General features: G+C 38.6%; 2 protein-coding genes and 2 long non-coding RNA genes across 10 annotated transcripts; 2 read left to right on the plus strand and 2 right to left on the minus strand.

Moving 5' to 3' along the window:
- Positions 1-28,372: 28,372 nt before the first annotated feature.
- LOC138915542 (uncharacterized) lies at positions 28,373-34,121 on the minus strand. The gene is made up of 2 exons (XR_011421593.1): positions 34,053-34,121; positions 28,373-28,417 (listed from the first exon to the last, which is right to left on the minus strand). It is a non-coding gene; the product is annotated as an uncharacterized lncRNA (long non-coding RNA).
- A 2,824-nt stretch (positions 34,122-36,945) lies between these two features.
- LOC138915534 (mitochondrial ribosomal protein L15) lies at positions 36,946-71,949 on the minus strand. 2 transcript variants are annotated; one of them, XM_070222245.1, is made up of 6 exons: positions 43,714-43,932; positions 43,149-43,614; positions 42,132-42,286; positions 41,367-41,532; positions 38,760-38,883; positions 36,946-38,264 (listed from the first exon to the last, which is right to left on the minus strand). In XM_070222245.1, the coding sequence occupies exons 2-6, from the start codon at positions 43,254-43,256 to the stop codon at positions 37,927-37,929; spliced, it is 891 nt and encodes a 296-aa protein (XP_070078346.1). In that variant the 5' UTR covers positions 43,257-43,614; positions 43,714-43,932; the 3' UTR covers positions 36,946-37,926. The 2 variants fall into 2 exon arrangements, with proteins under 2 accessions (XP_070078346.1, XP_070078347.1); XM_070222246.1 differs by lacking the exons at positions 43,149-43,614; positions 43,714-43,932 and adding an exon at positions 71,474-71,949.
- On the plus strand, positions 71,589-108,801 carry LYPLA1 (lysophospholipase 1). Of its 6 annotated transcripts, none has more exons than XM_070222248.1 (9): positions 71,589-71,715; positions 73,117-73,148; positions 93,608-93,673; positions 95,233-95,280; positions 96,904-96,974; positions 99,994-100,067; positions 102,283-102,384; positions 103,430-103,606; positions 107,038-108,801. In XM_070222248.1, exons 4-9 carry the CDS (start codon positions 95,240-95,242, stop codon positions 107,089-107,091), a joined length of 519 nt encoding a protein of 172 aa, XP_070078349.1. In that variant the 5' UTR covers positions 71,589-71,715; positions 73,117-73,148; positions 93,608-93,673; positions 95,233-95,239; the 3' UTR covers positions 107,092-108,801. The 6 variants fall into 6 exon arrangements, with proteins under 6 accessions (XP_070078349.1, XP_023504378.1, XP_023504379.1 ...); XM_023648610.2 differs by lacking the exon at positions 71,589-71,715 and adding an exon at positions 71,991-72,278; XM_023648612.2 differs by lacking the exon at positions 71,589-71,715 and adding an exon at positions 72,014-72,278 and having other exon boundaries at positions 93,608-95,133.
- On the plus strand, positions 74,858-75,773 carry LOC138915543 (uncharacterized). The gene is made up of 2 exons (XR_011421594.1): positions 74,858-74,945; positions 75,156-75,773. It is a non-coding gene; the product is annotated as an uncharacterized lncRNA (long non-coding RNA).
- Positions 108,802-122,407: the final 13,606 nt, after the last annotated feature.

Genomic DNA, 122,407 nt, shown 5'->3' on the forward strand with positions numbered 1-122,407 from the left:
CCCCACTGCCCTCAGTTGTAGCAGTATTTTACCAGTAAAATTTGGGGGTGAAGAAAAGAGGAAGAAGGGTTAGGAAGTTAAATGGAATGCCAGCTGAAGAGAGATGTGTGATTGAAATGTCAAATTCAACAGTAAAGACATGAAATACAGGAAAATGCAGGAATGCATAAGGCACCTTTTTGTCTGTCTGTGTGCTAAACCAGTCCTGCCAACAAAGGACAGTCGTCTGCCACATAATGAGTTTTTCGTCAACAACGGACTGCATGTATGACAGTGGTCCCATAAGATTAGCACCATATCACCTAGGCGTGTGGTAGGCTATACCACCTAGGTTTGTGTGAGTACACAACAATTAAACCATCTAACAATTAAATCACCTAACGATGCATGTCTCAGAATGTATCCTGTCGTTAAGCAATGCACGAGTGTACATCATCTTTATTCACATTCACGCCTTGCTCTGTGGATCCAGAAGACACGGCATGTTCTCTTTTGTGTCTTCATTTATTTTTCATTCCCACTCCATCTCTGGCAACTTTCCCTATAGCCTAGAAGGTTTCAACTCATCTCTTTCTAGACCCCAGGATATCCATTAAAACTGTTTCCTGGGATACCTTGAAAGTTGAGTACAAACACTGCAACATTCAGGTGAAAGTTGAGTACAGCGATTTATTCATATGTTGGTTACAAAAGAAACACAAAACACCAAAGAAATGTGTTCCTAATATTTAATATTAGTGTTTCTAATACTTAATTCGTGAAGCAACCATAAAAGTAGGTAGGTACATCTTCTGTGGTACTCTGGCCAAAAACACATGACCTCTTCCAATCGTGAAAAAACGTCAGATAAACCCAAACTGAGGGACATTTTACAAAACAACTGATCAGTACTCTTCAGCAGGGTCAAGGTCATGAAAGACAAGGGAAGACTGAGAAACAGTCACAGACAAGAGGAGACTAAGGAGCAATGACAAAATGCCGTGTGGGATTCTGCATTGGATCCTGGTACAGCAGAAGGGAAAGAGTGAAATTCAAATAAAGGCTGAGTCTAGTTAATAATATTATCCAATGTTAATTTCCTATTCTTGATAATTGTACAATAGTTATGTAAGATGTTAACATTAGGGAAAGCAGAGTAAGGAATATATGAGAACTCTCTCTGTACTACTTTTGCAACTTTTCTGTAAGTCTAACGTTACTTTAAAATATTATTTAAAAATATTTTTTGAAAGTAGATAATAGTAAATAAGGCAACCACAGTTTTCCTCTTGACTCTATTGACTATTTTAGAATATAAATTGCATGATATCAAGACGCTTACTTATCCCAGCCACCAAATTTCATGGTGGGAAAAAAAAAAAAAAGAAAGAAAGATAAAGTGAACACGACATTTGCGGAGATCACTGGGGGTAGTCTTCTCATTAATTTATTCAATGCCTTCTTTTCCTGTGTTTCAGTGTTTGGAACAGAACCAGATATGATCCGGGATGGATCAACCACACCAATTGCCAATATATTCCAGGATGTTATCCAAAAGAGTGTGATGATGCTCCCGCTGGGCACTGTGGACGATGGAGAGCACGCACAGAAGGAGAAAATCAACAGTGAGCAGGTTCTTGAGGGGGCTGATCTCTCAGTGTGCAAACCACAGGGTGTCCACATCAGTAACCTTCCGACATGCTGCATATTTTAGATTGAATTTATGTCATCAAATCTTCCTGTTTAAATTGTAGACTACTTTTCCTCCATTATTTGAATGGAAATAACAGTTTCTCTTTATTTCTTCTTTTGTTAGGTGGAACTACATAGAAGGATCCCAATTATTTGCTGCCTTTTTCCTAGAGACGGCTAAGCTGCATTAACAACGACGGGAACCTTCCAGCTTACATCTGAGCTGCTGACATATCCCCTCTCTCACATCCCTGGACAGGAATAGAATCTAAATATCCAGAGAATTTCTGTCCAGTAAATAATATTTTCCCTCTTTAATACGTCTTTGGACATTTGGACCAGTAATAAACTATTTTAAAGGTAGAGACACTGGAAATGGCTTAATGTCTCTGTTGCACACCTCTCTAAAGTCACAGCTACCTTCAACAACTTGATTTCCCCAAGTCTGGCCCCAGTAGTCCCCGGACTGGACTCATTCTGCCCTTCCAGCACAAGGATGGTTCTTCGATTAGACTTCTCTTGCCATTTGATTGGTGGAATTGCTCTAGTTTGCTGTGTCCTGAGGTGCTCAGGACACATAATCATTCATCCACTGACTGTCAGTACTTATGTCACCGTTGCTTTCACCACACATTCCTTTTATATTGTTAATAAAAACATTGGTCTACCCCACCGGCTACCATGATTTCCCTGGGGGTTCATTTTCAGATGAGTTATTGAAGCGTGATACATATTCACTTCTTGCCTCCCCTTCACTTTTTCCTTTCTTGAAAAGTTTTGAAACAGAAATGACCAATATTCACACTCTTATGCCATTTGGGATTCCTTGTGAGAAGATGCGTCTATCTTTATTCTAAGCCTCTTTACCTTTGCTGTGAGTGACGCCAGCCCACCGCCCCTCCTGCATCCTGTTCTGTCTCACTACCCCATCGGGAGAGGCCACTCTCCCTCTGACACCTGCGCACGTGGAAATTCACCACAGCAGAATCAGCCCTGATGGAATTCTCTCACCCCGTTGGGATTTTACTCAGTGACTACATCTAAATTGTTCAAAGCTTTAAATAGCATCAATTTTAGACAGAGAACTGATCAACCTGACATCAGTAACACATCCCAAATTTGAAGCTGTCAGCTCAGGTTGCATTCATCAGTCATTTCAGTCGACCATCTTGTTTGGCTTGATTGGATTTGATGGTGTAAACAAATAAACAAAAGCACATAAGTTTTCTACAGCTAAGTATAAGTAAACAAATCACTTCAGTCTTTATGAATTCACTATTTAAATAGCATTAATGGAGAAGAAGTTAAGGGTTTATTAAAAATGTTTCTCTTATGATTCCAAATAAAAACAAAGTGCCACACATTCCATCTCTTTGTGGGTGCTTGAAATGTCAGTTTTAAAGCTTGCTGCGTCATGTCTAAAACGGCTGGATCATGGGGCCAGCTTACCCTGCCTCTTGTCACAGAAACGGGACCCACCTGTGGCATCAGCCTCGCTGAGGCATCCATAAGGAGCCACTTCTTCTCTGGTGCTGGACAACATCAAGTCCTCTTGGTTAAATATTCGCAGGTGTTTGGTACTCGTCACTATTTAAGCACAGTCCATGCTCGCCAGATTTGGTTGAATCTTGTGAGGTTTTCGGATTCCGTGGACCTACCTGATGTATTTGGCAGAGGTCCCAAGGACTAACTGTACACGAGGTTTCTGACGCCAATTTATATTTTAACAAGGGTGTTCATAGTAGTCAATTAACAAAAGTTGGTTGTAAAATATAACCATTTCTGAGCAAGGGAACATCAGTTTTACCAAGTCACTAAATAAGAAGATGTATTTGCTGATCTGCATTCCTGCTGAATCTCTGAGACCTGCAGTGTCTTGGTCAATTATTCAGCTGCCACCAGGTGAGGAGAGGAGGAGGACGAATGAGGTCATTGAATCTAGGAGATTCCAACCCTGGGATGCCTGAGTCCAGAGCCGTGGTTTTCTGCCTCCCCGGGTCATGATGGGTCTCCCCAGCTCTCATTGATGGGTCCACGTTTTCTACCCAAACCCAAGCCATGTGGCTACCTGGGTCTTGCTGTGGTTTGGGAGCCAGATAGGAAGTATTTTCCAGATAGATTACATTCAGAGGGATGACAGAAATCCGCCCAGTGATTAGCCAGAAGACCAATTAACTAGTAATAAGAAGACAAAGAGGTTGGGGATAGAGAAATTTAAGTATTTGCTTTAAAAAATTTTACCAAAGAAGCATATGCCCATGGATAAAGATGACCACCCAGTATACTTATTGGGAGTATATAGTGACATGATCAGGAGGGGACGTCATCGTATTGAAGGAGGGCAACATGTCAGGTTTGGGACTGTCCAGGTTTGGACTGTCAGTTAGATTTGGTAGATGCTCTTATGGAAGATAACGAGGACTGGGAATGTTCTTGGTTTTACGTTGTATTCATAAAAATAAACCTTGCGTGAGTGTGTGCTGGACAGTGCAAGAGCCCTGTGGTGACACACGTTCTCTGCACTTGCAGCTGGAGGAAGGCAGTCGGCCACAGACACACAAAGAACCTGGTCTGGGCTTCTTCTCGCTCCACATGTTCATTCCAGCGCATCCCTCCCTCAGCCTCTGTGTTAGCCAGACACCAGCCCAGCCCAGCGCAGCCCAGCCCCCTCTTCTGAGAACTGGACCCCGATCCTCCTGCATTTTTCATTAGAACCCGTTAGAATCCGAATTCGGCTCGTGGCTTCCTAGGGTCTGCGACTCTGAGGACCCCTGCTAGGAGCATCCAGAGGCTGTTCTCCTAACCCGGAGGTGCGCACGCGCCTGGCACAGCAGGAAAACCTCGCTCCGTTAGAGGAGGCCTCAGAGGCGCCGGGCATCGCTTGGGCCGGTGGAGGCGGAGGCCGGCCGCCCGGCCCGCAGGCCTCCGGCTCCCGCCCGGCCCGGGCGCGTCCGTTTCTCCCGCACCGCCCTCGGGGTTCTTTACCGCGGGCGGGCGAGCGAAGGGGTGGAGTGAGGAGGGATGGAGAGGGAGGAGGCGGGATCGCCCGGGGGTTACCCGCTCGGGGAGCCGCTGGAAGTGCCAGGTGGCCTTCCCGGTCAGACGCCGCCAGGCTCTCAGCCTGACGCGCGTCTCCCCTTCCTTAGATTGACTCCTTCGGCTTTCCGTTTTCCTCTTGGGGAGGGGTGGGACTTCCGGTTTCATCACCGGAAGACGACGAGCCGGAGGAGTCCGTCAGAGGGGCCAGCAGGAGCGATTGCGTCGGCAAACGGGTAAGTTATTCTCTGACCGGGCCGGGGGGGGAGGTTTGGAGGCGGGGACCGTCCAGCGTCTGCGCGGGGCCTGGGGGCGGTGGCTTGAGGGCTCGGGCCGGGCAGCTGGGCGCCGGGAGTCCCGCCAGGGCCCTTCGCTCTTCCTCCTCCCTCCTCCCCCCGCCTCAGCCCCTCCCCCGCTCGCCGGTCCCTCCCGACGCCGCCCAGACTCGCCCGACACCCGCCCGCCGCCCGCGCGGCGTCGCAGCCGCCCTGCCCCCGCCGTCACCTGCTCGCTCCGCGAGCCGGGCTCCCGGGGACCCGGCGGGCCTCCGTTTCCCCGCGGGCCCGGGCTCTCGGCGCGGAAGCGGCGCCCCGGGCGCCCCACGCAGCCCTGCACGCAGTCGGGGCCCTTCCGACCGCCTGGCTTCTCCGACTGGAACGCGGGCGCCCAGGCGGGGAGCTGCCCGGTGGGGGGGGGTTTCTAGTCCGGGCGGTGGTGTCCGTGGCTGCCCGCCCACGCCCTGTTTTCCCCAGCGCACCGATGCGCTGCTGCCACCCGCGCCTCCTTCGGTTGAGGATGCTGGTGCCCGAGAGCACCCCGCCTGGAAGTGGACGGTCCTGGCCACTCAGGGTCCAGCTGCTCTCAGCAACTAGCGGGAGACCCCAGGCTGCCGCACGTCGCTGTTGGCAGCAGCGGGATCGTCCCTGGAGATACCCACCTCTTCCTAGTGGGCGAGCACGGCCTGAGTGTGCGTGCCCGCTTTCTGGAGCTTAGTCGGGGGGAGGTGGGTGCCAGGAGCTGCTGACCCCTGCGGTTGCGTTGAGTTTTGAATAGCCTGTTTATTGGGTTGGGGGGTTCTGGACTAGGACATCTTGGCAGGGTTGGCATCTGTGGACACATATGTAGGATTATTTTCTAGGTAATCATAGCCCGAATGGTGATTGTGTCGGGACTTTACAGTCCGTGCCGGTGGAACTAGTTACAGTATACAGTTTGCGGTGAAGCGTTAGTCCAGATGCAGCACTGCCTGGGGAAGGTCACTAACACGTATTGATTAGAACATCGTTAGGAGAGATTTTGATGCCTTTTGCTTTAATTAGCAAAAGGGAATGAACAGATATAATTGGGTTTTGAAATAAGCCTGTCACTATCAACAAGCATCCTGTTTCCTCCAACTTTGTTAAATGTACTTCTAGAGGCAGAATTCTGTGGAGGGAATGACGTTTTTCTGTTATTGTCCACATTAAAATGTTGCCATATTAACATTAATGCAAATTTTTGAACACTTCAAATAGTTATATTTTAACAGAATTTTGACCTGAAAAAGTGTATAACTTCCGTTCAAAGAGGTGATAATTATTTTGTTTGTTCATGTGAATATACCAAAGATGGAACTTTCACTGCAATTTTGTACTTGTATATTTGTGATAGATTTTTAACCCAGTTTTCAATTAGGAAAGATAAATTTTAGCTTTTAAAAGTTTACCAAAATGTATAAACTTTCATGATTTTTGGATATTATGTCTATTTTATTTAATTACTTTGGCTAGTTCTACAGAGTTTACACACATTAATAGAAAAATGAAATTGAAGAAATGGTATAAACTTTTCCAGTGTGGTATGAGATTTCTAATTTTCATTTTTTCTAGTGTAGGAGTATTGATTTTTGTTTTAATATTTTCAATTTAAAATTCTAATTAATTCAGATTTCTCTTACTGAGTAGAAATGTGTAATTATACATTTTCTTCATTTTTTTTTCTAATGATCATATCTAAAATAATTGAATAGTGTAGTTTGGGGAAATGTTATAATGTTTTTACTGAATTTAGGTTTTCCCCCTCTATCCTTAATAGGTACTATTCTTTTTCCCACAGCTATTCAGACAGTGTGAATACTGTCCTCATGGGCCGAGGCAGCTGTACACTTAATAACTTTGGGATTGTCAACATCACCTCTCTTCTCTGAGTGTTATTGAAAAATTTGAGTAATATTTCTGTAACTATACCTCACAGTGATGCTAGCGTCAAATGAGATAATAAGAATGCTTTTTAAGTGGTAAAGAGCTATAAGTTTTACTACTGTATTTTTAGTATCTAATATGTTTACTAATGTTCACTAGCTTACAAGTTGACAATCAAAATGAGTTAGTCATTGTCTTTGAGTTTTGCCCTCTGCATTTTAAATCAATGTAGTGAACCTGAGTGGAGAAGGGAAAAACAGTCTCTGAAAATAAAAGTCAGAGCAGTCAAACTTAGTTGTATAAGAAGGAATAGTTCCAAGTTCAATGAATGTGATAAATCCTTCATTTTACTGGGTAATTGGGCAGAGTCTTTTAAAGTAGCACTCTTGTTATTTTATCTGATGTCCTGTCAGAATTAGACAAGTGGATATGAGTTGTTTCTGTCCATTCCTCATGGACCCATTTCATGGAGAGGGGGCACAAAACTTCAAAATTAAATTTGGATTTTAATTAGTATCCAATTGTAATCTTGCTTATTTTGGTTGGCAGAATAATGCAACTCCTCCTTAGCCCTATCCCTCCCAATACAAAAGATTCCACGTCCTAGTTGCTAGAATCTGTGACTATGTTATGTTACATAGTCTATGGAATATGTGGTAACGTGTAAAATGTAATAATATGTAGTGTTATAATTTAAAGCAAAGTTATTCGTTAAGGTCTATTTCAAAGTGAAATATTTTTTTTGGTAAGGTTGATTGGCCCTGAGCTAATGTCTGTTGCCAATCTTCCTCTTTTTGCTTGTACACTTAATAACTTTGGGATTGTCAACTGACCTAACGTCTGAGCCCATCTTCCTCTATTTTATGTAGGATACTGCGAAAGTGTGGCTTGACAAGTGGTGCTAGATCCGTGCCCAGGATTGGAACCTGCGAACCCCTGGCTGCTGGAGCAGAGTGTATGAACTAACCATTACACCACTGGGACGGCTCCAAAAGTGAACCATTTTATTAATGTTCATTCATTCTGTTTTTTATTGTGAACTTCAGAAGAACGCTAGGTGAGTGGTTTGGCCCTGGCATGCATCATGTATGTGTCCTGGGTTAGTGTTCTGAGGCCTGTATTGGACATCTTTAAAATGTGGTTGTTAGGGAGGCAATGTAGTTAGTGTTAGAATTCTTGGGGGTTCATATTCCAGCCTCTATGTATTAGTTGTAGGAAAATGGCCTTAGTTTCTTCCTCTCCAAGTGGAGAAATGATGTGTCTTTGAGTAGTTGATGAGATAATGTGTGTGAGCGTGGCTTAGAAACTATAAAATGCTGTCTCTGCACAGATTATTAAGACTACTCTACAGTCTTTAAATCCAGCCTTAATACATGCAACGTGAGAGTTCTGCACAACAAGAGGTCGGAAACATGGATTCTGTACCATGGGTTCTGTGGAGCAGGCAGAACCTTACCTTGCTGCCATATTGGTTTTGCCTTCTCTTACTTGAAAAACCAGACAGGCGCTTCCTTCCTTCTTTTTAGTCCCATTTGTAAGATTGATTCAGAATGGGAGTATAGGAATTAGTTTGCATTTTTCCAGAACTAATTTGTTACCTTTTTCATTTCTTGTCAAACATTTTAAGTTTAAAGAAAATGATTATTTTCCGTTTATTTAAATTCCCAAAATGCTTTATGTTCCAACAAATTCACTTCATTTAAAATTAATGAAGTTTTTGAAAAGTCTTTGTGCTAGGCACAAAAGGTAAACCATCCCACTTCTTGTCCTTGTAATCTTCAGTAACCCCAGCAGTCAGTCCCAAGATACTGGCTGTAACAGAACATTTGTCAGTGCCAGAGGTGCACGGCGGAGTAATTAGCTTGGCCTGGAGAAGTCACAGAAAATATCACAGCAACGTGGAAGACCCATGGGAGTTTTCTGTGCGGATGTAGGAGGAGAGGGCTTTTTAGGCAAAGAGGGCAGCTTGTTGGAAGGCACACCTGGGTGAGAACCAGTCAGCAGCCTAATGTGGGTCTTAGCAGGGCCTAAAAGAGGGAGAAGCGCCGAAAGAGGACAAGGTTTAGTTTGTCAAGGGCTTTGAATTGAAGGCTGTGTGCTTTACTTAGTACTTTTTCCTATGGTCAAGTTGAAACCGTCAAAGCTGTCAGATCTCCCACCCTCTGGTGTTGTCCCTTTTCCTTAATAGGTACCATTCCCTTTCGCACAGCTATTCAGACACTGAATACTGTCCTCAGGGGCTGTGTGAGAAGCTCGCTTCAGTAACTGAGGCTTTTCTGTGGAGGCCCCATTAGAGGAGGCTCTCTCCCTGGAGCCACTGAGGCACGCGAGAGGCTGGAGTTGATGACGTTCCACATAAGGCAGTAGAAGTAGAGTACAGAGGATAGAGTGGAGAGACATTTTTGATGTGGAAAGGACAGGATTAAGGGCCAGTGAAGGAGGAGGTGAGAGAGGGAGGAACTAAGAATAGTTTAGAGCACTGATCTTTGTGTAGAGAGCTGGCAGACTAGCTCCATGGAAGCAGGTTTGGGAGAGGAGAGCAAGATGAATTTGTTTTTGGTTGTATTGAGTGTTTGCTATCTGTAGGTCATCCAGGAAGAGATGCTGAGATTAGAAGTAAGGTAGAGACTGGAAATAAAGGCAATGAGTCCCTGGACCATTTGAGGTGGCTGGAGAGCACGCAGAATGAATGAAGTAGACCAGGGAGGAAGATCGAGGCTGGGCAGGGGAAAGAAAAATACAAATAGCTGGGATTTGAGCATGTTCCTTCTTAGTATATGCCCGATGACGTCTGCAGAGTTTATCATTCCCTTTTAAATAGCAGGGGTCAGAACAAAGAGGACCCGAAAGGCCAGGTATTTGCTTTATTGGTGATTGTGTTTCAGCTCTGTGTGCTTTATGTTTCTCCTGTTGTACGATCAGTGTCTGAGTTGGTGATCTCTAAGCAGACGTGGAACCGTGAAATACCATATCTCAAATTGCAGTCCAAGTTAGGAAAAAAACACACGAGGGATTTGAAATAAAAGATTTCCAAGATTCTCAAAATTCTAGGACTTTTTATTAAGTCTTGAATATACATTGAGTTGACACCTTCACAAACACAAACCCCTTTAGATTAGGAAATGGCATGGGAACGATGTTACACATTAAAAAAATCAGTCATTATATATTTATTAAAATCCTGAGGAAAACTTCAGATTTATCTAGAGCATTTTAGTATCTTACGTTCCTTTTGTATAATGCAGTGAAAATATACATTTTGTTAGTATTATGTAATTAAAACATAACTTCTATTAAATTTTAAGTCACTAAGTGATAGAGTTTTTAAAAAAAAATATATTACATAGTTATTTTTTAAATATCCTCCTCCAGTGAGCAGATTTGACCTAGGCATTTGGAAAACTTGGCTCAGGTTGTTTTGTCCTGATAATTAACATTAATCTTTAAATAACTCTTTTGGCTTCAACATGGGGGAAGTTTATTAAAAGGGAAATGTCATTTGCTCTCTTTTAATGAATAAAACAAAACATAATAGCTGCCAAATTTTGTAGTATGTGCACAAAGATACTATATTATAGGGAATAGCCTGTGTTTTAGCAGTGTATGATGTCCTACTGTTTTATTACTATTGAGTATGTGACAGTGACCGTCATTGCAAATATTTTAAATTTAAAACAATTTACGCCCTGCGGATAGATTATTGTGCAATAGCCATTTCTTTCTAAATGACGGTTAATGGATTTATCCTTTGAATACTATGTTTAGCATAATATAGCAGAACTAAAAGTAATGATCAAAAGACCAAGGTTAGCATGTGACGTTTCCTAAAGGCTTGAAATAACTTGGCATTATGTATTAATAACATTCAGAAAACATAGTCATGCCTTAACATATTAATCTGCTTATATATTTCAGCTGAGGTGGTGATTTTTACTTTTGGCCGTCTTATAGAAAAGCTTTTTGAAAAGTTAACTTTCTCACATCAGCTGAAGTCTTTAAAAAATCTGATTAGTATTTTATAGAGAATACTTTCTTGCCTCTTTTGAATAATATAGGCTAATCATAGGCAGTAGCTTCATATATTGTTGGAAGAAGTGTAATTACAAAAATTAACTTGTCATACACCACAGCTCAGCAAAGTAACTTTCTTATAAGTCCATGGTCACAGTATGTTTTTGCAATTCAGCATCTGGCTCTGTGGGATATCGATGGCTTCTATGAAGAAAAGTACCAGGGTGAGCAATTAAATGCAAAATGACAGCATAAAATATGATCATTATGGTTATACAAAAGACGCATTTATGAATTTTGCAGATAACTGTCATTTTTCTGCTCATATTTTTCTGTTGCTTTGTTAGCTTAATAATTTTAGTACAATTTATTTTTTTCTTCTAAAAAATGAACACTGCCATTTTTATTATCCTGGCACTTGTTTATATGTCTTTTTTGTTTGTCAGTTTTGAAGATTAATGATAGTTGTTTCACTGTCTTTTGACACAATACTTTCAACTTGATTTCAAAATTGAAGAATTTAAAAAAATTGCATAGCAGTTGTATTATAAGAGTACCACTTCTTATGATTAGTAGTATTTTATCACGTGTGGTTTGGATAATAATCACCACCCGAAAGTAAGTTTTGCCAGTAGTTTCCTCGTAACATCACGTAGTGTTTTGAAGTATTTTTTATGGTATCAACTCTCTGATTTGGTCCAGGGTAAAACAGTGTTGACATGAGGAATCATATAGCAAAGTTGTTGTCTTTCTTTTGTCTCTTACTTGCAAAATGTATTCTACATGCAATGAAACTGCTGGACGTTGCGGAGAGGGAGTCACTCTGGAGGACTAAGTGTCCGTGTGACCTTTGGAGCATGCCATTGTGTGAAGCTCCGTAATGTTAACCTCCATTTTGTTAAGTTCCATTATGTTAACCCCTCTTGGCTCCTCTGCAGCCCTGCCTGTCTTTCCAGCCTTACCTTTCACTGCTGCCATTTTTGAAAACCTATGTGTTACCCAGTTGCTCTCGTTTTCTTTTACTTGTGCTTATAGTATCCCTGTCTCCCGAAATACAGTAGTCCCCCCTTATGTGGGGGGGATACGTTCTAAGACTCCCAGTGGGTGCTTGAAACTGCATAGTACTGAAGCCTGCATATACGTTTTTTCCGACATGTACACTGCTGTGATAAACTTAGAAATTGGGCAAAGTAAGAGAGTAACAGCAATAACTTCTGTTTGGCATATCCAGGTTTCCAGCACGACTGCTCTTACACGTGGGGGAAATTATTAAATAAAATACGGGTGACTTGAACACCAGCACTGTGATACCTTGACAGGCGCTCTGATAACCAAGAGGGCTACTGAGTGACTGACAGGCGGGTATCGTGGATCCGGTGGAGAAAGGGATGATTCACGGCCCCGGTGAGAGGGAGCTAGATGGCACAAGATTTCATCACGCTACCTAGAATGGCGAGAAATTTAAAATTTGTGTATTGTTTATTTCTGGAATTTTCCATCGAATATTTTTAGACCTCTGCTGACTATAAGTAAGTGAAATTGCAGAAAGTGAAACCACAGGTAAGGGGGGGACCATTGTACTTTTTTTAGCCATTTGGTTAAATTCATCCTGAGCTTGAATGTGTGGTTGGAACTCTGTCCATTCTGTGAAGACTTTCTAATCTTAGCAGTCAACAGGAACTTCTTACTTTATGCTCTTGTGGCATATTTTGGGTGTCTGTTGTTATTATCAAAATATGCTTTGCAGATAGAGCATAGCTTAAGTTTTTTTTAATAAGTTTAAAAAAATCGTATTTACTGAAATCCTACTATATGCTGAGTACTGTGCTGGGTTCTGGGATGCTAGTGAAAGAGTTTATTTCTTCTGCTCAAGAAGGTCACATGCCAGTTGTAACGCAGAGTAGTAAGAACTGTGGTGGGGGCAGATGGGAATGTGCAGGCAGAGGGCTAATCCAGTGTCAGGGTTGGCAGTCTGGTTCTTGGAGGAGGCAGCAAGCCTGAGGCCTGAGGACAGCAGAGCACAGCCATGGAGCACGCGCAGGCCTTGCCCACCAGCCATAACTGCTTAGATGGCTTGGTGGATGGACCCGAATCATTGGGGACTTATGTCTCATGATGTTCTTGTTTTTTGTTTTTTTTTTTTAAATTTAATCATTTTCGTGAGAACCTTTGAAAAAATTAATTTCCTAGTTTTCAACTTTTGGAACCTCTCCATAACCTGATTTAATATTGTCTCAGTGACTTAGGATTATTATTTTGTGCGTTGTCATGTTGGGCTCTAAGAAATCATGTCCTCTGGGCATTTTGACCCAGAGAAGGGTGTTTTTAAATATCTGAATGTTCCCTGATTACTTTTAATTTTTTCTGTCTGCTTTTTCTAGTTTTTCTTCCCTTTTCCCGTTTCACTGCTATCAGTGATCTTGTCTAGAGTAGCACAATTGCTCTCCATTATTTGCCATCGATAAGAAGCCAATGAATCAGGTTTATCAGTAAGTATCAGGAAGGGGTGATGGATCTGAGGAAGGAACTTAGAGACTCACCTTCAATCCCAGTACCTAAATTCAAACATCATCTCTTCAAATATGTTTTGCCGCTCCAAGCCCTTTTGGGCAGGTTTCTTACTTTTAGCTAAGGCTTGGTGGGTGATGTTGCTGCCTTGGTGAGTTTTTGATAGCTGAGGTGTTCGTGTTTCCCTGCATCACGATTCAGGTCATTTTGTTTTCGTTGCTCTCCTGATGTGGTCTAACTGTTTTGTCTGATTTCAGGAATGCTTTTAAATGGTTTATGTTTTAAGAATTAATAGACAAGGCTTATATTATCCATTTGTTCTTATATAACTTACTTCAATTATAGTATCAAAGCAGGCAATTTTTATTGTGATCAATTTTGAAGAAATTAGGTATATCAGTTTTATTTATTCATTATTAATTTCGTTAATAATCAAGTTCATGAATGATGAGTTTAGGAATCAGTGACACCCTCTGAATTAATTGCTTTGTTTATTTGGCAGTAAAGCAAAACTAGGACAGTATTATACATTTGCGATATGTTTCTATATTTAGATAGAGAGAGGTACTATCTGTTGTTATTAATGTTACTGTTATCTTTACCTTTTAAAAACAAATATATATACTAACAAACATGTCTGTGTGTGACTGAGAGAGAGAGTGTGTAAGTGTGTGTTTTTGTGTGTGTCCATACATATCTTTTAGCATTTCCAAATTGGCCCAGGTGATTCTAATCTAACCTTTCTGGTCAGAATTTTAAGTATGTAAAAATTCTGTATGAAAATGGTAATAAAAACGCAGTCATTCAGTTTCATAGTGCAATTACTTATTGTGACAATTCTTGTTCAGGAGGAGTCTGTTTCCACCAGCATTGTTTTGGACAGGGAGATGGCAAGTGTAGACTATACTCTTGAGTCTGTTAGGGAGTGACGCTTTTTCTACTGTAGTGCTGTAATAGCTTTACATTTTGTGATTCTGTGGGCTACGCAGACGTGATGTGTTCAAGATGAATCAGACGATAAAATTGACTTGTTTTCCATCTGATAGCTGGTACTGCTTTCAGCAGTAAAACTGAATTATTTCTACAGATCGAAAAACAATCTATGAGATATGAGGTCATTTTCCTTATATAGCCATAGTTAAATGATTTGTTTCTATGACTGGTTTTTATAGTATAACCTGTTAAGGTTTTATCCCCTTATGCTCAAGACAGATTTAAGACTTAAAACAGACAAATTAGAAGAAACAAAACTAGAGATTTTTTAAAAAGTGTAACTTGTTTACAGAGTTTCCTCACCATTTAAATTTTATTCTTTCCTTTTCAACAGGTGTATAATGCTTATTTGCTTTAAAACCCTTGTTCATTCACTCACTTATTCTTTTGTTTATTTTTTTGCTCAAAAACTTTATTGCAGAATAGTTTACATACAATAAACAGCATCTATATAAAGTGCACAATTTGATGGGTTTTGACAGTTCTATACACCTCTGAAGCCATCTACAGAATCAAGATAAAAGAACATTTCTCTTACCCCCTTAAGTATCCCCATGCCTCTTTGCAGCCCACCACCTCTTCCTGCCTGCCACAGGGAACCCGTGACCTGTTTTCTGTCACTGTAAATTAATTTGCTATATCTTGTCGTATGTGCTGTTGTCTGAGTCTTTGTGTGAACACGTGTTTTCATTTCTCTTGGGTAATTACCTAGGAGGGAAATGACTGGGGTAATGTGATGACTCTGTGTTTAACTTTTTAAGAAACTGCCATCGAGTCTTCTTTAATTTCTCTCAGTCGTGTTCTCTAGTCTTTAGTGCATAGGCCTTGCACATTTTTTGGTTAAATTTATTTTTGCACAATTTTAAATCAAATCGCATGCTGTTAATATTTAAAAGTGCAATTGATTTTTGTTTATTAACCTTTTATCCTTTGAATTTCCTAAATTCATTTAATTGTTCTAGTGTGGGCGTGTGTGTGTGTATGTGTGTATTTTACATCCTGAGGATTTTCTATGTAAACGAGAATGGAAGTAGTTTTACTTGTATTTATCCGGTATTTATGCCTTCACTTCTTTGTTCCTCTTCACTTTTAGTAAGTCTTCTTCCTAAAATCTGTTCTTAGATCTGGCATTCATCTACCCACTCTGGCTGTCCTGTGGTTACAGATTGCATGAGAGTATCATTTCCAGGTTTTATATTTTGAATATTTTTGTCTCTGAATGTTAATTGTGTCTTTTATGCTTAGCACATAGTTTTGATCTTTTAATACAATCTGATAATTCTTTTTAACTGTAGTGTTTATTAACATTTAATGTAATGTAGTTGGTTGGATTTATACTATTTTGCTCTTTATTATTCTGCGTCTCCTGTGTTTTCTTTGTCTGTTCCTCCTTTACTGCCTTATTCTGTGTTGACATGAATTCTGTCATCTTCTATTTATCTGGGAATGTCTTTACTGCCCCTTCATTATTAAAGTATAGTTTTGCTGGATATGTGATTCTTTATTGATGGTTTTTCTTTCAGCACTTTGACTGTATTATTATTCTGGCTTTCGGCCTCTGTTATTTCTTCTAAGTCAGCTCTTATTTGTATTTTTTTCTCCTCAGTGTGATGCAAAGTCACCTGTTGAACATGTAGCTGTTCCTTGTATGTGGTGGATTTGATTGCTTTCCAGATTTTCTTATTGTCTTTTTCTTTTTAGTAATTTGACTATGATGTTTGTAGGTGTGACTGTCTTCGTGTTTGTACTTATTCATGTTTGTTAAGCTTCTTGTATCTGTAGATCAATGTATTTCATCAAATTTAGAAAGTTTTCAGCTATTACGTTTTAAAATATTTCTTCTACCCCTTTCCCTCTTTTCTCTGTTATTGGGATTCTTACTGCACATTTGTTGAAATACTTCAAATTGTCCCATAGGTCTCTGAAGCTCTTTTCATTTTCCTTAAAGTTTTCTTTCATTTCCAATCTTCTGAGTCGATAATTAATATCATTCTATCTTTAATTTGACTGATTCTTTCCTCTGCCTTCTCAAATCTGCTGTTTTCCCATGTAATAATTTTTTCATTTCTCTTATAGTGCTTTTCATCTCTAGCATTTGTTTGGTTGTTTTTATCATTCTCATTTCCTTATTCGCATTCCCTATTTGTGGAATCACTGTTATTATATTTTTAAAAAATTTTTGAAAATTTGAAAGAGTTCTTAGAACCTCTTTACAGGAGATACTTGAAGACTTTCTCTGCTACATTGACATCTGGGCCAATTTTCCATTGACGTTTTTCTCTTCCTGAATCTGGACCATAGTTTATATTTTCTTATAAACACAGCTTATGATTTCTTTCTTTGTTGTTGTTGAAAATAAGACATTTTGTATAGTGTGATGTGGAAAGTTTGGATTTTGATGCACTTTTCTAGAATGTCTTTTTTCTGAAGCACGGAAGGACGCACCAATTATCAAGGCACCGTAGGATGTCTGATCATTTTGACAGCCACTGGGAGATTTGTGACGCCACAATTAGACCTGGTCAGTGTTTTAATCACGTGCTGCGGCAGATGCAGCCACGAGAAGGGTGATCCAGTTTTTGGAGTCAGCTGGGATCGGCGTCTTGATCATCAGATGCAGTAAAAGGTTGGAGGGCCGTGAGCACGTTTGTTCCTGGTGCATATGTGCTGACATGAGTAAGTGGAGGCGAAACATCCGTAAAACAGAGGAGAGCAGAGGGCTGATATTTGGGAATTTGGGTCAATGCACTGAAAGTTCCCCTGAATTAGGAGCAGCTTAACATGGGGAGTAACTGTGGGAGCTTGCTGAAAGGAGAAGAGTCATGGTGAGAGGGAAGAGTGTCTGATCGTTCATCTGAGGGGACACCCAGGTACAACTTGGGTCTGGGACCTACTCCCTCAAGACTAGCACGTTTCGAAGTTTGGGATTCAGAGACAACAGAGCTAGGTTTACACTCTAGCTCTTCATTTTGTAGCATGGAATTTTGGGGTATCACTAAAGCTTTCTGAGCGCAGGTCACCTCACTTGTCAAAGGGGTAACACCTCCGGAAACCTCAGGGAAATATTATATGAGCCAATACGTGTATTTCCCACTCACTGGGTTTCAATTCGTACTACCAGAAATGGTTTCGCTATTCAGGAGCTCGGGATCAAAAGGTTGTAACCCACCCCTGTTCCTGACACACTGCAGTATTCATCCATGCCGAATTTAGAATTATTAACGTTGATGTGGGTAGCACTTTGGAGGTGACAAATGCTTTAATACACATAAATTGTGAGAAGAAGGTATAATCCTGGTGATGTTAATTACAAAGACAGATCTCCAGATACCATTTCACTCAGATATGTGAATATTACTGAACGCAAACACAGGTTCATTACCTGTTACACTGAAAGGCCCAAAACTGGAAATGCCAGGCTTGTGGCAAGGAAAGAGGTTTATTATCAAAAGGCAAGCAGACTAGGAGATGGGAGATAGAACTCATATCCACCTCCTCGAAGGGAAGAAGATAGGGGTTTTCATCTGGGGTTTTAGACAGAGGAGGCAGCTTGTGCTGGGCTTTTAGGCAGGGGAGGGGGAGCATGTTGCCTTGCCGGTTGGTTCCTTCCCGTCAGCCTGCACTTGGCCTTGAAGGCTGAGATTTTTTTCCTTTGACTCTCCGGACTTTTCTGGTTAGTTTTCATCTTCAGCCTGCTTTTGGCCTTGTGAGGCTGAATCTTGATGTCTGGACCTTTATTTCCTGGGAAAGACAACTCGCTCATATACTAGGGAGGGTCAGAAAGATCTGGTTAGTTTTGAACAGCAGTTGATTATGCTGAGTATGCACAGTTGCAGTTAGCAAAGATTATCTCAAAGGTTTTTTTCTCTACTTCTAGTCCAGGAAAGATTTTTTAACCTCTTCATCCTCAGTTTCAGGAAGAAGTCAACTAAATTACTCCCCAAATTAAATTCCTGCACTCTGCATTTGCTGAGCCTATCTGCCCTGTTGGGATCGTGGCACACACCAGTAGACTTATGACGTGTGTCCTCCTGCTTCTTTCCTGTGTGAGGGCTCTTTAGTCCCTGATATGCACAATGAGAGTCAATGAACCTTCTCACACGATGTGAGTCCTTGACATTTTTCACCCACCATTAGGAGATCCCAAAGTGGCCTGGCCACATGTCCAAGGCCATGGAGGGCAAGTCAGGGTCAATGTCCTCATGTTGCCTGAATCCCACCTGGAGGAGAGCCAAGATAGTTGGGGACAGGTGTGTCAGGGAGCAGGGGGCAGGGTACGGCAGGGAGGGTGGGGGCTAGAGAGGGCTGGGGCGGGTGCTGGAGAAGAAACGTGTGTGCACCTAACCAAGAATTAATACCTCAGAAATTCCAGAGCGGTGTCCTTGTAGAGACAAGAATTCCCAAGTGATGATTGTGAGGGTTTCCTAGGATTTGGTGTTAATCCCAGGAATTAAATATTAATTAAATAATACTTCCAAATGGGAGGTCTAATTCAAGTTTAAAAGGCTCTGAATATCATTTTACCTACAAGTGGGGCTATTACTGTCTTCCTTATGAGCAGCAGTGTCCAAGCCTTCTTACCCCTAGCCCTGGGAGAGGAGAAGGCTGTCCTGTTTGTCTCAGGTCACCTGCAGGTGCATGGGTTGGGCAGGGTCACTGGCAGGTGTATGTCTGGGGGGGGATTCATGACTGCTGGTTCTAGCAATGTTATTAAAGCCTGGATTCTCATGGCATGTTTCTCTTTCTTTGCTTTATCTGCTTAGTTTTCAGACTGTCCCTGGATGAGGACACAGAGGGAGACAGGTGGGGCTGAGCTCCTGACACCGACACACAGGTGAGTAGGTACTTGTTCACACTCCTGAGCTGGTCCGTCTTTGCCAGCTGGGCAGATTTCTCCTCTTGGCCTTGATCTTCTAAATGCACCAGGAAATATTAGTGCCCTGTCCTCACATGGCAGATCAGGGAGTCAAGAAACTAGCCCCTTCCCAACATTTTCACTAATTGATTCACTGATTCCCTTCTCCATTAAGGATGCTCTTGCAGAGAGGAAGTGTGGGAGATGGTGGCTTTGTCCTCCGTCCCTTGGTCTCGGTGTGGGGAGGATTCTCTCTCTAACTGAGCACGGGAGGCAATGGGCTCAGGCCTGCGGTGGACACAGGCCACAGAGATGAGTGAGAGCAGAAGCAGATGAGGACCCAGATGTTTCACCAGGTGAGTTCAAGCAACCCAGGCTGACAGGCGCTGGGGTGGAAGGTGTGCAGCATGGAGCTGGGAGCACAGAGAGGGCTGGACCAGAGGGAGCAACGAGGAATCGTTTCTTTACTTTCTCCACTTTCAAACACATTAAAGTTTTCAAAAAATTTTCAAAGATTCCAAAAAAGGATGAAATTCTCTTAGCAATCCCTTACCACGCTTGTTCACAACCACCCAGTTTCCCTCTGTTGTTAACCCGTGTTCAAGTTTGAACGCTGAGTGCACTGTCTGCAGAGTATTATTTCCTCCTTTGACTGTGTGTTGAGGGAAAGGAGCGGAGCAGACGGAATCAAATATCAGGTGCTGGTCAGCAAAACGGCAGCCTAGAGAGCGCCCATGCCGACAGACAGACAGAAAGGAACTCAGGCTCCCAGTCCAAACTGAATCCCAACCATGGTCATGTGAGTAACACTGGAGCAAATCCCACCACAGCAGAGCCTCAGCTGAGGCCAAAGCCCCAACTCCATAGAGACCTTGAGGCAGACACCCAGCTAAGCCGTGCCTGGAGTCCAGGCCCACAGAAATTGTGAGCTATTAGATATGGTGCTTTATAAGAGCTAAGTTTTCGAGTAATGTTGCCAGAGAGGAGCAGATAGCTAACACAGTCCCCCAGGCCCCAGGACCCGGCCCTACCATCCATCCCATCTGCTGTTCGCTCTTCCCAGGCTCTCTCCAGCCACACTGGCCACCTTTCTAGCCTCCTCTGATCAAACTCACTTCTGCCTGTGAGTCTCTGCCCAGTGGTGCCTCCTCCCCGCCACGCTACTCCCAGACTTGGGCAGGGTTGGCTCCCTCTTCTCTTCCTGGCCCCAGGAGATGTCACCTCAGTGAGGCCTTTCAGACTCTCCCACCCAGTGACTGCCCAGCCCTCCCTCACACACTCTTCATTTTCGGGTTAGCACTTGTTCTTTTCTTTCACATGTCCCTGCTTTTGTGCATTTGTCCTTCTCTCACCCAGACTCTGAGCCCCCTCACAAGGGACCACTTGGTCATTTTCAGGCCTGGACTTGGGCCCCCCAGGGCCCCTGCTCAGGTGAGTGTCAGGGCATCGCTGCTGGTGAACAGATGGGAAGGTCTCGAGCCCCTCCTTCCTGACTCTGACCAGCTCATTCCCTAGAGACCATCACAGACAATAAGAGGCTCGTGTGGTTTCTGAGGCAGCGGCTTGGTCAGAATCTAAAATGTTTTGACTACAAATTACTTCTGGGTACCTGCATTAATTTCCTAGGGTCACTGTAACAAGTTGCCACAAACTTGGTGCCTAAAAAAACCATAAATGCCCTCTCCTCCAGCTCTGGAGGCAAGATTCTCAGATCCAGTTGTCGGCAGGGCCGTGATCCCTGCCGAGACTGCGGAGAGCATCCATTTCACGCCCCTGTAGCTTCTGGTGGCTGAAGCTCCTCAGCTTGTGGCCACATCCCTCCAACGTGTCTCTGTCCTCACGTCGCCCCCTCTTCTATGTCTGTCTTCTCTTGTGTGTGTCTTATAAGAACAGCTGTCACTGGATTGAGGGCCCACCTGGATCCTACAGGATGATCTCATCTCAAATCCGTAATTTAACTACAACTGCAAAGGCCCTTTTTCCAAATAAGGTAACAGTCACCAATTTCAGGGGTTAGGATGTGGACATATCTTTTGGGGACCACCGTGCAGCCCACTACAGTATTTGAATAATGTCTATGAAGTTTAGGGCTCATTTTATTACATTTCCCATATTTCCCTAATTCTTATCTGTTTTTCCTGTTATTTCTTTCATTAATAAAAACAAAAACAAAGAATGCATCCCTCTATGTCAGGCATCTGTTGTCACAATAACGAGCATAATAAACCCACTTCAAAACACAACTTGGGTAGAACAAAAAACCTGTTACTGACCATTTCTGCACTGTCTCGGGGGTAGCTGGCTGCTTGCGCTGGTCTCGGACGGGCTCTGCCGAGCTCTGTTGGGCTCACTCAGGTGTCCGCATTCAGCTGGCTTGTCAGCTGGGTGCTGGCTGGTCTGGAATGTCCTCTAGGGGGAGTGAGGCATCTCTCCTCCACATGGTTCCTGATCCCCCAACAGGCTACACAGACGTGTTCTCATGATCACGACAGAGGGGAAATCAATTCCACAGGCACACACAGCTTCTGAAGGCCTAGGGTCAGAACTGGCACACTGGCACATTTGCCCACTCTGTTGACCAAAGCAGCTCACAAGTCTAGGCCTGTTTCGAAGGGCTGAGTTGGCAGACGCTGCAAGTCACATGGCGAAGGGCACAGAAACCGAGGGATGTGAAATATTGGAGCCTCCATGCCACCCATCCACAGCAACTTCCTACACCCAGCCAGGAATCTGCCACTTCTAACAGGGTTCATTGAAACTCTTCCAAATGTCATTTCAGTTAAGATAGAGGATTCAAACTTTATTAGCTTTTTAAATACATATTTTGCATCTCATTTGTGAATGGGTTTCTCCTCTAATTCAGCAAAAATATGTTTTAGTTTTCAAAACCTTGCTGTACTCACCTTACAAGGCTTGAACAGCTGTATAATGAGCATCTTATTACATTTAAATGATAAAGAAAAACTCAAGTTGCTCTGTAGTCAACATATTCCACATAATAGCCAAATTCCCAAAGAAAATGTAAACTATCGTAAAATATTGAAATAGTCAACAGCATGAGGAACTGTGGTAGAAGCCTTTACTCCAATGAAAAAAAGGACATGCGCTGCACTTGACGTATTTTGTGACACTGTTGTGTCACAACGGTGCAGGATGAATCAGCACAGTGGAGAGTGGTCATCTTGCTACATCTGTTCTAAGTAACTTAATACAGATGTGACTGCAAACCACAAAAATCAGTGCCATTCAGCCAAATTTAGTCATACCCTAAGTCAGCTTTGTCGTTCTCAAGCCTTCTGATACGAGAGAATATGGGATGTAGGGAAAGTTGAGAGTTGGAGACAGGAGTCAATTGCATTTAAAACTATTTCAACATTACAAAAAAATCTCTGACCAGGTGAACAAACTGCTAGATTTTATCCCAAGGCCCTTAAGGAGTGCAAGCAAGTGTAGGGACCCTGATGGCTGAGCTTCATTAGCTTGATGGAAAATGCTTAAGATCCTAGCTTTTATGGATTAATCTAGGATCAGAGTGGCAGCCGCTAAAGGGAATATTTCCAAATTTGCTTGAAGCAGAGGACCATCTCTGGGCCTCACTGTCACATAGCTGCAACTGGCTGAAGGATCAATAATACAGATGATGATCCCTGGGAGTAAAGACCACACCCTCCCCCAGGCTTTCATATGATTCCTGAAACAGGGTTTTATCTTCTCTCTCTCTTGCTTTCATGATATTTTAACAATTTTAATAACTGTAATTCATTTAAGAATGTCTAAAGTTAGTTATGATTAGTCTCCTCCCAAGATATACAAGATGACGCATATAATTTATAGGTATTCACTTTGGTTCTTTTCCAAATCTGCCTGGTCCTTACTGAAAGAGTTTTTCTTTTTCTTATTTTCAATTCCTTCTTTTATCTGTTTAATCACTTACACATATTTTATAGTTTATTGATTTGTTTAGTGCTAGCTGTTGCTGCAAAAACGCAATCAGTCTCTGTGCCATATATTCCTTGCAAACAGAAATCAGATCAACAGGTATTTGGGGCTGAGTGGTCTTCCTTGTGCCTATTTGAGTATACATCTTGGATCCTCCTCCTCCAAACCCATACTGTTGTCTCCATTCTGCAAGGCTGAGAATGGAGGATTGTATTTTGGAAGTTTATATCAAGTAGGCCTGAAAGTGACACATTCCATAGGCCAGAACTTGGTCATATGGCCATAGCCAACCATAAGGGAAACTTGGAAATGTAATGACTCCATCTCTGAATCCGAGAGGAAGATGAAATACATTGAGAGAACAGCTAGCCAGTCTACACCACATAGTCTCCGTCCAATAATTCTATTCTGCTTTTCTTGACAGATTAATGATGCGATTTGTTTCTGTCTGCTGCTGACATCATGATAGCTTGCTTCCTCTTGTATTTTGTTATTTTAGATTAAAAGTTTCTATTTGGTGCGACTTTATCTCAGAAATCCTGTGTCGTCTGAGTTCCCAGACCTCATAAGTAAAGCAAGACAAATATTAGCACAAAAATCCATGTGAATGGAAGCATGTGGTCATAAAATGTTAGGGGGAAAATTTTTTTTCTACCCTTTCCACAGCCAGAACTGAAGCAGACAATAGTTCTTTTCATTTCCTATTGAAGGTGGGCATTTTCTTTTGGTCCACATTTACACGGAGAGCAGAGATCCTTTGCAAGTCCAGGCTTCATGCTCAAATCTGTTGCTCAAATTCCCACATCCTATGTGACCATTAGCACTCAAGCCCTTTGATCACCACTATCAACAATTGCCACAAGCACGGCTGAAGCATCAGTGCTCCCTTTCAGCCCTAGTGTAGAACTTACACGTTGTCTTGTGGACGACTATCAGCCAAGCCTTCGGTCACCACTATACAGACGTGCCTCCTGGCACAGCAGCTGTGTCAGCTCTCACTTTCCACTCCAGCTGTCCATTCACTCTTTGTTTTTGGAGCCGAGGTGTTACACTTTCAATCATGAGCATTTCAGTATACCTTTACAATGATGTTTGCAATATTCTAAGTGCTTTTGTCACGAGAGGATTTTCAAAGTCCCTTCTCTTCTATATTCCTGAAACAGAGTTTTATCTTCTCTCTCTGACTTTTGTGATATTTTAACAATTTTAATAACCGTAATTCATTTAAGAATGTCTAAAGTGAGTTATGATTAGTCTCCTCCCAAGATATACAAGATGCTTATTATCTGTTACTTCCAGTTACTCCACCGCCTCCTGTCTTACACAATTTTCTTTTCCATAATTTTTTATATCTCCAGAACTTGGGTAAACCTTAATTGGACTTACCCATGTATCTAACAGATTCTTCGATCCCCATTGGATCTAGTATCCTATTCCTTCCTAGTGTGGAGACTTCCCTCCTCCTAAATGACACCCTTTGTAAGTTCTTTTATGAATGTCTATAAGTGGTAGACACCTCCTGCCTCGTGGTTTCTCTAGAAATGTCTATTTCATGCCTACTCTTAATGGTAGTTTACCTGGGGTTGGAATTGTAGAATGATAGTTAATTTTTCTGAGCACCATGAATATATAATATTATCTTTTGACATTTTATTGATGTCAACTTTAACGTCAAGCTTACTGTTTTTTGTAGTTATCCTGTCTTTTTTCCCCAGGTTGCTTGTAAGATCTCTCTGACTCTGAAATTTCCTTTAGACTATTTCTAGGTATAGATTTATTGTTATTTATCCTTTTGGGGGGTAATTATACTTCTGGGATCTAACGATTTAAGATAAGTCTGGAATATTTTCAATCATTTTCACATCATATATTGCCTCCTTCCTCTCCTCAAAGACATTCCATTAGATATGTTAGACCATATAGTTTTATCCCACAAGCTCATTAAACCTTACATATTTTTTTTTCACTCTAATCTGCATTGTCTTTAGTCCTTTCTTCTGGTTAACTAATTCTATCTTCAGTTGTCTCTAAACTGTTATTTTACCCATGTAAGGTGTTTTAAATTTTAATAAAACTTTTGTTTATAAAATTCTACTTTTTTATACCTACCCCTTCATGGGATCTTATTGTTCAGATTTCAAGATTGTGTCTTAATCATTTAAAATATGATTTTTACAGTTTATCATAACACTTTTATAAATTCTTAGCATTCTAAACCTACTTTCAGTTGATATTAATTACATCCAATCATGTTAGGTTTTTTTCATAATGGGCCTTATAACTTGGCATCTTTAGCTCATAATTTGTCATGCTTTATCTATGGAAATACTGTGCAGCTTGTCAGAGTACAGAACCAAGAAACCAGAAGTCAAAGCCAAGCACCACGGGGAAAGCAAAACAAGAGCAAGAAAAAAACCCTCCAGAGAGTAGGGCTGAGCCCACAGCAGAGAACTGCCAGCATGCACCTGGGTGTACCTCAGAATTGCTGTGGATACACAGCATATGTATCCGACACTGTATCACTGTTACATAACATTTTTTTTGCCATCTTTTTAAGTGGGTAGATCAGTAGCAGTTATCCAATGCCTGTATCACCATAGATGCTGTGTATGTTTGGAAGAGGGGTGTGGCTAGAGGGGGCAGAAAACTTGCCTCTTTGCTTCACAGGTCTTCATATCAAGGGTAACTGTATCTGAAGAACTTAATCTGGCCTGGATCTGATTTAGATTATGAGATCCTGGGCCTTGAACCGGACCCAAATGCTGTAATGAAATACAATTTTTGAGGGGTCTTGGGAGAAGGTAAGTATGTTTTGCAAGTGAGAGGAATTTAAATAATTTGTAGCCAAAATGCAGACTGTGGTGTTTTTAAAATATGTCCATAAATCCTTTAACACTCTTCTCATTGAGGGCAGTTTCCGTGTCCCCTTCCTTCAAATCTCAGCTGATATAAGTAACTCACTTTTAACAAATAGAATATAGCAGATGTGATGCTGCAGGACTCCTGAAGCTATGTCATAAAAGGCAATGTTGATTCTGACTTGTTTGCAAAGACGCTTGCTTTTGGAACCTTGGGGCCACCATGCAGTGGAAATCCCAAGTCACACGGAGAGGCCAAATGCTGGTGCTCCTGTGAACCCTCACTGAGGACCCAGACTACAGCCAAAATCAACTCACAGACATGTGAAGACTCCTCTGATTGATTCCAGCCACCAGCCACGGAGTCACCCTGACCTGTCAAGTCTTCACGAGCCTGTGCCCCAGACACCATGCAACATGTAGAAGCTTCCTCCTATGCTTTTCCTGAATTCTAAACCCACAGAACCCATAAGTATATGGAAAGGTGGTTTTCAGCCAGTAGTTTTGTAAGAATTTGTTATCTAACAATAGAAACCCCAATATAGGATTTGTAAATTTATATTTATACTAGAAGCTAAAACTTCATAATGCTTTATCTTGAAACTGTTGTGTAGCCTGGGTGTAGAGTTTGTCTTGCTACAGAAATGCAATTAATTTAGAATATACTTTTATATTTATTTTTTGGCTAGACTTTTCCTAGGTACAGTTGTGGTGGACACTGAAGCCACACCAACTGGATGGCACACATTTAGTGACAAATTCTTAGAGGAATCCCAGCTGGAGTCCAAGAAAAAAACAAAGACTTGTCTGTCAACTCCCTGTGTTTGTGGGTTTATATTTCAGCCAAGTTTTTCATTGAGGGTTAGTTTTACTGTAGGGGTTTCATTTTGAAACACGGATCCTTCAGGGTCCCAGTACAGAGTTCCTCTTCCTGTAGGGATAGTAAAACCCAATCCTCTAGGTTCTAGAGAAGCTCCCCACCCATCCTCACATACCCATCAACTTAGGGAAGCGGTACACCAGCCTCAGCACTGGATGCTCATTGAGCTTGTTCTGAACTCCTTCTTCTTTGTGGAAAACGAGGCATTGTGCTTTCCTTTATATGACCTCAATTTTGCAGGTACAAGAATGCTTGATATAATTTGTCTTGCATATCCAGGCGTTTACAGTGGAAGGTTTTTCAGATTAGCTACTCATGCACAGTGCCATGCCTTATTTTATTTTTTGTTATGAACAAAAAATGGTGCCTTTAGAAAACATAGATAAGCATGTGGAGAAGATACAAAATTTTCATAAACCAGACGTCTATATATTACATTTTAAAGAGTTTGATCGATAGATTTTCAATCTTTTTTACTATGTATTTGTTCAAATAATGATATTTTAATTTTACCAAAATGAAGTAATATCAGACACAGTGTCTTCTAACTCTTTTTACTTAAAGATACTTCATGGCTATATTATCCATGTTATTAAACACAACATTTATTAAATACTCATAACTTTTATTGCCTCTATTTTGTACTATTGGATTACTTCAAATATTTTCTGTTAGTCTTCTAATTTTGGATGGTTATGTTTCAAATATTTCAAAATTAAAAGCAGATTTGTGATGATTATCTAAATATTTTCTGATGTGTGGTCTATGTTTTGGCTTATGGTACCTGCTTGATTTATCTCCAAGGGGAGGTGGTTTTGTATTTTAATTAGGCATGCATCTTCATTATGCACATCAATTCATATAGAACTATTTTAACCCACCACCGAACCTGATTGTCACGGTAGATGTGCTGCTTTAGTCAACTGGAAACAGAGTAGCTAAATCCCAGATACTCTGGAGTTGGACTGTCCAACACAGTAGCCATTAGCCACATTTGGCTATTGAACACTTGAAATGCAGATAGTCTGAATTGAGATATGCTGTAAAAGCCAGATTTTGAAAACTTAGTACAAAAAAAGAAGATCAAATATCTCATTACTAAGTGTACACTACGTACATATTGAAATGACAATACTTGGAAATATTGGGTTAACTAAAACAAATCATTAAAATTAATTTCACCCGTTTATTCTTACTTTTATTTTTAGTGCTTAGGGGACTGCTGGAGGGCCAGATGGTGAATGGGAAGTTCCTTTTGATGGCGAAAGTACACAACTTTATTTCACGTGGAGACAAAGGTTGGGGTTACAAGCTGAACAGGTGAAATCCAGTCACATTCGTCTCTCCATCTGACGTTGGGAATGGATCCACAGAATGGAGATGATGGTTTCACCCAAGTATTTTCGCAATTAGGAGCTCCTTTATGAAATAAATGCATATCTAGCCAGGAAAATAGTCCATTTTTATTCTGGTCTCACGGATATGTCTAGAAGAAATTAATAGTAAAATGGTGTGTTCATACATTGTTGTAGACTTTCAAAATACATTTTTAAAAGAACAATTTAATGAAACACATTTATAGCACTTTTTCCATTCTTGAAACTTCCAAAAGTGACTTTTTTCAGATTGAAAACAAAAACGAATTTGCCTCAACTTTTGTTATATTGTTACTAATGAGATCAGAGTGAAAATTACGTCTTAAAAACATAGTAATAATATCTTAAACATAATAATAATCTTGAACATAATAAAGATAATATTAAACAGTTGTCTTAAATTTACCAAATAAATAGTTGTGCTATTATAAGAGAATACTATTCCTGTTGTTTCTCTGTCTCTTTCAGGATCATACATGTAACTTCAAAATTAAATCATCCCCTTTAATTTTCTCTTTTCCACTGCCCAATATTTTCTCACAGGACACAATGTGTTATTATCATCTACCCTAAGTCTATCCTATTGCATTAGTAAGGAAAACCAACTTAATAGCAGCAGCAACCGATCAACAAGTATATAAAAGCTACAGTGCCTGGCAGCACATTGTTAAACCCTCTGTCATGTGCATTATGGGTATATCAGCCCTTTATGTTCTCACAGAAACATCTTCATATCTACAAGTTTTTGCTACAACTATTTACTTCTGTTTTCTAGCGTAGTACCATTCAAACTGCAATACCTGTTTTCATTACATTTTCCAGAATGCCTAGGTACAGTTTTTGAAAGCACATTTTAAAAAATGTACATTGAAAACTTCTATTATGATCTTTTTTTGAAGTAGTGCACCTTTTCTAAAGTATTTTTAATTATTTTATATTTATAAAAATACATTTTGTAAATATCAAGTACCCTATAAAATATATGTATATTATGTTATTTAAATAGAACCTAGAATACTTGACACTCGACAAATATATACTGAATGAATAACTTTTTTGATGACTTTGGCAGTCCTTAGTGGTTGGCTAATCAATTTCCATCCCCAAGGATGTTCTGCCTCTCCCATCTACCAACTGTAGAGGCAGGCATAGTTAAGTCTCAGTGCGTCAGCCTCATTGCCCTTAGAGGGAATCAAATGACACAGCTATGGATAATAAGATGTATATGAAAGTCTGCAAGGGGTGGTCATGAGAAAACTTTTACTTCCTTATGAACAGGGCAGCTATAGCTTGAACCGTTCTCCCCGCTTCTTCCTGCCATTTAAGGTTATTTTTACTGAAGCCATGGTGATCATCTTAGGGTCTTGGGGAGAGGCCACGAGAATTGCAGATACAGAAACTGCAAGATTATTGAACTGTTATGGCTATTACCGTCACTACCAATTCTTCTTATGTGATAAAAAATAAGAAAAAAACTCTAATTTGTTTAAGCCATTGCTAGGCAGAGTTTCCTTGATAATGACTAAGATAATAAATAATACAATGACCAAGATGAAAGTATTATTGAGAGCCAGGTTGTAGACATCACTCACACACAGTGACTGCACCAATTCTTTGTTTTATCGCATTGCCTCCTTTTCTCAGTCCTCTGATCTGAGCTTCCCTCAAAGGACAACACGGAGCCAATGACTGTGCGACTCCCACCGTCACAAGTGTTGTTTACTCTTATATATTGAGCAATGTGTGTAAGTTTCAACCACGTTATATAAAAACATGTGCAGCAGAGAATTAAATGTATTAGAATATTTAGACAAAAAATTTTGTTAATATAATTTGAGCATAGATTCTGTTCCCCTCAACTCAGATCCTTCAGATGGTGTGATCTTTATTTTTAGGAAAGAAATGACGGTTAAAGAAATTTCATCCAATGATTTAATGTTTCTGTCACTCATTTTTTGTCTCTACTAGTAGAAGAGAAATGCAATGAGAGAGGGAGCTTGAGTAATGTTCTAGTAACTATTAATGTTCATGATTTCAGTAATAATTATATCTTCATTTTTGTCAAGGTCTTTCTCATTTGTTTCTTTCAAAAGTATGACAGCTAAGATGTTGTTTGACATATATTTACAATATTTAAAATACAGTTTGTGGAAACTGACACTTTTTTTCTAAGTGCAGCTGCCAGATGAGGGGTTTCCCAAGAAAAGGATTTCCCAGACATCCTGTTTGTGCACATGTTGTAAAATACTCCTCTCCAGGTATTTTAGCAGATTCAGGAAACAGGTTTGCTACCACTAGCTTCACCATGTTGGGTGAGAGGTGCTTCATAAACCCCTGCATGGTCATTTTGATTTTATGGTTTCATTGAGAGAAAGTCATAAAACAGTCTCAACAATAAAAAGAATCCAAAACTAACATGCCTGTGCTTTACAAAGGCATATTTTCCATTACTTGAATACAAATAATATTTATTGAATACAAATTTATCGAACATGCACAAATTTACTGAATATGTCATAACCCTTTTTCGATTTCTGGATCATTAATACAAGGCAAGAACAATGAAAAGTGCCCACTGAAACCACATAGGAAATTGCCTGTGCAGAGTGGAGAAATATGAAATAATATTAACTATTAAAATAAGGTTATTTTATATTAAAATGCTAGTTGGGGAATATTTGTTATATAAACTATACCAATAAAATGATGATTTATTTTTTAGCCTTGAAGAAGATTTTAATTAATTAAATCTTCTCTTTTATAGTGAAGAGAAGTTTTGTGATAGATTAGTCATAGATGAAATAGTCAAGATACAAGTTTTTTTCTGCAACGTAAGCAATCCTAACTATATTAACAGTTACATTGTCTTCTGCTACCCAGCCAGATGTCTAATTAGAAAGATATGTAACTATCACGTATTCTGAATTGACGGTAAAATGTCTTCACACAGTTGGCTAGACTCACTTAGTGAATCTGCTATTACCCCCTAAGAAAAGTGTCTCTTAAAAATTTTATTCTGACATATTTCATACATAAAACAGGATAAGTATAACAGACAATTTACTATGGATACCTGTGAACACATCGAACAGCATAATAGAACATTACATAAAATTCCCATGACCTTATCGTCCCCTTTCCTTCTAAAATTTGTTTACCATTTCATTTCTTATCTTGATCATTTTAAATAAATAAAACATATTTATCTCACCTGTTGTTGATTTCTATTTGTATCATATAACACATACTTCTGTAGCGCTCAATGGCTGGTTTTAATATTATGTTCCCTACTGTGTCTCTAGTTATCTCTTCTTTTCATTCTAAACAAATGTCTCTGTTCCTTTTCCGGGTTTTTTTTGTCCTGATAACTCTTACCAGAGCTTCCTAAATTTTGTCCAGTTTTTCAGAGATGCAACTTCCAGTTTGTTGATTCTATCTATTTAACTTGTTGGTTTTAATTTGTTAATTCCTGTCCTCTTTATCATTTCATTTCTCATATTTTTTGCATATTTTATTCTATTTTGTTTGTGACATCTAAATCAGGATCCAAGGTAACTATTTTGGTCTTTTTTTCTTTTAAATATATGCATCAAGTGCTATAAGAGTTTTTGAAGACTTTTTGTTTTAGCCTGTACAATTTGATAGCATGTGTTTAAATATCATATATAGTCTCATGGTGTACATATTATAGGTGTGATATTTTTATTTAACACTTGAAAGATATTATTCCCCTCTCTTCTGCCATCTATGTTGTTGCTGAGAAGTCAACTACAAGTCTTAACTGATATTCTTTCACAGGCAATACTGATTTTTTCTCTGTATGCTATTAAGATGTCCTCCTTGACCTTGATGCCTTAAACTTTCTACACAATTGGTTTTGCTTAGGATGTGTTGGGCTTTATGAATCTGAGAATTCATGGGAATATCATGACATCCTGTTTGATGTCATATTCATTCAACAGTCTGTGTATTACTTCGGGCAGCTGCCTGGGCAGCTCAATAGCTGGACTTATCTGAAGGCTCCCTCCCTCACATGTGTGGCCCCTGCATGTGAAGACTTGACCATCTGGGGCCTGGAACAGCTGGGCTCCTTAGTTAGCTCTCCCAATATGTATGTGTTCTCTCTAGTCTACAAACTTCAGGGTACTCCTATTTCTTATATCTACCTTAGAGCCCCAAAGGCACTTGTCCAAAGAGGGAGAGCTACGTGGAATCTCTATTACGTTTTACAACCTCTCTTCAGAAGGCACATAGTATCATTTCTGACATGCTTTATGGCATGAACTTTAAGAGACATATCCAAGGTTAAGAGGAGGGGGCTTTGTGAGACGCAATGAGAGGACATGAGAAGAGATATATATTGGGGAGGCAGTATGTGGAAATTACAATCTGCTATAGGGTGCAAACCAATGATAACTTTTCAGAACTATTTCTTGGCTATAGTTTATTCTGGAGATTCAGAAACATGATTATGTACTCTGAACCCGCATGAGGGATACTTATGATTTCTCATTTTCAGGAGAGTCTCACTCCCAATTTAAGACCAACACACCAAAGTTTCCTTTGTGGGTTGGATTTGCTATTGTGATGGTAGTGGTGGTGAAGTTATCATGGCACTGAGCAGCACTCCTTCTTTAGGTGGGGTTGCCTGTTTTGCCTCCCCACACTAACTGGATCATATACTCAAGGCCTTCTACTCCATACTTCCATGACTTTTTTTTTTTTTAAGGTATACTGTTTGGTGAGGAAGACAGGCCCTGAGCTAACATCTGTGCTAATGTTCCTCTATTTTATATATGGGACTCTGGCCACAGCATGGCTTGATAAGCGGTGCACAGATCTGCACCCAGGATCCAAACCTGTGAACCCCAGGCCACCGAAGCAGAGCACACGAACCCCACGATTACACCACTGGGCCAGCCCCTTAAAAAATCTTTTTTAATGCATATCAACTCAGGTTTTTCTGTCTTGCACACAAACAGGCCACATATACTGAAAACAGGCTGAAGTTACACACCAGGAAAGGACTCACATATAGAGTGAAGCCTTCTTTCTTTTATACTTAGATTTTCAAGTGATGTGAACTCTTTAAGATAAAGCTACCATCTGCCATCTCACTCTCTCCCTCATTATTCTTGTAAATGACCAGCAGTATGCCAGTACCTCAGGGTCCAGCACTGTCACATAATTCAAGTGAACTTGAGTCTCCCTGCTACACAGTGCCTTTATGAAACAGAATGGATGGATCTTGTGGCACGTGCCTGTTTTGGCTGAGAATTATCTACACGATTATATTAAGAGCAGGATCCAGCTGTCTGTGATGAAGCCCATGCTCAAAAATAAGTACAATCAGGGCATTACACCTTCAGCAGACATCTGTTTTCATTCTTCCCTTTATCATTCTATCCCGATTTCCTTTCACCTCTAGGCCACCTGAGACAGCCACAATTAAGCAAGCCTGGTGTTTGCTGTCTCCTTTTCCATCGTTAACTGTTGCTAGGGGTAGCTTAGTGATTCTCCACGGAGGGGGTGGGGGAGAGGAACCGAAGGGCCCTCAAGAGTCCGTTCTGAGACTGGAAGGCTGTGGGCCTAGTGATCTACCTTTACCCGTCTAACTTCCTCCCTCATTTCCAGTTAAGAACTTTTCCCATTGAGGCAATACCCGCCTCTCCAAAAGGACAGCTGTGAAGTGAATCACAGGAAGAAGACCTCTGGCAACACAAATAAGTTGGGGCAGTAACTTACCTAGAGCTATGCCCCCCACACTCTGGCACAGAGAAAACGGCCCGCGGGTCTGTTTCCATACTTCATGACCCGATACAGAACAGGATGTGTTTAAATTTAAGGAAGTTCATTACATGCAAATAGGTTGAGGTCAAAGCTGTCCTCAGCCCAAGGCAACAACTCTGTCATCAAGGTATTAGAGCTGAAAGAGAGAGACTTTATAGGTCACTTCACTCAACTCTTGTATTATACAAAGATTAAGTGTCACTGCATTTTATACAGTTAAGAAAGGTGAAGTGATTTGTCTAATGGATCCTACTTCAAATGTCTTAGGAATAAGGGTGCAAAGCTTAAATACCCTAATGGAAAGTACTCGGAAAAACTGTCTTTGAAATAGATTAGATGTAACAAGTGAGGTCAGAATAGCTCAACAGCCTATTCCTTTTCTATTTTTTTTAAAAAGGACCCAAACTAGCAGTGCAGTTTAGTTACCTCTGGGAAGTGGCTCAGGGACAGGCAACAGTAAGAGAATTGGCCTTTTACTTTTTACACTTCAATATTACATAATTTCAAAACAAGCATGTACTACTTTTATATAGACAGGTTTTGGGGGACTTTTCCCAGCAGTGATTTAAAAATCAGACAATGTATTCTACTCCCCTACTCACTGTAATAGTCAACCAAAACATTCTCTTTGTACCTTGCTACTTCTCCTTGCATAGGGGAGGAAGACAATTCCTCCACCCTCTAGGTCCTTCTGGCTGATCTACGAATTAAATTGACATGAGACAGAATAACAGGAGAAAATCAAACAAAGCTTTATAACCTGCATACATGGGAGAAACCCAGGAAAACTGAGTAACTCGAGAGAATGGCCAAAGCTGCCACCTTAAATATCATTTTCAGCCAAAGACAAAGGAGTACGTTGGGCGCTGTGCAGTAGTTTGGGGCTTCAAAGGGAAGGCAAGCAATTTACATGGAGACGAAAATGTAAATGTTTGTTAAACAAGTGTTTGCTAGGCCTCTATAGACAATGGAACCCAAAGGAGACCTTCTGATCAAATGGGCTTAGCAAGGACCCTCACAGTCTACTGATACCCCAGAGCTATCTATGGTGATGGCCATCTCAAATTCTTTCAGGCAGTTAGGCAGAAGGGCAAAGTTTCTTTGGAAGTCTTTTGTTCTTAAAAATAATCAAGCCAAAGAGACACATTTTGAGGTGGCCAATTCTGATCCCCCACACTTGCAACCTCTCTCTCTTCCTTCATACACTACATTCAAATGTAACTTTTTAGATACCTAACATAGGAAGCGTAAGATGGCTTTATTGTTAAAATATTTAGGAAAAGCAGGCACAGAAAAAAGCAAACGACTCCTCAGATGATTTTTGTGCTTCGTCATCACTCTCCTTCCAAAACATTTTGCTTACCAAGATTGATGAATTAACCAACTTACTTTTATAACTTACTAAGCTTGTTACCACACAAAATTGGGGTTCTCTTGCCCAATGTGCACAAATGGCCAATTAATTATGACATCAGCCTTTGGGAAAAGACATCAACTTTATTCTGCGAGATTGACCTGCAGGGAGACGGGATGCGTGCCCTCAGATCTGTCTCCCCAGTTCATGATTTGGGGCAAAATTCAAGGTTAGGGAGAACAGGTTAGCACGTGGAAATGCTGGTGGGACAGGTTTTGATTGGCGGGCTTCAAGCATTTACAGTAAGCTTTTAAACATTTACAACAGGGTTCTAAACATTTAGGATGATGTTCTAAACTTTCATTACAGTGTTCTAAACGTTTTTGATGAGGTAGGGAAGGAAATTTAACACAGATCTTGCTGAGTGAGGGACCCCTTGCTTCTGATTTAAGAGTCCGATTTTCAAGTTCTTGTCGTGTCCCGGTCCTTGGGTGCCATGGGAAGAAGGATCTCTGGCTCCGCCCATCATTTCAGGTCAAGATTTCCTCTTCCATGCATTCTCTGGCTATGTGACTTTGCACGTTTTCTGAAAAGCAATTCTTAATCACTCTGTTGATAAGAGATGGGATGAGTTGAACTGGCCCTGGAGGGCCCACAGTTACAAACTCAGCATTCCAGAATGGTGGATATACTACTGAAACAAAGAATTAAAGGGTTCTCACCTTTTTCCAATGTCTATCTACTGTAAGTCAATTAAGCTCAGGTTGAAGTTTGGTTAATACCAAAATAGGGGTCAATCCCCCTGCTGGTTGTCCAATATACCCACTCTCTTATACACCTATCATAATTCACCTTTTTAGCTAAGAACATAAGCGGCCTAAGTAAAAATTTCAGGCCCCCTTGCAGAAAAAGGAGGACTGTATCCAAGTTCTGGCCAATGGGACATAAACATAAATTTTCTGGGGCAGCTTCTAGGAATTTTCCTTAGGAAAAGCTGGCTCCTCAGACATCTCTATTTAGATCATGAAGATGTGCATCTCTCTAGGGATGGGAGAGCTAAACAGGAAGAAGTCATGGGTTCTCAGACTTCACAGAACAGAGCCAGCAATCAGCCCTGCACTGATCTCAGTACCTCATCCATGAGAAAAAAATAAACTTTATCTCATTCAAGCCTCTATGACTTGGGGTTCCTATCAATGGAGCTAAAACTAACCCTAACACCCCAACTCTGTCACCTGGGTTCTCTGAAAAATAGAAACATGTCTTTAAACTTTTGCCTGTCATCTGAAATTCCTAGGTGACTATCATTGAAGATGGTCCTGCCAGTGATTCTTCTAAGTTCTGGGTATTAAGAAATGATTTAATAACAAGCCAAATTATAGAATCCTGGATACAAATTGAAGTAGACTCTTGGTACACAAATTACTTTAGAAATTGAATCTGAGGTCAACCGTATAGGAAGTCGATAAGCCAACAGAACAAAATACTGCACCATTTAGATTTTTAAATTTTTTATTTTAAGAAAATAAATAATGAGGGATCATTTTCTTTCTACTGTGGAAAAATTAGCATGAATTATTCAAGACTTAATTGCATCAAGCTTTCAAGATAAATTAAGCTTTCATATGGTTTAGATACAACATACCTTTCAAAAGCTGAACAAGCTTACTGACTGCTGAATCTTCACATTCACTGACTAATTTTCACACTACCAATTGTTTTTATGGCTTATATAATCACTGAACAATTTTTCTCAAAATCTTTTAAAACGACTGAAAGACAAAGGTCTCCAATATCTATGAAATAAGCAAAATTATATCAGTTAGAATTAGAACACTTACCTTCTTCAAGAAAATAGGTTAATGGCTTAATCACAGTCTACTCATATCAGCACTGAGAAAATGAATTCACTTGGAATTTTTGTTTCCAGTTTGCTAGCAAATATACTCCTTAGAAGCTGTTCACCAGTCTTAAACCTTAAACTCAGATCCCATGTCTTAATTACCTAGAGCTGAAGGCTTTCATCTTGACACCAGGTAGCAGAGATTCTTGAGGGTAATGATTAAGAGGGGCCACCAGCTCATTAGCAATTGCTGTAACTTTGACTGAGCAGGCCTATGAATCAATTCCATTCCACTTGCACATTCATTCAGATTTGTAACAATAGGACAAAACCGATGAAAAGATCATGAAAAAATCAACCAGAAATATTCTAAAACTTCTACTCTTCCTTTGGTAGAAAACCAGGAATTCTGTATCTTTAATTGAGAAAACCCACACACATCGTTCCTCTATGCAGTCCTTGCTTACTGCATTTTCATTTTAATTTTAGATAAAAATGCAAGAGAGATGATTACATGAAAAACTAACATGAACATCCAGAGAATTACAAATTAAGAAAATGCAAAGAGAAATACGTATGTTTCAGTCCCTTTTCCAGTCCTCTTTTACAACTCTGCTTTCTTGGAAGGGAATTCATGAGCTGTAATACTTGAGGACATTCTCCTCTGTAGGTTTCAGGATTTTCTTATCTGCCATATTCACCACCCATCCAGGAGCAAGACCAAAGAAAATCTGCCTTGGGTCCTTTCGAGTAGTAAGCATTTTGAAAAGTTCATCTTTAGTAATGTCAGGTAAAATATAACCATACTTCTGGGCGAGTTCAAGTCTTGCTTCAGGAAATTTGGCCGGATCCGCCAGGTAACCACGATTCTTTGCATCAGTATAATACGGCACCAGTGCTTCAGGTGGAAGCATTCGTTTTGGAATGGGTTGTCCACGCAGAAAGAATGGAACAGGTTTGCATAGAATTTCTAAAACAATTTTTAAATTAAAAAAGAGAAATGCAAATGTTGACTATTTTATTTACATGATTTTCTTTTAATAATGGTATTTTATAATCATTAATTTTTAAATATGACCAAGATGAGAACTTAATTCCAAGAACTTTTTTAATTAAATAAGCTTGTTTTAAGTAAACAAATGGAAATGCTTAATTTTCAAAAGTTCGTATCTTGAAAGTCAGAGTTACTCCTGGGTTACCAACCATTAGTGAGTTTCTAGACATAGGTAACATTGTATTTAAGCCCTGTGTTCAAAAACAAAAACAAAACCTTTTCATGACCTACTGGCTGAGGTCTATCAGAGGACAGAGCCCCACCAGCCACAGCACTAATAAGAAATCCTGAAACAGAAAACAGAGGTGTCCAAACGGCAAGTCAAACAGCCATGAGGACTTTTAAAATCCTCACATGCAGCCAGCATGAGACAAAGAGGGAGAGAAGAAAATGACTGCACAGCAAGCTTACCCAGACTTCTGGGATCATAGAAGGCTGTAGTAACGACACCACCACTCTTTTCGATTGCAGCAATGGCTAGTTCTGAAGCCAACTGTACTTCAATATTAACTTTCGCCTTAAAGGTATCAGCACCCTGTAACACGTCAAAATAGTCTGTGAGTAGCTAGCTTGGCTAAAAGTAAATTAACTATGGCAAGCTTCCTTTTTACACTGTGTTTTCTCCTCCAAAATGCCCACAATGTAACAGCAATTCCTACTTCAAAGACTTCTGCTTTGAGGTCCTATCAAATAACATCAAATTCTTTTACATTTTCTAGGCCCCCTTCTTTTACCAATTTTCCTTCCCTGTGAGCAGAGATGACTATATTTTCACTTTACGTATTTCGTAGACACCAATATAAGCACCCATTCCCAGTACTTCGGTAATAGTTGGTTGTTTAAGCCTCATAACAACCCTATGACAGCATTATTGCTAAACCAACTTCACAGATGGGGAAACTGAAGCACAGAAAGGTTAAATAACTTGCCCAAAATCACAAAGCTAGGATTCTAACCCAGACAGTCCAGCCACAGTATGTGTTCTTAACCACAACATTACGCTGTAGGATACAGATCATGACTTATCTTCCTATCCCTTAACAAGCAAGAGGCCAAGAGAAGGTTAAAGAGGGGGACGAGTGGGCTAGAATCAGCGAAAGAATAAAATATCTGAGCTTTGGAGGCGTCAACCCCTCTAGGAAAAAAGGGAGCAAATAACAACAGAAATCCACTTTGCATTCATTATTGACTTTATTACAGCCTCTAAACTGACAGAAAATAAGTTTACCTTTCCCTACCATGGTCAACACTAAAAAATGTAGTCCTGAACTTTTTTAAGTTCTACTTTTGATCACTTTAGTTAGGATGTGCTATATTTTAATTTCAAAACAGATTTTGACAAAAATAAAAAGATGGCATCATTACCATTCTTTTTGTAGTGATAAGAATTTTTTCCTATTTTGGTGTGGTTGAAACAAGCTGGCTCCCAATCAAGTTCCTTTTATTAATTATGAACCTTTAATATATTTAAAAAATATTCCATCAATTCTAAGATACACTTTTTCCATCTATGATACCGACCTGCATTTTAATAATTATGGTACGTTTGACTCAATAAAGTAAGGTCTTGCCATATTATTTGTGATTTTTTTTTTTCTGCTGAGGAAGATTCACCCTGAGCTAACATCTGTTGCCAGTCTTTCCCTATTTTGTCTGCGGGTTGCTGCCAGAGCATGGCCGTCGACGAGTGGTGTGGGTCTGTACCCAGGAACTGAACCCAGGCCACAGAAGGGGAGGGCGCCAAACTTAACCACTAGGCCACAGGGCCAGCCCCTATAATTTGTGATTTTTAATTACTATTCCATAGATTGCTTGACCACTCCCCATCCTTGGACATTGGGGTTAGTTTCAGTATTTTAAGTATTATAAAAGCATTTTTACGAATGTCTTTCTATCAGTTAGGTTTATTTTGTTTTTCCTTGAAAACATATCTTTCCAAATTGGTAATTTTATGCTGAAGGATCAGAAAGTCTTATTATCCACTATTTACTACAAATCTGAAATCAATTTACAGAGCTGTAAACGATGTGGAACTGTACTTACACAACCACTGCCCTGGTGTCGTTTTCAGGATTATTTTTGTTAGTTTAATAGACACATTCCTGTGAGCTGCTGGGATGTGCAGTTTAACAGCTCAAGAGGTCACGGATTTTTCCATGTCAATTTACATGTGCATTCCCTTATACATCCAGAGTAGGATACTGAGACTTAATCGCATATTTGATAATCTATCTTCAAATCATCTTATTTGAAAATCCTTTATCCGTAAGGTTTACTTTTTCAAAGGAATCTAAAAGGTTTTTCCATAAACATATGCCTTCCTCTAGTGGACACTAAGTTACTCACACAGTTACACTACTGACAACAAGAAGGAGGAGTAGTTAATTAACAACACGTTTATTTGCTTATGAAATTCCTGGCCAATTTCTATAAATAGAAAAGTCCTTTACTGCGATTAGAATTGGATTTGATCCCTTTCTTCCATAAATACTGAGTTATTATCATGAGCCAATATTTCCAGTATTGCAAACACAGGAATGAATCACAGTACCTGCTCTCAAAGAACTTACATCACACTGAGGAAGACAATGAAAAATAAATGCATTACTTAGTAATAAATGTCAGGTGTTCATATATTCAAAGAAAAAATACTTCGGGCAGAGTAAGGCAGACAGAGTACGACTGTGGGGGAAGCGGGTGGGGGCTGAGTGCTCCTTTATAAAAGAAAATCAAAAAAGACCTTTCTGATATTATCAGATCTGAACAGAGAACCAAAGGGAGGGAGGGAACAAGCTGAATGGACACACGGGAGAAGAGCATTCCCGGACCATGGGAACAGAGGCCCCTCGACGTGATCATGCTGGCTTTCTAAAACCACAACTGAGTATAAACACAATCACCACTATGTAATGGTTATAACAATTCAAAAGGGATAAAAACAAAGGAGGCAGAGTATAGATTATATGAAAATCAGAAATAGCCTCCTATCTAACTCCAAAAATACTAATCCAGACTTACCTCCTCTACCAGCTGGACACCATAATCCCTTTTATATGGCTGGATGGTCACACCTCTCCCATTGACAAGCTGGGTTAAGTCAATAGGCTGAGTAGGATCAACTCGACCCAAATCAATAAGATACTGCAGCCTGTTGAGACTCAAAGGCTGATACTGGCGTCTGAAGCTACAAAACAAGAAAGTAACAGTTGGAAAACTCAACTCTCTTCCTCTAAGTTCTCCAAATCAACTTAAAAGTTTTGTTCTCTATTTTCCTCCAACAATTTAGATGGTAACAAAATAAGACCCTCCTGACTACAACATAAACGTTATACTGCTTGATTTTTGGTAATGAAACAAAACCAGTATTTCCTTTATTTTGCTAAAAATAATTTGCCTCTTAAGCATTTTACTTCACTCATTTACACAAATAAACAAACAAATTTGTGGAAAATTTAACCCACTATCTGAATCACGCATTAATGGAATTCAAAGTAACCATGGTAGTTGTCATTTATTGGGTAATCACAATGAGCCAGGTTTTTATATATATTATTGCTAAGCCTCTAAACAACCAGGAGAGCAGGCATCATTATCTCCATTTTGCAGTCTCAATGTCTGGGCTTTTTTCCCTACTATTCCAAACTAATTGCACGACTAAAGATGCTTCAGAGGAACAGGGGCAAAAGTTTGCTTCAAAGTGACTATCAATTTCTACCAAGCTATTTTTTAGGTGATTCTCAGCGAAAAACAGGGCTTTCGACTTTAAAAAGCAAAGCAGCCTACCTATGTCCTTCATTAAACCCGTATTTTGGGATTCGTATGTAAAATGGAGTCTGGCCTCCCTCAAAGCCCAGTCGGGGCCGGGTTCCTCTCTGTCGTTCTCCTTTATGGCCTCTGCCACATTTTCTACCTCTTCTCCGCCCCCTCGGTCGTCTTTCCTAAAAGAAAGAACAAAGTTTTATGATCTACAGATGCCTTTTTATAAACTGTATCTCATCTTTTCGTTGTATATTTTTTATTATACCATTTATTCATCCAACCAACCAGTACTAGCTAACACTACCTTGTGCCAAGCACTGTCCTAGCTGCTCTAGCGTCCAAACACTCTAAATCAGCATCTTTGCCTCTGAAGATGTACCTAATTCTTGCAACCAAAGTACAAGTTGTGTTTCAAAGGCAAACTTCCAAGGATGGGATGGGGATAAGGATTCTACAACAGGCTGGAACGGAAAAAAACCTAGAATTAAACATCCACAACAAACAAAGCTTACATGATAGTTAAGAAATTTTATTTTGGAATTGTAAATATGTCATTGCTACCCATATATTATATTTAAAGATTAATTTATAAAGAAAACATTTTTCTTAATTTACTTCCTGTCACTTCACGAAGGCAACGGACTGATTTTCAAAATTACAGTACGTCACCTAACAGCTTTTCTGGCTGTATTTAGTGATTTGAAGAGACATCTAACGGAATAAATCAATTCAACTCTTTCCCATGAAGCTATACTGGAAAAGTCCTTCATTTTAATTCCAATTTTGAACGGGACAATCATTTTGCAGTGCGACTTCGCTCCTACGTCCTAGCATAATTATGCTTTTAAGCATAAACCGTATTACGAGTTGAGACCACGCGAGAAGATTTTCCTCTGCAGTTAAGGAGAACAGGGACTCAGAAACCCTACCTCCATCCCAATACCCTCTGGAATAAGCAGTCCCCGGAAAGCGCGGGCAGTGCAGGGCCGCTTCCATCGCCCCGGGCGCCAGCGCTTGGCCGCAACGCCACCAGCCACTTACCAGTTTCCTGGAGCCCGGATTCGGCTTTAAGTTGGCCAGGCTAACCCGGGGCAGGGTCCGGAGCAGGTCCAGAGCCCTGGACCCACTGCCCTGCACCAAACCTGCCATGACCCCCCAAGAAGAGCCTCCAAGGGCACCGGGCCGCGTCGGAGCCCACGTGGTCTGGGGCGCTGCTTTACGGCTGCGGCCCCGCCCCTGTCGCAGTGCCGCGAGCGCGCCAGCGCCCTGGTCTCCGGCAGCGGCTTCGGAAGCTTTAGAAGATTGACATGTCGGTGTTGCTCTGCCTTTTTTTTTTTTTTTGTAAATTCGCTGCGGATGTCTTCATGGTTTGAGAGATCGTGGCTTGAGCCCGGGCTTGAACGTCGGTGTTCTCTTCCGCCACAGCAAACGCGCACTGCAAACGCTGCAGTGTGCGGTCCTCAAGAGGCAGTGTCTTCTCTGACCGCGCCGTGGAGAATGAGATAACCTGAGCGCAGAATTACTAATTTTGAATTTGGCTAATTAAACACAGTGAGATTAAACAATACTCAGAGTCCAGCTAGTAAAATGCCTGACTAATACTAACCTGTGTAATGAAATTCAACCTACGCATTCCCATCAGTGTGCTTCTACGTGTACTGCATTGACCCACCGAGTCGCTGAGATACGAACTTCACTGAACTGCTGCTCGTGATGACAGGTGCCATAGGAGCGCTTGGCACGTGTCATTGCTGTGTTGTCAGCCTTATTCGATCAATCGCTTGTGGAGCTAGATGTTACTACCTTTTACGGACCGGGACGGTAAGGGTTGGCAAGGTCGGGTAGCTTGACCAAGGTCTCACAACAAGCGGCAGAGCCAGGACTCACACTTACACTGCCTCCTAGTAGAACAGTAGTGTTTCCTATGATATAAAATTGAATATCTGCAGCATAGAATACATAATATTATTTTCAAGCAAAAAAATAACTTCCCTATTTTTGTCTTAAGTGAATGTGGTATAGAAGACAAGGTTCCTTTCTTTTTCTCTCTTATTCTTTTTATATTTCACTGTCTTGCTGGGGAGTTGTTCTTTCTGGTTCCTCTTAGTGATCACAAATAGTGAAGGAGAGAAATTTTTGGAGGGGAGCTACTTCTATGTTTAATTAAACCCTTTTGAAGTTATTTTAAAACAAGTATAAAATACTACAAAAAGAAAATTTTGCATTCATGCTTTATTTAAACAATATTTATGAGCAAGACACTGAAACTTGTTACTGAAAGATATACGTGGATGAAGTCAAACAAGATCTTGCTCCCACGTTGTTTGAAATCTAGTAGGACAGACTTTCCCAAATTGAGTATTTTATAAAAGTTAAAAAAAAAAGTACGTCTCTTGTGGACCTAATAATGCAAATTCAAGAAAAATACAGATATATGAGTTCTATAAAACAATGTGAAGATAAAGTCCAGACTCTATTTAGAAGTACAAAAGAAAATACTGAAAAAAAATAAGCTAGTTCCTGCCTTTAAGAGGTTTCACTTCAATATATTTCATAATCTTTTCTTTAGAGTTTTCATACTTCTGAGAGGAAAATTACAAAATATGTTGCAAAATGTGCTCTAATCTACAGAAATATATACAATTTTTTTCTCTAGCTAGAAAATCGTTTGCATTAAGTAATGAACTTTTGGATGAGTGTTAACACCAATAATGTTTCTCATGGAAAAAATGTGTATTGAATAAATGAGATACAGGAAATAAAAAACAATGTGCTGCATTTCTTGCAAGTAGATGCTCTTTGTTGTGTAGGTTATATAGTGTTATTGGTGAACATACGTTAATAATGGTGGAAATAATTGTTTGTAGTTAATTATAGGCCGTTTGTTTATCCCATATCCAACATGCTGATGAAGCATATAAAACTGTCAAAATAATTTAATGAGTTTCATCTGTGTTTTAAGAATGTAGGTTAAGGTGTGTGGTGAATAAGTCATCAACCCTTACCTTAAGCCTGTAGTTTTACATCATCATTATCATTGCATGATAATACTGGTTAAGCACCCACCTGCTTGGGGTGTTGTGCTATACTCTGCTTAAATGATGTTAATGAGACCTTGTCATAAGAAAACATCTCAACAAGAGATTTAAAGTCCATCCTAATTCCAGTCCCAGTTGATAGTGACTACTGAATCATTATGTAAAAAGAATAAAACAAGCCCTGTAAAGATGGTGTAATTTGAAGTTCCTTGGGAAGGCCTCTTTCTCACACACTCCCAAATAATTTTCCCCTACCTATCCCAGTGCCTTAACAGTCTGCCAACAGAGATGAATTCTTTTGAGCTCATTATTTAGAATTAAAATTCTCAAGGTGGGTAGAGAATGAGAGAGGGGGATGAAAATAAAAGGGGATAAATTTATCAGATGAGGTACTTTGTATGAACCATAGTAATAATACACCGTGAAGTGAAGCATCTGATCAATTTAACCCTCTGTTTCTGAGATTAAAAAACAACAAAAACATGCATATAAAACTCTCCCATCTAATCTCCCTAAATGAGATCACACATTAAATAATATTTGGCAGGGATGGGAACAGGAGGAGGAAGGGAATTTCAGTTATTAGATTATTACTGATTTTTACCATGAGCCAAAAACAAATCATTTTTAGAATGAGACCAAGAATAGACTCATTTTGTAATGATCAAAGTTGAGGAGCAGAAAACAACCAGAGATGTGCTTTTCCTCAGTGAAGGTGGGAGGAAGCCAGGGGCAGGAGGGCAGTGAATCCCTTTGATACTGGGAGAAAACCAATTCCGAGAGAGCTAATCAGAGGGCACGGGAAGGGGCTGGAAATAAATGTCACCTCGACAAAACCTACCCAGTTGTATCAAAGCTTGGCCCTGACTTCAAGGCCTTCATTCACAGCTAAATAGTTTCTGTTTTAATTTTATTAAAGTATACTAACGCATACATTTGTTATGAAAAAAATCGAGTCATACAAAATAATAATGAGGAACAAAAGTTCTCCACAGGCAATTACTTTTCACTTTTTTTTTTATTTCTTCCGGTGACTGCCTCCATATTTATAAATTAAAGGATCTCAATCACTAATTGTTTTATCAATTTTTGACATTGTGGATTCACTTATCTTATGACAGGTGAGGATTTAGATAATTTAAACTATTTCCTCTTAGTATTTTAGTTATTTTATGATAAACCATATAATTTAAATAAGGTAAGTACTTCAAACATCTGTTTTTTGGATTTTCAACTTTCAAAATTATACATTAGCTCCTCACTCTGTGCGAGATGAAGATACTTACACACCTAACCTCTCACACTTCTTTGCTCCTTCTGCTTGCCAACTTCTGTTAGCTATATATTTTCTTTAACATTGTTATAGATTATAATGTACTTATACACTTTAAGTGATCACTTAGGGTAAATAAGAAGCTACAACAATTACTGTATTTGCTGTCTCTAGAACACTTTTCATTATTGCCCTCTTTCCTGGCCACAAAGAACTGGCTTTCAGGCTGACAAGCTTTCTTTAAATTCATGATCACAAACCTTAAGCCGGTCATCCTTTTCCAGGGTTTTAGAAAACTTACTTTTTTGCTCTCCGCAACGACTATTTTGTATGTTCTCTCTTGGCCAATGATTTTCCTTTATACTTCAGAAAAAAGTCACGAGATAGGGAATTTCTCCCACATCCCACCACTAAATGTACAATCCTTCCTACAACTGCATTTATCTTCTGCATCATATTAAAGAGAAGGAAGTGGCTTTTCTTCTGTTAATGTTCAGTCTTTCCAGCTGTGATCTGGACTCCTATGTCTGCCACCTAGTTAGGGGTTTAGTTGTTTTCCTTATCCCCTCTCTTTACTGCATCATCAATCTCTCCTCAGGCTGGATGGTCTCTTCATGATAAAAAATGTTGTAATATCGCTCATCTTAAAAAAACAAAGACAAAACACCACTTTTCTTTACCCCGTAATCCCTCTAGCTGAGCCTATTTCTCTGCTTGCTTTCATAGCAAAACTTCTTGAAAGAGTTCTACGTGGACTCTCTTTTCCTCCTCTTTGATTCATACGTTTTCCTATGAATAACCTCCATATTGCCAAATCTGATAAGAAATGCAAATCAAAATCACAATTGACATATCACCTATCTCAAATGTTAGGATGACTATTACCAAAAAACAAAAAATGGCAAGTGTTGGCAAGGATGTGGAGAAATTGGAACCCTTGTACACTGTCGATGGGAATGTAAAATGGTGCAGCCACTATGGAAAACAGTATGGAGGTTCCTCAAAAAATTAAAAGTAGGGGCTGGCCCAGTGGTGTAGTGGTTAAGTTCAGCTCTCTCCGCTTCTGCAGCCCAGGTTTGCAGGTTCAGATCCCGGGTGCAGATATACACCACTTGTCAAGCCATGCTGAGGTAGCAACCCACATATAAAATAGAGGGAGATTGGCACAGATGTTAGTTCAAGGCCACTCTTCCTCAAGCAAAAAGGGGAAGATTGGCAGCAGATGTTAGCTTAGGGCCAGTCTTCCTCAAAAAAAAGAAAAATTAAAAATAGAGGCTGGCCTGGTGGTATAGTGGTGAAGTTCATTCGCTCCACTTTGGCGGCTGGGGTTTCATGGGTTCAGATCCCACGTGTGGGCCGACACACCATTCATCAAGCCACTCTGTGGTGGCATCCCACGCACAAAAAATAGAGGAAGACTGGGGCCAACCCGATGGCATAGTGGTTAAGTTCGTGTGCTCCACTTTGGCGACCTGGGGTTCGGAGGTTCAGATCCTGGGCATGGACCTAGCGCCATTCGTCTAGCCACACTGTGAAAGCATCCCACATACAGTAGAGGAAGATTAGCACAGATGTTAGCTCAGCGACAATCTTCCTCAAGCAAAAAGAGGAAGATTGGCAACAGGTGTGTTAGCTCAGGGTCAATCTTCCTCACCAAAAAAAACCACATTAAAATAGACTACCACATGATCCTGCAATTCTACTCCTGGGTATATATGCAAAGACTTGAAATTAGGATTGTGAAGAGATATCTACTCTCCCACATTTATTGCAGCATTATTCACAATAGTCAAGATATAGAAACAACTCAAATGTCCATCAATAGACAAGTGGATAAAGAAAATGAGGAAAATGTGGGATATACACACAATTAAACATTATTCAAACTTAAAAATTAAGGAAATACTACCATTTGTAAAAGCATAGATGGACCCGGAAGATATTATGCTAACTGAATACCATTCACAATCGCAACAAAAAGAATAAAATACCTCGGGGTAAATTTAACCAAGGAAGTGAAGGACCTATATAATGAAAATTGCAAGGCCTTTCTGAGAGAATTGGATGACGACATAAGGAGATGGAAAGACATTCCATGTACATGGATTGGAAGAATAAACATAGTTAAAATGTCCGTTCTACCTAAAGCAATCTACAGATTCAACGCTATCTCATCAGAATCCCAATGACATTCTTTACAGAATTAGAACAAAGAATCCTAAAATTTATATGGGGCCACAAAAGACCCCGAATTGCTAAAGCAATCCTGAGAGAAAAGAACAAAACGGGAGGCATCACAATCCCTGACTTCAAAACTTACTACAAAGCTACAGTAATCAAAACAGCATGGTACTGGTACAAAAACAGGTGAACAGATCAAAGGAATAGAATTGAAAGCCCAGAAATAAAACCACACATCTATGGACAGCTTACCTTCGACAAAGGAGCTGAGTGCATACAATGGAGAAAAGAAAGTCTTTTCAAAAAATGGTGCTGGGAAAACTGGAAAGCCACATGTAAAAGAATGAAAACTGACCATTCTTTATCACCATTCACTAAAATAAACTCAAAATGGATCAAAGACCTAAAGGTGAGACCTGAAACCATAAGGCTTCTAGAAGAAAACGTAGGCAGTACACTCTTTGACATCAGTATTAAAAGGATCTTTTCAGACACCATGTCTTCTCAGAGAAGGGAAACAATAGAAAGAGTAAACAAATGGGACTTCATCAGACTAAAGAGCTTCTTCAAGGCACATGAAAACAGGATTGAAACAAAAAAACAACCCACTAACTGGGAAAAAATATTTGCAAGTCATATATCTGACAAAGGCTTAATATCCATAATATATAAGGAACTCTCACAACTCAACAACAAAAAATCAAACAACCCAATCAAAAAATGGGCTGGAGACATGAACAGACATTTCTCCAAAGAAGATATACAGATGGCTAATAGGCACATGAAAAGACACTCATCATCGCTGATCATCAGGAAAATGCAAATCAAAACTACACTAAGATATCACCTTACACCCATTAGAATGACAAAAATATCTAAATCTAATAGTAACAAATGTTGGAGAGGTTGTGGAGAGAATGGAACCCTCATACACTGCTTGCGGGAATGCAAACTACTGCAGCCACTATGGAAAACAGTATGGAGATTCCTCATAAAATTAAAAATAGAACTACCATATGATCCAGCCATTCCACTACTGGGTATCTATCCAAAGAGCTTGAAGTCAGCAATCCCAAAAGTCCTATGCACCCCAATGTTCACTGCAGCATTATTTACAATAGCCAAGACATGGAAGCAACCTAAGTGCCCATCAACAGATGAATGGATAAAGAAGTTGTGGTATATATATACAATGGAATACTACTCAGCTGAAAAACAGAACAAAATCATCCCATTTGCAACAACGTGGATGGACCTTAAGGGAATTATGTTAAGTGAAATAAGCCAGTTAGAGAAGGAGAATCTCTGTATGACTCCACTCATATGAGGAATTTAAAAATGTGGACAAAGAGAACAGATTAGTGGCTACCAGAGGAAAGGTGGGGTGGGGGGCGGGCACAAAGGGTGAAATGGTGCACCTACAACACGAATGACAAACATTAATGTACAAGTGAAATCACACAAGATTGTAACCTATCATTAACTCAATAAAAAACAAGATATTATGCTAACTGAAACAAGTCAGTCACAGAATGACAAATACAGCATGATTTCTCCTATATGAGGTATCTAAAATAGCCAAACTTAGACAAGCAGAAAATAGAGTGGTGGTTGCCAGGGGACGGGAGTGGGGAAAATGGAGAGTTGTTGTTCAGTATAAAGTTTTAGTTATGCAGGATACATAAGTTCTAGAGATCTACAACATTATAAACTTAAGAGGATAAGTCTTATGTTAAATGCTCTTACCACAGACACACACAAAAGCAAAGGGATGTAAGAAATCTTTTGGAGGTGATGGATATATTTATTACCAGGATTGTGGTGATGGTATCATGGGTGTAAGCATATTGTCCAAATTCATCACAATGTATACATTAAATATGTACAATTTTTTAATGTTAATTATACCTCAATAAAGCTGAAAAAATATAAATTCTCTGTTCTCTTAAATGAGTTCTTAGCAGCATTCAAAGCAGTTGAGCACTTGCTCCTTGAAATACTTTTCTTGTTGGGTTTCTGGATAGCCCATGCTTCTCTCACTTTTAGTGGCTCCTCTTATACTATCTAACCCCTAAATGTTGAAATCTATTTTTCCTATGCAGGTGATGGGGTTCAGGGCATGCCTCCCCCCGCCCCCCTCAAGATGCGCCACTCTGGTATGTGGATTATTTCAAGCTGAAGAAAATAAATGATCAGAAGACTCAGGAAGAACATTCCACCTTCTCCCCAACTGCCTAAAAGAAATTTAAAATAAAGGCCAGTCCCCAGGACAACCCATCACCTTAGATAACTCTGGGTATCTGGTAGACTGGGACGATCCTTGCTAAGCCCATTCTTATCAAAGTTCTATTTACCAAACATTTGCTTTTCCATTTCCAGGAGTTGCCTTCCTCCCCTTTGAAGCTCCAAATCACTACCCCCAACATCCTCCTTGTCTGTGGCTGAAGAAATTTAAACAGGCAGCCTCAGCCAGATGACTGAGTTACTGTTTCTCCTGAGTCTCTCCCATGTATACATGCTATTAAACTTTGTTTGATTTTTCTCCTGCTAACCTGCCTTTTAAATTATTTGACCAGCCATAAGAACCTTAAGGAAAAGGGGGGTGGAATTCTCCCACTTCCCCAACACAGGTGATCTTAAATGGTTTATAAATTCTCAGGTTTATATCTGCATCCCAAATCTGAGTTCAACTTGTTTGTATTGACAAATAAAAATGGCAATCAATAGGATATATTGGAGAATATGAGGAAGCCATTTGGTGTAAACCTAATTCGGCCTGACCTTGTCTTTCCAAAAGGGCCTGACCGTGGCTGTTGAGCACGCGTTGTATATCTGCTTTAGATATTCCCTATGGCAAGAACAAAGGCCCTTGAGATAAAGGTGCAACTTCCCTCCCTCTCCCAAAGTTGGCATCTCCTTAAGGCTTAAGCGTCTTTCCTTAGGCTAGAAACTGATTGCTGTGCTCACCTGTGACTGCCCAGCTCGAGACAACAGACTTGCCTCCTGCTACGCCCTCTGAGATAGCAGACCCACTACCTGCGGTGTCCATCAAGAGCTGTGCCGACAGGGCAATCTTGTGACTATTGTGGGAGGGACATTTCAATCATATGTGAAACGTCCTGCTTGGGGGTATATAACCACTCTGTACACCTCACTTCTTTGGTGCCCTTTCTTCCTGTGGGAAGAAAGGCCCCGGGCCATGGTCCTCAGATTTCAGCTCAGAACAAATTCACCCAAATTTTCGTTTATAGATTGGTTATGGATTATTTTCATGGACAGTATCTAGCTGTTTAATTGATATCTTGACGAGGATGTCTTCATAACATAGTCAAAAGGAAATTCTAGATAGCCAACTCTCTGCCACAGTCCCCCCAAAGTGCTCTTCCCTTATATTCCCCATCTCATTAAATGGCACCTCCATTTATCTAGTTATTAAAGCCAGCAACCTAAGAGTCTTCTTGATGCTTCTCTTCCCTAATTCCCACATAAACAAGACCTATCTTTCTGATCTACAAACACCATACTTGTTCAACCCCCCTTTATCTTGCCTAGAACAATGCTAGAGTTTACTGACTGATCTACTTTCACTTCCACTGTTGCCCGCTTCCAGTCCATTCTCCAAAAGTAGTCAGAGTCTCATTACCCATCAGTGACTTCACATTACACTTACCATGGCCTATAAAAATTAGGCTAATCTGATTCTTTCATGTCTCTCTATCCTCAAAGTGCTGGGAATACTGCAGTGAATGAAACAGGCAAGTCTTCTATTCTCATGGAGTATTCTGGGGGCTTTTTTGGGCAGGGGGTGGGGAATAGAATAAAGAAGTGCAAATAAATAAAACCGTTTCTGAAAGTAAAGAGTACTATGAAGACAATTAAACAGGGGATTGTGTTAGACAGCAACTGATATTTGCGGTGGGTTTTAGACTGCATGGTCAAGGATTGCCTCTCTGAAGGGACATTTGAACTGAATGATACAAAGGAATTTTTAGCACTTTCTAAGCAAAGGTTTATTTCTTGATTATATCATAATCTCATCAAGGATCATCTGGGAACTCTATTTTTTATCTAATTCCAGGACCCAGGCTGAGAGAGCAGCCACCAAACTGAAACTTGCAGGTTGCTGTGACAAAAGGAAATAAGATTCTGAAGGGCCTCACACCAGCAATGAAAAGCTCTAGTCTGCAAGTGACACATATTTCTTCCACCTATACTTTATTAACCAGAACTATTCACATGACCCCACCCAAACCAAGAATCTGGGAATTGCAGTCCTACCATGTCCTGGAAGGCAGAGAATCAGAAATATTCGGAAAACATAATTAACTACTACTATAGTCCTTCATGTTCACAGGGGAAAATATAAAGGAGGGAAAGTCAGAGATACATGCATGGTAGTGGCAGGAGTTCTCCTACAACTGTGCAAGGCCATTAGAATTGCTAGTTCTGGTTCCTCTGGGAGGCATATGGTAGAAACAGAAGACAGTTTGGTGAAGCTTTCCGAGTCTTGCTGCTATCTTATCCCTCTAATACTGAGGAAATGGTTTCTTACTGTTTTGCAGACCTGGAAGAATGAATCCACAGAATGTGACCTCATTCTCCCTACTCAGGATTCTAGTTGGCTCACTTCAGTCAAGTTGCCTTAAACTTTTCTAAAAGACAGGAACAGTCTGGAAATACATATATTCTCCCTATCAACTTCTCAGGGCAAAAATCAAAGAAATGGGCACAAGACCGGCTCAATGTTTTTTTATGAATCATTGATAATATTAATTTGAAGACTGTTTCTTACATATTATACATCCATTTGTAGAGGGAGTAAAAGGTTCAATCAAGGTTATAGACACAACTAAGACATACCTGCTTTTTCTTCTAGTATTTTCAGTTTGTCTTTTCAAAAAACTTAATCCTTTGTTCTGTTTGAAATCTTTCAATTGTGAAATATTTCAGGACTGATATTAAATGTGACTAATGCTAAGCCAAATACCTATGTGCCCAATACCCAGCTTATGAAATAAAATATTATAAAAATAGTCATAGGTCTTGTTTTTTCACACTTTTTGGTGAGGAAGATTGGCCCTGAGCTAACATCTGTTGCCAACCTTCCTCTTTTTTTTCTCCCAAAAGCCCCAGTACATAGTTCTATATCCTAGTTATAAGTCATTCTAGTTCTTCTATGTGGGAGGCTGCCACAGCATGGCTTGATGAGCGGTGTGTAGGTCTATGCCCCGGATCCGAACCAGCGAACCCCAGGCCGTGGAAGTGGAGAGCATGAACTTAACCACTCGGCCATGGGGCTGGCCCCCTATAGGTCTCTTTTTATACCTAATCACATTCCTCTTTCTCCCAGCTTCCCCAGAAGTAACCACTATTCTGAATTGAGAATTTCTCCTTCTTGTGCTTTTCTTTGTACTTTTACTACATCTGTATGTATCTGTTATCAATATGCAGTATTTTTGAGATTTGAGGTTCTAGCAATGATGGGGTAAAAACAACTGGATTAAAAAGAAAACAACAAGACTTATCCTCCCACCACACACAACTAAGAAACCGGACAAAGCATACAGTGGTTTCCAGATATTAGACAACAGTCAGTGAAAGATAATGATCTCTGAGAGAAATGAAACAAAAGATGTGAGCCATATTATTGCCCCAGCTTACAGCCTGGAGAGAATTTTTAGGCTATGTGCAGGCAGGAAGTACCCAAATGGAGCCTGCTGGTTCCAGGAGCTAAAGATACAGAGTTCATACAAGGAAATCTTCTGAGCATTTATGGGATGAAGTATGAGAGAAGACAGATCTGCGCAGGAAGAGCTCCAAATGAGTACTGATCAATGCAGGTGTGTGAGGAAACTACTCAAGGCCAGTGAAAGACCATGAGAAAGATTCAAGCTAGCCATCCCAGAGCTCACACAGGGCTGGTAATACTCTATATTCCCACTAGCCAAATAAAAAAACCTCCTAATACAAGGACATTCTCAAAAGGGTATCACATCAGTGTTGGGACCAAATTAGTCCTATACTAAAAGTTGTACTGGACCCACCTAACAAAGCAAGAAAGCAAGCCTCAAAATGGAAGAGTTGATTACAAATGGCTTAACTGAATCTCAAAACAAAGCCTGAAAATATTTTAGAAAAAAAATACAGAAACTCCAACAACTAAGACAATAAAATTCACACTATGTGGCACTTGACAAAAAAAAATTACCAGATATGCAAGAGACAGGAAAATAAGACCTAAAATGAAAAGAAAAATCAATCAATATGAACAGACCCAGAGATGACAGAAATAGTTGGCAAGAATGTTTAAACACTTAGTATAAATATAGTTCATATGTTCAAAAAGGATGAAAGATGAGCATTTTAAGGAGATATGGAAGATGTAAAAAAATCTATTCCTCAGCAATATGAATTTACTTAACACTACTGAATTGTGCTACACTCATAAATGGCTAAGATGGTATATTTTATATTCTTAGCATGGTAAAAGAACCTTTGTTAATCTAAAAGGAAACAAAACAAACCACAAATAAACATCTAGAAGTGAAAATACAATGTCTGAGAAGAAAAATACTATGGTTAAAATTATCAACAGGTTAGACACTGTAGAAGAAGATTAATGAACTTAAAGACAACAGAAATCATCTAAAATGAGAGAGAGGAAAGATTGGAAAAAAACAAATATCAGTGAGCTATAGAAAAACATCATGTGCCCTAATACAGATATAACTGCACTCCCAAAAAGGAGGAGAGGGATAGGACAAAAAATTTTGAAGGACTTACGGATGAAATTTTTCCAAATTTAATGAAAACCATAAACTCATATTTCCAAGAAGCTCAATGAACCCCAAGCAGAAGAAACAAAGAAAACTACACCAATGCACATCATAATTGTATTGCTTAAAATCAGTGATAAGGAAAAAACTTAAAAGCAGCCCCAAAAAAGACACGTGTACAGAAGAAAAATAAGAATTACAGCAGACTTCTCACTGGATTGAATGAAAGCCAGAAGACAACGGAGCAACACCTTTAAAGAGCTGAAAGAAAAACAATGGTTGCCTAGAATTCTATATACAGTAAACATACATTTCAGAAATGAAAATGAAATAAATACTATTTCAGACATATCAAAGCTAAAATTCATCACCAGCAGCCCAGCATTATAATAAATATTAAAGAAAATCCTCCAGACAGAAGAAAAATGACACCAACTATAAATCTGGATATACGCAAGGAAATAAAGAGCACTGGAAATGGAAGGTTTGTGAGTAAATACAAAATACACTTTTCCCTAATTTTTAAATATCTTTAAAACATTACTGACCGGTTAAAACAAAAACGTAACAATGCATGTGGGGTTACTAATATATGTAGAAATAAAATGTATATCCACAATAACCTAAAATCTAGGAAAGGCGAAATGAAAGTAAACTATTGTAATGAGCTTATACTATACATGAAGGATAATAATATGATCAGAAGGTAGAGCGTAATAAGTGAAAGATGTCTAATATAAACCCTAAAACAACTTATAAAATAAAGAAAACAAAGAGTACAGATAATATGAAAAGAATATTGACTTATTCCTAACAAGTGAATAAAGGAGATTAAATGGAATTAGAAAATGTAAAATTTTCTGCCTTCTAAAAGAAGGCAGAAAAAAAAATACAAAGAGATCACAAATAAGAGATAGAATGAATAAATAGCACAATGGTACATTTAACCACTTTAATCACAACAACCAGTGAATGCTGTAAAAAAAATCAAAAGGTAGAGATTTTTGAAACATGAAAAGATAGAGACTGTCACGAAAAGGTAGAGACTGTCAAATTGTATGGAAAAGAACAACAACACTAAATACATATTCACCTAATGACAGAACTTCAAGACACATAAAACAGAAAATGATAAAATTAAAAGAACTGCACCAATCCACAATTATAGCCACTATTAGAGATGTCAATACCCTTCTCTCAATAAATGACAAATGAAGTAGACAGAAAAATCAGTAAAGGAAGACTTGAATAACTCTATCAACCAACATTCTACCTAACATTTTTCCCAAATACAACTGGATCACTGACCAAGATAGACTCTAAGATTGGCCGTAAAGAAAGTCTCAATAAATGTAAAAGAATTCAAATAATAAAAACTATGCTTTCTGGCCACAATGGTATTAAATAGAAACTAATAACAAGCCAAAGCAATCTCGAGAAAAACCAACAAAGCTGGAGGTATCACAATCTCTGAATTCAAAACATACTACAAAACTACAGTAATCACAACAGCATGGTACTGGTACAAAACACACACACAGCTCAATGGAACAGAACTGAGAGTCCAGAAATAAAACCACACATTTACGGACAGCTAATTTTCGACAAAGGAGCTAAGTACAGACAATAGAGAAAGGAAAGTCTCTTCAATAAATGGTGTTGGGAAAACTGGACAGCCACATGCAAAAGAATGAAAGTAGACTATTATCTTACACCATACACAAAAATCAACTCAAAATGGATTAAAGAGATGAATGTAAGACATGAAACCATAATACTCCTAGCTGAAAACATAGGCAGTATGCTCTTCAACATTAGTCTTAGCAGTATCTTTTTGAATACCATGTCTCCTCAGGCACTGGAAACAAAGAAAAAAATTAACAAACGGGACTACATCAAACTAAAAGTCTTCCCCATCAACAAAATGCAAAGACAACCCACCAACTAGGAGAAAGTATTTGCAAGTCATATATCCAATAAGGGGTTAATTTCCAAAATATATAAAGAACTCACACAACTCAACAACAACAAAACAAACAATCCAATCAAAAAATGGGCAGAGGATATGAACAGACATTTTTCCAAAGAAGATTTACAGATGGCCAACAGGCACACGAAAAGATGTTCAGGGGACGGCCCGTTGGCACAGCGGTTAAGTTCACACCTTCCACTTTGGCAACCTGGGGTCTCCAGTTCAGATCCCGGGGGCAGACCTACACAATGCTTCTCAAGCCATGCTGTGGCACGCATCCCACATAAAATAGAGGAAGATGGACAAGGATGTTAGCTCAGGGCCAGTCTTCCTCAGCAAAAAAAGGAGGATTGGCAGCAGAAGTTAGCTCAGGGCTAATCTTCTCCAAAAAGGAAAGAAAAGAAAAGATGTTCAACATCACTGATAATTAGAGAAATGCAAACCAAAGCTACAATGAGATATCACCTCACATCCATCAGAATGGCTATTACTAAAATGACATGAAATAACAAGAGTTGCAGAGGATGTGGAGAAAAGGGGAGCCTCATATACTGCCCGTGGGAATGCAAACTGCTACAGCCACTACGGAAAACAGTATGGGGATTTCTCAAAATATTAAGAATAGAACTACCATACAATCCAGCTATTCCACTTCGGGGTAGATATGCAAAGAAGATGAAAACACTAATTTGAAAAGATACATGTACCCCTATGTTCATTGCAAAGATACATGTACCCCTATGTTCACTGCAGCATTATTCACAATAGCCACAACCGGGAAGCAACCTAAGTGCCCATCAACAGATGATGGATAAAGATGTGGTATATGTACACAATGGAATACTACCCAGCCATAAAAAAGACGAAATTGTGCCATTTGCAACAACATGGATGGACCTTGAGGGTATTATGCTAAGTGAAATGTTAGACAGAGAAGGACAAATACTGTATGATTTCACTCATGAGGAATATAAACAAACAAACAAGCAAACACACAGAAACAGAGAACAGATTGGTGGTTACCAAAGGAGAAGAGGGTGGGGGAAGGCCAAAAGGGGTAAAGGGGCACATATATATGGTGACAGACGGAAACTAGACTTTTGGTGGTGGGCATGATGTAACTTATACAGAAGCTGAAATATAATGATGTACACCTGACATTTACACAATATTAAAAACCAATGTGACCTCAATTACAAAAATTTTCAAACTCAGAGAAAACAGTATTTGAAAGATAACTGAGTGGCTGGCCCCGTGGCCGAGTGGTTAAGATTGCGCGCTCCGCTGCAGGCGGCCCAGTGTTTCATTGGTTTGAATCCTCGGCGCGGACATGGCACTGCTCATCAAACCACACTGAGGCAGCGTCCCACACGCCACAACTAGAAGGACCCACAATGAAGAATATACAACTATTTACCAGGGGGCTTTGGGGAGAAAAAGGAAAACAATAAAATCTTAAAAAAAAAAAGATAACTGAAAAATCCGCATATATATGGAATCTAAACGTATTTCTAAATAACTCATGCATCAAAGAAGAAATCCCAGAAGAAATTTTAAAATATTTTGAATAGAATGGAAATGAAAGCATGACATATCAAAATTTGTGGGGTATAGCCAGGCAGTTCTTAGAGGAAAATTTATAGCATTAAAAACTCATATTAGAAGAGAAGAAAATTCTCAAAACTATGGTTAAAGCTTAAGAAGCCAGAAAAAGAAGAGCAAAATAAACCCAAATAAGTAGGAAAAAAGTAAATAAAAGGAAGAAATCAATAAAAATAAAAAACAACCAAAAATGACAAAAAGAGAGAAAATCAATTAAACCAAAAACGATTTGTCTGAGATCAATAAAATTGACAAATCTCAAGCAAGTCCAATAAGGATAAAAAAGAGAAAAGACACAAATAAATAATATCAGGAAAGAGAGAGAAGACATCACTACAGAACCTTCAAACATTAAAAGTGATATGGGAATATAGTAGACAATTTTACACCAACAAACTAATGACTTAGATTGAATAGACAAATTCCTTGAAAGACACAAACTAGCCAAGTTGACTCAAGAAGTAATAGAGACAGGACTTCCAGAATGGTGGTATAAGGAGCTCGGCAGAACATTTCCCCATGAAACGATCATTTAAATGATCAAAATTGGAGCCAGCCTGTGGCACAGTGGTTAAGTTCGCACATTGCACTTTGGCGGCCCGGGGTTCGCCGGTTCGGATCCTGGGTGTGGACATGGCACCACTTGGCAAGCCATGCTGTGGTAGGCATCCCACATATAAAGTAGAGCAAGATGGGCACAGATGTTAGCTCAGGGCCAGTCTTCCTCAGCAAAAAAAGAGGAGGATTGGCAGCAGATGTTAGCTCAGGGCTAATCTTCCTCAAAAAAAAAAAAGGTAAAAATTATTATTATTTTTAAATTTAAATTTTCTGGAAATTGTCCTAATGGCATACAGCTAATTAAAAAACATTTACTCAGGAAAATCTAGTAAATCTGGGTAAGAATAGCAAGTCTGTGCCATTTAAGCCATGTCCCACTCCTACCTCCACCCCTCCTACAAGTCGGAGTGATCTAGCTTTACAAGAGAATGAGACCCTCTCTCTCCTCTTAGCTCGCAGTCTAGGGTGAGAGTTTCTCCCTGGGAGAGCAGGCTGCTGCAGTCTCTAACATTCTCAGCTTCATGTTGCAGAAGTTCTATTCCAGGCAAATGTAGCCAAGAGGACTGGGGCTCTGTTACCCCAAGTAGCCCCTACTTGGAAGGTGGAACTCTACCACAGGTAGGAGCAGGTTGAAAACACTGGGCCCTGAGCACCCACACCCCAGCTTGCTGACAGGATGCAGGTTCCATCCCAGGAAGTATGTCACGGGCTGAATTGTGTTCCTGAAAAATTCGTATGTTGAAGTCCTAACTCCCAGTACCTCATAATGTGATTGTATTTGGAGAAAAGGTCTTTAATGAGGTAATAAAGCTAAAATGAGGTCATTAGGATGGGCTCTAATCCAAGATGACTGGCGTCCAAACAAGAAGAAGAAATTTGGACAAAGACTCGTCTAAAGGGAAGACCTCGTGAAGACACAGGGAGAAGACAGTAACCTACAAACCACGGAGAGAGGCCTCAGAAGAAACAGCTCTGCCCACAACTGGATCTTGGACTCCTCACCTCCAGAACTGTGAAAAAATTAATTTCTGTGGTTTAGGCCCCCCAGTCTGTGGTAATTTGTTAAGGCAGCCCTAGCAAACTAATACAGATTTTGGTACCAGGATGTAGGGTGCTGCTGCAACAGATACTTAAAATTGTGGAAGTGGCTTCAGAACTGGGGAATGGGTAGAGGCTGGAAGAGTTTTGAGGTGCAAGTTAGAAAAAGAAACCAAAATTGAAGATTTGAAAGTTCTCAACCTATGTACATTGCAAAAAACAATGAGAAAATCTGTTCTGGAGAGAACATCAAGGGTGTGGCTGGACAATCACTCACTAAAGGAGCCCAACAATAAATCTGAACCGAAAGATGGACAAACCAGAAAACTTAAACACAGATTGATGGAGATTATGCAATCTGAGGAGCAGAGAGAAAAAAGAATGAGGAAAAATGAACAGAGCCTTAGAGAATTGTGGAACACCATTAGGCACACCAACATATGTGTAATGGAAGTAACAGAGGAGAGGAGAGAGAGAAAAGAGCAGAAAAATATTGACTATGTAGTGATCGAAAACTTCCCAAATATGATAAAAACAATATATATCCCTGAAGCTCAACAAACTCTAAGTCGGATAAATGAAAGGAGGGCTACACCAAGACACATCATGGTCAGATGTTGAAAGCTGAAAGTATATATCCAAAGGAATTCAAAGCAGGGACTCAAACAGATATTTTTATGTCAATGTTCATTGAAGCATTATTCACTAAAACCAAAAGGTGAAAACAATCCAAGTGTCCATCCACAGATGAAAGGATAAGCAAAATGTAGTGTATATGTACAAAGGTATATTATTCAATGACAAAAAGGAATAAAGATCTGATACATGACACAACATGGATGAACACTGAAAACATTATGCTAAATGAAATAAGCCATGCAAATGGACAAATACTGTATGAATCCACTTATATGAAGTATCTAGAATAGGCAAATTCATAGAAATAGAAAGTAGATTAGACATAACCAGGGGTTAGAGAGAGGGTAGGGCGGAGATTTATTGCTTAACAATTACAGACTTTCTGTTTGGGGTGATGAAAAAGTTTTGAAACTAGTGGTGAAAGTTGCACAACATTTTGAATGGAATTAGTGCTACTGAATTGTACACTTAAAAATGGTTAAAATGACAAATTTTATGTTGAATATATTTTACCACAATTTTAAAAAATCAATAATGTAATATATCAAAACCCACTGAATTGTACACTTGGAATGGGTGAGTGGTATGGTATGTAAATTATATCTCAATAAAGCTGTTTTTTTATCCTTAATACAAAGATATAAAGAACATAACTAGCTTTATGCCTACTAAGGAAATCGATTTCCACTTCAGGCCTAGATGACTTTATGGGTGAATTCTACTAAACATTTTTTTTCGAACTTTACAGAAGTATAATTGACAATAAAAATTGTATGTACTTAAGGTGTACAATGCAAACAGTTGATATACATATACATTGTGAAATGATTATTACAGTCAAGTTAACTAACACATCCATCATAGTTACTTTTTTGTTGTGTGTGGTGAGAACACTTCAGATCTACTGTCTTGGGGCTGGCCCAGTGGCATAGCAGTTAAGTTTGCGTGCTCTGCTTTAGCGGCCCAGGGTTCACCGGTTCGGATCCTGGGCACGGACATGGGAACCACTTATCAAGCCATGCTGTGGCAGGCGTCCCACATGTAAAGTAGAGGAAGATGGGCACATATGTTAGCTAAGGGCCAATCTTCCTCAGCAAAAAGAGGAAGATTGGTGGCAGATGCTAGCTCAGAGCTAATCTTCCTCAAACAAAACTACTCTCTTAAAAAATTTCAAGTATACAATACAGTATTATTAACTATAATCACTATGCTGTACAATAGGACCCAAAGGTTATTTGTCTTATAACTACAAGTTTGTACCCTTTGACAAGCATTTCCCTATTCCCCCCCCACCTTCTTCCAAACATCCCAGGAGGGAGTATAAGTTCTACGCAAAATCTTCCAGACTTTTAAAGAGGAAGGAATACTGTCCAACTCACTTTATGAAGCCAACATTATCCTGATACCAAAACCAGATAAAGACATTACAAGAAAAAAGAACTATAAACCAATATCCCTCATGAAAATAGATGGAAAAATGCTTCACAATTTTTGAACAAACAACTTATCATGAATTGATTGAAAAAACAAAATATATCATGACCAAGTAGGGTTTAACCCAGGAATGCAAAGTTGACTTAATGTTAAAATCAATTAATATAGTTTACCATATTAACAAACTAAAGAAAAAATAATCATTTTAATATATATATAAAAACATTCGATGCACAAAGATTCATTCAGTACAATAACTCTCAGCAAACAAGGAATAAAAGGGAATTCTTTCCACCTGATAAAGAGTATCTACAAAAACCCTAAAGTTGACATTATATTTCAGGATGAAAGACTGAATGCTTTTACCCTAAGATCTGGAATGAAGCAACAATCTTTACCTACCACTTCTATTGGAGGTCCTAGACAGTACCGTAAGGCAAAAGAAAAAATCAAACATGCAGATTGGAAAAGAAGTAAAACTGTCTTTATTTTCAAGTGCATAATTGTCTAAGAAAACCCTAAGGAATCTACAAATAAAAGCTACTAGAACTTTTAAGTGAGTATAGCAAGATTGCAGATACGAGGTCAATATGCAAAAATTAGTTACATTTCTATGTCTAGCAATAAATGGTCAAACTGAAATTTAAAGTACCATTTTCAATAACATAAACATGGATTTTCTAGGAATAAATCTGAGAAAAGATATTCAGGACTAAACACTGAGAAGTGTAAAACATTGCTGACAGAAATCCAAGATTATCTTAATAAATGGAGAGAGATACTGGTTCATGGATCGGAAGACTCAGTTGTCATTTTTCCTCAAATTGACCTGTAGATTTGAGAGAATCTCAATGAAAATCTCAATAGGTTCTTTGGAGAAATAAATTAGTCAACCCTAAAATGAATATGGAACTACAAAGGATATAGAATAGCCAAAACAACTTGGAAATAGAAGAGCAAAGTAGAAGGACTAAAACTACTTGATTCCAAGCTTATCATAAAGAGACAGTAATCCAGACAATGTGGTATTGGAATAGTCACAGGTCAGTGGAACACCATAGAGAGTTCAGAAGTAGACTCACAAATTTATGGACAATAGATTTTTAAAATAACAGTTTTATTAAGATATAATTCACATACAGTACAATTCACGCATTTTAAATGTACGATTAAATGGTTTTTAGTATATTCAGAGAGCTGTGCAACCATCATTACTATTTAATTTTAGAAAATTTAGGTCACCCACAAAAGAAACCCTGTATCAATTAGCAGTCACTCCCCATTTCCTCCTAAATCCTCCTACCCTGGCCCTAGGCAGCCACCAATCTACTTTCTGTTTCAATGGACTCGCCTATTCTAGACATTTCACATAAATGGTATCATACAATATGTGGTCTTTTGTGACTGGATTCTTCACTTAGTTTAATGCTTTCAATGTTGTAGCATGTATCATTTCTTTTCCTTGCTTAGTAATATTTCATTGTATGGATATACCACCTTTTGGTTATTTATTCATGAGTTGATGGACATTTGCTTCCCCTTTGGGGCTTTTACAAATCATTCTGCTATGAGCATTTGTTTACAAGTTTTTGCGAGGACAGACGTTTTCAGTTATCTTGGTTACATACTTGGGAGTGAAATTGCTGGGTAACTTTATGTTTAACCTTTTGAAGAACTGCCAGACTTTGGAAAATATCCCAAGCAGCTGCACTATTTTACATTCCCAACAGCATGAATGTTCCAATTTTTCTACACCCTAGCCAACACTTACCTGTCTTTTGTGATTATGGCCATCCAAGCAGATGTGAAGTGGTATCTCATTAGGTTTTAATTTGCATTTCCCTATTAGTTAATTATGTTGAGTATTTTTTCATGTGTTTATTGGCCATTTGTATATCTTCTTTGGAGAAATGTCTATTCAAATCTGAGAAACCATTGCCTGATCCAAGGTCACAAAGACTTAAATCTACGTAGTCTTGTAAGAGTTTATAGGTTTAGCTCTTACATTTAGCTCTTTGATCCATTTGAGTAAATTTTTGTATATGGTATGAGATAGCTGTACAACTTCATTCTTTTTATATGGCTATCCTGTGGACAAAGGATTTTTGACAAAGAAGCCAAGAGAATTCAAAGAGGAAATGATCATCTTTTCAATAAATGGTGATAGGAAATTGGAGAGCCATACGCAAAAAAAAGTCTTAATCATTGTTTCACACCATATGGAAATATTAGTTCAAAATGGATCATAATAAGTGTCTAAATATAAGAGCCAAAATTATAAATTTTCTAGAAGAAAATATAGGAGAAAATCTTAGTGATGTTGGGTTAAGCAAAAATTTCTTAAATAAAGCATAAACTAAAATAAAAGGCATAAACTATAAAAGAAAATCAATAAATTTGACTTCATGAAAATTAAAAATTTTTGTTCCTTAAAAGACACATAAGAAAATAGACGATCCAGCCACAGATTGAGAGAAAGTGTTTTCAAAACACGTATCTGACAAAGTAACCGTATCTAGAATAGACATAAAATTCTTACAACTCAATAATAATAAGACAATCCAGTTTATCACATGGGCAAAAGATTTGATCAGATGTTTAAACTAACTATTTTGGAAAACATCTTGGCAGGTTCTTAAACAGTCAAGACTTCACCTTCCAGTTGATTCAGTAGTCCCACTCCTAGAGAAATGTGAACATACATGCACATGAAAACTTGTACAAGATTCTTTATAGCAGCTTTATTTGTAATAGCCCCAAACCGGAAACAACTCAAAAGCCCATCAGCGGGGGAACAGATAAACAAATTGTGTTATATCTATATAATGGGTGCTACTTAGCAATAAAAGAAATGACAACTGATACAACAACATGGATGAATCTCTAAACAGTGATGCTGAGAGAAAGAAGTGTTCGAAAATGCAAACAAATCTATTGTGACAAAATAATCAGAGGTCTCCTGGGGATGGGGCACAGAGGGAAGAGACAGGGATAGACTACAAAGGAGCAAGAGAAGTTTTGTGTGTGATGGATATGTTCCTTATTTTGATTGTGGTTATAGTTTGAGTAGTATATAATAAAACAAAACTTATCAAATTGTACACTTTAGGTATGTGCAGTTCATTGTACATCACATATCTTAATAAAACATCGGAAAGAAACAATATATGGTACTTTAATGTGTTTTCACATATAAATGAATTTATCTGTTTTCTTGTTGATGAGTGTCTAGGTTGTTCTCAGTTTTCAATTTAGGAAGAGCGCTGCAGTTAATATTCTTATATGTCTCTCTGTGTACATACATGTGAGGGTTTCCAAAGTAGGCCCCCAGAGTAGAGTTGTTGGGTCACAGCTATGCACATCTGCCACTTTACTGGATCTTCCCAAATTGTTCTTCAGGGTCATTCCCTTTTATACCACACACCATTAGCAGCGTACGCAATTTAAGCTTGTTCCACCCTTTCCAATATCATGGATCTAAAGTAATAAATTGTTTTAATTTGTACTTCTTTAATTATTAGAAAAGTTGGGCACTTCCTTGTAAATGCTAGTCATTTGAATTTCTGGATACTGACTAAAATTTGGTGGGAGGAATAATGGAGGAACCACCTGAATTTTCTCCCAAATGTAGCCAATTACTTTAATATCATTTGCTGAAAAATTATCATTTTCCACTGATTTGAAATGCCACCTCTAATATGTACTTATTTCTCCCGTGTGCTTTTTTTTTTTCCTGGAGTTTTAATTCTGTTCTAGAAATAAATCTGAGTAACTAAGGGCGTTCAGTAAGTGACCTGATCTGCTTATCCTTTCCTACATTGGTAATTTACTCTTGTAATTTTTGTAATTCTAGATGATGTTGATGAGGAGGGAAAAAATTTTTTCCTTTACTTTCTCAGGTTCAATAACTGGGGTCTTGCAAATTGAACTGACAAAAGACAGATTAACAGGAGAAAAAGGTTTATTTCATATGCATATGGTGGAGGGGCCTCAGAAATGACATGAAAATCCTAGAGAGGCAGACTGCTACCATTTTAACAAAGGGAAATAAATTTGTGAAGAAATGACAAGACAAAGGAAAAGAGGTTTGAGCTTCTAAGGGTGGTAAATTGTGAGAAGGTAAATATAGGGGGAACCTAAGGAAAGATAAAGGTTATTTATTAAAATTTGTTTGTGCAGGCTCATGTTGGTGCCGATTTTCTGTCTTCTTCATAGCCATAAAACTCCCTGAGGAGAAGAGATTTATGGCAGCCCTCAGTTTTTAGAAGTTTCTGCTCTTAGTCAGATAAAGCATCTCCAAGAAGGCTTCTTTCTGTATCTGTTGATTCTCAATGGCCTTAACTCAAAATAATCCATATGGCATATTTTGGGTGGTGCATTCTAATCCCCTTCAATAAACTGCCAATTACTCTATTTCTTTTTTAACATTCCTGGATACTCCTACATGTCTACTTTCCCATGTTTATGAATTTTAGAATTAGTTTTTAAGATTAAAAGAATTTCCAGAACTAAAAGAAACAACTGGGTTCAAGCAGAACAAGAATTAATAACCTGAGACTGAATAAGCTGAGAAGGATAGTTATAATTTTTATGACTTCTTGCTTGAAACATTTCTGGTTCTTAAGTGTTTTGTTTTTCCAGATTTAAGGAAACTTTTTCTCTTAAGCTATCCATGATTTACAATTGGTAAAGTATACCTTTGTAAACAAAGAGGAAACATTTACTTTTTCTCCCTGTATGATCCCTCCAGAATTTAGAAACTCAAGTGTTCTTTTCATGGCAATATAGTAAATTACTTGCATAATTTCAATGAGAATCTGTTCTCCTTCTAACAGGGTACAATTGAAAACATTGGCTATGTTACCAAGGCTTTGACTGGAATGTCATCGTTGAGAGAGATATGCATAGATTCAGACATGACCAGACAGCTCTAAGGAACTGCTTGAAACTTGGCTTGGCTTCCTGGCCTCAGAGGCTTTGAAAGAGTCAAATCTGAGATTCCTTATAAAAAGTTCCAGCAAAGCAGTCTTAAAAGAGCTTATGTGGTCAATCACCATTCTTGCTACACTCATGTAAATAATCAGGCCAAGTTTAATACAAACGAATTAGTTTTACTGTGATTATCTTTGGTAAAAAATGGGGTAATTGTAGAGAGAAAAATTATGTTTGCACCTTTGTAGATATTTAGATTCTAACCCTGTTAATTGTCTTTGAGGTTTTGTTATATACCTGTAAACTGAACTGGATCCTAAATTCTTCTAATTTTCTCAAATATCTGGCTACCACTCTCCAACCTAATGTTTCCTATTTCCTCCCATCCTTCTGATTTGGAATCACTGAGACCAAAGACTGTCCTTGAATCTCCTTGGGAAGGACTATACTAGGTCTTCCTCCCGACCCAGATGGCAGCCAAACCTCCAGGACTTAAACCTTGGCTACACATCTCACAGTGGAAGAAAGCTCCTCCTGACCTCTGGTCCTTTACAAACACTGAAGACCTCTGAATCAAACTGATGAGCAGGAGAAGCAGCTGACATTGACGTAGACTGCTTCCACCCAAGACACCAGATCAACATTTCCCATTTTAACTAAACACGAAACACTTTCTTCCTCTCTTTCTTTCCTTTACTCTGGCATTGGCCTGGCAAGATAATGCCACCATCATATCTCCCAAGCCATTACTAAGGGAGAGTAACCTTTCAGACAGCTGGATTCATCATCAAAAACTCCAATCTGTTCATGATGCTGGAACCCATGAACAATGCCACCTGAGCAGTAATGGTTTACGCCCCAACAGGATTTAATTTCATCGGTGGTGGTGATCATTCTCCTTGGACCTATAAATGCTTAGATGGCTAACACATAACTGGGCAATGCCCCTTAGGTTATCTAACTGTGCCACTCAACTGTTCTCAAATAGGCTAAGACACTTCATTGGTCAACTTCCCTAATCATCCAATTCGAAAAGACCTGCCAGGAGGCCTTCATGATTCAGGATGTGCTTCTTTTGGCAGGTCCCTACTTCCTTTGTTAGGAGTGAGTACAAATGAGGCTGTGATCAGAAATCCCTCCTTAACTCTTGAAAGTATTGCAGAATTCGCTGCTAAAGCAATAGCTGCCCAATGAAAATCTCTAGACTCTCAGCTCAAAGTAGTTCTTGATAATATGACAGCCCTTGATCATTTGCTAGCTGAGCAAGGATGTGTCTGTGCTGTGGCCACCACCCGCTGCACCTGGATTAACACTTCTGGGGAAGTTGAAATTTAGTTACACAAAATCACTGAGTAGGCCACTTGGCTTAAAAAGGTGACTCCTTCAACAGAGTATTTCTTTGACTTATTGGATTTTGATTGGTTTGGGTCTTGGGGACCATGGCTCTGAAGTGCACTCCAGACATGGGAATTATCCTACTAGTAATAGTCATAGTAATCTCCCTGATGCACTGTATTCTCTCAAAAGCTTTAAATGCGTGTTTGCAGCTGCTAACCATCAAGCAAATGAATGTGAAGTCGTGACCTGTGAATACCACAGGATTCAGCAGAAAACCTCATGACCTGTGACTATAACACGGAGAAACAGTAAAAGCTGCGAGACCAACAGAGCGGTAGCTGAGAGTGGCACTAATGCCTTAAATTTTGATCACATCTTTCAAGTTACGCTAAGAGTCTCATCCAAAGGGGGAGAACTGCTAAAAAAGAAAAAACAGGAACAAAATGGTGTCACTTGTGCTAAGTCCCACATCAATAAATCAAGACTTAATTGCACTTTCAGTCTCTCACAGGAATGTGACCTTTAACTAGTCAATCTGGAATTACCTGGTCGGCATGAGTGAGTAATCTGCCTCATAGATCCCCACACTACTCTTCCCCAAAGGAAGGTGATCTTGCCTGAATCTGCTCTTTGCTAGAAACTTCCTTTATTCTGTCCCTTCTGCCCATAACAGCCTTCCACTTTGCATAGCTCCTTGGACCTCCCTTCTATTTGCTAGCTGGGATGCTGCTCAATTCATGAATTGTTGAATAGAGCCAATTAGATCTTCAAATTTACTCAGTTGGCTTTTGCTTTAAACACCTTAGCATAATCATCCTCTGAAAATAATGCTAATTTTGTCTTTTTTCTATTACTATATTTCTTTCTTTCTCTTATCTGGGGGACAAAGAGATTAATTAGAACACTAAGGTTCCTTAGAGGATGTAAGACTTCGGTGAATCTTGCAGGAATAGTAGCATTTGGATTGGCTAAGAGGGGAGGATGACAGAAATATAGCCACGCATTGCTCAATGATGGGGATACATTCTGAGAAATGTGTTAGGCAGTTTCATCATTGAGCGTACTTACACAATTCATCATAGAGTGTACTCACACAAACCTAGATGGTATAGACTACTACACACCTAGGCTATATGGTACTAATCTTACGGGACCACCCTCCTATATGCCTTCCGTCTTTGACCCAAACGCTGTTATGCTGTGCATGTCTCTAGATAAAATTGAGCTGTCCTACTCCCAACTAACGGAAGTCAGTTGATAGAACCGCTTGGTGGCACCTGGAACTCTACATATTCTATCACAGAAAAACTCAGACTAGTAGTGTCTTGGAACATGTTTTGTTCATAGTAAGTGTGAAAATAAAGGAAAACCTCTTTTAAAATGGAGTCATGAAACCCTGAAGGGGGACCTCTCACGTACATACCACTCATTGCTGCCTGCTTAACTGGCAGGAAGATGGACGATAAGAATTATTATTATTATTATTTTTTAAGATTTTATTTTTTCCTTTTTCTCCCCAAAGCCCCCCAGTACATAGTTGTATATTTCTCGTTGTGGGTTCTTCTAGTTGTGGCACGTGGGACGCTGCCTCAGCGTGGTCTGACGAGCAGTGCCATGTCCGCGCCCAGGACTCGAACCAACGAAACACTGGGCCGCCTGCAGCGGAGCGCGCGAACCTAACCACTCGGCCACGGGGCCAGCCCCACGATAAGAATTATTTTAACGAGGCCTATTTGTATAAAATTCTCTCAGTCTCAACTTCTTATCCGTGATGATAAGAATGTAACTTTTCTGCTGGTGCAACGGAGGACATCTTCACCTAGGAATTTCATCTCCTGCTTTTAAGAAAAGGAAGGAAGATCCGTCCCTGCCGCAGCGACAATGCATTAATCACCCCTTACAGCCAATAAGAAACCATCACAACCTCACACTCTTGTTCTTCTCCAATGAACTTTTATTCTAAACAACCCCCCTTAATTTCCTCCTAACACCTAATAAAAACTAACTTTCCCCTCGTCTCTTCCAACTTGCCTATGGTTCACCATAGTTTGCACGTCCAGAATTGCAATTCCTCGGCTATTCCCAAATAAACTCATTTTTTGAGCTTGCTCCCTAGACCGCTTCATTTAGGTTGACATAAGAGCTAAAGATAGTTTTAGTCTCTATTAACATCACAACCAAATACTTAAATCACAACCAAGTACTTAAAAGCCTGACATAATTGTAGACTCATAAGTGAAATGTCACATTATCATTTTCAATAAATCAGCATCAATTTAACATTTTTGAGAGCCCCCCAAATTCTCAGCACTCAAATCCAAGACAAGAAAGATAAAAAACAGTACGACTGCATTCTGGTTATCATATGAATTAAAGTGGAGTGTGTGCGTGTGCGTGTGTTTTAAAGCCTTTTGTTCACCAGCTTCTTTCCCTATCTTACACTGTACTCCCTAAGGATTGTGTATATCATTTAGCTTTCTCCACTGAACGATTAACTTCGGAAGGTCTGGCCATTTTGGTTCTACGGGTTTCTATCTCTTGCGCTTTCCCAGATCATACCATGTATTTAATATGCAGTGACCCACCTGTGCAGAAAAGGGACCGTCTAGTCTCATGCTTAAATCAGTACCATGTCACTATCCATCGATCAATAAGTTGTGCATTCTCGGTGACAACTGAATGTTTTCTCTTTCAGCTGAAGTTTAAAGGAGGAGGGGAGTCGACTCCAAAACTGCACACTGGTGTAGCCCCAAACGGAAATACAGCGAAAGCTCGAGCGACCTCTCCCAGCGCAAACGAGTCCACCCCGGCTTCAGGAAACAAAGGAGTATGTGGGGTTGCGGATGACTGGCTTTGGGGCTCATTCTTTTCACTACAGCGCCCCAGGAGCGGAAGACAAGCCCAGGCTCCAGGGACCACGCAGTCCCGCTGGGGCTGAGAGCGTCTCCCCCAGGGTGTCCCGGACGCCCGGCAGGAAAGAGCGCCGCCGGGCCGCCGACACCGGGCATGCGCGGGCCGGGGGAAAAGAAGGTCAGCTCCGGCCGCGGTTCAGTCGCAGCCCATCTGGCCAACCGAGAAGCCGGACATTGTGACGCGCGGAGAAAGGAGAGCGGCGGGGGAGGGGCAGGGCGACAGGTCCCTCGAGGGGAGCGCGGGCGCGCGGAGCCGGCCGAGGGCGGTGCGCGGCCGCGTTGGCGCGCACGCGCCTGAGCGCGCGCCCGGTGGGGCGGGCCGGGACTCGCCGCTCGCACGCCGTTGGGCCGTGGCCGGGCGCCCTCTCTCCTTTCCGCCTGCGACGCGCGTTGTCGGTCGAGCCGGTGTATGTGCGGTAATAACATGTCTGCCCCGCTTCCCGCCATCATCCCCGCCGCCCGGAAGGCCACTGCTGCGGTGAGTGGCGGCAGCCGGGGCTCGGAGGGGACCCTCGGCCCGCTGCTCACCACTGCCCCTCGCGCGGGGTTGGCGTCGCGGACCGCCTGGCGGCCGGTGGGTGGGTTCCCTCCGCCGGGTCCGGCGTGGGCTGGGTGGGGTGGGGTGGTCGGTGTCGGGAGGGCGCCAGGGCTGCGGCCGGGCCGGAGGATCAGCGTGCCCGCCCCCGTCAGCCCCGAGCCCTCTGCATTGCGGAGCGAGTGCGGCCCGGGTCCCCCGGGACCCCGCCGCCGGCCCCAGCTTGTAGGGACCGGCGTTAGCGGCCAGGCGCCCTAACTCGAGGTGGCTCCGTTGCTCGTTTCTCTCATGTTTGTGGGTGAGGGAAGTCTGAAGTTCTCAAGAAAATGACTTTATTTTCTTACCTTGCACTCGTGTCCTGAATTAAAGAAGTTTGAAGATTGGCAACTTATGACATCACAGGTGCTGTTTTTTAGAAAACCGTGTACGAGGAGCTCAAATGTATTTTTACCCCCGGAAGCTCCTTTTTGTGATGGAAAAAGTCTACAGTTTACATGAGACTTGCATGGCTTGACTTGAAGCAAACTATTTTTCGTAGAATGTTATTTGCACTTAAGAATGTCTAACTGGGACTTCTTTAAGTGCTAAAACCGCACGTTAATTATCTTCGGAACTACAGTGAGAGAAATTAAGTATTTTTCCCACTGAAGAGAGCTCTATGGAGTTTGATTTGCTGAAGGTAGTGTTCTGTAATTCTGGCATCCAGAATTGACCAAAGCTAGTGTGTATCAATTCTGTGTGGGTTTATTTGGGCATTGCTTATTAATTTTTTCTCTTGTAGGTGATTTTCCTTCATGGATTGGGAGATACAGGGTAGGTACCATTATTTTTAATAACAGTAATGAAATGGGGTCATGCAACTCTACTTACATGATCAAAGGTTTAATGTTAATGAACTCTAGGATTGTATGAAAAAAGATTGCTAGTGATATTTCTTACAGTCCAGTAATAAGATAGAATCTTTTCTTTTTTAAAAACCTCCAGAATTTCCTCTCATCATCGTGAATTCGTCATTTTTCAACTCCTGTTTCTGGAACGTATTAAAATTGCAAACTCCTCCTTGAGTTGCTGTGGGCATTGGATACCAGAGATGGGTGGAATGTTTGTAGAGAGAGTGTGATGGGTGGAATGTTTGTAGAGAGAGTGTGCAACTGAGAGCTTTCCGGAGGAGTTAAAATTTCAGGGCAAGTTGAGGAGAACAACTGGTTGATTTTGATAAGAGCAATAATCGCGGTGTGAGGTATACGGCATTCTGAATGAAAGCTTAGTTATGCCCTTAAAAGAAAAAATCAGTTCAAGGGTAGGGGAGGCAACTCAAAGATTTATTTGGCAGTTTATCAAACAGATTTTGTTGTGCTAACTTGAGATGTACAATTTATCTTTCAGTCAGGCTTTTCCTATATTGTGAAGTTTTTGTTTTTAATTTAAATTGTGATTATCTGTTTGAAACTTAGGTAAAACTGTAACAAAATTGCAGAATTAGAGGAAAACTGAAGATAAATAAATTTTGAGAAGGTGGTCAAAAAACTATTAAATCTTCTTTATAAGGGTGTGTTGGGCTAGATTAATTCTTCAAAGTGATTCCTGATATTCTTTTATGCCCTTTAAGTAGAGGTACATGACAACACGGAAAAGATTGTAGGACTCTTTCTGGCAATGAGGTAGTCCTATGAAAATGATAGACTTATATTTTACTATTTATTTTCCTGAACAGGTTTAGAGAAGCTCTCTTTTATAATCAAACCCTTCTTGATACTGAGAGCCGGGGAGGAACTTCCTACCCTGTCACTTGCCCAATAAAGAGAGCTTCTAGGCCTGAAGAATCAGTCCAAGAAAAAAAACTTCAGTGTAGAAAGGTTCTCTGTGGGCCCCCATTTTGACATATTCTGTAGACTGAAGTTAAGAGTGAAAAAGAACAATGTGAGATTAAAAATACCAAGAGCATCCAGGACATCTTGACCGAGAATTAAGTTTACATAAAAAATTAGGTGGCCAGCCCCATGGCCGATTGGTTAAGTTCATGTGCTCCGCTCCGGTGACTCAGGGTTCACCGGTTCCGATCCTGGGCGCAGACCTGCACGCTGCTCATCAAGCCATTCTGTGGCAGCATCCCACGTGGAAGAACTAGAATGACTTACAACTAGGATATACGGCTATGTCCTGGGGCTTTGGGGAGGGAAAAAAAAAGGAAGATTGACAAAAGATGTTAGTTCAGGGCTGATCTTCCTCACCAAAAAAAAAAAAAAAAAAAAAGCATAAAAAAATTAAAGGTCTCTAATTCTGAAAATACTTTTAGAGATAGCACTAAAGAAAAGCTGACTCTAGATTGGTGCCATTAATACATGATGAAATTCAGAACCAACCAGTCTGACAAGTGGCAATTTAATGTTTAAAATACTTTTGGAGAACTAGTTAAAGTACATTTGTCAGGTTAACTTGGAGGGTGATGGGAATTAAGCGATTCAATTTGTTGCTATAAAAATGGGCAGCTTTTTTGTTGTTGTTGTTGATTCTGTTTTGCAGAACCAGCCAAGGTGTGCTGTCTGGTGACTTAGGCCTTGCAGTCTAGGTCCTTTAGATTTCCTCATGAAAAAAGTGTTCGATGGCCGAGTAAGATTGAGAGACCCTGTATAATTCCATATTTTCTCAATTCTAGTATGTGACTTTCCCAATATTTTTATGTTTCTGAGATTGGTACTCATCTTACTACATGTGTGTCTGTTGTAGTGGTGATTTTTTTTTCATAAAAAGCTATTTTTTCATTTGTACTTCATATCTTTGTGTCTAGGAAATATGATATAACACATTCTCTTCTTGCAGATTTACAGCATATGCACAGCATGTTTAAAGCTCTGAAAAGTTCTGCAGAAAAGAAACACATCTGACCACCAAAATGTTCCTATTCCTAATATGTATAATAACCTGTGAAACTAGAATTCAAAGAAATACATTTTAGACCATACTAGATTGCATGAGATCAGTTTTCCTTCCAAAATAAAAATAGCTTTTGTTATGATTATGAACATGTTACATTTGTGTTGTAAAAAAATTCAGAATGCAGATATGCTCAAGAAGAGAATGAACATCAGGTGAAATCCTACCACCCCTCTAGAGATATATATTTATTTTTTATAGCATTTTAAAAAAGGTTTTATTTTGAAATGTTTTCTTATTTAGAGAAGAGTTGCAAGAATACTACAGATTCCTCAATACCTTTTACCCAGATTCAGGAATCTCTGTTTATCAAATATATTACTATGTTTGCTGAACCCTTTGAAAGTAGATTGCAGATATCATGGTTCTTTATTTCCAAATGCTTTAGCATGTATCTCCTAAGAACAAGGAGAACCTCTTATGTAAATCACACAATAGTTGTTAATTCAGGAAATTTAGCACTTACTTAATATTATTACCTAATAAACTACGTATTCAAACTTTGCCAGTTGTCCCAGTAATGTTCTTTATAGTAATCCCTTTCCCCTTGCAATCCACTTCCCAGTCGCTGCATTTAGCCGGAATATCCCTTTAGTCCCTTTTAATCTGGAACAGTTCCTCAGCTCCTCTTTGTCTTTGATGACATTGACATTTTTGAAGAAATCAGGCTAGTCCCTCAGCATAGGTTTGTTTGACATTTCCTCATCAGTAGATTCAGTTTATGCATTTTTGGTACGAATGCCATGTAGGAGATATGTCCTATTCATTCCCTCACATCAGGAGACAAGTGATGCCATTTGTCCCATTATTGATGCTAACTTGGATCACTTGAAGGTGGCATCTTCCAGGTTTCTCTACTGCACTTATTTTCCCTTTGTAGCCCACAGCTATGCTTCCTACCTGGGAACACCCCCTCCTAGCCCCCTACTGCTACATGTGACACCTGAAAGCTCAGTTCCAATTAAGGGGAGCAGGGAGGGAGAAAAGGCTAGGTGGAAAGCTTGGCCCTCTTCGTGTAAGCCCCTCCCCTCTATATATTCCAGGCGTTACTGGTCTGTATTACCAGTTTGTGAGAGTTTTCTAGGCTGAGGAGATTGTAAAAGCTGAGGAAAGAAAGTTTCAAAGATGGAAGTGGTTAAGTGGATCATCTGTTACTGAGAGGTCAAGGAGAGGGTTGAAAATATTGAATTGGCAACATAGATTAATTTGTGACGTTTCATTTGCAAGTTTTTCTATAATCAAGAACTAGTAGAATTATAGATTGTGATTTGGGGTTCATTTAATTACAAGGAATAGAAAACCGTTGAACCAGTTCAAACAAAAGGTGGAATTTATGGAAAAATACAAGGATAGCTCACTAGCATATAAACTCCATGAAGGCAAAGATTTTTTTAAAAATTTCATTGAGATATAATTCACATACCATAAAAATCACCTCAGAATAGGGATTTTTTTCTGTTTAACTTGGTAGTATATCCTCAGGGCTTGAACAGTACTGGATATACAGTAACACTGAGTATTTGTTGAATAAATGAATGAATGAGGAATTACAGGGCAAGACATATAATGAACGTCAGTTGCCAGGTGTATTCTTTTCCTAGGGCTCCCATAACAAGCACAGACTAGATGACTTAAAGCAACAGAAATTTAATCTTAGAGTTCAAGAGGCTTAAAGTCCAAAGTCAGCATGTCAGAAGGGCTGCGTAGGCTCCTGAAGGCTCTAAGGGAGAATTCTTTGCCTCTTCCAGTTTCTGATGGCTTCTGGCATTCCTTGGCTTGTGGCAGCATACTTCCAATCTCTGCCTCTTTCTTCACATGACCTTTTCTGCTGTTTATCTGTGTTTAAAGGACACCAGGTACTAGATTTAGGGCCCACCCTAATCCAGTACGATCTCGTCTTGATTCTTAACAAATTACATCTGCCAAGAGCCTATTTCCAAATAGGGTTACATTCTGAGCTTCCTGGGGGATGTGAATTTTGTTCTCACTGTGTTTCATGGCCTTGTTTTTCAGTTTTGTTTGTTTCTGTATATTTCTGTATATTTGCATATTTTTTCTGTATATTTCTCTGCTGACACAGTTTCTTGTCAACCAAAAGTAGACCATCCCAGCTCTGACTTTGTGTCAACCCTAGTTCTGGTGTTAAGAATCTGACGCGTCTTGGGTCATCGTGCTCTTGGCCAGTTAGTTGGTAACATGCTGATTAGGACTTTTAGGGGAGGTTCCCTAACAATGATGTGCTACTGGGATGGGGATGGAGATGGGGATGAGTAGTGTTTCTTGTGCAAACCTGGAAAGAATTTTTGTTTTTAGTTCTACCCCATGTAATTATGGGGTAGTGAACATAATGGAAATATGGTTTACTTTGGAGTCTTTTCTAAAAGAGCACAATTGAGAAGTAGAATAGAGTGAATTTATAATTCACTTTTTGAACTCATAAAGCTTTGTGTATGTGTGTGTCTGTTTTGTTTTTCTTTTCTGTTTTCTAATGAAATGTAATATATTCTGATTAATTGAGGTTTCTGAATATTAGATTTTGTTTAATTGAAGCTTTGTGTAGAATTCTTAAATTTTGAGGTTTCCATTCACTTTGAAAATTATCAAAAAGGCTGGAAACATGTTGGCCATACTTTGTATGATACGGTTGGAGTCAGATTTTTATAAACTATGGGGAATTTTAAGGTTACAGATGGGAAAACAGGACTAGAAAGGCATTCATTCTCGTACTTTAGCATACATAAAAATCACCTAGAAGGCTTGATTGTTTGGCCCCAACACCAGAGTTTCTGATTCGGTAAGTCTGGAATGGGGCCCAGGAATTTGCATTTCTAACAAGTTCCCAGATGACACTGATGATACTGGTCAGAGGACCATACTTTTGAAAACCACTAGACTGAATGAACTGAGGCCACATTCTAGAAGGAGGCAGAGTTGGGACAAGAAGCCAAGATTCCTATTCCTTTTTCTCATGTAAGGGTTCTTAAGTATTTCGTGTGTTAGAACTGAGATTGGCAAACAATGGGGTACAGTTCAATTCTGTCCTGCCACTTTTGTTTTTTGAATTTATTTTGTTGTTAATATTTATTGATATATAAGTCACATACCATAAAAGTCACTCTTTTAAAGTGTAAAATTAAGTAGTTTTTAGTATATTTACAAACTTGTGCAACCATCACTACTGTCTTAATTCCAGAATATTTTCAACAACCCGAAAAGAAACACCATACCCGTTAGCAGATATTCCTCATTCCCCTCCCTGGCAACCATTAATCTCCGTTCTGTCTTTATGGATTTACCTATTCTGTACATTTCATATAAATGGAATCAGACAGTATGTAACCTTTTGAGTCTGAATTACTTCCCTTAGCAGAATGTTTTTCAGATTTATCTACATGTTTCAATACTTTATTCCTTTTATTGCCAAATAATATTCCATTGTTTGGATATACCACGGTTTTAAAATTCATCAGTTTGGGGCCGGCCCGGTGGCACAGCGGTTAAGTGCACACATTCTGCTTCGGCGGCCCAGGGTTCGCCAGTTCGGGTCCCGGGTGTGGACATGGCACTGCTTGGCACACCATGCTGTGGTAGGCGTCCCATATATAAGATGGAGGAGGATGGGCATGGATGTTGGCTCAGGGCCGGTCTTCCTCAGCAAAAAGAGGATGATTGGCAGCAGATGTTAGCTCAGGGCTAATCTTCCTCAAAAAAATAAAATAAAATAAATAAATAAAATTCATCAGTTGGTTAGCATTTGGATTGTTTCTACTTTTTGGCTATTATGAATAATGCTACTCTAAACATTCGTGTGCAGGATTTTACATGGACATTGGTGTTTTTGGTTTCCTCGGATAATTGCTGAGTCGATGGTAACTGTGTTTAATGCCTTGAGGAACTCCCAGACTGTTGTTCGCAGTGGCTGTACCATTTTACATTCTGCCTGCAGTGTTTGAGGGTTCTGATCTACATTCTCACCAATATTCGTTGTTACCTGTCTTTTTGATTATAGCCATCCTATTGGATGTGAAGTGGCATCTCATTTGGTTTTTATTTGCATTTCCTAATGACTGATGATGTTGATCATCTTTTCATGTACTTATTGGCACATTTGTATATCTTTGAAGAAATATCTATTCAAGCCCTTCGCCCATTTTTAAAATTGGACTGTTTGTCTTTTTCTTGTTGATTTGCAAGGCTTTATGTATTCTGGACTCTTATTAGATGTATGATATGCAAATATTATCTCCCATTCTGTGGGTTATCTTTTCACTTTCTTGATAGTATCTGTTAAAGCACAACAGTTTTTGATCCTGGTGAATTCCAATTTATCTTTTCTCTTTGGTTGCTTGTGCTTTTGATGTTATACCTAAGAAATCATTATCTGATTTGAGATGATGAAGATTTACACCTTTTTCTTCTAAATGTTTTATAAGTTTACCTCTTAGATTTAGGTCTTTGATCCATTTTGACTTAAAATTTATACATGGTGTGAGGTAAGGGTTCAGTTTCATTCTTTAGTACGAGCATATTCAGTTGCCCCAGCTACATGTGTTGAAAAGACTCTTCTTTTCCGTTGAATTGTCTTAGCACTTTTGTCAAAAATCAATTGACCATAAATGTACTGGACTTTTGATCCATCCTAATCTAAGATAGATCTGTGTGTCTATCTTTATGCCGGTACCACACAATCTTTATAATGTAGCTTTGTTGTAAGTTTTGAAATTGGGAAGTATGAGTCCTGCAACTTTGTTCTCTTTCAGATTATTTTGGCTTTTGTGGGTTCCTTGAGTTTCTATATGAATTTTAGCTTCAATGTGCCAATTTCTGCAAAAACCTAGGTGGGGTTTCTTTTTTATTGTGATAAAATAAACATTACATAAAATTTACCATCTTAGCCATTTTTAATTGTTCGCAGTTTAGTGGTATTAAATATATCACATTGTTATGCAACCACCATAACTCTTTTCATCTTGTGAAACTGAAACTCTTTAACCATGAAACAGTAACTCCCCATTCTCCTCTTCCCCAGTCCCTAGCAACCACTGTTGTACTTTCTGATTTTGATTACTCTAAGTACCTCATATAAGTGGAATCATATAGTATTTGTCTTTTCATGACTAGTTAATTTCACTTATCATAGTGTCTTCAAGGTTGATCCATTGTAGAATTCTCTTCCTTTTTAAGGCTGAATAATGGTCCGTTGTATGTATATACCACATTTTGCTTATCTGTTCATCTGTCAGTGGACACTTGTGTTGCCTCCACATTTTAGCTCTTGTGAATAATGCTGTGAGTAATCTGAGTATGAGTATACAAATAGCTCTTTGAAACCCTGCTTTGAATTTTTTGGAGTATATACCCAAGATGTGCAATTGCTGGATCACATGGTAATTATATTTTTAATTTTTTGAGGACCTACCATACTGTTTTTCACAGCATCTGTACTATTTACACTCCCATCAACATTATACCAGGGTTCCAGTTCCTCCACATCCATGCCAATGCTTGATTTTTTCTTCTTTTCTTAATAGTAGCCATCCTAATGGGTGTGAGGTGGTATCTCACTGTAGGGTTGATTTGCATTTCCATAATGAGTCATAATGAGCATCTTTTCACGTGCTTAGTGGCCATTCTTATATCTTCTTTGGAGAAATGTCTGTTCAAGTGCTTTGCCTATTTTTGAATTGGGTTGTTTTGTTCTTTTTGTTGTTGAGTTTTAGGAGTTCTCTGTATATTCTGGATATTAATACCTTATCAGATCCATTATTTGCAAATATTTTCTCCTGTTCTGTGGATTGCCTTTTTACTCTGTGGATAGTGTCTTTTGATGAACCAATTTTAAAAATTTTCATGAAGTCCAGTTTGCCTATTTTTTCTTTTGTTACCTGTGCCTTTGGCATCATAGCCAAAAAGTCATTGCCAAATCTAACACTGTGAAGTTTTTGTCCTATGTTTTCTTCTAAGGCTTTTATTGTTTGAGGTCTTAGATTTAGGTTCTTGATCCATTTTGAGTAAATTTTTGAATATGGTGTTAGGTAAGGGTACAACTTTATTCTTTTGTATGTGGATATCCAGTTTTCCCTGCACCATTTGTTGAAAAGACTGTCCTTTGTACCTTGAGTGGTCTTGGCACCCTTGTCAGAAATTATTTGACCATATATGTGGAGGTTTATTTCTGGGCTCTCTATCCCATTGGTCTATATGTCTGTCTGTTTTTATGCCGATAGCACACTTTTGATTACTGTAGTTTTGTAGTAAGTTTGGAAATCAGTAAGTGTGAGTCTTCCACTGTTGTTCTATTTTCAAGATTATTTTGGCCATTCAGGGTCCCTTAATTCTGTAAGAATTTTGGGGTGGGTTTTTCTATATCATGAGGTAGGGATTGTATTGAATCTGTAGATTGCTATGGGGTACTGTTGACATTTTAACAATATTGAGTCTTCCAATTCATGAACATGGGATGTGTTTCCATTCATTTATTTATGTCTTCTTTAATTTCTTTTACTAATGTTTTGTGGTTTCCATTGTACAAGTCTTTCACCTCTTTGGTTAAGTTAATTCCTAAGTATTTTGTTCTTTTTGATGCTTGTAAATGGAATTGCTTGTTTAATTTCCTTTTCAGATTGTTCATTGTGTATAGACACGCAACTGATTTTTGTGTGTTGACTTTGTATTCTACTATTTTGCTGAATTCATTTATTGGTTCTAATGGTTTTTTTGTGGATCTTTAGGCTGTTCTACATATAAGAGCATATCATCTGTGAATAGCGATAATTTTGCTTCCTGTCCAATTTGGATGCCTTGTTTTTCTTTTTCTTGCCTAATTGCTCTGGCCAGAACTTCCAGTACTGTGTTGAATAGAGTGGTGAAATGTACATCCTTGCTTTGTTCCTGATCTTAGACGAACAGCTTTCAGCCTTTCATCACTGAGTATGATGTTCACTGTGTTTTTTTTGTATATGGCTTTTATTATGTTGAGGTAGTTTTCTTCTATTTCTCCTTTATTGAGGCTTTTTATCATTGAATGGTATTGAATTAACTTGTTAAATGTTTTTTCTTCATCAATTGAGATGATCATATGGGTTTTTTCCCTTCATGCTACTGATGTGATGTATTATGTTGATCAGTTTTCTTATGTTGAACCATGCTTGCACTCCAGGAATAAATCCCACCTGGTCATGGTGTATAATCCTATTAATGTGCTGCTGAATTCTGTTTGGTGGTGTTTTGTTGAGGATTTTTGCATCAGTGTTCATAAGGCATATTAGTCTATAGTTTTCTTTTCTTGTAGGGTTTTTATCTGGCTTTGGTATCAGGATAATGCTGGCCTCATAGAATGAGTTAGGAAGTGTTCCTTCCTCTCAATTTTTTGGAAAAGTTTGAGAACAATTGCAATTGAACTCTACCAAATAGATATTTGGTAGAGTTCACCAGTGAAGCCATCAGATCTGGGGCTTTTCTGTTTTGGGAGATTTTTGATTACTGATTCAACCTCCTTACTAGTTATAGGTCTATTCAGATTTTCTATTTCTTTGTGACTTAGTTTTGGTAGGTTTTACCACAGTGGACCCTAGCTTCTTTATTCCTAGCTGGATGTATGAGTGTCTGTAAATGAGGGCTACAAAAGGCTGTAAGTATTCAAAAGTCCATAGAACCCTTTGGTATGGAGAAAATAGCCAGGGTTTTAGTGTGTTAAGATCAATTCTAAAATTAACATACAAAATTTTAAATTTTATTTTGTTTCTCTAGTCACCATTGACTTAAGTCTTTACTTTTCGATAAACAAAAACTGGCTTTACTTTATAAAATATAAGGGAATAAGTCTCACATTCACATAAGCCAGCCATGTTAAGTCTTTTATTATATGTAGTAATGTTTTGAGGAACATAATTGAACCTATTCCATTTTGGATTCTTAGAGGTAGAAAACTGTATTTTATAAGTGTTATTTTTAGTGACTATGCAATCCCAAAGCTATAATTAGCTGAAATAATACCATGATGTTTAGGGCTTATTTAGTTATCCCTGAGGTTATTAGCACAAATGCTGAAATAGAAAATACAGTAATGATACCCTTAAGAATTTGAAAAAGATAGAAACGGAAACAGCTTGCATAAAATCAGTATTAGCAGTAACCATGGAAAGAGCATTTTATAACAGGGCTGTACTGTTATCTTTTGCAGGGTAGCAAGTAGGTTTTATATTTTAAATGCTACTTAGAGTACCTTGTTGAAAAGGTCTCTAATTGTGGCATAGAGTGTGGTAAGTGTCTGGTCTGCACCCAGGATCTGGGACTGGCAGCCCATACACCAGGTATTTATCCTTGATGCATAATATTGCTTATTATACAGATTAAAATGCACGTATACTATTTGCAAAGCTAACTGTGTACATATTTGGGAATATTATTCCTAATTCTACTGAAAATATTAGACAAAAAATTTAGAAGTCATTAACACTGAAAAATAAATATATTGAATCATATATCACAGTTAAGTCAACAGCCTATAATAAATTGAAGTGTGAAACAGAAAAAGCAATGAAAAACCCAGTAAAGTGGTTTTCTGACATAGATGTGTAACACGAACTTGAGTCACTTAATACAGCATGTGCCTTCACACTTGTCTTAGCAGATGGCAGAAGGTGGTTCCATCTGCGAAATCTCTAACCCTGTCTTAAAATTTTTTCCCAGATCTTTTCAGACTTTTTTCAGGGAGCCCACTCATTTCCCTCAACTTCATCCGTCTTGTCCCCTTTACCCTCAAAGTCAGTAGAGTCTATGTCAGCAATGAGCAGCTCATAGCCCAGGGGTCACGCTCGTGGGCCTACATTTAATTTCAGGAATCCCTTCATTAAATGGGAAACTGAGGCCCAGAGAAGGCCACACTTAGCGAAGTCCAGTGACCTTTAGCTGAATACTTCACTAGTGGTTGAGTCTGGCAGGTAGAGGAGAATTTATCAGTTGGTTTGCAACTGTTAATGCAGTTCTTAACTTAGATTGCCTTAGCCTAGGAATCCTTTTGAAGGAGGTGTGCTATTTTTAAAAATCACTTTATTTTGAAAATTGTGTTGGGGTATACTATAGTATTTAAATTTTAAATGTTCAGCTGGATAGATTTTTACATACCTATGTAACTATCAACTTGATGAAGATAGAGAACACTTCTAGCCCCACAGAAGTATTCCTCGTTCTCTTTGCAGTTAGTACTCTCCCATTGCCAGAGGTAACCATAATTCTAACTTCTGTTGCTATAGGTTAGTTTTGTCTGTTGGTGTTCATCATATAAATGGGATCATATGGTATGTCCTCTTCTGTGTCTAGCTCCTTTGGACATTATGTTTGTGAGGTTTATCTAGTTGAATATAATTTTTTTAATTATATGTACTTTGTTGTAACTCAAATTTTTTTATAACTGTGTGCTTTTGGTACAAAGAAATCCCATGTCATTGTCACCCAGCTTCCCTGATTGTTAATGTTTTACCACATTGTGCAATTGTGTATGTACTCAAGCTCTTTCTCTCTCTCTGTATGTATACGTATATACTAATTATCTAATGATAAGGAGTCTTTTTTTTTAACTCTTAGATCAACCTCAAGCATAATCTTCCATCACCTGTAAATACTCCAGTGTGTATTTCCCATGCACCAGGATACTTCTACATAATTGGCATACAACACTCCAAATTAGGAAATCAGCATTGATCACTACCATCTAGTCCACAGAAGTCATTCAAGTTTTGCCAGCTCAAACTATGTCTGTTTCCTTCCTGGTCAAAGATCCTTTCCAGGAATGTGTGCTACTTCTAGCTGTCATATCTTCAATGTGAATCAGTTTTATCAGTCTATCTTTCATATCTTTTATGTTTTTAACAGCCTTTTTCTGTACATACTGTAGAATGACCCTCAGCTTAGGTCTAATGTTTGCTTATGACTGGGCACTTTTCTTTGCTAATAGTGTGATTGAGATATAATTTATATACTACCACACAATTCACCCATTTGAATTATGCAATTCAGTGGTCCTTAGTATATTGACAAAGCCATGCAACTATTTTTATCACTCCAAAAAGAAACCCTATGCTCTTTATCATACCCTCTCCTCCACGCCCAAACCCTCTATGTCCTCAGCCATTGGTGACCACTAATCTACTTTCTATCTCTATAGATTTACCTATCCTGGACATTTCATATAAATGGAATCATATAATATGTGGTCTTTTGTAACTGGCTTCTTTTACTTAACACAGTGTTTTTAAGGTTCATCCATTTTATGTCATATATCAGCACTTCATTCCTTTTTATTATGGATCATACTCCTTTGAGTAGAATTGCTTGGTCCTATGGTAAGTTCATCTTACCAGCAGTGTATGAGAATTCTGATTTCTCCCCATCGTCATTAACACTTGTTATTGTCTGTCTTTTTGGTTATAGCCATCTTGGTGGGTGTGAAGTGGTGTCTCATTGTGGTTTTTATTTGCATTTACCTAATGACTAATAATGTTTGGCATCTTTTCCTGACCTTGTTGGCCATTTGTATATCTTTGGAGAAGTGTCTCTTTAAGTCCTTTACCCATTTATAAATTAGGTTGTTTTTTTGTTTGTGAGTTGTAAGGGTTCTTTACATATTATGGATACTAGACCCTTATTAGATTTGCAAATATTTCTCCCATTCTGTGAGTTGTCTTTTCACTTTCTTCAGTATTCTTTGAAGTGCAGTGGTTTTTAATTTTGATGATTAAAATTTCTTTGTTGCTTTTGCTTTTGGTGTCATATCTAAGAAAACAATTGCCAAGTCCTGGGTCACAAAGAGTTTCATGTTTTCTTCTGGGAGCTTCATAGTTTTATCTCTTACATTTATGTCTTTGGTACATTTTCAGTTAATTTTTGTATATGGTGTGAGGTAGGAGTCCAACTTCATCCTGTTGTATGTGGATATCCACTTATCCTTGATACTTTTGTTGAAAATACCATTCCTTCCCCATAATTTGTTTTGGCACCCTTTTCAGGAATAAATTGACCATAAATGTGGGGTTCACGTCTGTATTCTCAAATCTATTCCATTGATTTGTATGTTTTTTAGTACCACACTGTCTTTATTACTGTTGCTTTGTAGTAACTTTTGAAATTGGGAAGTGTGAGTCCTCCAACCATATTCTTTTTCAAAATTGTTTTGACTATTCTGGGCCTGTTGAGTGTCCAAATGAATTTTAGAATTGGTTTGTTAATTTCTGCAAAGCCAGCTGTGATTCTGATAGAGATTGTATTGACTGTACATCAATTTAGGGACTACTGCATCTTAAGAATATTAAGTTTTCCAATCCATGAAGATGGGATATCCATTTATACAGATCTTTGATTCTTTCAGCATGTTTTGTAGATTTTACAGTAAAGTCTCACACATATATACACACAAGACACACACACACATGAACTCACATATAAACACATACCTGTGTGTATGCATATACAACTCCTAGAATAATACCTGGTTCATAGTATTATATAAATGTTAGTGTTAATACTGTTGTTATTAATTTTTCTGTATGTCATCCTTAACACTTTTGAGGAAAGTGGATTAAAATAGAGAAATAGTTAACAGAAAAGCATTTAACGTGTATTTCCAGACCATTTTACACCAAAAACGTCTTAAGTTACTTTTACTTTATCCTTTAATAGAGGTAACATGTAAAAAATGTCAGGTATAATGTCAAGGGTAAACAAGCAGGAAGCTGTATATATGTATAGTATGATCCCATTTTTGTGAAATCTGTATCTCTCTTTTTTTTTTATTAAGGTTATGAAAGTTAACATCCTTGTGAAATTACAGTTGTACATCATTATTAGTCATGTCGTAGGTACACCACTTCACCCCTAGTGCCCTCCCCCCACCTCCCTTTCCCCTCGCAACCACCGATCAGTTCTCTTTGTCCATATTTGAATCTGTAGATTGCTTTAGGTAGTATGGACATTTTAACTATGTTTATTCTTCCGATCCATGTGCATGGAATGTGTTTCCATCTCTTTATGTCATCATCGATTTCTTTCAAGAAGGTCTTGTAGTTTTCGTTGTATAGATCTTTCACTTCCTTGGTTAAATTTATCCCAAGGTATTTTATTCTTTTTGTTGCGATCGTGAATGGGATTGAGTTCTTGAGATCTTTTTCTGTTAGTTCATTGTTAGCATATGGAAATGCTACTGATTTATGTATGTTGATTTTATACCCTGCAACTTTGCTGTAGTTATTGATTGTTTCTAATAGTTTTTCTGTGCATTCTTGGGGGTTTTCTATATATAAGATCATGTCGTCTGCAAACAGCAAGAGTTTTACTTCTTTGTTGCCTATTTGGATTCCTTTTATTTCTTTTTCCTGCTGAATTGCTCTGGCCAAAACCTCCAGTACTATGTTGAATAAGAGTGGTGAAAGTGGGCACCCTTGTTTTGTTCCTGTTCTGAGAGGGATGGGTTTCAGTTTTTGTCCATTGAGTATGATGTTGGCTGTGGGTTTGTTATATAGCCTTTATTATGTTGAGGTACTTTCCTTCTATACCTATGTTATTGAGGGTTTTTATCATAAATGGGTGTTGGATCTTGTGGAATGCTTTCTCTGCATCTATTGAGATGATCATGTGGTTTTTGTTTCTCATTTTGTTAATGTAGTGTATCACGTTGATTGACTTGCAGATGTTGAACCATCCTTGTGTCCCTGGTATAAATCCCACTTGATCATGGTGTATAATCTTTTTGATATATTGCTGTATTTGGTTTGCCAAAATTTTGTTGAGGATTTTTCCATCTATGTTCATCAATGATATTGGCCTGTAGTTTTCCTTCTTTGTGTTGTCCTTGTCAGGTTTGGGGATCAGAGTGATGTTGGCTTCATAGAATGTATTAGGGAGTGCTCCATCTTCCTCTATTTTCTGGAATAGTTTGAGAAGGATAGGTATTAAATCTTCTTGAATGTTTGCTAGAATTCTCCAGAGAAGCCGCCTGGTCCTGGACTCTTATTTTTGGGGAGGTTTTTGATTACTGTTTCTATTTCTTTACTTGTGATTGGTCTATTCAGGCTCTCTATTTCTTCCTGATTCAGTTTGGGTAGGTTGTATGAGTCTAGGAATTTATCCATTTCTTCTAGGTTGTTCAATTTGTTGGCATATAGTTTTTCATAGTATTCTCTTATGATCCTTTGTATTTCTTAGGAATCTGTTGTGATTTCTCCTCTCTCATTTCTAATTTTATTTATTTGAGACTTCTCTCTTTTTTTTTTAGTGAGTCTGGCTAAGAGTTTGCCGATTTTGTTAATTTTTTCAAAGAACCAACTCTTTGTTTCATTGATCCTTTCTACTGTCTTTTTTGACTCAATATCATTTATTTCTGCTCTAATTTTTATTATTTCCCTCCTTCTACTGACTTTGGGCTTTGTTTGTTCTTCTTTTTCTAATTCCGTTAGGTTTCGTTTGAGGTTGTTTATGTTTGTTCACCAGCATGTTGTTTAGTCTCCACATTTTTGGCCCTTTCCCAGCTTTATTCTTGTAGTTGATTTCTAGTTTCATAGCATTATGATCAGAAAAGATGCTTGATATTATTTCAACCCTCTTGAACTTATTGATGCTTGCTTTGTTTCCCAAGATATGGTCTATCCTTGAGAATGTTCCATGAGCGCTTGAGAAGAATGTGTAACCTGCTGTTTTTGGATGAAGTGTCCTATATATATCTGTTAGGTCCATCTCATCTAATTTTTCATTTAATTCTGTAATTTCCTTGTTGATTTTCTGTCTGGGTGATCTGTCCATTGGTGTTAATGGGGTGTTGAGGTACCCTACTATTATTGTATTGCTGTTGATGTCTCCTCTTAGTTTTGTTAATAGTTCCTTTATGAATTTTGGTGCTCCTGTGTTAGGTGTGTATATATTTATAAGTGTTATGTCATCTTGGTGGAGCGTCCCTTTTATCATTATATACTGCCCCCTTTGTCTTTCTTTATCTGTTTTGCTTTGAAGTCTACTTTGATATAAGTATGGCAACACCTGCTTTCTTTTGTTCATTATTAGCTTGGAGTATTGTCCTCCATCCCTTCACTTTGAGTCTGTGTTTGTCTTTGGGGCTGAGGTGTATTTCCTGGAGGCAGCATATTGTTGGATCTTGTTCTTTGATCCATCCTGCCACTCTGTGCCTTTTGATTGGAGAGTTCAATCCATTCACGTTTAGAGTGATTATTGAAACGTGTGGGCCTACTGTTGCCATTTTATCAATTGTTTTCCTGTTGTTTTGCATTTTGTCCTGATGGAGAGCTGTTACTTTGTGTTATTGTCCTTCTGCTTATCTCCTTTGTTCTGGATTTTGTAACTCCTTTCCTTTTTTTGATTTTTCAGGAATGAGGTTCTTCCTGAGCATTTCTTGAAGAGGAGGTTTTGTGGCGATGAACTCCCTTAACTTTTGTTTATCTGGGAAAGTTTTTATTTCTCCATCGTATTTGAAGGATATTTTCGCTGGGTAGAGTATTCTTGGCTGCAGGTTTTTGTCCTTCAGAGTTTTGAATATTTCATTCCAATTTCTTCTAGCCTGTAAGGTCTCTCCTGAGAAATCTGCTGATAGCCTTATGGGGTTTCCTTTGTAAGTTATTTTCTTCTGCCTGGCTGCCATTAGTATTTTCTCTTTGTCGTTGACTTTTGCTAGTTTCACTACTATATGCCTTGGGGTTGGTCTTCTTGTGTTAATAAAGTTTGGAGATCTATTGGCTTCTGTCACATGAAGTTCCATCTCTCTTCCCAAGTTTGGAAAGTTCTCAGCTATTATTTCTTTGAACAGGCCTTCTGCCCCCTTCTCCTCTTCTCTCTCTGGTATACCTATAATCCTTATGTTGCGTCTAATTGAGTCGGATAATTCTCGGAGAGTTTCTTCATTTCTTTTTAGTCTTAGTTCTCTCTCCTCCTCTGTCTGCAGCATTTCTATATTCCTATCCTCCAGATTGCTAATTCTGTCCTCCATATTATCGACCCTACTGTTCAGAGAGTCCAGATTTTTCTTAATCTCCTCCATTGTGTTCTTCATCTCCAGTATTTCTGATTGGTTCTTCTTTATAGTGTAAGCTCTTTTGTGACATAGCTCCTGAACTCATTGAGTTGTCTATCTGAATTCTCTTTTAACTCGTTGAGTTTTTTAATAATGGCAGTTTTGAAATCATCGTCATTTAGGTTATAGATTTCATTGTCTTTGGGATTGTTTTCTGGGTACTTATCATTTTCCTTCTGTTCTGGAGATTTAATATATTTTTTATACTGCTTGATGGCGTGGATTTGTGCCTCCGCATAGAGATAGCGTTTAGTCGCTGCTTCCACTTGTTGCAACTGGTGTTGGGTGGGGAGCAGCTGTTTAGACTGCACCAACCAGGAGCCCTGTCAGCTCTTACTGACTGGACCTGGACCCCTCCTTGTAGTCACAGTGGTCCTGTGGGGTCCCTTGTTGGTTGTGGGGGCAATCACAAGGGGGCCGAAGGCTGCTGATGCCTACTGTTGCAGCCCACTTAGACCCGCTCCCTCCTTGTGGTCTGCAGCGGTGTTGTGGGCTTTCCCATCAGCCAGGAGTAGGATCACCTCTAATCGCCACTTTATCCCTAACAGAGCCCACAAGATCACACTTGTCCACTATAGGTCCCAGCAGAGCTATGGGTATCTTCTGCAGTCTGTCGTTAGCTCACCTAGCTGTGCTACTTTTGCCCCAAGGCCTTCCTGCCTTGCGATTGCCAGTCGAGACCTCTCCACTAGTGCTGTGCAGAGGCTTTTGCTGAGGCTGCTGCAGGAACCTGGAGTTCCACCCTGGGCTACATAGCTGTTTCACCGGAGCTCCGCTCTGCCCCACTCCACTCTTACGGGATCTCTGGGAGCCCCTTGCCTCGTCTGGGACATGGCCAGAGTCCGTGGGCCTGGCGGTGGCTTGTAAGCTGCTGCCTTGTGGGGAATTCTGCTCTAGGGAGCTTCCTGATGTTCCGAATGCTGGGTAGGGCCTCCCTGCCAATGGCGAGCAGAGGCCCTCCCTGCTAGGGGGGGTGCAGGACCCCGGAGCATCCCCCTGAGCTGCAGAGCCGGGTGCTGGAGCTCCAACCCTGTCCCCAAGCATGTCCACGGGAAGTCCAGGTGCCCCCTGCACTGACCCGTGTGCCAGAGACCATGGGCCCAGCAGCAGCTGGCAGTCTGGTGCCGTGCCGGGGAATCTGCCCCCTGGGAGCTTCCCTTTGTCCTGGATTCTGGGCGTGGCCTCCCTGCTAATGATGAGCAGAGGCTTTCCCTGCCGGGGAGCTGCGGGACCCCGGAGCCTCCCCCCGGGCCACAGAGCTGGGCCCTGGAGCTCCAACCGTGTCCCCAAGCATGTCTACTGGAAGCCCAGGTGCCCCCTGCACTGACCCGTGCGCCAGAGACCGTGGGCCCAGCAGCAGCTTGTGGTCTGGTGCCATGCCAGGGAATCCACCCACCGGGAGCTACCCTTTGTTCTGGATTCTGGGCATGACCTCCTTGCTAATGGCGAGCAGAAGCTTTCCCTGCTGGGGAGGTGCAGGACCCTGGAGCCTCCCACTGGGCCGCAGAGCCAGGTGCTGATCTCCAACCCTGTCCCCAAGCACGTCCACAGGAAGTCCGGACATCCCCTGCACCGACCCGTGTGCCAGAGACCGTGGGCCCAGCAGCAGCTTGCGGTCTGATGCTGTGCCGGGGAATCCACCCGCCGGGAGCTTCCCTTTGTTCTGGATTCTGGGAGGGGCCTCCCTGCTAATGGTGAGCAGAGGCCTTCCCTGCCGGTGGGTGTGGGACCCTGGGGATTCCCCCTGGGCTTAAGTGTAATCGTGGAGGGCTTGAGTAGGGCTCTTGTCACCTGTTTCCACCGTCACTCCGCTGGTGAGTGCACACTCCCGCCCTTGGTGTGTGGTGATGCTATGGGGGAGTCCACTGGAAGAGAGCCTCCTGCAGGAACTAGGCTGTCTGGGGGTCGGGGGTCGGAGAGTTTTCACCTATTTCCACCTCCTCCCGGGGGGAAGTCCATCCGCCTTCCGATGTATAGTAGTATGAGACTCTTAGGCGTCTTGAGATGCTATCTGGATATCCTTAGGTTGGTTCCCACCTGGCCAGCTGAGAAGCTCCGCTGCTCCCAAAGGTGGCTTTTTTCCTCTCTGGCCAGAGTTACTGCCTCTTCTGCTTTCGTCAGGACTGTCCCTTGTTGTGGGGGTTCTTTTTATCCAGTTTTCAGTTTTCAATCCAGGGTGATTCTTCCTAAAATTGTTGTAACCTGCTTGTGTTTGTGGGAGGAGGCGAGTTCAACGTCTGCTCACAGCGCCATCTTGACGAGAACTCCTAATTTATTTTTCAGGAAGGTCTGAGGCTCATAGATAGTTAATACCAGCTCACTCCACCACCTGGGAACATCAGTGGTGGTGTCTTCATCCTCCTGTCTCCCCCTCCTGTATCTATTTCTTAAGTGGTGTGCATGGAAAAAATTGGAAGGAAATACATCAAAAGGTTAACTGTTTATTTCTGGCTAGAAGGATTATGATGATTTACATGTTTTTAGTTTTTCTCATATTCTATTTTGAACATAGATATGTACATAGACACAAAAGGAAAGAATGTTAATTAAAGTTGGTTTTTGGTTGTTTTTTGTTTTTGGGGGGGGGGGGGTTTGGTGAGGAAGAGTGGCCCTGAGCTAACATGTTGCCAATCTTCTTTTTGCTTGAGGAAGATTTCCCTGAGCTAACGTCTGTGCCAGCCTTTCTCTGTTTTGTATGTGGGACTCCACCACAGCATGGCTTGATGAGCTGTGTATAGGTCCGCACCCAGGAGCTAAACCTGCGAACCCTGGGCTGCCAAAGCGGAGCACATGAACTTAACCACCATGCTACCAGTCCAGCCCCTAAAGTTGTTAATTTAATAGTATAGTAAGCACGAAGAGATGCCACACAACTGATTTACTTTACTCCTCTGAGGCTTTTTTCTTCATATAAAATGTGAATTATATTGTCTTTCTTGCTTACTTTGTTAGACACACTGTTGTGAGCTTATAAAGAGAGAAAAATATATGTTTATATTTTGTAAATTATAAAGTTCTGTGGAAATAATATGAAAGAAAACACATGTCTCTCTACGAGAGGTCATCTTTATCTATAGGTAAAGCTTAAATAATAGCCTTTGGGTTATTTCTAGGTTGGTGGTGGTATAAGCATTGATGATCTGTACTTTTAAGATATTTTAAGGAGTTAACATTATCTTCACAAATTTTTTTAAGTATTATTCCTTTACTAATTTATTGGGATTTGAAACAATATCTAATGGCATTGTTCAAATAATTTCTCTACCAGGCACGGATGGGCAGAAGCCTTTGCAGGTATCAGAAGTTCACATATCAAATATATCTGCCCACATGCGTAAGTATTTTTAATGTTTAGGCTGGTGATTCAGAATCTGGAGAGTAACAATTATGATAGCTTTACTTTTCCAGAAAAGTATTTGAATATAATTTATTTTTATCTTTTAATATTCAGTTTAAAAATAAAGATTAGTAAATTCTTTAAAACTAAAACGATGTCTTGATTACATTGAATTTTCTTTTTTTTGTTGAGAAATTTAAAATAATACTCTCTTGGAGGTCAGTTGAACTCACAGCCAAAAAAATTCTTTTAGATATACAAACATCTGTTAAGTTCTAAGGATATCCAAGAAGTATCTCTGAAGGGGATTGACCTGTCAGGTTTGTAAGAAATGTTTACTATGTTGAAAACACTCCTAAATTTTATCGATTGGAGGCAAGGTGTTGTACTGTGGAAAGAACACAGACTTTGGAGTCTGATAGATGTGGTTTCAAATTCTGAAAATGTTTGTGGATGTCAAAAAGAAACTAGTAAGTTTTGAGCAAACTGAAGAAATCAATAAGATTGGCCAGTTTTAGGCCAAAAGGTTGCTGAGAAGCAATAGCCATGGAGAAGCCAATGGGATTAGATACATGCTAGTGGATTAGTAATTCGTCCTCAGAAGTAGTAGTAGCTGTAGAGTTTATAAAGATGAGAGAGGGAATGGAAAGAGGAAAAATAGCTGACATTAAGTAAGAAAACATTCCTTCCTCTTTTTATCTTGAAATAGAGGGTTTATCTTACCTCTGTAGGTTACCACTGAATACTATGGCTAGGGTTGCTATTTCCTCTATTATTCTGACTCATGCAAGAGACAGAGTTCTTGATTATGTTGGAATTTCTACTATATTGTTATTGGCCCCAGACAGAATTTGGTATAAGGCTATTTCCCAACCCAGGGAAGTTTATGTTCCCAAAGAAATTTTGATAAGATTTTGTAACTGCTAAGGAAGACTTGTTTTGTGATGAGGAGTATAGTGGTGAAATGTAGTTATAGTGGTTTTTTTTCCTTTTGTACCTACTGTATTCAGGTTGTTCAGGAAATTTTTCATCACAGACCTGAATTGGGTGTAATAAACATTTAGGCAAAACTTATATGTCCCTTATTTTTTTAGAGGTCTCCTAAACTAGCATGTCGTAGCTAAGAATTAGAAAATAAGAAAAAATGTAATCTGAGCATATGGGAATTGATCCTACAGTATCTGTGCAATAAATTGCTCATATCCTTAGTCCATTAGCCAGAGTCTCATATTTTATACATTTCCAACTATTTTAGTTACTGGTTTTCTTCCTCATGTCTAGTTTGAAAATATTAAGTAAGGGTGTTGAGAAAGGAAAATGTTTTTTATTTGCTAAGCTTAGTCCTTTCCAGCTGCTGCTGTCTTCAGAACGCATTTGAAGAGTGTGGAGATCAGAATTGAACAGGTGTGGATGCAGTGAAACAGCTCATATCTTAAAATTGTAGCATACAGTTTTGTGTAAGCCTCAAGTAATTATCTATCTAATTGATGGAATTTATCAGATTTTATGCTTTGTTATATTATTCTTATTTTGCTTTTTTTTTCTTTCCCATGTAGACCAGTTATGCCTGTAACATTAAATATGAACATGGCTATGCCTTCTTGGTAAGTAAGAACTTACGTATTCAATAAGAACTTTTTATTTATTCTTAATTGTTTTTTTATCAGAAGTTCTTTTGCATATAGCAATTTTTAATTAGCTGTTTTTAAGTTGCAAAGTTACATAATTAACTTTGAATTTAACCTTTAATTACTTAAGTTTTTATACTTTAGACTCAGGGTAAACTTAAGGAGTGGCACCAATAGGTAGAGAAACGGAGAGAATGGGTGACTAGAAATACTGTGGAAAACATCTCTTACAGCTCGATAAACCTTTGTTGATTTCAGTAACCAGACATTTGTATGACCCCGCATGGCATACACTCGAACCATAGCCTCTTTATTCTTCCTGGAGAGCTGATGAGTTTTTAAGGAAACCGTTTCGTCTTCAGCCTCTCAAGATATTTTCATATTCCCTATATGCTTTATAGTCAGTGGGTAGAGTCAGATCTTTGTTCCTCTGAGCCACTTCCAGACTGTGGTTTCTTCCTGCTGCTCTCTGTGGCTTCTGCCATCACGTCTTTTCAAAAATGATGACTTTGACACCTGATGCATATTTTCCTTTTCACTTCAGCTCTGCCACCATTTTATCTACTAGGTGACTACAGAGTCCAACGTAAATGGCTCGTTCATATCCTTGACTGACTTTTACTTCCTTGACTCTTCTCTTTGCCAGTGACATTTTCTTCTCTCCACTTTAGTCATTCACAGTCATTCCTTGGGCCTTGTTATCTGGAACTATCCCACTTCTGAAGTCTCTTAATTCAGACCTGACTATTAAGCTTAATTGTTCATCCTTTGAGTTTGCTTCCCCCTTTCCAGTTTGTTCTTAGACCGCATCAAGCCTTCTAGTCCACTGTCATCTTCTCTACTTGTTCCCACCCATCTCTAACCCACCCCTGCACTCTGTTTTTTAATCTACTTTAGATTCCTTGGCAACATTTACAAGTTCCTGCCTGCCTTGCGTTTAGTTCTTTGATCTTTCCTCTCTGGCAAAATTCCCATCCAGGACCGGTATTTCTACCTAATGTTGCTAGAGACCATGATGAAAGAATATAACCTGATAGAGAAATAGAAAGGTTCAAAAGAAGGCTTCCCTTGGTCTCTGGTTTGAAGTATCTATGATGTGTGATGAAAAAGTTTTACAGAACATGGATAGAGATCAGCATAAATACCTATGTCCAATAGGTATGAGGTAGTGCATCCAGGAGTGACATGATAAAGTGACTCTATTCCATTGGATTGATTTATGATACAATAGAAGGGGAAGTGAGTAGCTCAAATTTATTACAAACTTCTTACGAGTGTGGGTTGAGATTCCTGCTTGGGTGTAATATTGGACTAAGTAATTTCTTAGATGTTCTTACCCTAAAATTATGTGGCACTGTGACTTTTTAACATTAGAATCTCTATCTAGTTGGGGTGAAAGGAACTTATAGAATGTCAGATTCATGCATTTAAGTTAATTGTTTGGCCTCTGGAGACATTTTATTTTGGGCTTCATGTTCTAGAGAGTATCTGTGGTTAGCCCTTTTATCCAGACTACCATGAGTTTAGTAAAATAGACTTAACAAGAGTAGATATTCTTAGAATCGAATGATTCTTTTAAGATTTTGCCTTATTTTCCAGGTTTGATATTGTTGGACTTTCACCAGATTCACAGGAGGATGAACCTGGAATTAAACAGGCAGCAGAAAATGGTAAGTACAGAAGAGTTATATAAAGACAAAAGCATTCTTAACTATTTTTAGTAGATTCAATAGTTTTATTGATGTTGATGAAATATTACACAATTATCTGAAGTTCCTTTCTGATCACTCTAACTTGTTTGCCATGATGGCCACTTGTTTGCCATGATGATCCACTTAACTATGGTCAATAGAGGTGAAGTGGATGGGGAAGAATGGCATTTATCAAACTTTAGCTCTGCTGAATACATAATTTTGCTTTGATTTACACAGGCAAAAATAGAATGTTTAATTAATAGTTGTGGCCAGTTTTCTTCACTAAGGAGACTTCAAATAAGAGTAAAAATAATGATACAATGTTATAATGAAAATTATATTAATGGTTAATTTTAGTGCAATAATAATAATAGATCCCACTGATTGGACACATAAGCTATTAAACAAGCTAAATAATTCTTATCATCCTCTCATTTAACACTCCTATGAAATAAGTATAAATTCTACTTTACAGAATTTCCAAAGTCTGTTCTCTAGTATAGTATTTCCTGCTCCTTTGGGAACATGATAATTTCGTTTATTTTTTGGGTGAAAGCATAAAGAACACTAACTTATTGGGAAAAATGTGGTTTTAGAAAATGCAGAAAAGCATCCTTTTCTTTTACATGTATGTACTGAAATATTTACAAATAGACAATGTAATGACAGGGATTGACTTCAGAATAATCTGGGTGATAATGTGGCAGGCATTGATGAAACAAGCCTGGCTGTGAATTGGTAATTGCAGAAGCAAGGTAATGTTTACCCAGGGAGTCCTCACATGCTCTTTCTGTTTTTATATTTGTTTGAAAATTTCCAAAATAGCTTAAAAACCAAAACCCAGGAGGATCCATGTAAAAATCTTTTTTTTAAATCTTTTCTTTAGAGGAAGTCTTAAGAACTTTAAAACAGGGAAGATACATTCAAAACAATTTGAGGGGCTAGCTTGGGGGCTGAGTGGTTAAATTTATGCGCTCTGCTTCCAGGGTCCAGGGTTAGCCCATTTGGATCCTGGGTGTGGACCTACACACCACTCATCAAGTCATACTGTGGTGGCATCCCACATAGAAGAACTAGAAGGATTTATAACTAGGATATACAACTATGTGCTGGGGCTTTGGGGAGGAAAAGAAGGAAGATTGGCAACGGATGTTAGCTCAGGGCCAATCTTCATCCAAAAAAACCCCACAAAACAATAAAAGCACTCACTGGATATTTAGGAATGTCAAACCAAGAACACTGACTTTTAGGATCATCAAAAAGCAAATCAGAGCTGGAATCCTAGAGCTAGGATTTTGTCAAAAAATAATAGATGACAAAAATGCATATTGGCTATGAGAATGAGTTGTTAGACCCTGTGGAAGATGGGGAGAGACTGGGCCTTGTGAAGAAGACAGATGGGCCTGGTGTTCCAGAATGAAAAGTTCTGTCCTAATGATGGAGTTGGCCTGTGATGTACTTGCCATTTCTTTCCTGTCTGAGATGGTGTATTATTGGAGAGAATTAGGCTTAGACTCAGAGCTAGGAAAGAAAGGAGTCTCTATTTGAGGGCTGAGAGAATATGTTGCTGAACAAAGAAGAGAGTGCCCAGATTAGGACGAGGGTCACAGTGCTGCCCTTGCCCTTGTGCAAAAGGTGGTTGAAATTAGAACCCACTACTGCATAGCTGATTGCTGACATTGTAGTTTGTTAACTTCGTCTCAGCACTTGGTGTAACCATGAGGAGTAAAGCTTTGTGAAACTGAGGGAAAATGGTCCCAACATCTTCCTGGCTGTCACGCAGCTAACATTCACCAGGCCCCAGCCACAGCCTTCCCTCCTCACAGCTGGGCTGTTTCTGCTACTTCTGCAGCTTGTTTCTGACTGAGGCCATGCAGTCTCTCCTAAATAACTCCCCTCCTACTTCTCACCAGCTCTTTTATTCCTAAGCCTCCTTCACTGTTCTCCATCCCAATCTCGCATGCCCTAGTCAGGGTACCCCTTGCTTTTCATACAAATTCTAAGAACTCAACATTATGTAAAAAAATAATTTTCAATTTGGGCATTTATATTTTTTCACAGTATTCTAATAAAAGCAGATTCTTGTTTTTTTATAAAAGGGAAATATAAAGTTGGAAATTTTAATCTTAAAAAAATGAAACTCTTGGGGCTGGCCTGGTGGCTTAGTGTTTAAGTTTGCACACTCCACTTTGGCGGCCTGGGGTTCACTGGGTCAGATCCTGGGTGCAGACCCACATAGCACTCATCAAGCCATGCTGCGGTGGCATCCCACATACAAAAAATAGAGGAAGATTGGCACAGATGTTAGCTCAGGGCCAATCTTCCTCACCAGAAAAAAAAAGAAACTCTTGCACATATGTCAAAAATGAAAGGAGATAATTTTGTAAAAGGTGCAGTTATTCCATAAATACAGGACTGACTATAAAGAGAAAGGAAATTCTGAGAGTTATCAAGTATTATTTTTAATGATGAGTGTCAAAGTATTTTGCAGAAACAAAAGAATTCATTTGATTTTTTTCCCCTGCATCATTTATAGGCTATAGGAAAAATTAATACTGTGGCTTTTTAAAATAATAGAATGAACTGGCTAAACACTATAAAGTATAAACCATGTAAGCTACTTAATTACTTAGATTTTAAAATGACAACTTTTAGATACAAATACCTATGCTTCATTGATGAGAGGGAAATATAAAATGTATATGAGCAGAATTAACATAGATAAAAGAATACCCATCTATTGATGAGAAAGAACTGTTGTTTACAAATTATATAATGAAATAATTTAGTAGTTTAAGCAGCACCTGCAAAATCTAGTTTTATAATGAAAATATTCTAATTTTGTGTTTTAATAGAGTGCTTCCAGTTTTTCACTTATTTCAACCCTTAATATACTTTGTGCTGTTTTTGGTTTTATTAATTTTTCCCTATTTAAATTATATCAATAGGCTTAAGTTTGAAAGTATTGGTGATTTAACTTTCATGTTGTTTTTAGTAAAAGCTTTGATAGAGCAAGAGGTGAAGAATGGCATTCCTTCTCACAGAATTATTTTGGGAGGATTTTCTCAGGTAAGAGAAAGTTTGAGTGGTATGTCAGTAGCATCAGTATATTTACCTAGAAGTCTGTGGTTTCAATCCTTTTTCTATGGAGGAGTCTATTTTTTAGATATTATAGAGTCTGATATACTACTTACCTTTATGTTGAATTAAATACAAATGGCCTAGAAATAATTATTAAGAGACTACTTCATACTCTTGCTCTTCTAGTTTTCTCTCTTCAGCAGTAGCTTTCACCTTATAAGTTACATCTTGAAAATCAATTTATTAAGTAAATTGATTGGAACCTGGAATATATTTTCTTAAAATAACCATAGTACACATGTAGTTAGGTTTCTTAATTAACACTATACACCCCTTTAAACAAAACTCTAATTTAAACATAAGTCCCCTGTCCTAGGAGGAAACTGTTGATAGGAACAATACAGTAGAAGACCAGAGAATTTCTTCCCTCTTTCTGTCACAGTCACATTCCTAGTTGAGCCTTGCAGATCCCCTGAAGTCCTTGTGGGGCAGGTCAGAGTAGGACCTCCCACAGAGCGACCCACAATGCTGGGGGGTGGTGCTTGTTGTCCTCCCTGGACTCTCTTTTTCCCACTGGGGGAACTGGAGGCCCAGAGGACTCCTCTCCACGTGGTGCTGTGCTGGCCTGGGGGAGGGGCAGTGCGGCAATGCGGTCAACATTTAGCTGCTGCTGCTTTTACCCTGCTAATGCGTCTGTCTTGGTCTGTGTGGTGCAGGGGTGCTTCAGCTTCACCCTGTGTTCTAGGATTCTCTCAGTGGTGTCTTGTTCTTGAATAGTTGCTAGTTGTTCTTGTAAGGGGGAGTGAAGTCACGAAGGACCTGTGTCGCCATCTTGGTGGCATCATTATCCTCCTTCATTTTGTCATGTAAAATAGGTTTAGATATAAATATGTGATGTTTATTTTTGGCATCGTCTTCTCTTTCTTTACTTTTTCTCCTACCCTCTCTACTTTTTCCACAGGCACAGTTACCTCATATTGCTCTTACGTCTTTATTCCAGCTTATCACCTGTTTGCCATGTCACCCATCCCCACATTGCTCTAGCTTCTAATCTGCAGGTATTCTGCATCAACAGCTTAGTGTTCAGCATACCTGAATTAGGCCAGTGTCAGAATTGTGGAATTATTTAAAAGGTAGAATTCAATAGAAAGATAGGTTGTTGATACAATACACAGTAGAAAGGTATGTTTTTGATTTGGTATTTGTTGAAATTTCATGGATAATGTACATTTTAATACACATTGTGACATAAATGTAGGTACAAAAATGAATGCTTGGTTCAAATAGGAAGCGAATATAGGAGTCTGTATATTTGAGATTCATTGATTATAATTTATAGAAACCAACTTCTAGTACCTTAAGAAATAAGTTGTGTCTGTGGGATCACATCAAGGAAACCAAGGATGATAATGAAGCAGGGCCTCAGGAATAGCTAGGATTTGGAAAGCCATCAGATCTTTCTCTCTGTCTTCATCTCTGTTGCTCTGCTCATCTCCTTCATTTGCCTCTCCATCTACAGCTGGCTGTCTCTGCTTTTGCACCCTATAGCTTTTCCATTTCTTGAGTTAACATGTTAACAGTTCCAGCCACACAAAGAGACAGACCAACAGTCACTGAATCCCAATTTCAAAATCCTGGGAGAAAGAACATAGCTATTCTGGATGAGAAATAATCTCATGTCCTCATGTGGCCCATGACCCATGGGAATGGTCAGAGTGATGTGGCATCTAGATGACTGATGGGAGTGCAGTTCCCAGAATGCAAGGTATTGTTAGCTGGGTAGGCAGATAATCTAAAGTTGTCTGCTACATAGTTCTTTTTATCTTGAATTCCTGTTTTAGAAAATAATACCAATTTAAGACTAGATTTGATTTTATACCTAAGACTTTTCAGAGGAGAAAACAGTAACCATAAATTCAGAATATTCCTAAGGTGGTTGTAAGTGCAGCAGTTAACTGTACTATTAACTCTGTCTTGACTGATTGGGTAGTTGCTGTGTTCTCACAATAGTCTTGAGTGTAGAGAAGCATGTTCTTTAGGACATGGTAGGGTGTGTATGTATTTCTACTAGTTTGCCTGATTTAATATGACATTAGCCAACCAGTTTGACTTTTTTATGGACATTGTTAATAACAGGAAATCTCTTAAGAGTTGCTGTTAGCAGAGGATGTGTTCCATTGACTTTCCCTGCTTATCTTTCCAGGGAGGAGCTTTATCTTTATACACTGCTCTTACTACACAGCAGAAACTGGCAGGTGTCACTGCACTCAGCTGCTGGCTTCCGCTGCGGGCTTCGTTTCCACAGGTAGCCTGATTGATGCACGCAACATTGGATTACTGAACTGGAGATAGCGGATGATGTTGGGGAGAGGATTATCTTTTTTTTTTAATTAATTAATAAACCTCATTTATTTTTGAGCAGTTTTAGGTTCACAGCAAAATTCTGCAGAAATTATAGAACGTTCCCATATAGCCCATGTCCCAATACCTGCATAGCTTTCCCTCTGTTGACATCCCACAGCACAGTGGTACGTTTGTTACAATCGACAAACCTACATTAACACATTGTTGTCACCCAAAGCCCATAGTTTACATCAATCACCCTTTTTTAAGAAGAATTTTCTTAGACTTTTGGGATGTATCATTAGGCTTTATCTGTACACTTGTTTTTACTGTGGATTTCATAGAATGGAATAAGAAATAAGTTATGTTGTCATTAATCTTATTTTGAAGTGTTTAATACATTTTAAGATATATATAAAAATTAGGACTATTTTTTACATGTAGAAATATTATTTTTGAATGTTCAGTATGTTCACTGCTTGATAGAATTTTGCCATAGAATATAATTTCTAAATATTCAACAGTGTAAAGCAATATATAGTAACCATGGGAGATGTGGACATTATTTTATTTTCAAATTCACCTTTAAATCTAGGGTTTTTTCTGTTGCTCTATAGTAACTCTTTGGTGTCTTGCACATAGTAAGTGCTGTTTATTAACCATCTTATTGAAATCAATTAAATAAGAGCTGAAAAGAACATGATTCAGCTAAAACATACCTCTGATATCAAGACACTGTGACTCTATAAGAATTAAGATACAATCTGCTTCAAGGAACCTATTCATGGGAAAACATATAACACAAGACAGGGTAATCATATGTCCTGTAAAAGTTTAAATAAAGAGGAGTATAGTGATGGAAAGAATTTTATTTCTGTGGCCATATATAACGTATAATGAAGGTAATAGTGTGTTGTATGTGCGTATCTACAATTTTAAATGCCTGGCATCATGCTCTACACTTTTGAATAAATAATACTAGTTTTGTTTTGTTTTGTTTTTTGCAGGGTCCTATCAGTGGAGTTAATAGAGATATTTCTATTCTCCAGTGCCATGGAGATTGTGACCCATTAGTTCCCCTAATGTTTGGTTCTCTTACTGTCGAAAAGCTAAAAACATTGGTAAATCCAGCCAATGTAACCTTCAAAACCTATGAAGGCATGATGCACAGTTCATGTCAACAGGTAAATGTTTGGAAACAGTGATTACAAAGACATATTTGCAACTCTTTCCATGTGATATTTTTAAGATAAATAACATTTGACTACTTAGGGGTTTAAAGGAGTTAATTAATGAATTCGTACTGAATCATAGGTTAGCAGGACTTAGGTCAAAGTTCATTCAATTTAATTCAAAAAACACTGATTTCTTATTACATGCAAGCATTGTACATAATTCAAAGACAAAAAACAGTCCCTTTTATTAAAATTTAAAATAGATTAATTAAAATTAAAAATTTAATAGGAAAGAAGAATATATATTCAAGTAACTATAGAAAGCAGAATGTGATATATTTTATATTAGAAGTTTAAAAAAAGTTCTCTGAAAAACTGAGAAAAGTGAGATTAATTTTATCTTAGAAGGCACTCAGATGATAATGAAAGAGCTGGATTTTGAGGAATGGGTAGGATTTGGATAGCAAGTATGCAGAGAAAAGACTGTGGGACAGGAAAAGCAAGCTGTCCACTTGGGCCGTAGTCTTATGAAAGCCTGGGTGTCAGAACAGAAGACACAGAGAGGAAGAGACTCAGTTCTACAGAGCTTTTATGTTGTACTGAGGATGGACTTGTTCACTAGTCAGCTGGAAGGCATTGCCATGCTTTGTTTTGTTTTTAAGATTGGCACCTGAGCTAACATCTTTTGCCAATCTTTTTATTTTCTTCTCCTCCTCAAAGCCCACAGTACATAATTGTATATTATAGCTGCAAATCCTTCTGGTTGTGCTATGTGGGATGCCGCCTCAGCATGGCCTGATGAGCGGTGTCATGTCCGCACCCAGGATCCGAACCGGTGAAACCCTGGGCTGCCAAAGCAGAGCACATGAACTTAACCACGGGGCTGGCCCCCATTGCCATCTTTTGATCAAAGCAAGATGTGATCTAATCTACATTCTGCAGACAAATGAGGCAGAATCCAGTGGGATTTAGTGACTAATTTTATGGGGTAGGAAAGAAGAGGGTATCAAAGAGGCCTTAGATTTCTAGCTTGGATGACTAAGAGGATCCATTCATCAGGTAGATACAGTGCTGGCTTTAGGGTGACAGGAAGGAGATGATACTGAGTACTGAGTATAGTGAACATACTGAGATTGATGTACCTCACGATGTCACAGTGGGTGTTGGAAATACTTGTCTGAAGCTCAACCTGAAATAAAGATTTCGAATAATTACCACTATTATTGACCAGTGAAGAATTACCATGGGAGAATATCATGAGAAACAAGGCCAAGGGATAGAACCTTGGGGGAGGTCAAAGGAGTGAGGTTTGAATGGGAATACAGGAGGAGAGTTTCAGAGTGGGAGGGAGCAACTCATTTGAGAGTTCAGAGAACGATTCAGAAGTAGGCCAGGAAGAAACTACACAGTAGTAAGCCATCTGTGACGTCGGGTGTTTGGGGAGATGAAGCCAGACTACAGCAGATTGTGTGAGGTAGATATGAGGGAGATGAGGAAGTAGAGGCAGCATGTGTAAACCTTTTTAAAAAAGGTTTTGGTAAAGGGGGAAAAGAGTAGGAAGGCTCTTTTTTAATGGGATGGGAGAAAGAGACTCCTGTCGGTGGGGAGGAGCGGGGGAGAAGGTGTGACAAAGAGAAGATAATTGGGGCCAGCCCCGTGGTTGAGTGGTTAAGTTCCTGTGCTCTGCTTCTGTGGCCCAGGGTTTCGCTGGTTTGGATCCTGGGTGTGGACATGGCACCGCTCATCAGGTCATACTGAGGCGGCATCCCAACAGCACAACCAGAGGCGCTGACAACCAGAATATATACAACTATGTACTAGGGGGCTTTGGGGAGAAGAAGGCAAAAAAACCCCCCAAACATTGGCAACAGATGTTAGCTCAGGTGCTAATCCTTGGGGAAAAAGAGACGATAATTGAGTGGGGGGAACCTAAGGGATCATGTTATATAAAGTCCTGAAATGGGTAGTGCTTGCCTTAAAAGAGGAGAACACCACTTTTGAATCAGGATAGAAGAGGATGGATGAGTATAGACAAGGATTTTGAGGTAGAAAAGAGAGTAGTTGAGAGCTCACATTAGATCCTCTTTCTTTATCTTTTCAGTAAAGTAGGCAATGTGCTCATTGATAAGAATGAAGGAGGCCTAGATAGATGTGGAGGCTTGAAAAGGCCTAGAATAAAAACTGATTGCTAAGCATTGAGGCAGTCCAAGTTCACAGTGTTTTGCAACCACTCAGCCTGGCTAAATCATTTGCTTTAGGGGCAGAGAAAGCAGATAGTAGTATGATTTATCCACAAAGACAAGGGGGCCTGGGATTCTAGGGTGTTACGGAGAACATAGTTGAAACCATAATGAAAACTGAATCAGAAAGGGGAGTGGGCTGCTGTCCGGTATCCAGGAGGGACTGAGGGTCTAGGAGCAGAGGTTTTCAGAGTAGGCTTTGCATCACAAGTAACCTGGAGATTAATAAATACAGATGCTGAAATGCCAAATTCAGCGCGATTCTGATTCAGTACAGTGGAGGTTTGGGAGTGAACTCAGACATCTGTGTTTGTATGGATGTGTTTTTAAAATAGAAGCTCATAGATGATTCTTTGTGCAGTCACATTGGAGGACACTGGCCTGGATGATAGGAGCAGAAAGTGAAAAGACGCAGAACAGTAGGAGGTGGTGTCACAGGAAACTTTCAGGACTTTAGAGTGTTGTGTAGGCCACTGTCCTGCTGTGGCTTTCCTTTCTGAGTGACTAAATTATAAGGTTGAAGGTTCTCTGCATTGCTAATTTGTGAGTCTGTGAGGCTAAGCCTTGAAATACTGGAGATGATAGCAGGAAATATGTTTGAGGGAGGTGAGAAAACTATGAGCCAGATGCAGGAGTCTTCTAGGAAAGTTTCTTCTGTAATAAATATTTGGTATATTCATTTTCATATCTTTCTAGGCCTATCTTAGGTACATGCCCTCTTTCATATGGTTGGTTGTATGTAAATCCTTATGAAAGGCACAAAATATTTTATGCTGTGGGTTTAGCATTTCATTCTAATAAGGGAATGTTAAAAGCTAGGCTTTTCCACTGATGCTTAGTTGGCAGTAATTGTGTACTTACTGAGACTTCTCAGTAGAGGTATCGTCACTGCTAATGCCCCTTCCAACCTCCTCACCCTCAGTGTTCTGTTTGTTCAAGTATAACAAAATGCAGACCATTTTCATGGGACTAGATAATAGATGGAAGCTATCATTTGAATGTACAGTAATCATCATCATAGGAAATGTTCTGAAGTTTCTCTTATAGCCTCATTTCTCTATTACAACTTCTTATTTAATTGTACTAGTAAAAATGTGGTTTCATCTTAGCTATGTACATCATAGATTTAGTTAGTGGTATTTTAGTGGGGATTTAATTTCTGATTTGTGTAACCACTTACTGGCACTTTATTCCAAACAGGAAATGATGGATATCAAGCAATTCATTGATAAACTCCTACCTCCGGTTGATTGACATCATTAAGAGGCCTCGTGTAGAAGTACACACCAGCATCACTGTCGTAGAGTATCAACCTTCTCCCATGCCCAGTCTTGAAACTTCTGATGTTTGCAGTGTTAAAATGTTTTGCAAATATACACCAATGACACAGACTAGATAATATCTCCTTCTGGGAAATTTATGATCTTTTAAGTTTCTATACATGTATTTGTATAATATCATCCAGAATATACTAGTATTAAAATAGCTGAAGCAGCTAGCTCCTTTTTCCCCACATGTAATTCAGCAAAATAATAAAATACTGTAACCAGATTTTGTATTACATCATTTGAGAATTATTAGTATGCTTAATGAAAATTTGTTCAAGTATAAATGAGCAGTTAAGATATAAATGATTTGTGCAGCTCTGACTTAGTGTAATGGACTTATTCCAAAATTACATAGTCACCATGCAATATCTGTATTTTTATATATGTATTCACATATAGTTAAGGGTTGTAATACATCAGAATGAGATGTTATTACATTATTCCTAATAATAGGGATAATACTTCTAAGTGTCAATAAAGAAGAATATTGCTCTCTTCAATTAATGGCCCTTTTATTTTGGGGACCAGGCTTTTCTTCCCGATATCATTTCTATTTAATATTTTTTTTTCCTCTCTAGAAAAGAAATATGTTCTTTCTTCTTTTTCATCCTTCATAACAGACCAAATATTGCCTCCTTGCCATGGACATCTGCTGTCAATACATACTGTAATTTGACATTCTGAATCACAGACATGTTGGTATTTAAAATGTATTTATACTTCTATAAAGAAACCAGGCATCATTTCAAACTTCCAATACTAATTTCTTAAACTGTACCTTAGTCCAAAGTTAGACCTTTATAGTTATCACGATCTTCGGTCCTGGTAATGGGATTAATTCTGTGCTTGTATTTTTCTGTAACTGAAAGAATAATTAGGTCATATTCTAGTATGTTCTGGAATATTTAAGACTGATTTTAAAAACTAATTTTAAGATGATTTGCTCTAAGATGATCTTGTAGCATAGAGTTTTAGTTTACTTATTTTGTATGTATCTTTGAAACCAACTACTGTAGGAAATGAACAATCCATTAGAAAAATTTGCTTTAATGTTATCTGCCAGTGGACTTATTTGAAATTTCCACTTTAGTCAGATGATTTTTTTAAATTAGTTTTTGTGCAAACATAAGAGTAGCAATTATTTGATTTTAAAGAAAATTTTTCAGATTATTGGTAAAAATTATATGAAAACAAATTAATGGGTAATAAAGGTTAGTCAGAACTTGATATATATATATATGCTGTAGTTACCACAGTTTAATATGTAGCAAAAATGTACACTTGATATTTCTGAACTATTGTTAAATTTTCTGTTGTATTCCAACTGACTAAAACAATGTTAGGAATGCATCTTTATAAATGGGTGCTAATTGATAATGGAAATAATTTAGTAATGGACTGTATAGAATGTTAATAATGAAGCCATATGTTTATGTCTGGATTTAAAAGTTTTAAACAATCTTTTACTAAGTCATGTTGCTTTACCTTGAAGAATATAAATTGTTGTTTCAGTTATACAAATCAGCAAGATCTAATTTATGGCAAGAAATATTCCGTTGAAATATTGTGCTGTAATGTGGGAAAATGTAAATCTTTTTCACGGTTTCTATCAATGTGAAATAAAATTTAATTCTGACTTTTCTGTGACTGCTTTTTCGAATATTATTTTTAATATTTGGGTTTGCTTTGGAATGGTGTCTCTAACAAAAAGGAGGAAAATGACAACGTAATCACAAGAATGTACATTGAGAAAAATTTTGATGATGGCTTGGTTGGCCTGGAATGGAACTAGGCATGAGAGAAGCTTCTCTTGTTACTCAATTTTAATAAGCTAAAAAAAAATTATTAAATTTGGTTTTCAGTGTTCCTAACCTATTTAAGAAGTTTTGTTTAGGGTTCCCTTTTGTCTCTTCCTTTTTCTGTAGTATTCATGGGATTTTTAAATTAGTGTCATAAATCAATTACCCAAATAGTTTTTTCTCCTTTTATTTCACTGTTGACTTGTAACTTTTCCCAATAAAGGAATTCTTTCTGTTCTGTCTCTTCAGCAGTTCTTCAGTTTCTGCTTTTGAATAAAGTGGCCTGCTCACCTTTTTGTGAGGCTGCCTGTTCTATTTTCAGACAGCCCTAATGGTAAGAGCGTCACCCACTTCAACTCTTTCTTAGATTTATCCTTCACAGCAGCACCGTATTTCATATGATAATCTTTTATTTGATGATCCTTTTTAAACTATTGTGTTTACAGTTAGATGTGGTCAGAGCATGGTATTGTTAATATCGGTCAACAAATAACATCTGTGTTTTATGTACATATAAATACTTGGGATATTTGCCCACTGTTGCAGTCAATCTTATTGCTACTTTGTAAAAGTAGATACATGACATATTTCCACCCATGTACCATTTTATTTTGTAAAAATTACTAAAAAGTAAAAATGTAATTTAAGTACTTAACATATGCCAGTCACTGTACTAAACATTTTATATCTTTTATTCATATAATCCTCACATCAACTTTATCTTCATTTTACAGAAGAGAAAACTGCTATCTAGAGAAATGGTTACAGAGCTATTATGTATAACAGCCAGGATTCAAAATGATGTGCCTAATTCCACGGTTTACTACCTTGCTTTATGCCCCTGTGAAGTAATTTAAATGCTTCTAAACACATAAACGTTTACTTCATATAATTTAGAACACATAGAAATGCTGAATAAACTATGGTGAAAATCAGCTTATAATAATAAATTGCATTCTCTAGTACCCAGAGAGAACTAAAACAGAAACTAAAAACCCACTTGGTACATCTAGCTTTGGGGCTGAGACAATAACTCACCATTATAAAGCCAGGACCCCTTTAAGGGCTACACTTTTTGCCCACAAGGTGAACTAGAAAAAAAAATCTGACTCCCCAGAAAGGGACGGGGAAGCTTATCTTGGCCTGGGCTCTGGATTGAGAGAGAAGGGAGCTCTTCCCTTGAAATTGTTTAACCAGGAACTTGTCCTCATATATATTTGGATTTTGAATTTATACTATTTATGTGGCCTGGAAACACATAAGCTCATAAGGTAGCATCAAGAATTTCCTTGTACTGGCTCTACCCCTCAGGCACCGAGAAGAGGCAAACAGATTCTTTATGGAGAATGACATCCTCCACCTAGGCTGCATAAATTTAGCCCTGCCAAAAGTGAGCTCAACACCCCGCCAAAGTCCAGACCACATGAAGGAACAGTCTACTGCCACAAAAGAATGCCAGGTGACATATAAAAGGATCATTAGACTCAGGAACTTTTAAGAAATAGCATAGATAGTATAGAGTGTTAAACCAATCAGAGACAAAAGAAACAAATGAAAAAGTAACTATCAGAAAATGCAGGTTTGAAAAAGAAATTTTCTAGGAATGAAAAATAGCCACTCAATTGAAAAGTTTTAATGGAGAAGCATTATTTATGACAGTAAACTATTTGAAACAACCTAGTGTGGAATAAAAGTGGACCAGCTAAATAAGCTATCATACATCTATACAATGGAATGTTATACAGCTATAGAAAAGGAATGAGGATTTATTAATTTGGAAGGGATTCAGAATACATTATTGATGAAAAAGTAATGTAAAAAACTGAAAGAGATGGAGGAAATAAGACCATGTATTTGTCTTGGCTAGAATTTACATTTTAGAAAACCCAAAATGCTAGAGGATTTTGAAGAATCTAATAAAAGTGGTTATAGAGCATGAATGAGGAAGAAATGAGGTGGGTAAGGACAGGAGGTAAGCAAGCCTGCCCTGGTATAATTTTTTTATTCAGATTTTTTTGTGTGTGGTAAAATACAACAAATTTAGCATTTTAACCATTTTTAAGTGTATAGTTCAGTGGCATTAGTTACATTTCACATTGTTGTGCAACCAACACCATCATCCATCTCCAGAACTTTATCAGCTTCCCAAACTGAAACTACTTTTTATTCTTCAGATCTTGAATTGTGTTAATCTATGACCTACAAAAAATATTCAAATGGATAAATTAAACTGCATGTTAGACACAACAGAATTGTGTCTGAAATTATCTGCGAAAGAAAGCTCTGAGAAATTTACTCAGAAGAAATCAGGCGAGCAAAAGGGTGGATAAGAGACTAGAAAAATAGAGGTCCAATATTAAGTTTAATGAAAGCTGCAGAAGGAGAGGACAGAAGGTAAGAGAAGCAATATTTGAAGACAAAATGGCTGAAGTTTTTCCAGACTTCAGGAAAGATAAGAAACCTCAGATTCAACAAGCAAAATGAGTTACTAACAGGATAAATAAATTAAATCTCTAAAGAGGCAGACACATGGTGAAAAGCAAAAAACACCATAGAAAAAGATCTTAATAGCAACTAGAGAGCGCCTACTAAAACTGTCACACGGTACACGTCAGAAAAACATCAGAGGTCAGAAGATAATGGGATAACATCAAAGTTGGAGAGAAAAGGGCAATTTGGGACTTTCTACGTAGGTGAACTCATTTAAGAGAGAGGGCAAAAAAAACCCCACCCATTTTTAAACAAATAGGAAGTTTATAAGAAAAAGAATACTGACTGAACTGTTAAAAGATGTTCTTTCAGAAGAAGAGAAATGAACCAGAGGAAAGGAGAGAGAGAAAAATGGGGAAGAAAGACGGTGGTAAACATTTAGTAACTAAACAAGCATTGACTATAAAATTAATAATGCTAATGTGGGAGCTGAAACACTGAATAAAAATAAAGTACATGCAAAAATCAATTGTATTTTATATACTAGCAATGAACACTTGAGAAAATCAAAATTAAAAATACAGTACTATTTACAATCACTCAGAAAAGAATACTTAAGTGAAAATCTAACAAATCATGTACAGGACTTGAAGGCTGAAAACTACACAATGCTGATGAAAGACATCAGAGAAGATCTAAATGAGACTTACACCATGTTCATGGATTGGAAGACTCAACATAGTAAAGATGTTAATTCTCCTCAAATTGATAGAAAGTTTAATGCAATTCCTATTAGAATCTCAGTTAGATTGTGGTAGCAATACACAAGACTATTCTAAAATTTATATGGAAGCCAAAAGAACTAGAATAGGTTAAACGATATTGAAAAAAAAAGAAAGCAAGAGAGATCCACTGAATTTCAAGACTTATGTAGTGACAGAAATCAAAACTATATGGTATTAGCAGAGAGACAGACACATAGATGCACTGAACAAAATAAAGCAGATTTAAATGTCAAGTAGAAAAGTATACAACTTACAGGAGAAAAAATTTGAGATGTTGGGCTTGAAGTTTTTTAAATAAGAGAGCAAAAGTATAATCCCTAAAAGAAAAAACATTAATTGGACTTCATCAAAATTTAAAACTTTCGCTCTTTCAAAGACCCTGTTAAGAGGATGAAAAGACAAGCTAAGACGGGGAGAAAATATGTGCAAACCACACATCCACAACTCCAGTATCTAGAATATATAAAGAACTCTCAATACTCAACAGTAAAAAAAAAAAAAAAAAAAAAAAATATATATATATGTATTAGAAAATATGCAAAAAACATTAAGAGATTTTACTGAAGAGGCTATACAGATGGCAAATAAGCAAATCAGAATACATTCAACATCACTAAACCACTAGGGAAATTAAAAATTAAAACCACAATGAGAGTTACATGAATTTACACATGTAATAAAATAAGAGAACTATACACACATTTTATAATTGTCCATTTCCTGGTTTTGATATTGTACTATATTTTTGTAAGATGTAACCATTGGGGAAAACTGGGTGAGGTGTACACAGGACGTCTCTGTACTATCTTTACAATTCTCAGTCAATCTATGAATATTTCAAAAGAAAAAGTTTGTGGGTTTTTTTTAATGTACAATGGGAGCGATGATAGAAGTTGAAATAGTCTCTGGATCATCTATTTTCTGAGAGTAGATGAGAAATATTCATTCCCTTTAGATTAAATATTCATGATTTAAGGCTAACTAAAAAAAGAATACAAATATATGTAACTTCCAAACTAGTGTAAGTGAAGATGAAATAAAGGAAGCTCAATTAAAAGGACAAGAAAGCAAGAAAACATATAAAATGTAGAGCAAGAAATTTCATAAAATGTTAGATACAAATCTGAAAATAATAGTAATCATAACTGTGAGTGGACTAAGTTTACCAGTAAAAGGACAAAGATCAGATTGGACAAAAGAACGATATCAAGCTACATTTTAATTACAAGAGATTCTGTTTAATTACAGAAAGATTGAAAGTAAAGGGATGGGTAAATATAAGAAGCAAACACTACCAAAAAGTAACATCTTAAAAAGTAATATGGCTTATCCTATGTTAGTTTCAGGTAAAACAAACTTTAAGATAATGAACACATGTCCACACAAAAATTTTTACATGAATATTCATAACAGTATTACAATAGCCCAAATGTGGAAAGAACCCAAATGTCCATAAGTGATGAACGGATAAATAAAATGTGGCATATCCATATAAGAGAATATTAGTCGCAATAAAAAGCAATGTCACAACATAGATGAACTTTGAAAACATGCTAAGTGAGAGAAGCCAGTTACAAATGACTTCATATTGTATGATTTCTTTTATATGAAGGAATAGAATAGACAAATCTATAGAGAAAGAAAATAGATAGCCTAGGGCTGAGAGAGTAGTGGTGGTGGTAATGGGGTACGACTGCCAATGGGTCTGGGAATCCTTTTAGAGGGAATGAAAATGTTCTAAGGTAAGATTGTGATGATGGTTGTACAACTCTGTCACTATACTGAAAACCACTGAATCGTACACTTTAAATTGAGTAAACCATATGTGTGTTAATTATACCTAAATCTGTTCTTAAAAATAGACTTTAACGCAAAGGGTATTATTAGGGATAAAAATGATCAATACATCATGATAAGAGTGGTAATTCTCCAGGAAGGTATGTGAATCCTAAATGCATATGTACCCAATATAGTCTCAAAATATGTAAAACAAAAATGACAGTGACATCAGTGAAAGAGGTGGAGTAGGGAATTCCAAGGGTCTGTCCCTCCAAAGAAACACGAAAAAACTGGCAAAAACTGTCAGAATCAGCCTTTTGGAACTCCAGAAAATAGTCAAAGGTTTATAGCAACCAAGTGAATGCTTAATCAAGAAAAAACTCACTGAACCCAGTAGGAAAGCTTTGTGCCATTTTAACTTACTGTTGCTTAGTTCCCCCCTCCTAGGCATGGTGATGGTGTTGAAGATGGCAATCCACATTCTCAGTGTGGGTTCCAGATACAGTCATGCACCACATAACAACATTTCAGTCAACAATGGACTGTATATAGTCAGCGGTCCCATAAGATTATTACCATACAGCCTAGGTGTGTAGTAGGCTATACCATCTAGGTTTGTGTAAGTACACTATATCATGTTTGCATGATGATAAAACTGCCTACTGATGCATCTCTCAGAACATATCCCCATCGTTAAGCATCACATAACTGTATTGAAGAAAGCAAAGCAGGTCTTGTTTCCAAAGAATTGTGGTTGTCTCTCAGGTGGCTTCTTGAAGGACTAACACAAAGAGTGTGCCTTTATCTTGCCTAAATTAGAACTCTCAGGTTGGAGAAGTAGCTACATGGAGGATGCTTCTCAAAAATATTTAAAGGACTCAACAACAATAAATCAAACAACCTGATCAAAACATGGGCAGGGGACATGAACAGACATTTCTCCAAAGAAGATATAAGGATGGCCAATAGACACATGAAAAGATGCTCATCATCACTAATCATCAGGGAAATGCAAATCAAAACTATACTAAGATATCACCTTACACCTGTTAGAATGGCAAAAATATCCAAAACAAAAAGTGAGAAATGTTGGAGAGGTTGTGGAGAAAAAGGAACCCTCATGCATTCTTGGTGGGAATGCAAACTGGTGCAGCCACTATGGAAAACAGTATGGAGATTTCTCAAAAAATTCAAAATAGAAATACCTTATGACCCAGCCATCCCACTACTGGGTATCTATCCAAAGAACTTGAAATCAGCAATTCCAAAAGTCCCATGCACCCCTCTGTTCATCGCAGCATTATTTACAATAGCCAAGACGTGGAAGCAACCTAAGTGCCCATCAACTGATGATTGGATAAAGAAGATATGGTATATATATACAATGGAATACTACTCAGCCATAAAAAAGGACAAAATCGTCCCATTCACAACAACATGGACGGACCTTGAGGGTACTATGTTAAGTGAAATAAGCCAGATAGAGAAAGACGAACTGTGTATGACTCCACTCATAAGTGGAAGTTAACATATAGACAAAGAGAACTGATTGGTGGTTATCAGGGGAAAGGGGGGGTAGGGGGAGGGCACAAAGGGTGAAGTGGTGTACCTACAACATGACTAACAATAGTGTACAACTGAAATTTCACAAGATTATAAACTATCATAATCTTAAGAAAAAGAAAAAAAATAAAGGAAAATGAACCAGCCACTGTCACCTGGGGCAAAGAATATAATTTGAGGGAAACAATAGATACACTGAAAAGCCTAAGAAGAAAGGCAGGGGAGTGAGATGCTTTGAGGAATAAAGGCTTTGAAAAGCTTCCACATATTCCTGGAAATCTAGAAGCCCATGTGCATGTACAGGGTAGGGTGCATGCTCAAAAAGACCTGAGAAGGCTCTAAACTCTCACCTCTGGCTAATCTGGAAGCCCTGGGCAAGCAAGATGTGAAAGCAAAGGCAGAGTTGTAAGCTGCCCACTTGAATGTTACAGGCATGCCCCAACACACACAGAGCCTAGCTGCAAACAGTGAGAATTTTTTTGTTTTTGTTATTGTTTTTTTGTCTCTAGATGTTTAAGGAAATCTCTATCAAATTACTAGCTGGCCACTAAGCTAAAAAAACGGCGACTTAGTTACCACACATGACAATGAATATAGTTTTTTACCAAAAAAGAGTTTAGAGGAGTCACTAAACAAAAAAACTTAAAAAACAAAAACTGTAACACTCAAGAAACAGCAACAACTCTGATTTTCAGAGTTGCTACATTATAATATTCAAAATGTCCAGTGTTTAACAAAAAATAAAAAGCAGGGAAAGAAACAAGAAAGTCTATAGACCATTAACAGGATATAAAAGAAATGAACATAAACTGTCCCTGAGGAAGCCCAGACACTGAACTCACTAGACAAAGACCTGAAATAAACTCTCTTAAATATGATCAAAGAACTAAAGCGAACCATGGGCAAAGAATTAAAACAAACCAGGAGAATAATATCTCGATATCAATAGAGATTATCAATAAAGAGATAAAAATTCAGGTACCAAATAGATATTTGGAGCTGAAAGAACAGTAATTGAAATAAAAATTCACTAGAGGGAATCTACAGCAGGGTGGAGCAGGCAGAAGAATCAGACTTGAAGATAGGCCAACTGAAATTATCTGGTCTGAGGACCAGAAAGGAAAAAAAAAAGAATGAAGAAAAATGAACAGAGCCTAAGAACTTGGTGAAAAACCATCAAGTGTACCAATATACACATCATGGGTGTCCCAGAAGGAGAAAAGAGCATAAAAAATATTGAAGAAATGATGGCAACTCCCCAAATTTGATGAAAGATATGAATCTACACATCCAAGAAGCTTAATAAACTCAAAGTAGAATAAACTCAAAGAGATCCACACTGAGCCAATTGAAATCAGTCAAAAGACAAAGAGAGAATCTTGAAAGCAGCAACAGTGAAGGAACTCATCATGTCCAAGATTCCTCCACCAGATTAACAGATGATTTCTCAGCAGAAATTATGGAGGCCAGTAAGCAGTAGCATGTTATATTTAACGTGCTGAAAGAAAAAAATGTAAATGAACAATTCTATGTCTGGCAAAACTATACTTCAAAACTGGAGAAATTAAGACACTCACAGATAAACAAAAGCTAAAGGAATTAAATGCTAGTATACCTGCCCTACAAGAAATGCTTCAGGCTGAAATGAAAGGACACTAGACAGTAACTTGAAGCCATATGAAGAAATAAAGAACACCTAAAGGTACTTACATAGGTAAATATAAACACCAGTATTATTGTACTTTTGGCTTGTGACTCCTCTTTTTTCCCTACATGATTTAAAAGACAAATGCATAAAATGTTAAGTATAGATCTACATTACTTGGCACACATTTTGTAATGATTTAATTTGTGACAACAAGTGTATCGAGAGGGGAGGACTAAATTGTACAGCAGCAGGACATTTGTATATTACTGCAGCAACGCTGGGGTTACTTAAACTGGATTAGTATAATTTTAAGATGTTAATTGTAATCCCCAGAGTAACCACTAAGAAAATAAACATATGCAGAAAAGGAAATGAGAATGGAGTAAAAAGTGTTATACTACAAAAAGTCAATCACAAAAGAAGGCAGTAATGTAGGAAATGAGGAATAAAAAAGGTCTAAGACACAGAAAAGAGGCAGAAAAATGGCAGAAGTCCTTATCAGTAGTTATCTTAAATTAAACAGGGTAAAGTATTCAATTAAAAGGCAGAGACTGGTAGAATGGATTTTAAAAAGACATGCAACTATATGATGTCTTACAAGAGACTCACTTTAGATCGAAAGACATAAGTAGATGGAAAGTGAAAGGATGGAAAAAGATGTTTCATGCAAATGGTAACTGAAAGAGAGCTGGGGTGGCTATACCAGTATAAGACAAAATAGATTTCAAGACAAAAATTGCTACAAAAGAGGGGCCAGCCCAGTGGTGCAGTGGTTAAGTTGGGGTGTTCTGCTTTGGCAGCCTGGGGTTTGCTGGTTCATATCCTGGGTGTGAACCTACGCATGGCTTATCAAGCCATGCTGTGGCAGGCATCCCACATAAAATAGAGGAAGATTGGCAAGGATGGGCCAGTCTTCCTCAGCAAAAAGAGGAGGATTGGTGGCAGATGTTGGTGGCAGATGTTAGCTCAGGGCTAATATTTCTCAAAAAAAAAAATGCTATAAAAGGAAAAGGACATTAGGGGTTGGCCCAGTGGTGTAGTGGTTAAGTTTAGCGCACTCTGCTTCAGCAGCCTGGGTTCATGGGTTCAGATCCTGGGCTAGGAATTGCACCGTGCTGTGGTGGTGACCCACATATAAAATAGAGGAAGATTGGCACAGATGTTAGCTCAGGACCAATCTTCTTCACCAAAAAAAGAAAAAAAGGATATTACATATTGATAAATGGTCAATCCATCAAGAAGATATAGCAATCACAAGCATATATGCACCTTACAATAGAGTTCCAATATATATGAAGCAAAAACTGACACAATTTAAGGTAGAAATGGACAGTTCTGTGATAATAGTTGGAAACTTCAATATACACCACTTTCCATAATGGATAGAACAACTAGCCAAAAGATCAATAGGAAATAGAGGACTTGAACAACACTATAAACTAACTAGAGCTAACAGACATATACAGTACACTTTACCCAACAACAAAAGAATGTACCTTCTTCCCAAGAACACATGGAACATTCTCCAGGATAGACCACATGTTGGGCAAAATTAGTCTCAACAAATTTTAAAAGATTGAAATTATACAAAGTATCTCTCCAACCACAATGAAATAATGCTAGGTATAAATAACAGGAAAAAAAGGGAAATTCACAAATTGTGCATATTAAATAGACTCATTATGGCAATAAAAAAGAATAAGAAATAAACAACGCACTAAAACACAATAAATGGGTCAAAAAGGAATCACAGAGAAATCAGAAAATATTTTGGGTCAAATGAAAACAAAAACACAACAATCCAAAACTTCTGGAATGTAGTGAATATAGTGTTCAGAGGTAATTTATAGTGGTAAATGCGTATATTTAAAAAGAAGAAATATCTTATATTAAAAATGTAAATTTATACTTTAAGGAATTGAATAAAGAGAAGCAAACTAAACTCCAAGCTGTCAGAAAGAAGGAAATAGTAACAATTAGATTAGATAAAAGTGAAATTCAAAATTAGAAAACCAATAGAATTGACTAAATCAAAAGTTGGTTATTTGAGAAGACCAAAAAAAATGACAAAACTTTAGCTACGACTAAGAAAAAAAAGAAGAGTCAATTACTAAAATGAGAAATTAAAGTGGGGGGATTACCACCAACATTATAGAAATAAAAATAACTATAAGAGAATATTATGAGCAATTGTATGTCAAAAAATTAGATAATCTAGGTGAAATGAACAAATTCCTAGAAACATACAAACTACCAAAACTGACTCAAAAAGAAATAAAAAATCTAGATAGACCTATAAGAGACTGAATGAGTAACTAAAACTTCCCAAGAAAGAAAAGCCCAGGACCAGATGGTTTCACTGGTGAATTCTATCAAACATTTAAAGAGTTAACACTAGTCCTTCTCAACTCCTTCAAAATAGAAGAGGATGTCACATTTCCTGATGCATTCTATGAGGCCAGTATTACCCAGATATCAAAGCCACTCAAAGATAACTATACATGAATATTCTTTATTAGTATAGATACAAAAATCTTAGACAAAATACTAGGAAATCATATCCAGGATCACACCAAAAGGATCATACAAATGGGATTTATATCAAGAATGCAAGGGTGGTTCAACACATGAAATCAATCAATATAATCCACTGCATTAACAGAATGAAGAAAAAATGTGACATGATCATCTCAATTGACACAGAAAAAGCACTTGACAAAATCCAACAACTAATCATGATAGAAATGCTCAATAAACTAGGAAGAGAAGGAAACTTCCTCAACATTGATAAAAGGCATCTATGAAAACCCCACAGCTGACATACGCAACGGTGAAAGACTGAAAGCTTTCCCTCTAAGATCAAGAACAAGAGAATGATTCCTGCTTTCACTATTCTATTCAACATTGTATTAGAAGTTCTAGCCAGAGAAATTAAGCAGAAAAAATAAAAATAAAAAGGCATTCAAATTGGAAAGGAAGAAGCAAAACACTTTCTTGAATAAAATGATCTTATTATGTAGAAAATCCTAAAGAACCAAGAAAAAAATTAGAGCTAATAAACTCAGCAAATTTGTGGGATACAGATCAACATAGAAAAATAAGTTGTATTTGTAAACACTAGCAATGAACAATTTGAAAAGGAAATTAACAAGTCCATTTTCAATAGTATTTAAAAGAATAAAATATCTAGGAATAAATTTAACGAAAGAGGCAAAAGATTTGTATACTGAAAACTACAAAATATTGTGGAAAGAAATTAAAGTATATCTAAATAAATGGAAAAACATTCCATTTTTATAAATTGGAAGACTTACTTTTGTTAAAATGGCAATGGTAAATCTTCATAACCTTGGTTTTGGCAATGGTTTCTTATATATGACACCTAAATTACAAGCAACAAAAGAAAACAGATAAATTGGACTTCCATAAAATTAAATAGGTTTGCACATCAAAGATCACTATCAAGAGGTGAAAAGACAATCCACAGGATAAGAAACAATACTTGCAAATCATATGTGATAAGAGTCTAATATCCAGAACATACAAAGAACTCCTATAAAATCCAACAATAAAAAGACAACCAGGTTAAAGCTTAGGCAAAGGATTTAGACATTTCTCCAGATGTATAAAAGGCCAACAAGCACATTAAAGTGTGCTCAACACAATTAGTCACTAGAGAAATGCAAATTAAAACCACAATGAGATATCACTTCATATTCACTAGGATGGTTAGAATAAATGTATGGGTAAAAACAAGTGTTGGCAAGGATGTGGAGAAATTGGAACCCTAGTACATTTCTGGTGGGAAGGTAAAATGATGTAGTTGCTGTGGAAAACAGATTGGCAGTTCCTCAAAATTAAATAAGTGTCATATGACCTAGCAACCCACTCCTAGGTACATAATGAAAAAAATTGAAAATAGATGTTCACACAAAACTTTGTACACAAATATTCACAGCAGCCCTATTCACAAGAGTGAAAACATGGAATAGTGAAAGGTAAGTGGAAACAATCCACGTGTCCATCAATTGGTGAATTAATAAATAAATGTGGTATATCCATACAATGCAGTATTATTCAGCCAAAAAAATAGAATGAAATACTGATACATGCTACAACATAGATAAACCTTGAAAACATGCTAAGTGAAAGAAGCCAGTCATAAAAGGTCACATATTGTATGATTCTACTTATATGAAATGATCAGAATATTCAAGTCTATAGAGATAGAAAGCAGATTAGTGGCTGCCAAAGGTTGAGGGGATGAGGAATCAGGAATAACCACCTAAAGAGTACAGGGTTTCTTTTTAAGGTGACGAAAATTTTTGGAAATCTTTTTGGAACTAGGTAGATGGTTGCACAACATTTTGATTGTACTAAATGCTACTGAACTGTACATTTTAAACTAGTTAAAATGGTAAATTTTACGTTGATAAAGTTAATTTGTATATTGGAGCCCACAAAATGGAGGCCGCCCCAGTGGCCCTGCTCACATAACAAATCTAAACCTAAGTCAGTCTGCAGTTATGGGAAACACCTGTCAAGGAAACCTAACATGCACCCGTCACAATCCTCCAATTTAGCTTTAGCTAGCTTACCTTACCCTAGAAAAAGGACCTGCTAGCCTTGTATGGAAATCCCCCACCTCCTAGCCACTCATGCCTTGTATCCGGGTTGCTTCTTCTAAGGTTCTATAAACTGCTCTTGCCCCAAATCCCTGGGGAAGAGTGCTCCACTGCTTGTGAAGTACTGGACTCTTCCAATCCATGGATTGTTTTCTCTTGAATAAAAGACATTAAATTCATTACTAAATTGTTTTAATTTTGTCATTTGACAATGTTATGCGTATTTTACCACAGTAAAAAAAAAAAAAAAAAAGCTGATTCTTCGGGAAAAGCAAAAATGACGATTATTAGAGTGAATATACAAATCCATAAACATAAATGGAGGTTTTTTTACATACTCATTAACTGATGTATCAAGCACACAACGAAGTGGGATATAAGTATCTGAACAATAAAATTAGCTTCTGGCTAATAGTCCTATATAGAACCACCTATTCGCCATTACAGAATATAAGCTTTTTCTCAGGACACACAGAATATTTATAAAATTGACAAAACAAGACTCAACGAATACCTTAGAAGCAGTAACTTCCTAATCATATATTCTCAATACAATTCAGGCTGGGAATCAATAATAAAAAGGCGATTTAAAAATGAAATAAATGAGAAAGGG

This window comes from Equus caballus, chromosome 9 (assembly GCF_041296265.1).
Source record: "Equus caballus isolate H_3958 breed thoroughbred chromosome 9, TB-T2T, whole genome shotgun sequence".
NCBI classification, from domain to species: Eukaryota; Metazoa; Chordata; class Mammalia; order Perissodactyla; family Equidae; genus Equus; species Equus caballus.

Excerpts from the sequence above, each read along its gene's own strand:
- LOC138915534 (XM_070222245.1), bottom strand. The coding sequence starts at position 43,256 with ATGGCAGGTTTGGTGCAGGGCAGTGGGTCCAGGGCTCTGGACCTGCTC. Across the intron at positions 42,287-43,148 it reads ATCCGGGCTCCAGGAAACTG|GAAAGACGACCGAGGGGGCG; the intron begins GTAAGTGGCTGG and ends TCTTTCTTTTAG. Across the intron at positions 38,265-38,759 it reads CTATGATCCCAGAAGTCTGG|AAATTCTATGCAAACCTGTT; the intron begins GTAAGCTTGCTG and ends AAATTGTTTTAG.
- LYPLA1 (XM_023648613.2), top strand. The coding sequence starts at position 72,210 with ATGTGCGGTAATAACATGTCTGCCCCGCTTCCCGCCATCATCCCCGCC. Across the intron at positions 95,281-96,903 it reads AACATGGCTATGCCTTCTTG|GTTTGATATTGTTGGACTTT; the intron begins GTAAGTAAGAAC and ends CTTATTTTCCAG. Across the intron at positions 96,975-99,993 it reads TAAACAGGCAGCAGAAAATG|TAAAAGCTTTGATAGAGCAA; the intron begins GTAAGTACAGAA and ends TGTTGTTTTTAG.